Source organism: Rhinolophus sinicus, chromosome 5 (genome assembly GCF_057876585.1).
Source record: "Rhinolophus sinicus isolate RSI-liver-muscle chromosome 5, RSI-T2T, whole genome shotgun sequence".
NCBI lineage: Eukaryota > Metazoa > Chordata > Mammalia > Chiroptera > Rhinolophidae > Rhinolophus > Rhinolophus sinicus.
In genome coordinates, this window is record NC_142505.1 from 46,413,277 (window position 1) to 46,557,455 (window position 144,179).

At 35.8% G+C, this 144,179-nt stretch overlaps 1 long non-coding RNA gene across 1 annotated transcript; it reads right to left on the reverse strand.

Moving 5' to 3' along the window:
- Positions 1–8,949: 8,949 nt before the first annotated feature.
- LOC141567134 (uncharacterized) lies at positions 8,950–108,414 on the reverse strand. Its single transcript, XR_012489528.2, has 3 exons — positions 108,302–108,414; positions 71,967–72,072; positions 8,950–9,062 (listed from the first exon to the last, which is right to left on the reverse strand). It is a non-coding gene; the product is annotated as an uncharacterized LOC141567134 (long non-coding RNA).
- Positions 108,415–144,179: the final 35,765 nt, after the last annotated feature.

Consider the following 144,179-nt stretch of genomic DNA (forward strand, 5'->3'; position numbering starts at 1 on the left):
CAAGAATCATCATAAATGATATAGAAAAAGGGAGACAACCTTCAAATCCATTTCAAGCATATATTTTGAGTGTATTTATAGTGCCAGAGATTATTTGGCAAGTCTTTGCCCCATAATTAATGACAATAAGAACAAAAATGATATCAATAATATCTATCATCTATTGAGTTCTTTCTACAAGAACCAGTACTGTGTTAAAAGTTTTGTGTAAGTTATTGCATTTAATTCTCTCTTAGACACACATTCATAGGAGATAAGTGCTATTAAAATTATCCTCATTTGTCAGATGAGGAAGCTAAGTACCTGGTCCAAGGTCTTGTAGACAACAGAGGGGTGGAGATGAGATGCAAAGCCATGTAAATAAACTCTGAAACTGCTCTTAACCAAGGTCAAACTGGTTATGGTCTCTTATCTAGTACCCTCAGGAAGATTGCTGTGCTAAGATTCCCTTTTATTTTTCAAACGTCTTAGATGACTCTAAAAATAAAAACGGCATGACCAAGAACTCTAATGAAGCCTAGATTAGATATCTCTGAATGTAAATGTATAAAAGGAATCACTCCTTTTTGGAAACATTTGGTGTGCTTACCTGCTCCTTGATTTAAAATTCTGTGGAATAGTGTATCCTAACCTGGCCTGACTAGGGCAAGAAAAGTAAAACCCTTAGGGTGCAAAATTTAAGGAGGCACTCACTCAGTGCAAGTACAGGGTCTAACTCTGAGAATGAGCACTTCCTTAAATATTACTCCCTGGCCTCTCACTTCTCACACCCTAGTCCCACTTTGCACCTAACAATTTTAATTAAAATCTGGGTTTGTCTACCTTAGCTCAGAGGCCCAAATGGAACTTTATTTAGTACCACTGACCAGTGGAAAATAGTTTATTGTTTATTAATAATTTGTTCTTTTATTTTCTTCTTTAGAATATGACTTATATGTACAGAAAAGTTTTTGGATCTTCAGCAAAACATCTTATACTCTAAATTGTTTTCAAGGAAATAAAAATAGTTATCTTGGTATTGAAAAAGTGACTGAAAGATCATATACCATGTTTCCCCGAAAATAAGACCTAGCCGGACAATCAGCTCTAATGCGTCTTTTGGAGCAAAAATTAATATAAGATCAGAATTATATTATATTATATTATATTATATTATATTATATTATATTATATTATATTATATTATATTATATTATATTATATTATATTATATTATATTATATTATATTTATTATATTATATTATGATATTATATTACATAATATTATATTATATCATATTAACCTAGTCTTATATAGTAAAATAAGATCAGGGCTTATATTAATTTTTGCTCCAAAAGACGCATTATTATCCAGCTAGGTCTTATTTTCAGGGAAATGTGGTGTATACATTAATTAGCCAAATTAAGAATTAATTGTCTTAGAACCTTGTGTTCCATGCACAGAGCTAATTACTAAAACACTGTCCCTAAAGTTCCTTATATAATAAAATTCTATGACACTAATAAAATTGCAGTGTGTTTGGAGGGCGTACTGCTTTGTTTTATACATTTTTAAGTTTACAAAGCATCTTCAGGAACAGAGGTCCTCAAGCAATACCTCTAAAATAGTTTTCTGTTGTAATTTTCCTAATTAGAAAGCGGAGGTGAGAGATGGGACTTACAAAATGCATCAAAGTAGCCTAATTAGTTTCCAACAAAGATTTTCTTTCTTCGTGTGCTTTCAGTTGGTCTTAAATCATTAATTTAATAATTTAAACTTTTTTTTCTCCTCAGAATTTCATACTAGTGAAAAGATGCGCCTGTAAAATTCTGCTTTTTTAAAACTTTTTGAAATCTTCAGGTTTCTTGGATTTTAACCAATATAATAAAAATAGTCTGGATAGATTGACATCTGTCCCTGTAACTTGTGCCAGCGCGACTCCTTTGGCCAGATAACCAAACCTGGTTCACAACCAACAAGTGTAACCAACCAACAACAACAAAAACATAAAGCATTTGTTTGTCTTGTTATGGAAATCTTCCTTTTGCTTATCATCTGTTAGAGTGAGAGTTTTGAATCAGTTGGGAAAAAGATACTAGAGACAGAGGCAAATGCGGGCCTTGATGCATATGAAGTTAGTTGGGAAAACATGGCTTAAACCTGTGACCAAAGTGTAATTGTTGTTAATCAATGAACCTAATGCCCATTAACTTAATGCACCCGGTTTATCATGCCTCCTGGAATCTCTGTCCTTTGGCAGTAACCACCCACAATGACTCTAGGCTTGGATATGCAGTGAGAGCTGATACATGTGCTTTCCTCTGAATTAAATTTACCCCTCAATCCTAGTCAGAGAAGCTGGAAAAGTCTGTAGTGGAATCCCCCTTCCCCTCTACGACTCTTAAAAAGACAGAGAGTATCCAGAGTTTATCACAAGGAAGGAAGACGGAATCAGGAATAAAATTCTTATAGCCCAGAGGTAGGCAATCTGAGAGACAGCCATGGTCAGTCAGGACATACGTAGGTACGTATTAGCCATTAATACACTAACCACACCCAATAGAGAAATGTTAACTTTAATTGATGGCAGACTCGCACTGAATTCCTAAGCAGAACAATTATCTTGCATGGGGAAACATCAGAGAGAGGGGAGAGAAAGTTGTAACTCCTTTGCCAGGAGTGTCTTTCCCAGGAATAAAACAATAGAAGAAGAAGTGAAATATTTATTTCATGAATTAGTATCAATACGAAAGGAGAGAATATGCCATCTCTCCTACATCAACAACAAAATAAATTTATTGAGCACTTTCAGTGCACAAAGCATGATGTTACGCTAGGAAGCCAGCAGAGAGTCTGGCGTGTGCTCATCATTTCACATACAAATCAGACCTCACAATGACATGAAGTGGGAATTCTTATTTACATCTGAGAAGAAATAAAGTCTCAGCAGGTCTTTAATAATTGACCCATGAACACTAAGTTAGCAAATGCAACAATCTGACTTTAATCACATGTTCCTTATGTGACAGTCCAACCTCCTGCCTTATACTGTACTAGATACATATAATTCAAGGGTCCATGTACTCAAGGATTTAATAATATGTGTGTGTGTGTGTGTGTGTTTCTATGCTAGGTGCTGAAGGAGAACAGAGATGGAAGATGCCTCTGTTGGTTTGAAAGAGAAGGTTTTGGGGATACAGGAAGATATGGGCTGAGATCTATAAGCTCAAGCTAGAGCCTACATACCTTTACTTCAGTGTCTATTTCAAGTCCCAATTGTATGAAGACCACAAAGGTATCTGACACTCATTGCCCTTTCATTACAGTTTCTGACCTCATCATTAACTCATTACACAGAGGTTTTCACCCTGAAGCAACTCCCTTTTCCTTCAAGCTGTTTTCTCTTATCAAAATTTCCTTTTCCACAATTGTCAGAATAAATAACCTGCCAGTTTATAAACCAAACTTACACATAGTCTCTTGCTGTTTTTTTTTCTGTTCAAAAGGAAGCATTGAGACTGCTGATGAAGAGAGTTTGCAGAAAGGCCAGTGACCTGCATTCTTTGAGCAGAACAGCAATCATGATTTGCCAAGGGCACAGAAAAGTGAGTGACTTTGCTGTACATCATGATAGAGGTGCCATGTCTTACACATTATTTTAGGTTATTCTTTCTCAACTGGACACTCAACAAAGCCAATGAAGCAATGAAAATAAAGCTAAGGAAATGAGCAATTTCCTTTGATAGGCGTCAGCAGAGTCACATATAACACTGGGACAAACCAAATTTTTCTGACTAGGAACACGATCTAGACAGTCATACAGATTCACCAAAATCCAATCAATATCCTTCTGAACTTAATATCTTTCAAAGCTCTAAAAGGCTCATGCTCTAACACTGAATCATTGGTATTTCTCAACATTATCAGCTGGTAATGAAAGAAAGGAACTAGACGAAAACTATAAGCCTAAAACTCTTCTTTGGTATCTTTATATCTTCAGAATTAAAAGTATTCTGATATTTCTAAATGTTACATTGTTATACTGACTTTAATAGACTAATCAATATCTGATATGATACCCAAGTTTTATTGAATCCTTTAAGTAGAATGTCCAGCAATTCCTTTCATTGGAATCTTATTTTTAAAACTTAGACATTAAAAATAAGAAAAAAAAACAAACAAAAAAAACTACTGTCTACTCAAATCAAATTGTATTTGGGATAAAGGTAAATTTTGCTTTTGACTCAAAATCTTGTTTCAAAATTATCAGAAGTATAAAGAGCATATTAGAGAAAAAATGCAGAACAATTCTTTATATATAGGACCTGTCTTGAATTTCAATACAGCACAATATATTATTCCATAATATTCTTTTTTATATTTTTATGTAAATATTTTAATTGATTTAAACAGTCCTTTATAGACTTGAACTGTGGTTACAGAGGCTTCAGAGAGCTTTCTAGTACTTTGCTCCTGTCTAAAACGAGTGAGTCAATAAGGTTTTTTCTGCCATATATATATCATACACTTTAGACACATGTCCTTGATTTCTGTGGCTGGTCCCTATCAGAAAGAGGCATAAATCTGTCCCTCAGCCTCTTGGACACTGTTAAAATGTTAGTATTGATGATATGCTTGCCCAGATTAAAGCTGAGTCATTCAAAAAACATTTATTAAGGGAATTTAAGCCAGTATTGATTATCCAAGGTGATGTGGAATCGGGAGAATATGAATTGTCAGACCAATGCACTACCTAACAAATTTAGTGAAAATTTTCACTTTCAAGCAAATGTTCAGCAAGCCCTAAAAAAATATTTTTTACAATAAACAAATTCTATTTCCCTTATAATAGACCTGCAAGCATTCTAATAGTACCATGTTTATTTAAGAAAATACAACTAGGAAAAACATCTGGAAAAAAATATCTTTTTTCCTTATAGGTATTTGCAAATATTTATCTGACAAACAAAACGAGAGCTATTGACCAATTTATAGTATGCCTGATGAGTAACACAGAAAACCATCCTGTTAAAGAGGCTAATTGAGTTTAGTGTGATATAAGTTTTACAGCATAATAAATTTCCATCTTTAACAAATGCTATCCTCTCTACTTTGAATTCCTATGAGCCAATATGCAAACCCATATATTTACAATAATATACGATTTTCAGTATCATATGAAAAATTATGAAGGGTGTAAGAGGGAAAGAATATATATTGCATCCTTTGTGTTGGTTTTTCATTTTTATGCCCAGAAGTATTTAAATCAAACTGTATCTACAAAAGCAAATAAAAGTAGAGACTTGTTTGAACAGTTAACCAGATAATTCTTTTACCAGGGAAGAACTTCAGTTTTTTTTTTTCCTTAATAAGAAGAAGTTTTCGGGGCTCTCTCTGCTAATTAACTTGATTTGCTAAATTTCTCATCTTCCATTTTCCCCTAACTTTGCTACACACTGTTCATAGAGATTTATTAAAGCTCTGGATATGAAGAACAAAACTTGTCATACATGAATACGGGCGTATGCTTGCTTGGTGTGTGTGTATATGTATTTATGTTTGTGTGTGTGTATATATATATATGTTTTAATTACAATTTCAGTCAACATCTGAAAAAAATGCCACAAAAAGTTTTGGATTAAAAGGTCACCTGGGTGAAATTTGCACTTCATTGTGCACTTTTCTTGAACTTCATTTGTTTTCTTGCTAAGAGAAAATTATTGGTATTTCAGTAGGGATTCATGTTTTTCTAATCTTATTCATGACCAATAAGAATCTAAGTTTCCTTTGTTATACCTAATAATTGCTGAGCATTTTACTTATTTTTAAAACAACCATGCTTAAAGAATGCTGGTTGCACTGAAAGATACAAAAGCAGTTACGTGTATAGCAGTTTTAAAATAACAAATGAACAACTCTAGGGTACGTGAAGGGTCTGTTTCCTAGTTAGCTTATATTTCTTCAAGGGACTCCATGAAACGTTTGAATGAATACACACAATAGTCAGGGCCATTCTTTACTCAAAAATCAGAAACGATTATTGTCATCTAAGAGGATATGAGCTACTTCAGTATTGTTCTTTATCAAACTGAGAGTATGGGACCATGTTGTTGCTTTTCTTTATCATTGGTTATAGTCAGATAATTGGTTGGTTACATTTTGTTTTATGTAATATTTCTAAAGGCTCAGAACATGTTACTAACCCACGTATAGAATGCAAGTAAACTCTGAACCTGGATCTTTCACACAGAAAAGGGAAGAAGAATTACTGAGGGATGACCATCCATTCATATATTCATTGACCTGTCCATTTCTTTTCAACAGCTACATGTTGGGTTCCTACTGTGGCCAAGCAATGGGCACGCAGTGGGCATACAATGGTTGATAAGACAAACATGGTCAAGGACATTATAGCTTTGTGGGTGAGACATGCATTAACCAATTGACAAGCCAGTTACCAAAATGTTCTATGTTTCTCTCTAGAGCCAAATTCCACGCTTCTGCATGAGCTTCCACCTCCTCTTGCTGAGTTCAGAACATCACTAGCAACTCCTGCAGTGAGAATATCACTGCAGAAATGTTCCACCTTTCTCTCTTTTATCATCATTTGTTTTCCTCCTTACAGAGCATTCCCATCTGCATATAATTGACTGTTCCTTCATCTATTATATATTTTTTGATCCTACTTCCCCGACTGTTCCATTCCTTTGCTACCTTGCACAACAGATCTCCTGGGAGAGCCATTTAAACCCAAGGTCTCAATTCCTCTCCTCTCCTGCAGCTTTCATTCTACTACAACTTCTCTTAACAAGGTACTAATGACCTCCATGTTCCTAAATGCAATGGGCAGTTCTCAATCCTACCCTCACTCAACCTATCAACAGAGAGTTCATCAATTCCTACTCTTTCATACACTTTCTTCACTTCGTTTCAGGACACCAAAGTCAGATTTTCCTATTAACTCACTGGTCATTTATCCTCAGTCTAATCTGGCTTCCCTCTCGTTTCCCATATATGTTACTGTTGGAAAGCCTGGGCCTTATTCCTTGGCTGTTTTATTTGCTCTCTCTGTTTTGTCCTTTAGGTGTCTCCAGGCTTAAAATACCAGTATGTAAATGACTCTCACATCCATATCTTTAGTCCTAATCTTATCTCTCTCCAATTCCAGATTAGTAAATTCATCTTCCTCCTTGAATCTCTACTTATTGTAAAATAAACACTTCCCAAACTGATCTTTTAATATTCCCCCTTCAGGACCTGGCCCACCTGCAGCCTTCCTCATCATAGTTAAGGGTAACTCCATCCTTCAAATCGTCCAGGCTAAAAACTTTGCTGTTATTCTCAACTCTCTTTTTCTTATCCCCATTGTTAATTTATCTGGAAATCATGTAAAGTGATCTCTTCAGAATATATCAGAACTCCAACTACCTCCTAACCACTTCTTCTGCCCAATCCCTGGTCTGAGCCATCACCATCTCTTACCTGGTATCATATAAGACTCTTGTAACTTGTCTCCCTGCTTCTATTTGCGTTCCCTTCCCCCAGTTTATTCTCATCTATAAACCTTCAACAGATCCCCATTTCACCCAGAGTAAAGCCTAAGTCCTTACACTACCCTATAAGTCCTTAGTGATCAGACTGTTGCTTACCGTTCTGATTTCATCTCTTTCCACTCCCTCTTTTCAGGTATACTGACCTTCTTAGATTCTGGAACATATTATAGGCACTCTCATCTTACAGACTGGATGCCCCTATGTCTAGAATGCTCTACTCCCGTCTGTCTACCTGGCTAATTCCTTTCAATGGCACTTTCTCTATGTGTCCTAATCAGAGCCCCTCCAAAGATTATAAGCAGAACATTTGATCTCCTTTACCTTGCTATACTTTATATTCCACCCCAAAGCATGTATCCCTTCCTAAGACTTTTTTGTTTTTCATTTTTGGATTACTGTCTGTCTCTACTTTACTAAAATGAAAGTCACATCATTATATTTGCCTTTTAAAATTAATCACCTGGACTGCTCTTCCTGCTGTGTTCTCTTAATCAGGCAACATCAGAATCCTGCAATGCTGAGGTTGGAAATAGACATCTCCGTTGTTGCTACGTTTGTGTTTATTATGCAACCCTCGATTTTACTTCCAATTGTCTTGTATACAAATCCAATCCAATAAAGCTGGGTGATTCTCTTAATTTTTTATGTGACAGAATAATCTATTCAGATGATAGCTTTGTTATTTTAATTTTTGGGTTTTTTTTGTTTGTTTGTTTTGTTTGGCCATAAGCACTCCACATATATATGAAAGCATTTTCTTACCTCATCTTTCCATACCCATTCCCCACCACCAAAGTTAGGACACCATGAGCTCCACCCTAAATGTGGAGCTCGTAAAGTCTTGAGTTAAATAGCATGAAGGTCCTGATCTCCACAGGAAATGTTAAGAGCTGAGAAATGGGAGATAGAAATGGAAAAGGGAGAATGGGGTAACAAAAGGTAATGCTGAAAATACTGGAGGCAAACCCTGCCACCTTGGCAACAAATAAAAGAAATTTTTCAGTCTCAAGTCATTGACTTTAAGTTTGAAATTGTCACTTCTTACCCTTGTGACTTCTGGCAAGTTATAGACATTTCTGAGTCCTAATTTTCTGGTAATGAAATAGAAATAATATTACCCACTTCACAGAGTTGCTGTTTTCCTAGCATGAAATGGGATTACAATGTGCAAAGCATCTAGTTATTGCTGGCATTTGATAGGCACTAATAAGTGGTAATTCTTATTATTATTGTCTTTATTACCAATTTTCTCAGGAACAGTTGGAGCTAGTAATATTGTGACTCAGTACTCTTCAATCATTTCTCTATTAGTCATTGTTACTGCAAAACAAGCAACTACAAAATCTCCTTGGCATACAACTCTCTGCTTGTATTTCTTGTTCACAAATGCAAGCTGGATGGGGTGTTTCTGTTACATACCTTGGGAGCTGGGATGGCTGTGATTTACAGTCCAGTTGGCTTGACGGCTCTGCTCCAGAGATCTCTCGTCCTCCCTCCAGGTCAGCTGAACATGTTCTTCTCATGGCAGCTGAGAAAACAGAAAAAAGAATATGCTCAACTATGCAAACATATTTCAAACATCCGTTTGCAGCATGACCTACTAATATACCATTGGCTAAAGCAAGCTATATAGCCTATCTAAAGACATGGGACAGGGAAGTATAGCTCTGCCTTTTGTGGGAAGGACTGAAAAGTTATATTGCAAAGCACATCAGTCAAAGTGGGGAGGTGGAGGAACTGGGGCCAATTCAACCTTCAAAAATATCCCAGACTCAAAAGAAGACAGATGGCAATAACAGGTCAATCCCTGCTCCCTTAGACCCACACTTGAGAAACAAAATGGAATCCAGTATTTCATGCTAAGATCAAATGAGAAATATGCATTGATATTTTTAATTAGAATTATTGAAACAGTTTACCATGAAAAAGTAAGATTTAATGCAATGAGAAAAACCCATGGGAATACTTCTATTCTTAGGATTATTTCCTTGGGATATAAAAGAAAACATAAACCAGTAAGGTATTTTATTTTATTATTTATTGATCTATTTGTCCAATAAAGATTTATTGAACACCTACTATGTGCCAGGCAGCATGTTTTATCAATAGCCAATTATGCGTTAGGAGAAGGGTGAAGTGATAAATGAAAAATGGAGATTTCACTGGAGTAGGGAAATTAAGATATATAGAGATAAGAACATTAAAAAGTCAAAACTGAAAAATGACATAAAAAAGGTACTGCAGGAGGGAGCAAATTACATCTAACTGAGAATATGCATACATACATATTAAAGAACTTAGTTTTTAAAAATCTATGAATGTTGATAGAAAATCAATAAACCATAAAAAGACTCCAATTGAAATTGATGTGATTTTGTGTCAAAATCTGATGTAGCTACACAATTTCTCGGTATACATTTCTAAGTAATCTTAGAATCTTAACTGTAAGATTGGGGCTTCAAGCTTTGTAAATAAAAACCTAATCTGGCCTCTGAGAAATGAGTTCCTTTTATTAATGCAGTGCTGGAAAGGAAAAAGAATCAGAAGAGGACTCAAATGGTTACCAATGAGAAAAGATTTGCATAAGTCATCTGATTCTGTACAGCTATTATCTCTAAGTCATTATTTCCTGCCTGCCAGTAATAATTTTATTTGGTTGGATAATCACACACAAGCCCATGTTTAGATGAATATTTTTCATTTTGCCTAATGAGGAACTGGAGAGGAAATTCATTTTTGTCCAATGAAAAGCACTTAGAGAAACATTATAACTTTGTTTTTATAAGGTTAATCTTAGTAAAATAGATAGAAATTTGTGTATTTGATTTAGTGTTATTTCACTATTAGAAATTAACCCAACCATGACAGATTATGCTCCATGCTAAGAATTATTTGCTACTTTCTATAAACTTGTTAATTCTGATGTACAGACTAATGTGGTAAATATTTAGCTAGGAGGTAAAATACCGAAGCTGTGAGCACACTTTTTTTTAATTTCTTTCAAAATAATTTTTGTCTTAGAAAAATGAATAAAACTTCCTGAGTTTAATTTAAACAGGTGTGATGATAGTTAACAATATTTTCTACAAAGAGAAGGATGTTTTTTAACTTTCCAAACACAATAGCAAGTTTAAATTATATGAAGCTCTTGGGAAAAAAAAAAAAGAAATACAAAAATAATTTATACTGGAGACTTATTACAATTCTGATACTCCTGAGTATGTTCCTTTAAATGTAACCATTTCAATTTCCATGATTTGTAAAATTTACGCATTCCTAAATAGACTTTTATTTATCAAATCTTATTTTCCCAGTGACTTACATAATCACATTAGAGCTATTCTAGTTTCATTTGAAATTATCTATCTTTAGTGGGGGTTCTCAACATTTTGGTTGAAAATATTTTCCCCCTGTATTCTGTTATTCACCGGCAATGTTTGCTTAAGCTGTTTTATGCATATATGTAAACTGGAAATCATGAACACTTCTATACATATGAATACTTTCTTGACAATTCAGAACTAATCCATTGTCTCTGCTAGCCAAATTCTTTGGAATAAATCATCACCTTGTGTGGTCACTAAACCTCATGTGTCACGTTTATGAATATATTTATTCTTATTTTTAAAAAGTTATTTTTACTGCTTATTGGCCACAATTCTCTGCTTCAATACTTGTGTTAGTCCTGGTTATCAGTTGCAATTAACAGAAGGTGGCTCTGCCTAAAATGAGCTGAAGAGCAATTTATTAAAAAGTCACTGGGCAGCTCACAGAAATATTAGGAGGGAAGGGGAACTATGTTTAAGGTTAAGTAGCCATAAAAGTACTCCAGATCGAATCTGGTGAGAAAAGAAAACAGCTGTTATCCAAGAGACAAAGGAATGGGAAGGGAAAGAGGAGAAGGAGAGAGATTTCCCGCATCACCTTCTTTTTAGGTCACCATCTTCCATGTCAAAACTAATGTATATGACTTAGTTTTAAGGCTGGGAAAGGAGGTACAAAGCGTTCTCTACTCCTATTGTCACAACCAAACTTTTCTCCTCACTGAGCCCGTAAACTGAAGAATTTCTCATATATAGAAGAAAATTCAAATCCTGGGAGGCCAAAATGAACACACTTGTATAGCTCTACAGTATTATTTCAGAAATCATGGAATGATAAGTTCGTAACAATGCAATAAGCTTACACATGTGGTTATAACAAAACAACAAAGCAAGTAGAAAAAATAAAAAAATAAATAGAATAGATAGGGAAATGCTACATTTTATATCCAGCTTGAAGATTCATAATGCACACAAGCATAAAAGTACTCTAAAATTTCCACAGTGAAGAAAATTTGAAATACAATTAAGCCCAGAATTTTCAAAACTTACTTGACTTTGGGGGGGTGGGATATATATACATATATATATCGTATCTCACCATCATGAGAAAGATGGTGGATATATGGATGGAAGTAAGGTTGGAAAGAAGGATGATGAGGGTGGAAATAGATGTTAGATATACACATAACAGTGTCTACCATAACATATAACACACACACACACACACACACACACACACACACACATATTATGGTAGACACTGTTATGTGTATATCTAACACCTATTTCCACCCTCTTCATCTTTCTTCCTAACCTTAATTCTGTCCATGTATCCACCATCTTTCTCATGACCTTGTTCAAGTAAGGCCGACTTCATCCCAGGCCCAAGCAAATGTACTACTTGACTAGTAAGCTAATCATGGACATGTGATGTATTTCCATCCAATGAGATGTGAGTGTGTTACAAGCACCTGGAAGGGCAGTCACCACATTTCAGTCTCCTCCTGAAAATGAAGGGGACATTAACCCCCCGGCAGGGCCCTATGTCCCTGCGTGGTACTCGTGACATGAGTGGAAAACAAAGTCCTGATGTGCAGGTTCAGGTAGAGTAACACAGCTTTATTTGGGAACAAATGTCCCTCCAGAGGCCAATACTCTAATAAGCACAAAAGGTTATACAGAATAGAATAGAATTTAATAACGAACCAAGTCCCAGAGTCAATCCGGATGGAGAAGGTTCCAGGTCTGGGAGAGGTCACTGGGCCCACGATGAGTCTTGCAAGGAAGAGATTCAGAGAGTCTGGGAGTATGGTGGCTTGCACTTTGCAGAGGATCATAGCTTGAGCGCCCAATCAGAATTCTCATAGCATTGCTCTGGAGTTCTGCTTTTATCCTTTTTTCTTGGACTTGTTTATTTTTTAGGTGATAACCAGAAGTTGTTTGCCAGGAGTTTTTTACCTCTTAAGTGATAACCAGAAGTTGTTTTGGTAAAGGTGTTTATCACTCAATTTTGTTATGCTCAGTTTCACACAAAAACATGTTTTTCACCTTATTCTTCTCAGTCTCACACATGTGTGGCCATAGTCCTGTCCCTACTAGTAAACAATTTATTCTGCAAACCTCAATCCAACATATATAATACAGTTTATATGCTCTATACAGAGTGAATGTTGGCTAGGGTTTCTGGGAAATTTTCTTCAATCTTACAGATAATGACAAATATGCATTGGACTCTATTCTTAAAGACTTTGTCATGTTTAGATGGGATGCCTTTCATTATTGTAGCCATCTTGCAAACACAAAAGGGGCCAGCCTGAGGAGAAAATCTACAGGAAAAGGAAGGCAAAAAGTAATGCCAGCATCTGTATCATACAGTATGTGCTGTCATTTCTCATTAAGGGAAATGATACATTTTCTTTTTCTTAAGATTTTTAAAACATCTCAAGAAAAAATATGTTGAATATCTTGATCATGTTCCATGAGATATACTTTGGAAACTATCAATATATAAACTTTTGAGTTATAAGGCTTGTTTTGAATACCACCTTCCCAGTATTTTTTCCTATTATTATAAAAAAAATAATATTCTCCTTCCAGCATTATTCTTGATAAACTGCATTTTATTTGAATGCATATTATTTATTTATTTATTTATTTATTTATTTGAATAAAATAGTTGTAGCTGATTAATCAGGCAAATAAAAACATTTTTGAAATCTACTATGATTGTTTCCCTTCTTGTGCAAACGTGGATTAAACATAAAACATTGCATACAGTTCTTTCACTCAAGACAGAGTTTAACCTTAAAGTTGGCATGGCAGAGAAGCTATTGTTTAAATTTTAAACCATGTCTGATTATGCTGTTTGATCAGACCTTTTGAGAAGCAAGATTGAAGTTACAAACTTCAGTGCATGAAGGGCAAAAACTCGCACTTTACTTGCACCCTGCAAATTCTGTCTCAGAATGTGGTACCTTTCCTTAGTTCTAATGTTATGCGGACAACAACTCTTAATTTCTGGAAGCCTAATAATGGTTTAAGAACCATTGGGGTGTGCAAAAAAAAAAAAAAAAAAAAAGAAAAAAAAAAGGTACATTTGTCAAAAAAAAAAGCTATTTAAAAGATTAAGAATCAAAGGCACCAATAGTTTGCAACAACGTAGTGATCAACAGATACCTTGTCTATTGTAATATGAGAGCATCCCTTTGGCTTATCCTTCCTATGCACAGCCTACCATAAAAATGTCCTTCCCTCTACCAGCAGTTTCTCCTGTGGGTACCATAGCCCTCAGTCGAATAAGGGTGAGGGAGTTCTGCATAACTGTGAAATCCAAGACAGTAGTCAGTACTGTGAGGGTGGAGAAATTAGCCAAGGAGGAGAGAGCAGGGAAAGGGAACAAGGAGGCAGCTGACACTGCTCCCACCCCCTAACAAATCTGCAACACTTTCTTCTAACTTCTAAAGTTTCTTCTACCACTCACAACAAGATAGATATAGATAGAGAGCAAGGGAGGGAGGAAAAGAAGGAGTGAGAAAGGGAGATAGCGAGGGAGGCAGGGAGAGTAAGAACAGAAGGAGAGCGGGACAGAGGGAGGGAGGGAGGGAGGGAGGGAGGGAGGGAGGGAGGGAGGGAGGGAGAGAGAGGGAGAGAGAGAGAGAGAGAGAGAGAGAGAGAGAGAGAGAGAATGCATTTTCAACTAATATGTTATTGTATTGAGTGTTCTTAAAACTCTGAACTCCATTTTTTTCTCTTTTGTTCCCTTAATATTGGAGGCAAATAAGTCAATCTTAAATCCATTCAGTGTCATTAAAAAAGATAGTATATGAGTTTATCTGTTCATATATTCCTTCACTCCCCCTTACTGCAGTTGAGGGTCAACTATTCTCAGAATAGAATTTCCACTAGTTCATATTTCCTTATTGTACCCCCAAAGTTGTCACCACAAAACTTAATTCTAGTTCAGTAATCATTTTAGAGACATACATTGTAATATAAACATACATATTGTTATTATTTATGATTTATCATTCAACCAATTTACATTGAGGTTTCAATCTAGACAGTGAAGCGTGAGTGACATTTTGTGAGTGAGGAATTTTTGTTATTTGCCCTTTCACCCATTCATCCCTTCCTTGCACATGTATTTATTTAAAAGGAATTAATAATTTTTTCTACTTTTGCAAGTTTGGAAGTTTCTATGCAAAACTAGAGTGACTATATTCAATGACATACTATGGATGTCTCATACTAAGCTAATGCTCAGAACCCTCGCCAGATCCCTCAGAATTCCAGATACTATGCATAGAAGTCATTTGATAAGTTAATGGTCTAGGCTGAGCCAACCTGAATAGACACTCAGGATTTAATTTATTTGGGGGATAGATCCTTCATAGAATCCTTACTACTGTGTTTCCCCAAAAATAAGACCTAGCCGGACCATCAGCTCTAATGCATCTTTTGGAGCAAAACTTAATATAAGAGCTGGTCATATTTTAATATAATATTTTAATATAATATAAGACCAGGTCTAATATAATATAATGTAATGTAACATAATATAATATAATACCAGGTCTCGTATTAATTTTTGCTCCAAAAGATGCATTAGAGCTGATGGTCTGGCTGGGTCTAGTTTTCGGGGAACCACAGTAGCTCTAGGAGACTGAGTTGTGCCAGGAATACTCAGCGCGCACCTCCAGCTGAAGCCTTCTCCCACTTCTCTCCCAACAATCTCAGTGAAAAAGCCCTGACTGACTCTTGGTTGTGGGCTGCTTGCTAAGATGGCCCCTAGTGATCCCCAGTTCCAGGTATTCCTGACTCTGCTTCAGTGTGGGATGGACCTAGTGATTCACTCCTAATGAATAGAAAGCAGCAAAAGTGACAAGATGTTTATAATCACTGTACTTTGCATTATATGTCCAAGACATATATGTACTATATACAAGTATATACAGTTAGGTAACAGTACAGTGGCAATCATATTGCAATATAAATATATCAAGTCAATGTGCTATACCTCTTAAACTTTCACAATGTTACATGTCAATTACATCTCTTTTTTTTTTTTTTTAAGTGACAAGCTCTTACTTCTGAGATCAGCTTACAAAAGACTGTGACTTCTGATTTGCTCACCCACTCTAGCTCTCCCATTTACACACTTTTATGGAATCCAGCTGCCATGCTGTGAACTGCCCCCTTGGAAAGGCCCATATGGTAAGGAACTTAGGGCTAAGCCTGCTAGGAATTGTTTCTGCTAACAACCGTGTGAGTGAACCTAGAAACGGGTCCACCCCAGCAGAGCTTAATGAGGACAGTGTCCTAGGTCACACCTTGATTGCAGCTTTGTGAGGGACCTTGAGCCAGAAGACCCAATTAATCAGCTACCGGATTCCTGACCCATAGAGACTATGAGGTGGTAAATGTACATTGTTTTAAGCTGCAAAATTTGGGGGTAATTGCAATGCATTAACATATAGCTGATACACAAACTAATAACTAAACTAATTATCAAAACTATACATATATATAATGTGTGTATATAATTACATAAATCATTATTTATATAAATATAAAGTATAAATATGTGTGTGTGTACACTTAGCTGATCGGTTATTATTCTTATTTTTACTTATAGGCCCATCTTTCCTATTTAGATTGAAGGGACGAGGTATTTTGGCAGCCATAACACAGAGTGCCCAGCACATGATAGGCACTTAAATATTTAAGGACATAGGTTCTCTTTTCTTCTGAACCTTGGAGCCTCATTAAACATATAACAAGATAAATCCTCAAAGAATTGGCTGTATAGATAACTAACTTTTCCTACAATGTTATCAGCTTTAAAAGACAATAAGGGGAGGGATTAAGGGTTTGGATCAAGTCAGACACATCGGGGGTCTCCTTGATTTCTCCACTGTCACTGCAGCCCAGTGCCATGGGCAAGTGTCTTACTGCTTTGAATCTGATTCCTGATCTGTAAAATGGGGGTATTAAAATAAGTACCTCACTGGGTTTGGGGGAGGGTTACGAGATGAAGGGGAACAGCATTTTGCCTGGCACAGAAGTCTACTAAGTATCAATAATGATCATGGTGGCTTTTAAAGAAGTTTTACATACTTGTACATTATCTCTTTTAATCATTAAAATAATCATTTGATAGACATTGTTGGATCTTAATTTCACCACATAAACAAAGTTGGGACAGTTGGGACTAGTTATCCATTGTCAAAGGTTAACTAGTCAGGTAGCCTGAGGGCTTGCTTTTGAGTCAATGGCTTCAGTGAAATGAGATAATGAGAGACAGGGCTCACCTGGCCCATACTGTACACTCAAATGTTAACTGGTATTATTGGATTGTTAAGACAAAAATCTAGAGTTTTTGACTCAGTTTAGTGGCCTTTCTACATAAGACCCACTTCCGTCTATTCTTTTTCTTTTTTTTCTCTCATTTTTCCAGATGCCCACTGTATTAATGATGGTAACAAAATTAAGACATGGAAATAAGGTCAAGGGCTGCTGATTCATAAAAGAGCTTGTTTTTCCAGAGGTGTCTGGAAACATTGTTTAATAAAATGCAGTCTGAAAACATCCAAGCTTTAATTCCTTATTAAATCAGAAAGAGTAGATATTTTAGCCACATTCGATAGTCTCATTAGGTCTTATCATCTAATTATATTTGTTTGCATTACTAAAAAAAAATTGTGTTTACTGGGGATAAATAAGATCTGAAGAGATTACAAGTGAAGAAGGCTTAATAAATAAAAAGAGACTTGGATCAAAGAAAAATACATCTACCTCATTCAATGGTGGATGTATTTACGATTATTGATTGGGGAAGAATGCTTCAAATTTTTTTTTTTTTTTTTTTTTTTTCTGCTTAACCACAGAAATTTATTTTCTTACAGTTCTGGAAGCTGGAAATCCAGGATCAAAGTGTCAGCAAGTTCAATTTCTTCTGAGGCCTCATTCCTTGGCTTGTGTAGTTGCTTTCCTGCTACATCCTCACATAGTGTTTCATCTGTGTGCACACATTTTAAATTTTAAAAATATAAAACACAGACATTTTATAGGAAAGGAAACAATTGTTTCACTTTAGCCATCATAAATCTTTTCTGGATGAAAACAAAACACAAATCAATTCTTAAATACTGGTTGCACATCAAACATTATTTTGAAGTAATTATGGTAAAAATTCCACCTGAAACAGTACTCACATATAAAAGTCATTGCACGGTTTGCTTACGTACAATATCTAAACCTTCTGCTCCTCTCCCTTTCTCTTCTACCCAAGAGAAAAACTGCCTGCATCCCATATTAAAGGTTGGATTAAAGAAAGGTCATCATTAGGATTAAAGGTAGAATTGGGATTTAGTGCTTAAGAGCATCAAAGTAGTTTTTTTTATTATGTTTGTAATTTTCTGCATAAATTTTATCTGCTATTAATAAAAAGAAAGATACCTAACACTAAAGACTAAAGACAATATGTCTGTTATTATTCTAAAATCCTTGGTGGTATTACCTCATTTATTTCTTATAGAAATCCTGTGAGGCAGACATTATTATTCCCCATTTTGCAGATTAACAAAATGAGGCACAGAGAGTTTAGGCCGTTTGCTCAAGGATATGTCAGTACATGGTGGAGTCAGAATTTGAACCCAGTCATATGAACTCCATGTTCTTTACCGTCATGTTCTACTACATCTGATTCAGATCACTTTCAACACAATGACTTTTCCAGTCCAAAACTTAGAGGAAAGAATTGAAGAAGCCAGCCTGCAGAAGGTGTCAGCAGTTTTGTTCAGTGGTAGGAAAATTCCTCTCCTGCACACATCCCCTGGAAATGGTCATGGCAGTAAAACACCGCTCCTTTCCCATTCCAAGCTTCCTAGAGCTGGAAAGTATAGGATCAAGTTGTGGATGTCCCAGTCCTCAATATTTTAAGCCACAAGAATGGCAGAAAATGATGGTTAACAACAAGGCACAAATTCATGGGAAGAAAGCCACACATAACAAATGAGCAACGTCTTCTATTATAAGAATTTTTCCCCCTCCAGGTGTCTAAAAATCTGAATGTAAAGGAAATTGGGTTTTGTTGGTAAAGAGTTATGGGAGGCATTTGTTTAAGCTGCCACCCAAGGCGAACAAAGTGACATTATCTTCCCTATGGAAAACCAGCGCCCAGAAGCAGTGGCAGAAGATGTGTGCAAAGGAGACAGGCGTGGGTGACAACATAGTTTTCCAAGCAATCGGAGTCCTCTAGCTGCACTCTTCTTCGTCTCAGCCCCTATGGGGCTTTGGCAAAGCACAGAATAAAAAGATATTTTCTTGAAAGAAATGGGATGAATTATGTCAGACTTGAGTTAAGGCGCTTTGTAATGAAGCCCAGGCCTGTGCTGCATAGACTGTGGTGTAGATTAGGAGAGAACAAAGGCTTCATTACAGTTTGTTTCCTTTCAACTATCAGTCACCCATTTCTTAATGTGAATTTCATTCTCGCATTATTCCTGAGGGTTGATTTGAATTTAGCATTAATAAACCTCACAGCCAGATATAATAATTTGTTGCTGTAATGTGTCCTTTATATTCAGACTTTTATTTTTTTTATGGGGGGCGTGCTTAGTATTAAACTGAGAAAGACAGTTTTAGGCAACACTCTCTATATCTTAGAAAAGATGGGAAATATTTTTGCAGTTCTTAGAATAAACATTTCCAATGTCAGTTATTCTAAAGTATATTAAACACAAAGAAAGAAATCCCCACTTAAAAAAAAAATCAAACAGGCTCGCTAATTTAGGTTTTTCAGTGTGTGTGTGTGTTGTTTTTTTTTAATTCAATAAATACTTATTGTGTCTCTTATCCATTTTTCAAGTTCTGAGGATAGTTAGAAATAACCTAGATGTTCTTTAAGCTTACATCTTAGCAAACAGAAATTGCTGAAAAATGAGTATAGACTCATCAGTAACAATGTAAACTAATCAATAATAATTTTAGACAGTGAAAGTGCTATTAAAAATCATTTCAATGAAAAGAAAAAAATCACCCAACTTTACTTTTCTTCCCAAGAAACATGCCTTCTAAATATAAATTGTAAATTGTAAAAGGTCACTTAGCTTCCACATAAAGTGAAAATAAATAGTGATATATTTTCATTGGGGCAACTTGAGATAATAAACTATTGTCTAGGAGGCATCCCAAGGTCTGAACACATTCTGGAATGATTCGATCGATATAAAGCATGCTACAACTGACAAATGCCAAGTGTTTGGCAGTAGAGAATGGGAATCGTGGCTGCTACCGGCATGGAGGTCTAAATCCAGAAATTAGACCATTGGATGTTTAAAATCCAATAATACCAAATATACCACATCCTTACTGAAATTTTCCCTGATGACATTAATCAATTTTAATTTGACCAATTTCTGACTTCTTAAATGCCATAACACTCTCAATGGCATAATTTTAAAAGTTAAAAATAAATTAATTGGCATTGCACATGTAGTGTTTTATTCTTTTTGTTTGCTCTGCCTATATATGTTCTTCACAAGCGTTGAAGCTCCTCACAACATATATGACTTTATATAATATATATTAGGTCATCAGTGGCTGCTACAAATAATATGGTCGGTAGATACATGTGATTTCAAGATACATGATCAAGTGAAAAGGTTCAGAAAAGAGAGTTTAAACAATTCATGTTTTACATAAAGTATAATTTGGTCTATTTGGTGCTGTGATAGGTGGAAAAAAGAGTATGGCTCTTAAACCAAGCCACAGAACATATGGGAGGAGACCTGGGGGAGATCATATGGGGCCACAGCAAAAACAAATTTTTAAAAAACCCAACCTTGTATTAAGACAGGTAGGAAATCAGAAAAGGAGCAGAAAGAGAGGGCAGAAGGAAGCAAAATACACATGCAGTGCCTCCTGAGGACTGGAAACCAGGCTGCCACTGTGGGGTCCTCTGCAACAAAGACACCAGAGGAAGTTTCAGTAGCTTCCGCTCAGCGAAAACAGGAGTGAGGCAGTAGAGTGGCAGGAGCCTGGTCTGTTAAACCAAACTGCTTGGACTACCGGCTCTGCCACTTACCAGCATTGCTAGCTAAGTTATTTTGCAAGTTACCTAACCTCTACATGCCTCAATACCTCCAGGTTAAAAAACAAACAAACAAAAACATTGAGATGTTGATAATAAGAGTACATATTTCATAGGGCTATTGTATGGATGAAACCACATAGTTTGTGCTAACCTTAGAACTGTACCTGGCATGTAGGAATAGAGTATACATCAAGGGAGACTACCTGAGGTCTAAGGAGGCTGCTGATGGGTGTTAAGAATGTTTGACGAGGCTGGTTGAGGTTCAATATCGAATCCTGCATTTTAAAGTCAGGATGGAACTTGATTCTTCTGGGAACATTTCTAGCTCAAAGAAACAAAGGAGAGACCTAGTACTGCAATATAATTATCAGGAATACTCTAGATGAAATTTTTAAAAGTCCAGTTACTAACATATAGGTTCAAAGAAAAGGAAACCCCAGGAAAGGAATATAGAATAAACATGACCTTACACTGAGACATCAGAGTACTGGCAGTTGGACAGTAGAACAGGGATTGGTCCAACGTGGGCAAGGATACAGAGGTTAAGTGGCTTCAGCTGTGGGAATTTGCAAGCAGAGGTTTCCAGAAATTGGACAGAGCAACTGTGATCTTGAGAGGAAGGCAGCTGTTACCATGTAACTATCAGCTACCAAGAGAAGCATGGCATATTTACAGGAATGAAGCCTTTTTCAGACACTTAGTAAACTCTAAAGCCAGAGGGTGGGTCTCATCTTGACCTTGGTGGTGACCACCCTTTCCCTACCCTTTGTGACAACTCAGTTACTCTACAAAATCTTCATGTGAGCTCTCTCCCAAAACAAATGACCACTTAGACTTTGTAGCAAACATTTGGCAGTTTGACTGCATATGCTGTCATTTTATTAAGGATAACATTTTTGGCTGAACTTCACAATGTGACTATACATTTTGAGTACCCGTAACAAACTGTTTTTTCCCTAATTTATTGTGATACAAGTGACCTTTAGTACTGTGTAAGCTTAAGGTGTACTATATGACGATTTGATACATGTAAATTGCAAAATGTTTACCACAGTAAGGCTGGTTACCACATCCTTCACCTCACAGTTACCATTTTGTTGTTGCCATGGTGAGAACAATGAAGCTCTACTCTCACAGCAACTTTCAAGTTTACAATACAGTGTTGCTACTTGTAGTCACCATGCGGTACCTTAGATTCCCAGAACTTATTTCACTTACAGCTGAAAGTTTGTACCTTTTCATGAACATCTCCCCATTTTCCCTAGTCCTCAGCCCCTGGCAACAACCATTCTACTCTCCATTTTTATCAGTTTGATGTTTTTGGATTCCATATAGGTGATATCATACAGTATTTGTCTTCCTCCGAATTAATTCACTTAGCATAATTTTCCAAATGGCAGGGTTTTCTTGTTTCTTATGGCCGAATAATATTACTATATTTACTATATCACTGAATAATATTTACTATGTTGCATTTATTGATTTGCATATTTATGTTGCATATATATATGCACATGCACACACACACACACACACACACACACATACACACATATATATGTCACATCTTCTTTATCCATTCATCTGTAGATGGACACTTAGGTTGTTCCCATGGTTTGGCTATTGTGAATAATGCTGCAGTGAACATGGGGGTGTAACTATCTCTTTGAGATCCTGATTTCATTTCCTATTACCAGATTACCAGAAGTGGGATTGCTGGATTATACGGTTGTCTTATTTTTAATTTTTTGAGGAAACTTTGCATTGCTTTTCATAGTGACTTTACCAATTTACCTTCTTCCAACAGTGGTTGGAGTGTTCCTTTTTCTCCAATTCCTCACTTGTATTTGTTACCTCTTGTCTTTTTGATAAAATGCTTGCTAACAGGCATGAGGTGATGTCTCATTGTGGTTTTCATTTTTACTTCCCTGATGATTAGTGATGTTGAGCATCTTTTCATGTACCTATTGTCTATTTGGATATCTTCTTTGGAAAATGTCTATTCAGTTCTTCTACCCATTTTTAAAATTGCTTATATTTTGCTATTGAGTTGTATGAGTTCCTCATATTTTTGGAGTAGTAACCTCTTATCAAATCTATAGCTTGCAAATATTTTCTCCTATTTTGTAACTTGCCTTTTCATTTTGTTTTTCTTTTGCTATGCAGAGCGTTTTAGTTTGACGTTATATGTTAATTTTTGTTTTTGTTGCTTGTGTTATCTGATGTCATATTTAAAAAATCATTGCCAAGAATCAATGTCAAGGAGATTTTTGCCTGTTTTCTTCTAGGAATTTTACAGTGTCAAGTTTTACATTTAAAATCTTCAATGTATTTTGAGTTAATTTTTGAGAGTGGTGTAAGATAGGGGTCCAATTTCATTCTTCTGCATGTACTACCCAGATTTCCCAGCACCATTTATTGGAAAGAATATCCTTTCCTCCAATTAGTGTCCACGGCTCTTTTCAAGTATTAGTTGACCACGTATGTGAGGGTATTTTCTGGGGTCTTCATTCTTCCTTTGATCTATATGTCTAATTTATACCAGTACCATACTGTTTTGATTGTTCTACCTTTATAACATGATTTGAAATCAGGAAGAGTGACGCCTACAGCTTTGTTCCCTCTCTCAGAATTGCCTTGGGTATTCAGGGTATTTTGTGGTTCTATGAATTTTAGAATTGTTTTTTTTTGTGTGTGTGTGTGTTTTTTTACTATTTGTATGAAAAAATGCCATGGGAATTTTGAAAGGGAGATTCACTTGAATCTATAGATTATTTTGGGTAGTATGAACATTTTAACAATATTAACTATTCCAATCCATAAACATAGGATCTTTCCATTTATTTCTGTGTGTTTTTTCTTCAATTTATTTCATCAATGTCTTATAGTTTTCAGTGTATATATTTTTACCTCCTTGGTTAAATTTATTCTTAAGTATTTTACTGTTTTAATACTATTTTAAAAGGGGTTGTTTCTTTCTTTTTCAAATAGTTCATTTTTAGTTTATAGAATAGCAACTGATTTCTGCATGTTAACTTAATATCCTGCAACTTCACTGGATTCATTCATTAGTTTCAACAATTTTGTGGTGGAGTCTTTTATATTTGATGGAGTTCTTTGTATTGTATTGTTGGAGTATTTTCTATGTACAAGATCATGTCATCAGCAAACAGAGACAATTTTACTTTTTCTTTTCTGATAGCTTGGATACCTTAACTTCTTTTTCTTGCCCATTTGACATAGCTAGGACTTCCAGTACTATGCTAAATAGTAGAAGTGATAAAAGGCACCCTTGTTTTGTTCATGATCTTAGAGAAAAAGCTTTCAAACTTTCACCCTTGAGTGTTTATCTGTGGGTTAGCTATATATGGTCATTATAATGTTGAGACATATTCTTTCTACACTCAATTTGTTGAGAGTTTTTATCAGGAAAAGATGCTGTATTTTGTCAAATGCTTATTCTGCATTTACTGGGATGATGACATGATTTTTGTTATCTTTTTTTTTTTCATTCTATTATTGTGGTATATCACATTTATTGATTGCATATGTTGAACCATCTTTGAATTTCAGGGATGAATCCCATTTAATCATGGTATGTGATCTTTTTAACGTGATTTTTAATTTGATTTGCTGGTATTTTGTTGAGAATTTTTGCATCTATATTCATCAGGGACACTGGTCTATAGTTTTCTTTTTCTTTAGTATCCATATTTGGCTTGGAATCAGGGTGGTTCTAGCCTCATAAATTGAGTTGCAGAGTGTTCTCTAATTTTTTCTTTTTTTTTTTTTCTTTTTTTTTTTTCTTTTTTGGAAGAGTTTAGAAGGACTGAGTTCAGTTCTTTGGATGTGGTAGAAGTCAACCATAAAGCCACCTGGTCCTGGACTTTTCTTTGTGAGGAGGTTTTTGATTGCTGAATCAATACCTTTATTTGTTATTTGTCTGCTGAGATTGTCTATTTTTTTCCGATTCAGACTTGGTTGGTTGCATGTTTCTAGGAATTTTTCCATTTCTTCTAGGTTTTTCAATTTGTTGCCATATAGTTGCTCATAATACTCATAATCCTTTGTATTTCTGTGATATCAGTTGTAATGTCTCCTCTTTCATTTTAATTTTATATTTGTGTCTTCCTCTTTTTTTCTTGGTAAGTCTAATTAAAAGTTTTTAATTTTTGTTTACATTTTCAAAAAAACAATTATTAGGTTTGTTAATTTTTTAAAAAATATTGTTTTGCTCTTCTCTATTTGAATTATTTCTGGTCTAATCTTTGGTATCCTTCTTTTCTGCTTTCGGCTTAGTTTGTTCTAGTTCCGTAGGTGTAAAGTTAGGTTGTTTACCTGAGACAGTTCTTTTTTTTTGTAAATGTACACATTTGTCATTAAAAACTACCCTCAGCACTGCTTTTGCTACATCCCATAAGGACTGTAGAATTTAATCTACCTACCTTTTAAGTAATCATCAATAGGTAAAAACTGACTATTGCCATATAGTTAATTGTGTCTGGCTGTTTTGTATGTCATTTGTTTCTTTTTCCCTCTCTTACTGCCTTCCGTTATGAATGGGTGATTTTCCATAGTAGTATATTTTGATTCTCTTCTATTATCTTGTGTGTATCTACTATATGTTTTTGTTTTGTGGTTACCCTAACAAAGAATTTTTGTTTTGTGGTTACCCTAACAAAGACTTTTGTGGTTACCCTAAGACTTACTTAAAATAGCTTATGGATATAAGTCTATTTTAAGCTGATAACAACTTACTTTGGTTGCATACAAAACTGTACCCTTTTATCCCCCCCCCAAAACATTTTATGTTTTTGATGTCATAATTTTATCTTTTTGTATTTTGTATCCATTAATAATTTTAGCTATATATATTTAAATACTTTTGTCCTTCAACATCTGTACTAGACTTAAGAAGTTAACACACAATCATATTACATTATTAGGGTATTCTAATTATGACTGTCTACTTAACGTTTACCAGAGTATTGTATATTTTCACATGTTTTCGTGTTTCTAATAAGTGTCCGTTTGTTTAAGTTTGAAGAAAACCTTTCAGACTTTCTTGTAAGGCATGTCTAGTGCTGATAAACTTCCTCAGCTTTTGTTTAATTGGAATTTTATATCACCTTCATTTCTGAGGACAACTTTACTTGATAAAATATTTTCAGTTGGTAGTTGGGTTTTTTTGTTTGTTTGTTTATTTGTTTTTTTAATTTCATTACTTTGAATATATCATCTCACTGTCTCCTAACTTACAAGGTTTTTGCTGAGAAATTTGCTAAAAGTCATGCCAATTTCTATTGTGTGAATCTTTTTTATTTCTATTGCTGCTTTTAAAATTCTCTCTTTTAAAATTTTAGACAGTCTTATAATTATTTATCTTGGAGAAGACCATTTTGGGTAAAAATTTTGACACGACCCATCACCTTCATGAATGTGAATGTCCAAATCTCTGCCCAGGTTTGGGAATTTCTCAGTCATTATTTCTTTAAATAAGCTTGCTTCCTCTTTCTCCTTCTCTTCTCTTCTCTTTCTAGGACTCTAATAATGTATAGCTCATTTCTCTTCATAATGGTCCATGAGTCTCATAGGCTTTCTTCTTTCTTTCTTTCTTTCTTTCTTTCTTTCTTTCTTTCTTTCTTTCTTTCTTTCTTTCTTTCTTTCTTTTCTTTTTGCTCCTCTGACTGAATAATTTCAAATGATCTGCCATAGAAGTTATTGATTCTTTCTTTTGCTTGGTCCAGTCAGTTATTGTAACTCTTTATTGAAATTTTTCAGTTAGTAATTGTATTCTTCAGCTCCAAAATTTCTGCTTGGTTCTTTTTATATTTTCTATCTCATTGTTCAACTCTTCATTTTGTTCTTATATTTTTTATGGGAAGTTTACTATGTTCCTTTTGTGGTATCATGTTTTCTTGATTTTTTGTGATTCCTGTAGCCTTGTGTAGGTGTCTGCGCATTTGCTGCAGTCATCTCTCGCAGGGTCCCTGGCTATTTGTTGCACTCCTGTGACTACAGGGTCTCCACGGATGCATGGAAGTTTTTTCTGGTGAGAGGGGTCAGGCCAAGGGTGTTCTGGTGCACAGCTGGAGAGGCTAGCTGCAGGTAAGTCCTGTGGTGCAGACTACTGTCAGGAGACAGGTCCATATCTAGTCCCATTAGCAGCTGTTGGGACCCTGACTGTCAGTATGCACTCCCGTGGCTATAGGATCACCTCACCAGTGTGTGTACAGCACTGAAGGCCAATGATAAGATTTGGCCTGGGGGTGTGCCTGTGTATAACTAGGGGAATTTATCTGCCAGTGAGCCCTGTGACGCAGGCCAGAGGCTGGAGATATAGCTGAATCTGGGCCTTCAAACAGCGGTGGGGGCCTTGACTGTCATGTGGTTTTAGAGGTTGGTGATGAGAATCCAGTAAGCAAGTGCACAGCTGGAGAACTTGCGCTGAGTGTGTGCATAGCAATGGGGGTCAACTGGGGAAGTCTAAGTTGATGTTTTGCACTTTCAAGAGTTCTGAGCTGGCTTCTTATGAAGATCTTGGGCTCTGGCAGGGGCAAGGATGAGGAGGGAGTGAGAGGAGACTAAGGTATCTGGCATCTTCAAATGCAAATAACCGTGGGGCAAAACCCAGTAAAATCTGCAGTGTATCCTTGGTGGCTGTGCTGGCCATTAGTTTCTTCAGTGTCAAAAGCTGTGTAGGGTTATCTTCAGAGCAGGCCACTAGGAACTGTGGTCACTCCTGCAGCATAGCTCATACTGGTAGCCACTAGTCTTCATCCTTGTTCCTGGTTATCGCTATACTGCTCAGCGTTGCTCTGGATGGAGTGAAGCCAAAGTAGTTCCATCAGTTTCCTCTTAGTTGAATTTGAGAATTTGACTCTGCATTTTGAGCACCTGCAAAGCAAAGTATTTCCTAACTTTCATTCTTTATTGTCCCAGCTATGCATTATGTTTTATTGTATCAAGCCATCACCCCTGGCCACCACAGAATCTAGCACGGTGCTAAGGATAGGCAAGTCCCAATTAATGACTAATAAATAAGTACATGAATTTCTAGAGAAGAACCAGATACATTTTACCAAATAGGGACAAGCTAAATTGTGTGATCAGCACATAGCTTGATTTGTGACTCATGGACTAGTGGGATTTGCTAGACAGAGTGAGATTTTCTGGTGACAGTTTCTAATCTCTGATTCCCTTCATTCTAACACCTCTATTTTAAGTCTTTATTGCTATTTTGAAGTTTCAGAGATAAAATTGAATGTAATATTATAGAATAAAAAAGCCAGAAAAGATCTTTTAGTTTTTATTTTATTTTATTTATTTATTTATTTTAATTGTGTGTCTTATTTGAAGGTCTAGGAAATGACTCCAGGATGCCAGCTCAGGTCTTCTTAATTGATCCATCAGAGCTTCAGCTTCTCTGCTTTTCTGGCCTGTAGCTCTTTTAGTCTCAAGATGCCAGCATATCCATCCCTTTCTAATTTTCCAGGACATTAGACAGCAGCCCTCAGAGACGTTCCTAGTATCCCCAAGGGACTTCAACAGATCTACACATCACCCATTGCTAATGGAAGATCATCAGTCACCTCTTAACTTAGGTGCTAAAGTCACAATAAAATGAAGGGCTAAACACAAAATACTGACTATTTCAGTCCAATAATTGGCTTTTATTGGTTGGATATTTTATTGAAGCCTGTAGTTTGGGATTTTTCAGGTGTTTATGTAGAACTGTTCCTTAACGCCATAAATGAAAATGTAATAACTACCCAGTATTTAACTTCATTCCAGTTAAATCCATTTCAAAACCATTCATTAAATAGTTACTTTGTGCTTGGCACTGTTTTGTTTTGTTTTTTTCTCTCTTTATTTTGAGGTTAAATCTAATAAATGTTAGTTCTGCATCATGATTTGCAGGTTAAGGATGAAATATAAGTCCATGAGATTTGACCGACACAAAAATCTAGTGCACTATGATGATGATGTTTGGATTTTTAAAGTAAGAACTTTAATTCTTTTGCTAGCAAAAACATGAGACAAAAAAAGATGTGATTAAAGTATTTTAGGAGAGATGAATGATTTCATCTAAACAAAACAGCCTTTTCTGCATTGATACTACCCATCTAATATTATTTGTCATGAGGCTGTGAAAGAAGCAAGAGTGCCAGAAGTCTGATTTCGCAACTCAAATTCTGATCCCTTATTTCTGAGCATGGTATGAGGTTAACAACAAGAGTTTAGGACAGTACTGTATAAGAACCCTAGTTCCACTTACTCAGTGTGTGGTTCTGAGAAAATTATTTAGACCTCAGCTTTAGTTTCTCATGTATAAAATGGCAAGCATCTGTATTTCTCATTTGGGGTTGTTGTGATATTTAGCAATATTTACAATGTACTTAGCATGGTATCTAGTACTTAGTAGTTTGGAAACAATGTTACTTCTTTAAAATATGTAACAAAATATATTTTTGACAGAATGTTCAGAATGTTAAACATTCTTGGCCACTTATAAAACCTTCCACATATGACTTTGTCTTATAAAATATGTTTTATGTCCTCTCATCTTCATTTACTCTCCAACTTTCAAAGTACGAGAGATATAATATACTCTGGATAGACATAGTTCACTTTAAAATTCCTAGCATGTATCTACATTATTGTCTCTTTGAATGTATGACTTAAGATGACACAGGAAATAAAGGGAGTATGGTGTAGTTGTAAGGCAAACTTCCTAATACTTAGGAATCAGACAGATTTGGAATTAAGTCCTAGCTTCACCACCTTACAGAGCCTTAGCTTCCTTAACTACAAAACAGGAATAAATCAAGGAGTTGACTATCTACCAAAAGAGGAATGAAAAATTAAATGTAGTTAATTTGTGAAATGGAATATTACTCAGCAGTTAAAAGCAAGGCGTTAACTAACTAAATGACTAAACACACACACACACACGTACACATACATATATATTCTTATATATTTCTATATAGCATAGAGTATGTCATAATCTTACGTATATTATGTACAGGTATTCTTATATATCCTCATTATAGTTATATCTCAAAACAATATTGAATGAAAAATTCAAGACACAAACTAGAGCATATGGTTTGATGTAATTTATATATGAAATCCACGAAACATACACTATTTATAGCTGCATAAATGATTTTATATGTATTACAAAGTGGATATTTTGAAAGTATCGGAACACATTTTAAAGTTTTAAAATTTATGAAAATTTTTGCCTTTGAGGAGAGTGTTAGAAAAGGAACAAGGGAGTTGTTAAAAGAAATTTACCTTTATATCAAAAATGTTATTTAAAAAATTCAAGCAACTCATGTAAAATTCTATAACATTTCTGGGTATGGGATTATACATGTTTTCCTTAGTATTCTTTATGTGATCTCAGTTGTAAAAATTGTTTAAAAAGTTACTTTTAATGAGAATAAATTGGGAGAATTAATATAGAATGTTTAGTAAGTAACACTTTTCAAGAAGTGCTGTTCAAAACTGAAGGAAGTTATGGACCCCTTACAGGGATTATGTAAAGGCCTACTGAGGTGAAAACTTGCAACCAGTTACTAAGAACGAGAGACTTGAATTATCATCTACTTTTATCATAAACGTTTGCTATCTTATTTATCTGTAAGGCATATGCCAAATCTACCTATAAAAAAAAAGAAAAGATTTCTTTCTCTTTTCCCTCTCCTCCTCTATTTCAACCTCTTTCTCATCCCTCTTCTTGAAATGCTAAGCATGTTGAGATAAACCTGACCCAAGAGCTAAAAGAACACTTCATTTTGATGTACCCCCATTCATCTGAGCCAGAGTATCTCAAGTAACACTACTTAACCAGAAAAACAAAATAAAAATTTACAAATGCTCATCGTTACTCACTGCATACTTATAAAAAGTAAATCTAAGCCTAAATTTTATTTCTGAACCCTAAAATTTATTTCTGAACCACCTACATGTACATAATTTGACCATATCCAGGTATCATCTATATTATTAGTTTTTCTCTCTTTGACTTGATACCATTTTTCTTGGAATAAGTGGGTTTTTGATGATATTGTATTTCTTTTCTATAAGTAGAAAATCTTACCATAAGCAGAAGGTAACAGTAAAATAAATACTATAAAATAATGTTATTGAATTATAGATATTATTTCCTGCATATATGTCTGTGAGCATAAGGCCTTTACTTCTTTCAAAAAAGATGAGATTACTAAATACTACCATATAGACTTTTTGAGAAAATGATAAGGATAACTTAGAGAGTTCAAATTAATTTAGCATTTTATCCACATATTATCGAAACCATCACTCATACTTCCCAAGGCAAATCCCACATTTGGGAATCACCGCTATAGTCCAACATCAGAGTATTTGCTATTCTACATCCCTTTTATCTTTTCTTATGGAGGTTCTGCAACTGAGAATAGTCTTCGCAGTCTTTTCTACTTAAAGTGGAATAAGAGGCTGATATTTCTACCATCTACAAAACTTGTAAAAGTTGGAAAAGTGCAAAAAATACATAAACATACAATCACACAGAAAGACATACAACTGACCTTTAAACATATCAAAAGATGCTCAAATCCACTTATAATGGAAGAAATGAAAATTAAAAATACATTGAGATACTATTTAATATCTATCAAATAGATAAAAATTGACAAGATCTTCTAATTACACAGGACTTTTAATAAATATCTACAGTACACTAGTACTCTATTTTTCAATAGCATCTTATGTGACTTGGGAGTATCACTAACCATAGTTAAACAAATAATTTCAGCTGCTTCTCTGCCTGCAGTTCAGATGTGCTCACACATTGGTGAGTATGAGCATCACTGGAGAAATGTTAAAATTACTGAGGTCAAGCCACTTCCACACATCTGAGCCTCTAAATTCTTTCTTAGCTTGTATGTTTGAGAACCACCGCCATAACCCTTAGAATTTTGTCTGAAAGAAACAACTTAAAACTGAAACACCTAAAATTAGAAACACCTACTTTTGAGATTATTGATATGGGATTCTTATTTCAACATACTCCGTGTTTTTCTTTTTGCTTTTCTTTCTCCAAAGGACTATGTGTGTCAATCTTAGGAGCTATTCTTTGTTGTAGTTTCTGAAACTATTCTAAAAGATAGCTGCCTGAGACTCTGCAAATTCAATTTCATATAGTATGTCTATTATATAATAATTCAGACTGTCTTAAGCATGTACTCTATCTATATTTGGCGAAAATCTTTCCCAAATTTTAACTAAAGATTATCGACAGAAACAAAATTATTTTATATAGTGGTATGTGTAGATGTGCATACACATACAAATGCTTACATGTTTCTATGAACTAAATGATTAGATTTTGAGGAATAGGTATAGTATCTTATAAACCCTTACATCAACCAAAGTACCTAGCAAATTGTTTGGCTTACCATAGGCATTTTAGATAGACATATATAAACATCTATGCATATGTATATGTATACATATAGATGTATAGATATTTGTATGTATGTATATATAAATGTATAAGTATATGCATATATACATATAAATGAATATGCATGTGCATGTATAAATATTTATTTGAGAATAAATGATTTCTGAATCTCTTCTGACACCTCAGAAAGATTTCTATTTAGACTGAAATTCAATTTTTCTCGAAGTATAATAAAAAAACCAACATTTAAGGCTTAGATGCTTTATAAAAATTCAAATTTCTGTGCTCCACCCTAGTCTGATAAAAAGAGAATTTCTGGCTGGGGCCTGAAAATTTATAATTCTATTAAGCTTTCCCCACTAGGGATAGTTTCTAGAGGAGATTTTTTTTTTTCTCTGATTTCTACTCTTTCCTCAATGTCTAAATCATGCTTCATATAGAGTGAGAACTTGATAAATATTTGTTGAATAAATGAAAGAATGAAAGAAACTGCCAAGAACTGAAATTCTGATGTGCAACATAGTTTGGAAACAATACCTCAATCCAACTGACACTTCAACCTTAATGGAAGACACTGCCGTATAGAGATAGAGAGAGAGAGAGAGAAAGAGAGAGAGAGAGAGAGAGAGAGAGAGAGAGAGAGATAGAGATAGAGATAGAGATAGAGATAGAGATAGAGATAGAGATAGAAATAGATAGGGGTTTCAACACCAGAAATGTATGGTACTCATGTCATAACAGAAGTCACGGAAGCAGAAGAATATCCTTACTTTTGTTTCTCAGCCTGTGGTATCATTGGTGCTCTCTGTGGTTCTAAAACTTTCTCTGTTTCTTCCATGGAGTGAAACTTAACATTTATTTTTCTTCTGTTCCCAGACACTAAATAAGTCAGACACTAAACCTATCACTGTAGAGAAGAGAGTCTCAACTGAGGGAGATATTGCCCCAAAAAGGATATTTGGCAAGACACGTGTGTGTGTGTGTGTGTGTGTGTGTGTGTGTGTGTGTGTGTTGCTAGCATCTAGTGCGTAAAGACCAAGAATACTACAAAGCACAGGACAAACCCCCAATACCAATGAAGTGTCAGACACAAAATGTCAATACTGCTGCTGTTGAGAAACTCTACTGTAGAGTAATAGCTATATGTTGGATATTCTATTTTCAAATAGGGTCAAGTTTAGTTGAAATTATTTCCATGGTAACACAGCTCAAATGTATTCAGTTCTCTTCATTTTTATAATCACTATCTCTGTTCAAGTCACTGCCAAACTTCTCCTAAACGATCACTAGTACATTTTCCATGCATAGCCTTAACTTAATGCATGCCCCTCACAGTTAAAAACAAAATGTCATGCCTCTTATTGCCCTTACAATAAAATCCAAATTTTTAACCATGATCTATAATATTTCTGGCGATTTGACTAATATCTACATCATCAACTTAAAACAGGACAATTCTCTTTATATTCACTATCCTCTACCTACAGTGTTCTTCGGAAACTAATAGACCATGCCAAACCTTCTCCCGATTCAAAACACTCACCCTTGTCCCAGTAAAACCTCCCACCCCCATTTTTGCATGACTAAGTCATTTATAGTCAACACCCAGGATCAGCTTAATGCCCCCCAAAGATGTTTTCTCTAACTACTCTATTTAAAGTGACTGCCTCCAATTATTAGTTATCACAAATTGGTTTTGTATTTAATTATACTTTTATTTATGTCATTTCAGCCACCCTTACTTCAATATAAGCTTCATGAGGAAAGATACCACACATATCCTCCTTACCACTATGTCTCCCACATCTAGCCCGGTGTTTAACATGTAGTAATAAATTATTTAATGAAGGCATGACCTACAGAAATATTACATATATCCAAATAAAATGGAAGTGTGACAGGAAATCATGCTACACACACACATATGTATGGGAACACACACATGTGCTCGTGTGTGTATGTGTGTGTGTGCATGTCCACATATATTTTTTTTAAAAGAAAATACAGACCATTCATTGGGAACAACATTAAAGTGATTCACCTTCAGAGAAGCAAAATTAACCCCTCCTAAAATAATTCCACTCTGGAACTCGAGATTAGTGTTCAACACTGCAAAGGCTCAAAATTACAACTCAAAACAAACCAAATTATTGGAACTAGTCCCATTTTTAATTAAACATCATTTCTACACCTGGATCCACTACATACTCTGTTTAGTTTGTTAATTATATTGTGTGAAGAGCAGAGCAAGGCACTTGTACTGAATAATTTATTGACTCAAACAATGTAAACTCTGTGTTTTTGAAGGCACTTTGGGCATGCTTGAGACAAAAGAGATAATTGGTCTGCCCAAAGCATTTTAGTTTCATTTGTTCTTTACTTTCATATACAGATGAACACAAAAGAAATCATTTTGTTTCATTTCTATTGATAGGTTGTAGTGTAAGCTATGTTCTTTGTTTCTTGGAAACAAGCAACTTTCAGAGGATCAAAAGAAGTTTGTCTTGTGCAGTTGATGCAAAAAAAGAGAAAGTCAAGCTAGCACAGAAAAAAATTATATGCCACTGTGCTCAACAGTGATAAATACTGATACATATTTGAAATTGTCCATGGAGGCTCAACAATACTAAGCAAATAAAATACTGACTTAAAATTACTGATACTTAATATGTAATGAATTGAAAATGAATTCACTTTTACCCTTTCCTTAGGGAAAGGTTATTTTCCGTATGTAAAAGTATGCACACTTTATTGGGGGGAGAAAACTATTTCAATTGTTTAAGATACTTCCTGTTTAATCCAAATGATTATATTATATATCAAAACTTATGGAAATAACATTTTTACCCATTCCCAGAGGTATGAATTCAGAGATTACTGAGATACTTCTGGAAGTTGCTGAGCAGATGGGAGAGGGTAGGAGGAAGTTGCTGGTTCACAAACTTTTACTTCTTCCCTCTTGGTAAGCACTGATTAAGACCATTTCTCACTCTATCTTCTCTTTTTTTTTCTCTATTTCCCTGTCTAGGAAAATAATTTTGATTGGTACAAACTGATTTAAGTAATGTTTAGGGATTTCTACAATGTGGATTAAAAATATATGGTTCTATTATATGTCTTACCAATTTCTTCAAAGGATGGACAAAATTGTGAGTCTTCATTATAAAGGGTATGGCTAGTTCTCATCTTATCACAAGTTTGCAAAATATTTCTTCACATACATATATGTAACTGAAGAAAACAAAATGTTTTATAATCCATTGAATTGTGAAGGGAGGATTTGTATATAATAGATATTTTAGTAAATGAATGTTCTTTTCCTCTAAAAACATTTGACAACTTTATATCCATTGAATATTCTATTGTAAAGGATTTCAATAAAATGATCTTATAGTGGCTATGTTACATTCAGAGATACATATTTTTCTGCTAGTAATGTTAGTTATGCTGATTAATGTTTCTGGTGATTAACATATTTTTCTGCCAGTTAATGGTTAATATTTCTTGGTCTTCAAAATTATTTTATGGGGACTTTTTTCTCACTTGATTTACTTGACTACTCGATTTTTTTTTTTTTTTACAGCTTAAACCGACTTGAGGATGAAATACACAATTCTCTACATTATTTTCCCAACCAATATGGAACAAAGCTCTTTTTCTATGAACAAAAAGGAAAGGAAGAAGAATCCTTCTTCAACCAATACCCATAATTATACAAATGATCTCCACAAGCATCAGTGAACTGGAGTGAAATTATTATGTTCTTTTCTCTGACAGAGCTGCTCTCTTTTGCTACTGTTCTTGGCCAAGTTCAGTACCACTCTGGAAAACTAACCCTTTACACAATTGTACTAAAAAGTGAGCAAGCAACCAACCAACTAAACAACCAAACAAGAAAAAAAAAAAAACCTTCCAGGGAGGAAAATAAATACTTGGAAGTAAAAACAGTATTTATAATTCACAGTGAGTGAATAGAGTACCCAGAGATTTTCAGGCAATGAGGTAATATAATATCACCTTGCTTAATATACCATAAAAATGCCAGCTAATGCACAGAATATGTTCCCATTGGCATTATTTCCCACATAGTTCCACTTCACAATTCAAACATGATTTTCTATGTAATCCTCTTAACATTCCTGTTTTCTTCTTTGTCTAATATAGCACAGCAGTGGTGCCATTTATTATTTCCATATAGCTGCTATTCACTAGAATTTATATTTTTATTCCTTCAAACACAAAATGATAGTTATTCTTTCCACAGTTTTGAAGAGCCTAATGTACTATTGTGCTATCAAAATTAGGACGTATTTCTTATTTGTTTGTTTGCACTTTATTTCAGTCTTGGTATCCATATCCATGTCTACAATAATACTGCACATATTATTTCATAAACTTTTTAGTCACTATATGGTGAGTATTTTTCATATCATCAAATGTTTTTCTGCATTCTAAAATCATTTAAAATACTGTCATAAAATGGCCAACATATAGAATCCCACAATTCTCTTATTTGCTGTGCATTTATGAAGTTTTTTGTTATTTTGCTTAATGTTGTGATCAGAATCCTTGAAAATTTGCAAGTTGTATCAGTAAAATATACCTTGTGTGTGTGTGTGTGTGTGTGTGTGTGTGTACGTATAACCTTCTTTTGAGAAGAGTAAGTACAGCCATTATTAACTGAGGAAACCAGACAGTGTGTTTTAGAGGATGTGTTGTCTCTTTTGTCCTCACATTGACTCCATAAAGCAAACATTATGGTTTACATTTGATACAGGGGTCCAAGGCTTGTAGAGATTGAGTACTCTGCCCTGTGACAGAAAGTTAATAGTGTAGTCAGCTCCATTGCCCAGACATCTATGCTCCAATTTCATAATGGGGTGCTGATAGTTTTCTCATTAATTTATTTCAGCTATCTGCATATTAAGCAGTTTAATTCATTGTCTATACTAATACTATATTATTGTATACACAAACCAATTTTTTAATTAAACTTTTCATTTTGAGATAATTGTAGAATTACATCACCTTGTAAAAAACAATTTAGAGAGTTCTCATGTATCTTTCACCTAGTTTCCCGAGTGGTAACATCTTGCAAAACTATAGTAAAATATGACAACCAGCATATTAACATTGATACAGTCAAGATACGGAATATTTCTGTTATCACAAGGATCACGCATGTTGCTTTTTAATAACATACATGTAGTGGTAGAAATGTGGAAAAAACATCTACTCCATCTTCCTGGAAACAGAAGCCTTTCAACGTTTCTTTTCAAAAAGTCCTCAACATTGACTCAGGTGCCCCAGAATAATTTCTTTAAGGGAACTAGGATTTAAATAATATCTATATAAAGCATAAGGTTTGTCACATTTTAAACTGATCTTGAGGGCACCTACCAGAAGTCCTGATCAGAAGTCCTTTTGGGCATCCGTACATTAGAGTGCAGTTTAATAATATGCTGTTTGCTAAATGAGAGCTGGTGCAACATGGTAGTCAAATATTTTGTAGGTGTTGTTACAGTAAATGAACCAAATAAGTGGAAACAAATATCCTGCTTTCATAGTACTCAATTTGGAAACATAACAGGGACATTTATATGTATCATCTATCATCTAGGAGACTTGGGTGAAGTTACTTTATATCTTTGAGCCTCAGTTTCCTCCTGTGTAGAATTGGAATAAGAACTACCTCACAAATTTGTGAATAATAAGTTATAACGATAGCAATAACATATTGATATCTACTGTGTATATATAAACAACTCAGGTGGCAGATATTATTATACTCATTTAGCAGATTAGTAGGTCAAAAATTGAGGCATTAAACGATTTTATCTAACATCAAATAGATCTTATGTGATGATAATAAAGAAGAAATATAAGATTGCTTTTCTACAGAGCCTTACTCTTTTCACTTGATAAATAAGAAAGCATTTTACTTTCTTGGATCCATTGAATAAAAGATATAGCTCACTTAGGAAAACCAATACATGAAGGGGTTATAAGAACCGTTTCCAGAGAAAGGCCAACAGGTTTATATGCTGTAGACCTTACCACCAAGAATAGAGGTTAGAAATGGAATCCTTTCATCCCATCTATATCCACTGATTATCTAGTACATGCCAGCAATTCTTATAAATTGTGGATATAGATAATACTCTCAGGCTTAAGAAACAGCAAGTGAAAAAGGGCTATTGTAGGGAAAAGTCTCGTGTATGCAGTCTTTGATCCCCTAAGAATGGGCCTTGGGCTGGGAACATTTCCTTAAGAAGAGAAAGATACCTCACAGCCTGTGCTGGGTTTGTCGCCTTGTGTGGAAATACCTTTTGCTGTTTCAGACTCAATGTGTATCTTTGTTCTACTTAAGTATATGTGTGATACGATACCTGGACAATCCCACTACTAGATCTGTCTCCTGTGGGAAGGGCACATGGTCCTTTGTTCTGTGACACAAGGGAGATTGTGCAGGCCAATGACCCTGCTAGGGAGGTCCTACTGGTCATGAGGGACCATTGCCCACTACTAAAGCTGATCTTGTTCTGTTTCTTCTCTGTGTGAGTAAAGAGTTGTTTCATCCAGTATTTGACTGTGTTGTGTTTTGCCTGATCGTTACGATACCAAAATGTAGTGGATAGAAGTGCTCAGACTTCTACTCCTACTAATATGCAGCAGATGTCCCTTGCTTGACACTTATCAGAGAAAAGGAAATGCCAGAGTGAGTGGATTGCCATTCACAATGGAGTAGGGGGCAAGTTTGGAGAATTAGACAGAGGTCATATCGTTCAGGCTGTGGTAGGACCTGGTAAGGCATTTGAAATCAGACAAGAATGGGTATGTTCGGGCTTGTATGGATACAGAATGGTAAGGCATTTGGATTTCACTCAAATAATAATTTGTTGACAAATTATATTTGAATTTTTTAAGTAGAGAAATAACCTCACCTGGTTGAATTTTGTAATGATGACCATTGGCTCTGTGTAGGAAAGGGGACAAAAGAGGAAGTACATAAATAATTTAGGAGGCTGTATCTCAGACCTACTATTGAGTGTTAGCCTTTTCTATTGAGCACAGAATATCAGAAGTGATTATATCAATCTACTTACATGGGATGACTTGTTATGTGTAACAACAGATTACAACTAACCTTCAATGAGCATTCACTTTACGGTAAGTACTATTGTAAGCTCTTTACATATATTATCTTATTTAATCCAAATTCTCTGAGATACATGCTGTTATTACCATTAGATAGATGAAAAATCCAAGACACAAAGATATCATGTAATTTACCCACGGTTACAGAGTTAGTAGGTTGTGAAGCCAGGATTTTAACTAAAAAGAAAAAAAAAAAATTGGCTCCTGAACCTATTCTTTTTATTAAGGTTGCTTGTTGTCAATGATGAGAATGTGTAGGGAAATAAGAAATGTGATTCTAACATAAGGAGAAAATTTGTGCAAGATGATTTTTAACATTCTAACTCTGAGTCCCGTATCTCTAAGAATAGACTTTTAAAAAAAATGTATGCTGTGTTCAACTTGGAAAAAAAAAAAGCTTTCTGCCAATTTATTTACCTTGGATGAGAATTACTAATTTTCTAAGTTAATAAACTTTAAATTATATTTCTTTTTGAGCTAATGTAAGCAAATTTTACAATTTTTAATTTTTTTAATTAGTTTCAGGCATACAAATTTTTTAAATATTTTATAAATAACCTTAGGAGATGTAATTTATTTCTCATGTCAACTGTAACTAAAAAATAAATATTTAAAAAATAAAATAAAAATTATATCTACATGAAATATTATCATGTTTGTCAAAAAAGTGTATTTGATAAATCTAGAAGCTTTAATATTGTTTAAATCTGTGCTAATGCAGATTAAAGGAACTAAAAAAATTATATTCTAAAAGTAAATAAGAAGGGTATAGGGACAGAGTTAATTTTACATTGAGTGAAATGTAAATCATGGATTTATCTTCTTACTCTTTTTCATTTTACTTCAACTACCTCCATCAAAGTGAATTTTGGAGACTGTACAGAATAGTGATAAAAGGACCTGCATTAGTTTTGAGAATGACTTGGGATCAAACGTCATTTCCTCTACTGGTGGCTGTTATCTGGGCCTTTGTTGCTTCATCTGTAAAATGGGCATGGTGATGTCCATTGCAGCATAGTCTACAGTTAAATACTGATAATGCAATTACTACACTGAGTGTTACCTCTGGCGCATTGGAAACATCCAATAAGTGAAACTAATTATTACTAAGGAAAGCCAATGACACTCAAAAAAGTTATTTTAGTGCATCCAATAAATAACTTTAGTGTTACTAAAGTTATTTTAGTAACAAGTGTGGAGTGACAAGTATGTGAATAGCTAAAGTGTATTTTAACCTTAAACCTGTGAATTCCAATGATCACGCTTTACTTGTCCATAATCCAAAAGACAAATCATGAGTATTTGCCATATACATCTGAGCATCACCTCCTTTTCTTTTTTCTTTCTTATATTTTATCCCAAAAGAAGGTATTAAGGAACCTCTGTATTGTACCTAATTATCCTCTAGTTTTTCTCTAGTTATTTTATTAGGTTGTTTTTATCAGGTTATTTTATTAGGTTGTTTAGAATGAGCTAGGTGTGCAGGCTGCTAAAAAACAGAAATATGATGCAAGAGAGGTGGGATGCTTCTCTGGAAATCTCTGTTAACATACCTATACTGTAGTCCCTTAATGCAAATGCTCTAATTTTAAACTAGAAAAAAATCTGTGGTTAATGTCAGATTGCATAGGTGACCAGTTATTATAATCCCTATATCCTACTGACATAAACAAAACATTATTCAGCAATACAATAGATCTCTAACAAGACCAGACAGCAAGGAAATGTGTCATCCAATGAATAAACTGCACTTGTTAGTGAAATTAATCATTCCTTCTTTGGTATGGCATAGTTTTACACTACTGATTTGCCTCTTTACTCTTAGGGCTGCCATCGAAGGGTTCTGTGTTGGATTTTCAATTTATTCAATCATTCATTAACTAGCTACTGAGACACTATATCGCTGTCTGGCATATATTGGAGACTCAAACATTGTTGGTAAGAATGTAGCACAGACCAGGCAGAGTGTTTGATATAATTATAGAGAGATGGACAAGACAGACAAATTCTTGGCCCTGAGAAAACATATAGTCTAGTGGCAGTACATATTACAATTATATTCCTGAAAGAAAGAACTCATTTGTAATTATGCTAAATATGTTGAAGAATGTTTATAGGGTGTTGTGCAAGTTATATTAGAGACATACCTATTACAAGGGTTCGAGGAAAGACACATTTAAAGAAGGAAAATTTTAGCTAGAGGTTGTCACCAGATAACCCTAACTGAAGAAATGAATAATATACGTGAGTGAATCTGGGTTTCAAATGCATATTAATATATTTATGTGCATTCTAAAGCTTCAGGACCTATCTGAAAGGTTATTCATCAGCTAATGGTTCCAGCTGCCATGTACGAACATGGACCCAAACGTTGCCAGTTCTTCATTTTAAAAGAGATACCTAAAACTGGATCCTTAAGTGTAATCGCGTCTCTAATGCATAAAATACTGTGGTTGAACACAGAAATTTGTAACCTATACTTAAGCTGATGCTAAAAGTGTAAGTTTAGTTAGGGGCAGGAGTGGGTCCGATGAGGAGAGGAGAATTCGAGCAGAATAGAAAAGGGGCTCTCTGTATTCAAGGGTATAATATATCACACTGACAGAGATAAGACTGGAGATCAAGCTGAGCCAGCTTATGTTGCCTAGCAGTTATTTTAAGACTTGGGTTTTAGTCCTAAGGACAGTGGAGAGTTACTGCAGAGTTTTAAGTGTAGTGTGAGTGGTGGTAATTGCTAGATGCTAGTGTGTCAAATCAAGTAGACAGATATCTTCCCAAGAAGGGGAACTCTTCTAGACCCTCTGCCATTCAGGGTCAGAATTTTAAGACAACACTCCACTATCCATATCACACTTATCAATAATCATAATTATGCGGTTCTAAATTATTCAGACAGAATCTAAAATGTCACAGCTGACAGTAACTTTGGAGATGACCTACCCCAACCGTTCCATGTTAAGAGGCAAAAAATAGATCTAAATATATTAACATATGCATCAAATACACCACACTTTTAAGGGCAGATAGAACTAGCACCCCAGCATCTAGCAGCCTCCTGCTCCTATCATAAACCCACGCCACTCTATATGTTTTCACTTTTCTTTAAAAAGTCTACATTACAGCATCATACCATGTTTCCTCAAAAATAAGACCTAGCCAATTAGCTCTAATGAGTCTTTTGGAGCAAAAATTAATGTAAGACACAATCTTATTTTACTATAAAAAATGGGTATAATATAATATAACATAACATAACATAACATAACATAACATAACATAACATAACATAACATAACAAATACTGGGTCTTATATTAATTTTTGCTCCAGAAGACGCATTAGAGCTGATTCTCTAGCTAGGTCTTATTTTCAGGGAAACATGGTAGTACAACTTGTCTATCAAAATTTGCTTTATCAGACATTCTAAAGAATGTAACAATCATAAAAACAAATGTGTTAATTCATAAATACTATATTGGCTACATATTAGGCTGTGCATTGACAATATCAATGTAACTATGATTCACTATATTCAAATACCTGCATGCAGACTTACTAATTCACTTACAGTTATAGGAATACTTGAAAAATACAGCAAAAGTGTTGACTTTCACTCTATGCAGAACTACAATTGGTCAATATAAGACAGTTCATACAAAACTATTCAGTGAAAAGTACATCGGTTTGGGCAGGAAATGATCTTTATGGCTATCTTTATACTACCTGAGAAAGCTATCTAATTATCATGTACCCTATTTTTATCATAAATGTAATCTTGGTCAACATTTTCTTAGCACTCATTGTGGGCCAGTAGTATTTTAATAATAATATTTAAACCTGTTAAATGTTTTTAAACCTTGAGTCTTTAATTATTTCTATAGTCCTGGGATGTAGTATTATCATTTCCATTTTACATACAGAAAAAACGAGGATCAGAGCAAAGTCACACAGTTAAGAAGTCTCAGAATTGGGACGTGAACTCAACAGTGGAGTTCCAGAGCTTGTCATTTTAACTGCTACACTATTTTACTGCCTACTTCTAGATTTCTACATTACATATGAAAAAATGCAAATAATGTTAATGAGCTCTGTTTAGAGAAAAATACAGCTACTTTTGGATGTAAGACATGAAGGAATACACTCATTTTAGACTCCTTCTTGGTATGGTAGAAAATCAATTTCCAGAAAACAGAAGTTTTGGAAAGACTTGCAAATTAAACAAGCACACCTTTCAATATAAATTGATAAAGGTGAATAAAGGATGGTGTGTCAATCTCATGGCAGGCTGTAGGAGATGCTTTGGTACAGCTCTGCACATGCCTCAGGAGGGTGCCTGGGATTTGAGGTCTCAAGGCCACAGCCTTGCATAGGGGCATAGTTTCCTCACTACTTAACTCCTGTGACTTGCAATACCTTCATCTGTTAAACAGGGATATTTTCAACCATTTCACTGCACGGCAATGGACACTATGTAAGCTGACATATGGAAAAAACATTTTAGAAATTCTAAAGTGAAACATATATGCCTTTTATGTTTAATTTTAGTATTAGTAATTAATTATTTAAGGGCTACAGGAAAGTAATCTCAATGTAAAGCAAAAAAGAAAGGGAATACGGTCTAAGACACAGGCATTAATTATTTATGTAAATGATGAATATTATAAATATGTTTTTAAACAAAAGTACAGTAAAAACAATATATACCTATAAGCATAGCAAAATGGCCAGGTTCACATCAAATTACAAAAAAAAAATGTTTTCTCTTGATGATGACATTGGAGGGATAATAGTTGTAGGATGATACTTTTACATTAATGTAAATATAATATAATTATCTATAAAGAAATATGTTCACACACAAACATGCATGCATATAAGCCTTATATTGATACAGATACATGATAAAATTATGGGTGATATTTTTTCCCCTTTTTTTTCCTCCCCCACCCCCCACACTCCCGTTCAAGCTGTTGTTTTTCAGTCTAGTTGTATACGATACAGCTCCCTGGCCCATGCTGGTATTATGAGCCTTGTGCTCTCCTCAGCTGAGGCAGTTGGTTGCCGGTCGCCAGTTGGTCGAGGGTCGCCAGTTGGTCGCCAGTCATCTGCTCACGGCAGCTTACAGCAGCTCACACCAACCTCCAGCTGCTCACAGCAGCCCAGCTCCAGGGAGAGCTGTTCACAATTTTAGCTGTAGAGGGTGCAGTTCACTGCCGCATGTGGGAATCAAACCGGCCACCTAGGCATTAGGAGCACGGCACTCCAACCACCTGAGCCACCAGGCCGGCACCCTATGGGTGATTTGAATTGTCTTGTTTTTCTGTATTTTTCAAAGATTTTATTTAAAAAATAATGATTAAATCATTATATAAAGATCTACTTATAAAGAGGAGAAATAGACATACACTTAGGTAAGAACAAATTACCAAGCCTAAATAGATAAGTTACGATAGGACAATATAAAACATTGATACAATATGAGCTCATGTTTCATTTGCGTAGAGAAATAGAAACTGTGAGATACTGGAGAAAGCTCCAGATTTACTTATAAAAAATAATAGGCAACAATTTGTGGCACACTCCTCATGTGTCTGGCATAGTCACAAACACAGTCACATAAAGTCCTCCCGCTAACGCTGTGACTGAGACTATTATCATTTCCATTTCACAGGTGAAGTATTGAAAGATAAGAACATTTAATTAACTCCTGAAGTCGACCCAACCAATCAGTGGCAAAGCGAGGGCTCACAGTGGAGGTCAGACACCAAAGACCTCAGTACCCCATTTCCTTATTGTTATAATGCTACTGACTAGTGGTAACTCCAAGCAAATGAAAGCACACCTTTTGAAGAGAAGGAAAAAATAATAATCAGGCTTTTCAGGCAAGGCAGAACCAGTGAAAAAAAATGTGCTGACCACCATATGTCATACAGAGTTTGTAGTGTTTAAGCAAGCTCATAGCAGGCAATTTTGAAGACAGGGGAAACAGCAAGGTCATTGAGACAAAGCCCATCAACTATATCAGGACTTGGGAAACACCAGGTACTAGAAAATATTCCTGCTGCTGAATTCAAACTATAAATCCTTTTCAGAGATTTGCTATATGACAGTCACTAAAAAAATGACTACATGTGGCAAATAGAGTGATGGTTTAAACAAAAACAAAGCACACTCTTTCTTGTTACACTCCAAAGAAATATGCCAAGTGTAAAGGAGGGAGACAAAAAAAACTATGAGGATTATAAAAGAAAGTGAAGAAAGCAGAAGAGGGCTATAAGCAACATGTAAGCCACGGAATAAGACACTGGTAATAGTTGCAAAAGTAAGTATTTTAGCTACCGGATCATTCGTTAGAAGAAGTCAAGGTAAAATAGGGAATTGAGACTTTTTAAGAACAAAGGTAGTAACCCCTTCCTGGATCAAGTGGGAAAAATGTAAAGAAGGTAGAGGCCAGCAAAATAACGGCTCATTATTGATGCTTCTGGTTCAAAGGTTAAATATATAAAGAAATATATTTAAGATGCCTCCAAGAAATTTATCTTAAGAATACTAATCTTAAAAACATATACATGTCTCATGAAAGAGCTCACATAAAAAACAGTGTGTGAGGGATCAAGAGTATTGTGAAAAACTTAACTATTATTACAGTATAGGAGGCAGAATCTGTCACAGCATGAATGACAATCAGTCTGAATAACACACATGTCCTTCCGTGTTTGAAAAGTAAAATCGCATTCTATTTTCTACCGAAAGAACTCTGTGTTCTCCCTGGGAAACAATTTCTGCCTTTCAGAAAACCAAATGTCTGGTCCTATTGGTTCTCTCAAATTATCTCTTTGGGCCAGTAGGCTCAGTTATTAAGCATATCGTTAATAGTGACACAGTCTCAAAGATAAGGAGGACAAAGAAACAATTTCTCCTGGGCCTACTCTGGAAAGATAATCTACAAGTGAATTTGGCATTGCTGAAATGCTCAAGTCCAATGTATCAGTTGAAACAAAGCATAAAACATGGAATGACAGGGCATCAATGGAGGGAAAAAGAAAAAAAGTAAATGAGATAAACTGACATGGTACTAGGCTAGATAGATCCCATATAATGGAGAAACATGAATCAGAGAGATGAGAAACAAAGCAGGGGTGTACGGGGCAGTAGGACTTCTGTTTGATAGAGGGGAAGGCATAGCAATCATGAGACAGGGAAATCTGATATAGTGCCTGAGTGAGTATCAAGAATCTAGTCATGATAGAGAGGAAAGAGCTAGGAAAGTTAAAGAATATAGCACGGAGCTATAGAAGTTGAGAAATAAAACTTATCATCTTGACTATAATAATTAAGGCATATATTTCTAAGCAGCATCTATATTTAGCCTGTATTTATAATTGCACAATAAGTATTGGGTGACTATAGCACATGGAAATGTTACTAAACTGAAGAAAAACATGTCTTCAGACTACCAGGGAAATGGGAACACTTCTATTTCATAGGCTAGGATGGATGATAGGATTTTTAAGACGCTAGATTAAAGGATGCTTGTGATTATGGCTGATGCAGTCAATTCAATTCCCGTGTGCACAGATCCAGAAGGAATGAGTGGTTCCCCTTTGGGGTTGAATCTCAAGCATCTCACATCTGGTCAGTGTCGTGTGCTATGGCACAACTTCTGATTGCTTTAGGGGCAGCCACAATGGAGTAAGAGAGGACACATTCAATTGCTGCCATTAGGTTCTAGAGCAGAGAACTGCAGAGGATGAACGAGCAAATCGTGATCCCTGAATTATGCCACATAATGCTCCTATGACCTGCTCTAGCCCAATCCATCCCTCACATGAGAGCCTCATGTCCTACTTGGTCCATGACCTTTTGGTGCTTCACAAGGGCTCTCTGCCTATAGAAAACTCCCAGAAAACTCAGGGGTCCCTGTTGTTTCTAAGATAAAAGTAAAGCAATGATGGGGCAGAACAGGGAGAAAGGGAAGGATTGAAAGAGAGAGTGTGTAAATATATGTTCAAATCTTAACCCCAGTGCCTGTGAACGTGACCTTATTTGGCAATATGGTCTTTGCAGATGTAATTAAAATAAGATGAGGTCATACTGGATAAGGGCTTGGATATAGGGACATACCGGGAAGAAGACTGTGTGACAAAGGAGGCAGAGATTGGAGTGTTGCAGTTGCAAGCCAAGGAATGCCACAAGCCACCAGAATCTAAGAAGAAGCAAGGAAGGACACTTCCCTAGAGCCTTCACAGGGAACATGGCCCTATTGGCACCTGGATTTTAGACTTCTGGTCTCCATAACTGTCGAAGAATACATTTCTGTTGTTTTAAGCTGCCTTCTCTGTGCTCTGTGGTACTTTGATATGGAAGCCCTAGGAAACTAATAACAGAGGGAAATGGAGAGATGGAAGGGATGGAGGACAGACTCAAGCTGTAGCCATAAAAATGCAAATGCATGCTCCTTTACTTGACTATTAATCTATTTCTCCTGCAAAGGAATTCATAAGTTGTCTCGGTGTCACCTTGACAACATTAGTAGTGTCGATGTCTACAGGTTATTTTGGAACATGTTTGGTGCTCTAAGCTAAGTAGCATAAAAATGTTTGAGTAGATACCTGCCATCTATGTTTATTCAGCTATGTATGTAATAAATAAATGTATAATATACTAACATTTGTTAGCTATTATAATGAAATAAAAATAGTAATCAGTGGACAAAATAAAGATGAACAAAACAATATTTATTAATGATAAATAAAGCCATTTTCCTCACTGAACATATTATATGAAATACTATTAGTAACATTTTTAGTGAGAGCAGTCAGATTATATGTGTTTTATAATTTTTTTTTAAATCTTGCTTTAAAACTTTATCATAAAGCTTTGAAAAGCCCTGGTTCAAATTACAGTGCTCAAATAGTTGGTCTTAATGACTATTAGAACCATAAAAGTTACCTCATGGAGATACATAGGCTCATTGTTTAAAGGGTCTTTGTTGACTATTTTTACTATAACATGGAACCATGGAACTTATTTTCCAACCTCAATCACCAATTAATACTGTAAGATTTTGATTAAAAATAGGCTGGAGAATGACATCCCTCCCTTGCTGTGTATCAATTGTGTTTTCAAATCAGTTTGAATATGTATTTTTCCAGTTTGATAAAAGTGATCAAAATCCATTATAATGTCTGATGTAAAGGATATTGGAAAAGCTTTAAAAAATCTCAAAAACCCAGTTTGGAGACAAGGCATCCAGATATGAGATGTGTTATAAGTGATACACTTAATATTTAAAAAAACAATCTCACATAGTGATGGAAATATTTCCATACATCTGTTTTTAAATGCTTTTTTTCCCCATTCCATGATTTTCTTTCTAAAGGTAGTAATTTTTCTCACTCATTACTGAAACACCATTTTTACTTTGAAGATACAAATTAAGTGTGACAACAACACAATAGAGACAACTTCTTTTATGGGAGAAATGAGTAAAGCTTTATGAGATGTGCTTTTGGGGATATAAGAAACAGAACTAATCTTTTCCAAAAACAGTATCAAAAAAGTTCCATCCACATAATGACCCATCAATATCTTTGAGAGGGAAAATGCCAAACCCTTTTATTTTAACAACAGCAAGCGTATGTATCTGTGCGTGTGTGGGGAGGGGGGCCTATTCACATACACACACGTACACTCACACATACACATTTATAAATGTATATATGCATGCATATGTGTGTGTGTATATATATATATATATATATATATATATATATATATACACATACACATACACATATATATAACACATACTATATACTATACACATACAATATACATACTACATACATATGTATACACACATGTGGATATACATATAGGCATATACACATATATGCACATGCATGCATATATATATATATATCTACATACACACACATATAGACACACACATACCATATACTATATACATATTATGTGTGTTTTACATGCTGTTGAGTCAGTTCAGACTCCTAGTGACTCTGTGAATGAGTGTCCTGTCCTCAACAGCCCTGCTCAGCTCCCGTAGACTCACGACTATGGCTTCTTTTATGGAGTCAGTACATCTCATATTTGGTCTTCCTATTTTCCTGCTGCCTTCTATTTTTCCCAGAATTATTGTTTTTTCCAAAGAACCCTGCCTTCTCATGATGTGCCTAAAGAAGGACAGGTTCAGTTTTGTCTTTTTTGCGTCCAGTGATGCTCCATGCTTAATTTGCTCTAGGACCCATTTGTTTGTCTTTCTGGTGGTCCAGGATTGGTAGTGCTCTCCTCCAACACCACATTTCAAATGAATCACATTTTTTCCTATCTACCTTCTTCAGTGCCCAACTCTCACATCCATACAATAGTAATTGGGAATACCAGGGTGTGAATGATCTTAGCTTTGCTCTCTAAGGACACATCTTTGCTCTTGGTTATCTTTCCTAATTCTCCATTACTGCCCTTCTGAGTCTCAACCTTCTCTTGATTTCTTGACTGCATACTATAATACTATATATACTTATAGGCAAATATATATACTGAGGGTGCCAAAAAAATGTATAAGTGGACATTTTGGTCAACGTTGCTCAAGCAGTAGTTTGCCATAATCAGAAGTGTCTGGATGCTGATGGTAACCACTTTGATTTGAGTACCTCTTGTAATTGCAGAAGTCAAATGTGACTTGTATTCATCTTTTGTTATTGGTATACATTGAGTATTACAATTTTAATAACAGTTTTCCTTTCTTAAAATGTGTATACATTTATTTGGCACCCACTGTATGTTTGAGAGAAGAAAGATTCTGCCTTAGAATCAAACCTCCCCCAACACCACGAAATCACAGCAGTATCTGGCACCCTGCATTTCATATCTCATGCAATCCTTACAATGGTTTTTGAGAACTAGGTCAATTATTGTTCCCATTTATAAAGAAAAATAAAATGATAAGGGATATTAAATAAGTTAAATGGTGGGCGATGGTTACCGTAGGTCATAGCAATTGTTAGGGTTGGTGTTGAAACCAGAAGTATCTGATTCCAAGGCTATCGCTCTTATACCAGCTCCGTTCTGATTTCAGCTTTTAATGGGTTGTGGGTAAGGAGGTAAATAACTCAACTATATGGAGGGCCCTATGAATACTCAGTTGGTGTCTCAAATGGAGTAAAACCAGAAGTGTAGAGGAATTAGCAGTGGTTAGAGGTTGAGAATAGAATAAAATCTTTTTGCAAAAGTTTGCTTAGTGTTCATTCAGATTTCTGATCTCATTATATGAACAGTTGAAATGGACACCAACTACGTAAGAAATGTGAATATAAAGAGGACAAAATATCATCAGGCTATTGTGCGAAATACAGCCTTGAGACTTTTTCAATACTCAGAGTGGACATATCCAATGTATATCAAACCTTTATGAACTAGAGCAAAATAATAATGCAGGAAAGAATGTTAAGTGCAGTCACATTACTTTTTTCCCTTTTAGTAATTGCGTGTCTTGATTCAGTAACTCCTGGCACGCTTTTTGGACATCCATTATGCATGTACAAGCAAAATGTTTCTGGCATCCCGTCACAAAACAGTCTTCTCCCGTCTGTTTGGTTCTTTATAACATTTGGTGTATTATGAACATGAACAGTATATTTAGAAGACAAAAGAGAATTTTGTTTAAGAAAAGAAGAGAGACAGTGTTTCTCATGTAGAGCTCTTAGTACTGGTTGCCAGGGAAGTAGATGAGAAAATTAAAAATGGTTAGTGTTTTTGTTGGAGATTTGGGCCTCATTTATAATGAGAAAGTAAGAAAGAACACCGTAGGATGCCAGGACATTGTAGTCTAGGGTACAATGTAAGTACAGAAATAATAAAAAGGAAACCAACAGCACTGAGAGGTCCTGAAGAATAGTAGAAAGAGCTAGGGGTCGTGCCAGGAATGTGAAGAGAAGGCAATGTAGCCAAATATGGGAAGCTAAGACTCCTTGCAGAGAAACTAAGGATGAAATTCAGGAGCACATGTGAGGAAGAAACCTAGGAAACCCATATGAAAAATCTTGTAGTTCCGAGAAATGGTCTTTGTTTAGCTTAAGACAGTTTTACATGGGATTCCTGAGCTTGTGTTTCACTCTGGTCTCTGACTAAAAGGGATTTTAAAAAGCAAAAGACACCCAGACATTTACTTTGTATGTTCTCTCCCTTCAGTTTCCACAATAAATTTTTTTTGATTAGAAACAGAAAACAGGTTTGAAAAATGGGCCATGAAATACTATGCAACGCTCATTCCTGTAAAATAAAATTAATTCAACCTGAATTGAGTATCTACCACGTGGCAGGTCCTGTTTTAAATAACTTTCAGAGATTTATTTAATCTTCAAACAACCATAATTTTGAGGATATAGAGAAACAAAATTGAGAATGAGTTGATAATTGTTTAAACTGGCTGATGGGCAGGTAAACGTGTTAGACATTTCTCTTTTGTATATGTTTAAAATTTTTCAAAATTACATTATAAAAAATTGGTAAACTTACTTACAAATTACTAACCCCATTATTAACTGATAAGAAAACTGACTTTAAATGTCTTAGTGAAAGTCAAAAATAAGCCCTGAGTGACACGCATAGAATTTAGACCTAGGTTGCACTGACGTCACAATGAATAATCTTAACACTACAGCAGCAAGAGCAACATCATGTGCTCAACATATAAACTATGAGACAGTTTCCACCTCAAATTCTCATTAGCACATCACAGTATAGTATCAGAGCAAGAACAGAACAAAGACATTCAGTTTCTTTCTAGATAATTTGGGAAGAGTATATTGATATCAGATAGAACAGTATTTTTCAATTACCTAAGTTTTATCAGATATTGAGCGAGTGAGGCTTGGTCAATAATGACATCAATATGAGTGTCTCTCATTCTTCCAAATTTGAGTTGTTGTTTTACAATATTCCAAAGTGCAGAGTTAAGAGCACACACTCCTGAGTCTGGTAGACCTGAGTTTAAATTCTTTGTCTATTATTACAGGTCTGTGAACTTGGTAAACTAACTACTTACTCCAAGCCTCAGTATCCTCCTTTGCAAAATGGAGACACAAATATCTAAGCAGAGAGGGTCATGACAGACAGTTTAATGAGGAAATTAGTAAAGTACTTAGCAAGGTATGTAGTCCATGACAACTTAAAAGGTTATTGGATATTATTAGTAATATGAACTCTGTATTATAGACTCAGCGAAGTCTCTCAGAGGGGGCTGATATTCTGGTGGGATTTAGAGATTGTGAGGAAGTTGATTAGTAAAGAAAGAAAAGGAGGCCATTCTGAGAGGAGGAAATATCAAGTGGAAAGCATGGACATCACGGGGGTCTTTTGCAATTCGGTTACAACAAAAATTTGGGGAGTCACAGGAAAAAAAACTTGGAATGCTGGGTGATAGCCATCTTGTAAAGCCCATAAATAGTATGCAAGTTGTGTTGACTAGAATGCATTGGCTGTCAGTCTTCCTGAGAAAAATCATCTGGGGTAATTATTAAATAGGTGGATAACCAGACTTTTTTTTTTTTTTTTAAATTGTGCGTCAGTGGGTCTGGATTGGATCCTGAGAATGTGTTTCATGCTTTTAACAATTGTTTTAAGTAATTTTTATCTTCAGAAAATATTGAAAACTGCTAGTTTTAGAGTATTTTTGTATGTGTTATATATATAATATATAATATTACACAGATATATGATATTCACATAGTCTATGAACAAAATTAGAATATTTCTACATCCAATAACTATAAAGAAATAATATTAATAATTAGATATATGTAAATATGGAATTTATACTCATATACTCTGTATATTACCATAGAATGACTATATTAGTCTATAAATAAAAATAAAATGTTTATATATATTTGATATGTACATAAACTTTGAGGAATTATATGCATGTGTATTCTCCACATAAATGTAAAAATGATATATTTTGTATCTCTACTGTATTATTCAGAGTTCTCCAGATAAACAGAACCAACAGAATATATGTAGAATATATATATATATATATACACACACACACACACACACACATATACTGGGGGTGCCAAAAAATGTATATAAGTGGACACTTTGGTTAACATTGCTCAAGCAGTAGTTTGTCATAATCAAAGTGTCTGGACACAGATGGTAACCACTTTGAGCACCTCTTGTAATTGCAGAAGTCAAACGTGACTTGTATTCATCTTTTGTTATTGGTATATATTGAGTATTACAACTGTAATACAGTTTTCCTTTCTTAAAATGTGTATACGTTTTTCGGCATCCTCTGTATATATATACACACAAACATACATACATACATACATATATATGTGTGTATATGTATACATGTGTATACATATATACAAATATATAAATATCTTTAAAGAGATTTATTATTAAAAATTTGGTTCACATCATTATGGAGGTTGAGAAGTACCACAATCTGCCTTATGAGTTGGCGACCCAGGAAAGCCAGTGGTATAGTTCCACTCCAAGTCCAAACGCCTGAGAACCAGGAGAGCTGATGGTGTAAGTTCTAGTCTGAGGGCAGAAGCTGAATGTCTTAACTCAAACAGTCAAGTAGAGAGAGTAAATTCTCCCTTTTTCTGCTTTTTTGTTCTATCAAGCTCACAACAGATAGGCTGAGGCCCACTCCCAATTGGAAGGGCAATCTGTTCTCCTCAGTTCACCAATTCAAATACTAACCTTATCTGTAAACACTCCCACAGAAACAGTGTTTAGCCATGTATCTAGGCACCCATGGCCCAGTCAAACTGACATAAAATTAACCATCACACCTACAAATAGATAAAACAAAGTTAGGCTCATATACTATTTGTTCGTTTTTATCTAGAGTGGGAATGGAAAGGATCCCTTCTGTGGATTATATACTTCAACACTTGAAGGAGACAGAGATCTTATAAGTAAAGAACAATGACTTATTATTGATTGAATAATAACAACAATGTCTTATTATTGAGTGATTTGGCAAAGATTTTCTGAAAACCTTACATTATTAACTACCACCCACTGATTTATCTATGGGACATATTGGATGTGGAGTCTGGCAAGGAGAAGGAAGTCTTCTCTGATATTTTTGCCAAAAATTCCTTTAGACAAGATGGCACCTTATCTTCTCAAATGAATTGTGCATTTCTAAGGAAATGGACTATATTCTACATCCCTTTCATGATGTAAAGCAGCTAGCATGTACTAATGAATAAATATTAATTAGCAGATTAGGAAAGGAAGAAAGAAAACATGCTGCTAGAACTGAAACTGGTTCAAATGAACATCTCAAGGGCTGCAAAGAGTTTTTCTGAACACCATGCAAGAACAAACGCTATGTCTGCAGCCTTACAAATTAAATGGAAAATCTGTTCAACTATATGCCACAACATGGGTAAAAAAATAACATATATATATTTTAAACTACAATGTCTAAAGCAACAGAAGCAGTTAAGTGCTGGAACACTGGAAGTCATCAATATTAGTTCCCCTTGAAAAAACTGCATGAAAACATCAAAAATGTGTGCAAAGATGTTTTTTCTGCTCAGTTTAAGAAAATGCTATTTCTTGGAGAGAGTAATTTTTTTGTAATTTTATTATATAAGAAACCAGCATTAAAAACAGAATTTCTTGAACAAATCATTGTACTAAAACACAGCCAAGATGAAGACTAAATGTATGTGTAGCCCATGAGTATCTTTTATGTGGATGGCCAGCATTGCCAGATAAGAACACCTATAGAAAAGCAAGGTCAAGAAAATTGCTTGAAATTAATCAGGTAAAAATAAACATCATCCACAGAAAAAACAGACAACAATTGGAAAAAATTGATTGGGAAGGGGAAGAAACTTACTTAATAGTCTTTCTTTTAGCAAAAAATTACTCTTGAAAAATAAAGCACCCTCTTTTACTTGACAGTCTCTTACTTGTCTAACATTACCAAGTGTGTCAAATAAGCTGTCTAACTCCCTTATTACTCTTTCTAGAGACTGAGCTGTGATTTTAAAAGGCAATGAAAAAAAAAAAGGCAATAAAAGGAAAAAGCATTTGCTATGTTAGTCTACATGCAAAAATTGCAATAAGTCTTCAAATAGAGGGCAATATTAAAAACATTACTATCCTGAGGAAGGTTCAAGATGGTGGACTAGGTAAATCTCTGCCTCCTGCCTCCCAGGATCACATCAAAATTATAACTAAATTATAGAACAATTAACTTCAAGAATCATCTGAAGTCTAGCTGAACAGAACTCTTATAACTAAGGATATAAAGAAAAAGCCACTTCGAGACTGGTAGGAGGGGCAAAGATACAAAACAGGATGACCCCAAACTCATACGTAGTAATTGAACACCTGGAGGGAAACCACAGTGGCAGAGGTCCCTCCTGAAGAAGGAGGGGTTCCAGCCCCTTATTGGGCTCCCCAGTGCAGCGGTCCTGTGCCAGAGAGAGGAGTCCCCATGACATCTGGCAGTTTAAAACAGCAATAACTGTGCCCATCCCTATCAGTGAGACAGAAGGCAGCTGGAAAAACATTTTCTTAAAGGGCCTGAACAAAGACTCATTCACTTGAAAATACTCACCTGGGCTCCGGTGGAAAGGTGGTAGCTCGAGAAGTACCACAGACATATGGGGAAATACTGGGTTGTGTGTCTTTGAGGTGCGAGCTGGTGGGACAGCCACCATTATCCCTGTGTGAAACCTGCTTCACGTATAACCTAGAGGATGGCTCCATCTTTTCTATGTTGAAGACTCCAACAAAGGGCCAAATCTGAGACCACGTTGGTCTGATAAAATCTGTGCATGTACATCATGTTGGTGACGCCCTGGGTCCCCATCACAGCCAGCTAGTGCTGCATCACCCAACGCACTCTGGGCTCCTGGGTGCTGACCCACCCCACAAACTGTGGAATCCTTTTATAGCAGCAGAAGCCTCATGGTGTCCTGGAGAACTTTTGGTGATGAGCAGTCAGCCACAATTTTCTCTGCACCCTCTCTTGGGTGCTTTTAGGGACCTGCAAGCCTGAGGCAAGCAGTGGTTAGCCCTGGTGTTCTCAGGGCATTTTGTGAAGTGGTCACTGGCCTGGCACTGGTGCAAGAATCAAATCTGCATTAACGCTGTATAAACCACAGCCCACACCCATAACTCCCAGGGACCCTCCTCCCCGCCCCAGCTAGTTGCCACATTACAGGAGACATCTGAACACTGTTCAGATAGCCCACTCCATGCATTTAAGGAGGCTATTTCAACAGCTGAGACTTACGGGTAGATGGCAGGTGGCAACAGGCCTAGGGGGGTCCTGAGCCTTTTGCTAAGCTGCCCCAGGCCCAATACTGTGGCACCAGCTTTCATTCACAGCGAGGCCACCCCCACATGTCTCCAGGTCCAGCAGAGGCAGCAGCCAACCATATATAATTTTGTAGCTCCTACCAGGTAGCCCCCAACTTGTCATAGACAAGGCAGAAATTGGCCTGCATGGAAGCCCCTCCCAAGAGATACCAAAAACAACACACCCAGAGGCTGACATCAGACCACACTAGAGTACTAACTGGTTGGCACCACAACTCGCACAAAGAAACAGTGGTCTCAATAGGCATGTGAGCCCACTGAGGTGAATTCTCTTTTGAGGGGTCAGCCCCCACACAGCAGCTCATACACTGTAAGGAAAGCCAGTCCCTACAGTCAGTCAGGCCAGGATTCGATCCCCACTGATGCACCAACAGCAATCAAGGGTCAGCTACAACAGGAGAATACACACAGGGACACTCCTGGAATACAAACACAGGTGCTCAGGAAAACTGTGCCACTGGACAACATAGGACACTTACTACACAGGCAACTCAGCAAACACTGAGAGACATAAGACATCTACCAAATACATAGAAGTAAACACAGAGAGGCAGGCAGGATAAGGAAGCAAAGGAACATGTCCCAAATAAAAAAGTAAAAGAAACTTCCAGAAATAGAACTAAATGAAATTGAGGCAACCAACCTGCCAAAATTTAAAATACTGGTTATAAGAATGCGTAAGGAACTTACTGAGAACTTCAACAAAGAGATAGTAATTATAAAAGAGAACATAGAAACTATAAAAAAGAACCTGTCAGAAATAAAGACTACAATAGCTGAAATGAAGACTACACTAGAAGGAATCAACAGCAGATTACATAAAGCAGAGGATTGAATCAATGATTTAAAAGACAAGGTAGTATAAAACACCCAATTGGAACAATAACAACAACAACAACAACAAAACAAAAAAAACAAAAAAAGGAAGATAGTTCAAGGGACTACTGGACAACAACAGAGTAACAACTTTAACATCATTGGAGTATCAGACAAAGAAGAGAGGAAGCAAAGGATCAAGAACCTGTTTAAATAAATAATGACTGAAAGTTTTCCTAACCTGACAAAGGAAATAGACATACAAGTCCCAGAAGTACACAGAGTCCCAAATAAGCTGAACCAAGACACATCATAATTAACATGGCTAATGTTAAAGACAAAGAGAATCATAAAAGCAACAACAGCAACAAAAAAGACAACTAGTAACTTATAAGGGAGCTCCAATAAGACTTATCAGATGATTTCTCAACAGAAATTTGCAGGCCAAAGAGGAGAGGCAGGAAATATTCAGAGTGACGAAAAACAAGGACCTACGAGCAAGACTACTCTACCTAGCAAGGCTATCATTTAAAATTGAAGGACAAATAAAGAGTTTCTCAGACAAACAAACAAACAAACAAAAAACACTAAAGGAATTCATATTACCCCCAAGCCAGTAATACAAGAAATGTTAAAATGACTCATTTAAGCAGAAGAAGAAAGGAGAAAACAAGCAAACCAATGAAGATCAAAAATATGAATACTAAAATGGCAATAAGTATGTACCTATCAGTAATTACTTTCTATGTAAATGGATTAAATGCTTCAATCAAAAAACATAGGGTAGTTGAGTGGATAAAGAAACAAGACCCATGCATATGCTGTCTATAAGAGACCCACCTCAGACTGAAAAACAAACATAGACTGAAAGAAAAAGGATGAAAAACAGTATTTCATGCAAATGGGAATGAGAAAAAATTTGGAGTAGCAATGCTTATATCAGACAAGACAGACTTTACAATGAAGACTATACTAAGAGATAAAGAAGAACATCTCATAATGATAAAGAGATCAATCCAACAAGAGGACATAACCCTAGTAAACATCTGTGCATCCAACATAGGAGCACCTAAATATATAAAGCAAATATTGACTGACATAAAGGCAGGGATCAACATTAACACAATCATAGTAGAGGACTTTAACACCACATTGACACCAACGTACACCTCTTGTAGACAGAAGATCAATAAGGAAACAGCAGCCTTAAATGACCTACAAGAGCAGATGGATTTAATTGATATTTTTAGAGAATTTCACCCCAACGCAGCAGAACATACATTCTTTTCAAGTGCACATGGAACATTTTCAAAGATAGACCACATGTTAGGCCACAAAATAATAAAAACATAAAAAAAAATAAGTCTCAATAAATTTAAGAAGATTGAAATCATACCAAACGTCTTCTCTGACCATAATGGTATGAAACTAGAAATCAATTACAAGAAAAAAACTGAAAAACACACAAACACATGTGGGCTAAATAACATGCTACTAAATAATGAATGGATCAAAATGAGATCAAGGAAAAAAATCCAAAGATACCTTGAGACAAATGAAAATGAAAACACAATAGCCCAAAATCTATGAGACACAGTGAAAGCAGTCATAAGAGGGAAATTCATAGCAATGCAGGCTTATCTCAAGTACCAAGAGAAATCTCAAATAAACATTCTAATGTTACACCTATGGAAACTGGAAAAAGAAGAGCAAACCTAGCCCAAATTGATTACAAGGAAGGAATTAATAAAGATCAGAATGGAAATAAATGAAATAGAGGCAAAAAAAAAAATGCAAAAGATTCAATAAAACCAAGAGGTGTTTTTTTTTGAAAAGATAAACAAAACTGACAAACTTTTAATCAGATTCAAGAAAAAATGAGAGACAATCCAAATAAATAAAATCAGAAATGAAAGAAAAGTGACATGGACACCACAGAAATACAAAACATTAAAACAAACAAGCAAATAAACAAAAACTACAAACAACTATACACCAACAAATTTGACAATCTGGAAGAAATGGATAAATTCCTAGATGCATACAATCTTCTAAGGCTGAATAAAAAAGAAACAGAAAATATGAACAAATTGATTACAAAATTGAATCAGTAATCAACAAATTCCCAAAAAACAAGATGTCTTCACAGGTGAATTTAACCAAACTATTCTCCTCAAACTATTCTAAAAAATCCAAGAGGAAGGAAGGCTCCCAAGCTCATTTTACAACACCACATTACCTTGATTCCAAAACCAGACAAAGACTTTACAATAAAAGGAAAATATTGGCCAATATCCCTAATGAACACAGATGCAAAAATCCTCAACAAAATATTAGCAAACCATGTTCAGCAATACGTTAAAAATTATACACCACAATTAAGTGGGATTCATTCATCCTATGCAAGTTTGGTTCAATATTCAAAAATCAATTAATGTGATACACCACATAAACAAAATGAAAGATGAAACTCATATGATCATATTAATAGATGAGGAAAAGCATTTAATAAAATCTTGCATCCATTTATGATAAAAGCTTTCAGGAAAGTGAGAATAGAGGGACCATATCTCAACATAAGAAAGGCCATACATGACAAACCCACAGCTAATATCATACTCAATGGGGAAAAGCTAAAAGTATTCTCCTTAAGATGAGTAATAAGACAAAGATGTCCACTTTCATCACTTTTACTCAACATAGCATTGGAAATTCTACCACAAAAACCAGACCAAAGAAAAAAAAGAAACAAAAGACATGCACATTAGAAAGGAAGAAGTAAAACTGTAACATGATACTAAATATAGAGAACCCCAAAGATTCCACCAAAAAACTATAAATGAATTTAGTAAAGTAGTGGGATACAGAATTAATATGCAGGAATCAGTTGCATTTATACACCAGTATACTGAACTATCAGAAAGAGAAATTAAGAAAACAATCCCATTTACAATTGAATAAAAAAAAAAATGCTTAGGAATAAATATAACCAAAGAAGTGAAAGACCTGTACTCAGAAAATTATAAAACATTGAAGAAAGAAATTAAAGATACAAATAAATGGAAACATATATCATGTTCATGGATGGGAGGAATCAATATGGATAAAATGTCCATACTACCCAAAGCAATTTATAGATTCAATGCAATCTATAAATTCAATGGTATATATGAAAATACCAATGGCATTTTTTACAGAACTAGAGCAAACAATCCTAAAATTTATAGGAAACCACAAAAGACATGGAATAGCCACAGCAATCCTGAGAAAGAAGAACAAAGCTGGATGTATCACACTACCTGATATCAAACTATATTACAAGACCATAGTAATTAAAACAGTATGGTCAGAGGGGTAGTAAATTGGGGGTGGGGGGTTATCATTTTGTGAGGCGTGTAAATGTCTAACTATTACATTGTTTTGCACACCTGAAACTAATTTAAAAAATAACAAAATTTTAAAAAAGAAAGCAAAAAAACCCCAGCATGTTATTAGCATAAAAACAGACATACAGAACAATGGAACAGAATAGAGACCAGAAATAAATCCATGACTATATGGTCATTTAGTCTATGACAAAGGAAGCAAGAATATACATTGGGATAAAGACAGCCTATTCAATAAATGGTGCTGAGAAAACTGGATACATGTAAAAAACAAACAAACAAACAAAAAACCCAAAACTGAACCACCTTTTTACGCCACATACAAAAGAAAAAGAAGAAGAAGAAAGAAGGAAGGAAAGAAAGAAAAACCTCAAAGTGGACTAAAGACTTAAATGTAAGACCTGAAAACATAATACTGCTAGAGGAAAATACAGGAAGTAAACTCTCAGATATTAGTAATATTTTCACTAATATACCTCCTTGGAAAAGGGAAATGAAAGAAAAAAATAAACAAATGTGGCTACATCAAACTAAAAAGTCTTTGCCATCAAAGGAAACCCCCTACAAAATGAAAAGACAGCCTACTGATTGGGAGAAGATATTTGCTAATGATACATCTGATAATAGGGTTAATATCCAAAATATATGAAAAACTCATACAACTCAACACCAACAAAACCAAACATTACAATTAAAAAAATTAGCAGAGGACCTGAATAAACATTTCTCCAAAGAAGACATACATATGGCCAATAGACATAGGAAAAGATGTTTCTACATCACTAATCATCAGAGAAATGCAAATTAAAACCACAATGAGATACCACTTTACTCCTGTCAGATGGCTGTCATCAATAAATCAACAAACAACAAGTATGGCAAGAATAAGGAAAAAAGGAAATCCTCGTGCACTGTTGGTGGGACTGAAAATTGGTGCAGCCAATATGGAAAAGAGCATGGAGATTCCTCAAAAAATTGAAAATAAAACTACCTTATGACCCAGCAATTCCACTCTTAGGTATTTATCCAAAACACTAATTCAAAAAGATATATGCACCCCTATGTTCACTGCAGTGCTATTCACAATAGCCAGCATATGGAAACAACCAAAATGTCCATCAATAGATGACTGGATAAAGAAGATGTATATATACAATGCAGTATTATTCTGCCATAAAAAAAAAAAAGAATGAAATCTTACTATTTGCGACAACATAGATGGACCTAGAGAGTATTATGCTAAGTGAAATAAGTCAGAAAGACAAATACCATATGATCTCACTTATATGTGGAATCTAAAGAACAGAATAAACGAGCAAACAAAACAGAAATAGACTTACAGATACAGAGAAGAAACTGATGGTTGCTAGATGGAAAGGGGTTTGGGGGGATGGTAAGAAAGGTGAAGGGATTAGAAAGTACAAATTGGTAGTCAGAAAATAGGTCATGGGAATGTTAAATTCAGTATATAGTCAGTAATATTATAAAAACTATGTATAGTTTCAGATGGGTACTAGACTGATTGGGGAAATCACTTTATAAATTATACAAATGCCTAACCGCTATGCTGTACACCTGAAACTAATATAAAATATACAGTCATGGGATGTAAAGTAGAGCATAGGGTATATAGTCAATGGTACAGTAATAGCTATTACAGTGTCAGAGGGATAGGAGACTTGGTGGGGTTATCACTTTGTGAGGTGTGTGAAAAACGTCTAATCACATCTTGTTTTGTACATCTGAAAGTAATTTATAAAAGAGGACCACTGACATTTTTATTACTGAGAAACAATAACGCATTGGGAAAAGCAGTGGATTTTTGTTTTCCAATCACAGAATTCAAGGATGTGCTGTTTCCCTAGTAGTACACAATTAGAATCCTTACTTCAGTCATTTACCAGGAAACAAAAAACCAATTTTTCTATCCCCGCATGAACATTTTAGATGTTCTCACATGCTTTTTTAAAAATTTAATGGTCTCAAATCCACAACAGACAACCCTAATGAAGCTATTTTATTCTAGAAATGTTGCCTATAATTTAGAGTTTGATTGCAGCAGGTGGGTAATGGTAGCTTGGTTGTGGCACCACAGCCCAAACAACCTATAGGAGAGTGTGGATGTCTGAAGAGAATGCCAGCCTGGTTTTCCTCTCCACAGTGCTTCTTTGAAAAATGAAATGTGGGTGCCATTGTTTGTACAAATAATTATATTTACTTGGTAAGATGACACGATTAGAATAGAATTAAAATAATATTAGCTTCTAGGGAAAATGTATATTAATGCCTTTTCCTTCTGTTCTTAAAATACTAAACTATTTACACATATTCCTCCCCCCAAAACAATGATAAGGCAAACTTGCAAGTGTCCACTGTGCAGCTTAAGAAACAAATCTTACAGATGCCTTTCCCTTGACCCATATGCCACAGAAGGGTATCGACTACTCTGAGATTTGTGTGTATTATGTTCTTGCTTTTTATTATACTTATAGCACATGGACATATATTACCCACTCTGTAATATGCACATATTCCTGAAAATGTTTATTAAATATTGTATATTTGTGAACTTAAAAAATAGAATTATACAGTACATATTCTGTCGCAGCTTTTCTTTTTTCACTCAACATTCCATTTTGAGATTAAGCCATGTCACAACTATATAGTGTTCTATTACATTAATGTATCACAGCATATTCTTTCAGTTGCCCATTGATGGACATTTGAGTTGTTTTTACTGTTTTTGTTTGTTTCTTTGTTTATTGCTAATGCCTATTCTCTTCTAAACATTCTTTTGCCTATCTCCTAAAGCACAAATAAAAGAATTTTTCTAAAATTCTTCCCAGGTCATCGCTCATAAGAACTAATATTCAGTCTATGATTCACTGGGACAAGCAGAGGGGTTGGTTTCGTCAAAGGCAATTGCCCAGCCCTCTCAGACATTCCAAGGGCTAAGGGCAACAATTTCAGACAGACCTGTCACCTAAGGCACACTATATATAGGAAGCTCTGCGCTAGGGAAAATACTTAGAAGTGGAAGTGTAGGGTGTGAATATGTTCAGAATGTCTTTCAAATACTTCTTCAACTTACGCTATTGGACTGCAGTAGATAAAGGTCTCACCACTTGCCAACATATTGTACTGCATGAATTTTTAAATTTTGTTAGGTGCAAATGCAAAATGATCTTTTTCTAGGGGTTTTCAATTTTCACCATTCTCTGAATGACAATTTTTCATCCAGGTATTAGTTTCTTAGAGTTGCCAAACTAACTACCTCAAATTTGGTGGCTTAAAACAAAATAAATTTGTTCTCTTACAGTTCTGGAGGCAAGAGGTTTGAAATCATGGCATCAGCAGGATTGGTTCCCTCTGGAGGCGATGAGGGCAAGATCATCCCATGCCTCTTTCCCAGCAACTCTTGGTGACCCTTGGTTTGTAGCTCCTACACTGCAATCTCTATCTCCTTCGTCACATGGCCTTCTTTCCTGTAAGTCTCTCTGTCTTCACATGAGCTTCTAAGGACACCAGTCATTGGGTTTAAGCATACCCTAATCCATTATTACCTCATCTTAACTAATTACTTCTGCAAAAATTATATTTCCAAATAAAATCGCATATAGTGAGTAATAAATGTCCATGTGCTATGTCCATGAGGTTCCAGGTGGATATGAATTTTGGGGAATACTATTCAACTCAGTACAGGACATTTGCGGATATTTTCCTATTAACTGTTCATATCTTTTGCCCATGTTCTCTTTTGTTGTTGGTCCTATTCTTCTCATTTTAGGACTAAATTCTTCACAAAGGATATTAGCATTTGTGATATTAGATATCAGTATATTTCCCAGTTTTCTATTTGTCTTCAATTTTTATAATGCACCTGGATTTTGAGTCATACTCTTAGGGGTTAATATTTTACATTAATATCTCTGATCTATTTGGAATTCATTTCAGTGTATGTAATGGAACTAGTTTTTCTTATGCCTATATAGCTGCTGAGTGATTATTTGAAAAATCCATTTTTTTCTAGTGATTTGAGATGTTCCCCTTATTATGCACTAAATTTCCATATTCATGTGAATCAAAGTTTGGATTTTATGTCATTTTTAATTTGTCAATCTATTCTTTTTATTGTTGTTTGGTTTATTTTGTTCTTCAGATTCCACATAAAAGTGAAACAATTGAGGAGTAACAGAAAAAATATATTTGAAGAAATAATAGCTAACATTCTTTGCAAAATTGATGAAAACTATAAACTCACATGTTTAAGAAGCTCAATGAACCTCAAGTAGAAGACAAAGTCGCAAAACATCGAAAATACTACAAATCAGTGATAAATAGAATATCTTAAGAAGATGACCAAGTGAAAGGACACATTATGCACAGATGAATAAACATAAGACTGATTATGGACTTCTAATGTGAATCTATGCAGCCTATAGAAAAATGCAGTTAAATGTTTAAAGCACTGAATGAAAAAAAAAAGTCAATTTGGAATTCTCTAACCCAAAATGAAGACTTTTTAAGGCAAATAAAAGCTAGATTAATTAATTGTGATAAGACTTGTACTATAAGAACTTTAAAGAAAATTATTTAAGCAGGAGGAAATTAAACAAGATGAAAATTTGGATCTACACAAAGGAGTGAAAAATTCCCCAAACGGTAATTATGTGGGTAAATACAGAATACATTTACCCCCATTTTTAACTGGTTTAAACAATAATGATACATTTTATTAAAAGTTTTCAAACAATTTATTATGATGTTTATAACATTAAAATAAGTTATATGAATTAAAATACATGACAACAATAGCACAAGATGTGGGAGGGAGGAAATGGAAGTATACAGTTGAAACACTTTTACAATAAACACGAAGCTATACAATAATATATGAATATGAAGTTTGATAAGTTAATGAACACTACAAACCCTAAAAAAACCCAAAGTAATATAATTAGTAATCCAATCATGGAGATAAAATAGAATCATAAAAATAATAATTCAAAAGAAGATAGGAAAAAAAAAAAAGTTGAACAGTTAGGAGAACAAAATTTACATCCCAAAATTAACATTTTGTTAGGGAATAAAATTCAAGATGTGTTTACCAAACCAATATAATTTGGCAGAATTCAAACTCTGTACTTTCTTCAGTGGATGGTAGCTGCTGAAATCTTTGTTCTGTTTATTCAGCCTTCCATCTGTTATTTCCCATTGAGCATTTTGCAGTATTGCCTATAACTGAACAGTTCAAGGTCAGTCATGAAGTTGACGGGAGATCACACTTATATTTTGGACTCTCCTCAACTATATTTTATTCTTTTCAGTCTTTCTTCCTACCAATATTCAGCCACTTTGGCAGCACAAACTCCATGCTCTGATATCCCAAGGAAATTAAGACCATAATTTTGCTTAAGATTAAGCTGGTCTTTGCTATGAACACTGGAGTTTCTTTCAGGGGAAACGCCTATACAGGTGGATCTCTCGCAGTTGTCTTCACTTTTTGAATACCCTCCAATCCCTGCCTCCTTTTTGCTCACTTCAAAAAGTTCTATTTTATATTTTGTCCAAAGCTTATCATTGTTAACTGCAGTATAATGGTTCTAACATAAAATACATTGCCATTAGCAGAAGCAGAGGCTAAATTTTCTTCATCTCCAATTCTCCAGTGCTAAAAAGGTACTTCTTGATTAATAAGACATCAATGAATGCATATTGAGCAAATGGATATATATATATATATATATATATATATATATATATATATATATATATATATATATATATATTTGTATAAAAAATGGCTTCACCTGGGAGGAAAGGATGGTGTGGAAGATATAATGAAATTCTCTTTCACTGCCAAGCCCCCTTGCAAACTCACTATAGGCCTAATGATATCATTATAGACCACTGATGCTCTATGCCTTTGGGTCTCCCAGTAGTTCCACCTTGGACAATTTCTCCCATTCAGCTTTTCAGTTAGTTTTATAAACTTGCAGAACATCCCTCTCTTCCACTTTGCTATCTGTGAATTGAAGAGACATTCCAATTTTCAAATGAACCTTAGAGACAGACATAGAAACTGCTCTTCTTCCTTTAATAACACTGTTGAATAACACTGAGTTTCTCAAGGGAGAGAGGAGTGGATTTAGAACCTCTGCTTCCTTCTGATTGCTTTTCTCAGTCTCACGGGTAAGAATTTGCCCATTACTTTGTCTTAGGTTTTGTTTAATGAAAAAGCTTTGTATCATTTCACTTTCCTTAAATGAATCAGCAGTTTGGTGTAAATTAGGCCTTTGAGTTTTGTTAAAACCTACCTTGTTTAGAAATACAATTTTTATTTATTTCTATCCTTCCACTGTCACCCCTTAAACTCTTTAACTACCTGTAAGCCTATATTACATATTTACCCAGGGCTTGTGAACAATCCGAATTTATATCATTGGTTTCTATATTTATTTGTTTACCTCTGTTTCTTGCCAGCTTTGTCTACAATAGATTTAGAATTCCCAGAGAGCAGAGAACATGTGAATCAACTTGTTTTGTAGATTTCCTTGCAATTCTGTTATACACTGAACTTCATGAAAATTTTAATGGCTTCTGGGATGTAAAAAAAAAAAAATTTGAATTAAAATTAACCTTTTCTTATCACTTCTCTCCCCTTTGAACCACCTCTACCCTGCCAATGGATTAAAGTTTCTAAACCAACACTTTCATTATTTATTATTTCATTATTTATTGAATTTTTCATTCAACAAATATTTCTGAGGACTTAGTTTCTATTAGTCACCATTCTAGGTATAAGAGGTTCCGTGATGAAAGATACTGAAATAAGTATTTCGATTCAGTGAAAAATGACATAGCCCCTGATATTCAGACCCTCACTTGAAGGGAGGCAAGAAATATGGAATAGCAAAGAATTAAAGAAATAAACAAGGATTTTGAAAAACTGGCAAGAAGGGGCCTTAACTATGACGAGCTGTACCTGAGAAGACTCCCAAAACAGGGAGTCAATGATTGAGTTGCAACTTAAACATAGCTGAGTATTTTAGTTGAGGCCAAGGCAGGTTGATTTTAGGTCAACAAATCTTGTGAGCATGTATTTTCATAGTGGCTCTCCTTGGCATTTTTGTTTACTGTCTGAAGTAGGAATGAATGAGTTTAAATGGGGAGAGGAAGTGGGGATGGTGTTTGGAGGGCATTACTGTTTTTGGTGGGATGAGAACAGAGAGACAGGGATCATCAATAGCATGGCATAGCATTTGTTCTTCATTTTGTCTTATAGACTGTTGGGTTGCTTTAGATTAATTTTTTGGAAAAGTAGTTTAAGGTCTACAGAAGTGTAGGGTATATAGGGTCTATAGAAGGCGAGCTTGTAAGATAAAAGGCTTTGAGAGAACCTGAGCACAAACAGTGTTGTTTTGAAGCAGTAGTGAACAGCTATTATTTCTGCCTCTCGAACATCCATTTACTAATTTTCTGGTAATATATTCCCAGTTTTCCTTTTACTATTAGGAAGCAACTCTCTTCTAGTCTTTGGCCAAAGTCTTCAGGAAGGGGACTCATCTACCCCTAGATCCATCGGTAGAACATGATACATCCATTCATGTGATGTTAATTGTCAATTGCTAATCATATTTATATTTATATTTTTTAAATGCATACATGTTATCTTATCAAATTAGTTTGTAAACCCTTTGAGGAGCAAAGGAGAGAGCACGATGTTCCTCATTTTCCATCTCCTAAAGGGCCTAGAACAGTCCCCAGAATATAGTGTCCAATGAGCGAAAGTGTGATGGTTTGTGGATAAGATCAGAGACCATCACTCAGCTTTTTATGTTCCTAAGGAATCCCAGGACCAGGCCATGTGCCTGGATATCACGTCTTCTTAAAAGGGATTTGGAAGGTATCACACTGATCACCCTCCAGGGACAGACATCCTTGCTCTCACCATTCCGGTATATCCTGGAAAGCCCTCAAAGCCTCCCTGCCCCTCTTCAATGGCATCAGCTGTAGAGTTTTCGGAGACTGACAGCTATGGAGAAAGGCCCCACGGTGGGAAGCTTGCAGCCTGCCTGCTAGTGACTGTGCTGAACCATAGGCTTTCACAGGAGTGCCTATTTTGTTGTTGTTTTTTACCCCCACCCTGCAAAGGCATTACTTGCCTCCTAGCAGCTTTGCAGTTAACTCATCTGTGGGACCTGTTAACAATCCCCAGAGACATTTCTCCCTCTGGGACCACTTTCCAGTGCACAACTGAATGTGTACGGAAAGGGCTGTTAGGGAGATGAAGTGCCTAGATACCCATAAGCGGGACCTACAGAGGGCAAGGATCTTACCTTTGTGGCTTCTGGGGTTTAAAGACCCGTTTCAGGAATTGTGTTTTTCCTTTTATAAAAGACCTTAACTATCCCCTTATATTTCAAATAATAAAAAGAACATTTAACAACTTAATCACATGAAATATCAAAAGGGACCTGGCTGACGCTTGGATGGATCAGAGTAATGCAGAAGATTGTTTCCAAAATTACGTGCCTTAGATAGCGAGTGCTGTCTGAGGCTAATGGCTGTTATTAGACAACGGGCTTCTGTGATCAAGTAGCTTAGGGAATTTCTGGGTTTTCTTGCCATAATAGTTCTTAGAGCCTATAATTTTCCTATGCACCTGATTAATCTCTAAGAGGCAGTCGTATAGTGTTTACCAAATTTACTTGACCACACAAAACTTTTCATTAAAAAAAAAACACAAATTCACACCTTCCTGGAATTAACATTTATGGAAAAAGACATTCTAGATGTTCTCATGTGCAGAGGAGAAAGAGCATTACAGTTCCCTTGCTAATGAAGTGTTCTTAAGCATTCTTGGGTTGGCTTTATGGTCTATAAACAGTTCCTTTCTGTTTGTATCTATCTATCTATCATCTATCTATCTGTCTATCTATCGATCTATTCATTCATTCATTAATGCCTCATTCAGTAATCATTCAGGGGAGCAGACATTCATTATATGTGGCTTCACTTTTCCCCTAGGCCCATTGTTATAACAAGACTCCACAGAGTTTATAACAAGACTTTTTCCCCTCTGGTTGTGCTCTCCTCCATGCCATAGACGACGATCTATAGTAGAGCTACAGTATATGACCCCCTTCAATGACATAATTTCAGTTGTATTTTTATGATCTGTTGGTTGAGAAACTATATAATAACAAGATATTGTGGGTTTATTAAAATGTTAACTTTGTGTTTATTCTTAACAGCATACTAAAATTCTGCTTCAAATCTTTATGAGACACAGTAACATTTCGGTTTACAGATAGTATCTGCTGCACATATAGATTAAAGTATCTTTGAAAATAACTGAAAAATCTCCAAATCTTTCTACCACATAGAACAGAAAATATTGCTCTGGAGTACAGTTTTCTGAATCAGAAACAATGGAGTTTGGAACTGAAATCAGCCACTAATAGGTAGCATGACTCTGAAGAAGTTAAGTAATTTCTAGAAGTTTCATTTATTAAGATGATTTGAGGGTTGGATAAGTTAACATAAACAGACACACTGCCTGATAGATGGCAGACCTCTTAGCCTTCTTTTTTGTTGAAAGCAGACATAAAACTGTACTCAGAAAACATATTTTGAGGCAAAAGTGTCATTGTGCTAGTTGTCTTTACTTTTAATAGTTCCAAAGCAAATGTAGGGAGAGAATGCACCATTATTATTGGTGTTCTAAATAAATAAACCAGATAAAGTTAAACAAACGGTAATAAGAATTGTTTGCCAGATTTTATTGTAAGTGCTTTATGTGGCTTATAGCATTTGATCTTCACAAAAGTCTTAAAAGACCCCTTTGTTATCCCCAATTTTAAAGATGAAGAGAAACTAAGGCAAATGGTTGATATCACTTGCCCAAGATTCCAGATCTAGAAATTGGTGGTCCTAGTCCTAGCTTTCAAACTCAAAAAGTATTTTTTCAGCAGCTACCAGTATGTTGTTTTCTCAGATATATATCATGTGAAGGCCTCATTTGCCACATTTTATTAACCAATTGTTTTCAAGACCCTAATGGGATTTGAACATTGATAGGCCCTGTTATTTGCATAAAAATAGTAATCTTATTGTTAGGAAGTTAGTGTATGTATTTAATTTTTCAAGCTCATTGCTATACCAAAATACAGAAATTACTATGCATCATGCTAAGAAATGGTCATGTTTTCAGTTAAATTAAAGCTAAATAATAAACTTTCCTAAAGTTTTGAATCGTATTACTCCAGTGAAATGTTTCAGTGTTTTAAATAGCTGTCAGGAGGAGTACATTCTCTATGAAGACCCGTGCTAAGGAACAAAGAAGTTGGAAGATACTCAAAAGATCATCTTGCTTATTCTCCTGAGGATTAGCAGCGAAATTTATTCAACAGTCAGTTACTCAGTGCTTCTAAGACTATGCCTCTAAGGCTATGCTTTCAAGGCTGCTAGTTACTGGATACACAAGAAGAATAAAGAATTCTCTCTGTCCTTGGAAAGCCTAAGATCTAGAAGGAGGAACAGCAGCAAATCATGACCTTGCCTTGCTATTGGAAGCATGTGCAAGAAGCCTATCAACATAGAGGAAAACAGGAATATCAAAAACAGTTCAAAATATTATAGAGTGGACTTCAGAATTTTATTTGATAACTGATAATGGCATATCATGATGGATCTAATTGTAAAAAGTTCATTCTTAAGCACAGTCATAAATTGTTCTTGATTTTATCATTGGTGTTTTCAAATCTCTATTCTCATAATAATGTATAAGTTAATCCTACCTGCTCAGGAGTTGGATGGCATGGGTTTGAATCCACTTCCACCAATTAATAGCTCTCTGGACTTGGGCAAGTTACTTCAGCCTCCTCTGAGCCTTGGTACCATCATCTATAAAATGGGCATAAAAGATCAGATAAACCATGTGAACATTCAATACATGTTACTTGTAGTTATTACTATTATTGTTGAGAGTGAAATGGTGATGTATAAAATTAACAAGAACATATTTGTACATTCAAGTTTAAACTTTATCTTAATCGACAATAACAAATGAAAGAGATTTTTGATATATAAATTCAGTATGCATTTGAGAATATCTCAGGAACTTCTCCCACTGACGCTAATTATATCCCTGGTGTTAATAATTTACAGTTGCCTATCTACATTGTTCACTGTCCATTAGCCAGAATCACTGTGTGAGTGAGATGGGCTAAGTAGGAAGAGGCTCATTCTTCTGGGGTGGTGGGTGAGTTAGCCTGGGGTTAAAGCAATCACGAAAGCCCGATGCTTGGTTTGCTCTTGCCATAGTCCAGCCTATCCACAAAAGTGACCAGAAGAGAGTCAGTGGTTTTTAGCAACATATTTGCTTGTTCCAGTGGCTTTGTTTTAGTTTGATATACAAAGATTTAGGTACTACCTAGATAATTTGGACTTGAATATTTTATGCTGGTTCTCGGTTTGCCAAATACTCTCACCAAAAAAGATAAAGGAGTAAGTAATTCAGGCTATTTAGAAATTTGGGGCTCACTATAATGATTCAAGTGTGGTTATCAGTGTTCTTTAAAATAAAATTGGCACCTTAAATAATGGGCTCAATCAAATTGACCAGATGTTTTGCACTTGGTTAAATGCATTCTAATTGGCCAATCAGTGCAAACAACTGATTAAATCTTTCGCCAAAGAATTTTCATTAAACAAACAACAAAGCAGTTCAAGCAAGTTTCTTTTGCTTTCTCCCTGAAATCATAAAGTTGTGAAGGGAAACCACAGATGAATATGCACCCCTGTTCCTTGTATAGTCTCCAGATGACCTAAAACTTTATCTTAGAATAGCTTTAAAATTTTGATGGAAAATGAAAGTTTCAAATGGATGGACAACACTATTCAGAAGGCTTTGGTAATCACTTTGTGTGCATTTTATCGCTTTGTGCGCTACCAATATAAAAATAGGGATGCTATATCTTAAACTTGTACAGAATATTTTACTTTTTTACATGTATTATCATATGTAATAAACCAGTTAAATCACATAGTATAATAATTAACCTACTATATTTGATGCATTCAGATAAACTTTGCACTTAATCTTCATAACACCCCTGGGAGCTGAAAGATGGGAATCATTAGTCCTTTCTTACAAATGACAGATTTCTGTCATAGAAATTGAATGACTTCCTCAATGTCATCCAGTGTGGTAAAGCTGGTATTAACCCCAGATCTCTCAGATCTTAGCCAGGAATTCTTCCCACTTGTTAGCTAGATAACAACAGAATCAAGAGAATATGTTGATCCACTTGGACTATCCACTTAGAGATTGGACTCTTTTATCCAGAATAGTCTTTAATTTCACAAAGTTCACTCATAAGTAGTATGTTCCTTATGTAGCTCAATAGCTAACATCAAACTTGGTGTAATATTTGAATCATGCAGGGGTTCTTTAATGCTTTCTTTGTCCAGTATCTGTAAAATTGCAGCCTCAGGCACACCAAGAGGAATTTGTGTTTCCTACTTAGGCAGGCAGATGTATGTCTAAGAATTTGTGTTTCCTGCTTAGGCAGGCAGATGTATGTCTGTTTGGGATGTGCATTTCTGCTTAATTATTTTTTTAAAAAAAGCTAATTCTTTCTAAGTGTTAATATATACAAAAATACAATTAAATCAGAATGGAAAAAATTGTCATGATTGTATCATGAGACTTAATAGACCTCCTGCCAGAATTCTAAAATTACTAGATAAATCTGTCATAATCATGAATACCAAACTTAGAGTCGGTTTATGGAAGTTTTCCTCTTGTGAATATATATAATGAAGCATTTTCACTGTTATATTAAGGAAAGAAAAGTAAAAACACATTACCCATGCATTAAAAAAAATTATAACTTATCTTTTGTTGGTGGAAATATATACGAATTTTGTTCACATTTCTATAATAGCTGCCTACTAACTTTATTATTAAATATTCAATGAACTTTGTTTTTACTGAATAAGCAAGTCTGAACTGGTCACTTTGTGACTTAGCCATAAAGTGTATTTACTATATTTAAGGCACAAACCATATTTATTTATTCTTGCCTAGTGGTCTTTGTAGCAGAACTAACTGATCCCTTTGCTAGGAATGATCTTTCCCAATATCCTCTCATGGTTCACTTCTCATAATTTATGTCTCATCTCATCATTAGAAATCATCCTCATGAGCCCTCCTTGACCACACTATAGTAGTTCTCCAATTTCTATCACAACACCATATATTATGTACATCATAATTATAATACCCACCTGATGTTTATCTTCCTGTTTCTGTTAGTTTTTTTTGTCTAACAGAATTTAAACTCCACAATAATATTGACCATTTACAGTTCTATTTATTTACCACATTCTCAATGCAAATTACAGTGCATGGTACATAGTAGATGCATAATAAATATTTGTTGAAAAATTAAATTGAAATTAATTTAATGAACAGATGAATTGAACTAAATGGTAATCTCCAAACCTCTTCAGATATATCTCTTAGTCAAACTACAAGTCTGCACTCAGAGATGATTAGATTATTTCAATGAACAACTTCATACCACAGAGTAACAGAAAATGTTGTCTGGGATCATTTGACAACCCTTATATCATTTTACTCCTGTGATAGGCTTTACTGGCTTGACGTTTTTGAAGGAGACAATGACCATCCCCAGTAGACATATGATTGATAATCTATGTTACCTGGGGAAAATGGAGCACTTCATAGCTTATAAAGCTGTTGGATTGGAACTAGTGAACAGGGGATAGAAGGATGCACACTAGTCTGTAAGCTGTTGCTTGGATAGAACATATTTAGTGCAATCATAACGGATTCTTCCCAAAGTCAATTCACAAGAAGGAAAATATTCAATGAAACACATTTTCTAGTTCAAACCCTATAATGAAAGCTTTCAGAATTGACAGCTTATGCTTTATTAAACAGAATATAAATTAATAAACACACAATCTTATGACTAATTGTATTTACTAGCATTTCAGGGTCAGATAAGAGAGAATGGCTCTATGAGAAAACCTACTTATTCTTTTCGATCCAGCAATTTTTATGTCTGCTTACTTTTGCATTCTTTAAAGAATGTTAATGTATTTTTAAATTCAAGAAATATGTTTAAAAAGCTATTATGAGCCAAGAGCTTTTCCAGATGCTGGGGATACTGCACTGAAGAAAAAAATTACATAAAAATTCCTGCTGAGATCTGGTCAAGATGGAGGTGTAGGCAAACAATGTGCTTACATTTTCTCACAACCATATCAAAATTACAACTAAACAGAACTATCATCATCGAGAATTGCCTGAAGTCTAGTTGAACTGAAGCCCTACAATATAGGACACATAGAAAAAGCCATGTTGAGACTGGTAAAAGGGGCAGAGACATGGAATGGGCCGGTTCCACACACATGTATGACCATTAAAACCCAGAAGGGCTGCAGAGGACCCTGCAAGAGGAGCGCGAGGACCCAGCCCCACACCAGGCCAGGGTTTAAGTGCTGGGGAGAGAAGGCCCCATAAATTTTGGTTGTGAAAACCAGTGGAGATTTTGGCTGAGTGAGACAAGGGTAGCTGCAGTCCCAGTGTTCCTCTTAAAGGGCCCATGCACAGATTTACTTGCTGATGGACACACTCTGTCTGAGCTCCAGCGCTGGGACAACAGCTCGAAAAGCACTAGGGACATATGGGGAGGAAATGAATTGTCTAGCTTCAGGGTGAGGGTGGAGGGGCTTTCTCCCAGATGGAGAAGCTTGTGGAAGCCACTATTTCTTTGTTGAGCCCTCCCTGGTCCTGGCATGCAGATGCAGGCAGCCCCTATATCTGACTCTCCATCCACCTGGCTAATACAATTCATTCATTTGCCCACCCAAGCTGCTTCCAATGGCTTTTCTCTATAGACAGTTTGTCTTGGCTCATGCTAAGGACTTTCCTAAAATCTCTCAAATGTCCACAAAACCCAAAGAAGCAGCACTGTGTTTTTGTATGTCCTGTACTTTGCTAGTGTCAAGCCCAGCATTAGCAAAAGCTGACCGTGGTTTGTGGTTTGGCCTCCAAGATCAGTGTTGGCGGCATCATCTGTGGATTACTTCATGGGTCATACCAGGTGACCCTGGGCATGGCACAGGCTGCAGCTGAATTTCACCAGCAGTGGGGCCATCCCGAGGGACCCTAGGGCTGGCACATCCAGTAGCCAGCTTTGAATCCAGCCAGAACATCACCTGGCCACCTCCAGGAATGACATACCCCAAGGGCAAACTGGGAAGACACCAGAGCCCTGCTAAAGCAAAACCTGTTCCATAGGGTCAGCCTTTGCAGAACAACTCCTCTACTATACTCATGGCCAGTACTCACAACCAATCAGCATGTATCAATCACTCCCATTGATAGGCAAATAGCAACAAAGGCTCAACTACAATAGGAGGGCACACACAATCCCCAAAAGGGACACACCTGGAGTACCCAGCTCAGGTTACCAGGAAGACTGTGCCACTGAGCTCCATAGCAAATCTACTACACAAGGCCATTCTACTAAGACCAAGAGACATAGCAGCTCACCTAATACATAGAAACAAACACAGGGAGGCAGTCAAAATGGGAAGACAAAGAACATGTCCCAAATAAAAGAACAGAATAAAGCTCCAGAGAAAGAACTAAACAAAATGGAGACAAACAAGCTACCAGAGGAAGATTTCAAAACACTGGTTATAAGGATACTCAATGATCTCAAGGAGAACTTCAACAAAAAGATAGGAGACATAAAAATTGAGATAGAAAACATAAAAAAGAATCAGTCAGAAATGAAAAATACAATAACTGGATGAAGAATTCAACAAACGGAATCAACAGTACATTAAATGAAGCAGAGGATCGAATCAATGATTTAGAAGATAAGGTAGCAGAAAACACCCAATCAGAGAAGCAGAAAAAACAAAGAATCCAAAAAAGGAGGACAGTTTAAGGGGCCTCTGTGACAACATGAAACATACCACCATGCAGACAATAGGGGTAGCAGAAAGAGAAGAGAGAGAGCAAGGAATTTAAAATGTTTTTGAAGAAATAATGATGGAAAACTTCCCTAACCTGGAGAAGGAAATAGATATACAAGTCCAGGAAGAACAGACAGTCCCAATCAAGATGAACCCAAAGGGGCCCACACCAGGAGACATCATAATTAAAATGCCAAAGGTTAAAGACAGAAAAAAAGAATCTTAAAAGCAGCAAAAGAAAAGCAGTTATTTACCTACAAGGGAGCTCCCATAAGATGATCAGCTGATTTTGCATCGGAAACTTTGAAGGCCAAAAGGGATTGGCAGAAAATATTCAAAGTGATAAAAAGCAAGGACCTACAATGAAGATTACTCTACCTAGCAAAGCTATCATTTAGAATCGAAGGACATACAAAGAGCTTCCCAGAAGAAAAAGCTAAAGGAGTTCATCACCATCAAACCAGTATTTCAAGGAATCTTAGAAGGACTATTATAAGAAAAAGAAGAAAAAATAATTTAAAAAAAAACATGAATGATAAAATGGCAATAACTATATATCCATCAACAATTACTTTAAATGTAAATGAATTAAATGCTGTAATCAAAAGATAGGGTGGCTGAATGGATAAGAAAACAAAACTCTTACACATGTTGCCTACAAGAGATTAATTTCAGATCAAAAGACACACACAGTCTGAAAAAAAGGGATGGGAAAAAGTATTTCAGGAAAATGGAAACAAAACAAAACAAAAAAGCTAAGATAGCAATCCTTATACCAGACAAAATAGACTTTAAAACAAAGCTTACAAAAAGAGACAAAACAGGACCCAGTAATCCCACTTCTGGGTATCTACCAAAAGAAACCCAAAATGCTACCTCGAGGGGACGTGTGCATCCATGTATTCATTGGAGCATTATCACAACTGCAGAGATGTGGAGGCAGCCTGGGTGCCCATGGATGGATGAATGGATAAAGAGGAGTTGGTACATATATCTAATGGAATATTGTTTGGCCATGAAAGGAAATGGGTTTTTGCCATATAAGGCAGAAAGGACAGACCTGGAGGGTATTGTGCTGAGTGAAGTATGTCAGATAAAAACAGACATAATGTGATTTCACTTATATGTGGAATCTAAAGAACAAAGTCAACAAACAAATGAAGTATAAACAAACTCATAGATACAGAGAACATTTTGATGGTTGCCAGCTGGGAAACGGTTTGGGAATGGGTTTAAAAGGGGATGGGATTAAGAAGCAGAAATTGGTTTTTACAAAGTAGTTATGGGGATGTATGGTATAGTATAAATAATATAGTCAATAATATTGTAATAGCTATGTAGTGTTAGATGGGTACTAGATTTATCAGGGTGATAGATGGGAGTGGGTTAGGAGGCAGGGTGTAAAAGGTGAAGGCATTAATAAGTACAAATTGGTAGTTAGAAATAGTCATGAGGATGTAAAGTGAAGCACAGGGAATATAGTCAATAATATGATAATAACTATGGATAGTGCCAGGTGGGTATTAGACTAGTCAGGGGATCATTTTTAAATTATATAAATATCAACCACTATGCAGTATACCTGAAATTAATTAAAATAATATTGAATGTCAACTGTAATTTAAAATTTTTAAAGGGGAGGGGGGTGAAGGGAAATAACAGATTTAAATTTCCAGGTAGAAAACAAGTAAGTCATGGGGATGTGATTTACAGCATAGGGAAAATAGTCAATAACACTGTGATAGCGTGGTACGGTGTCAGATGGTTGCTGGATTTATCATGGTGATCACTTCTTTAGGTATATAAACATTGAATAACTATAGTGCAAATCTGAAACTAATATAATATTGTATGTTAGCTATATTTTAATAAAAACCTTGAGAAAATTGTTTAATGGAATTTACATTATAGTGGTTGGAGGGTGACAAACTTGGCCATAAGAAAAGATAAAATACTGTCATTTGCGGCAACACTGATGGATCTTGAGATTATTATGCTAAACAAAATATGTCAGACAGAAAAAGACAATAACCATGTGACTTCACTCATCTGTGCCATATAAAACTGAAAGCAACAAAGGAACAAGACAAATAAGCAAAGAAACAAAACTTCACAGACAGACATTTTAGTGGTTACCAGAGGGTAAGGCGCGGGGGGTGGTAGAAGAGAGAAAAGGGAGTCAAATATATGGTGATGGAAGGAGAACTGACTCTGGATAATGAACACAAAATGCAATATCGATAATGCATTATAGTACTGTACATCTGAAACCTAAATCATTTTACTAACCAGTATCACCCCAATAAATTTAATAAATAAAAAAATAAAGTACATCATACAGTGCTAAACACTAGAGAGAGGGTATACCTGTAATGGCCCTATATGTTTGAGTTTCAAACATATTTAGAAGTTCAAACCAAGAACAGCTGGAACAGATTGAAAAATGAGAACAGTTAGAGGTGAACCACAAAGGCATTGTAAACCGTATCGTAGAGAGCATTACAGGCCACTATAATGACTCAGCTTCTGAGATAAGAAGTTATGAGGAAAGAAGGTCAAGCTGAATTAAACATTTTTGGCCAAAGCAACCAGATGGAGAGAGTTGCTACTTCTGGGATGGGGTACATTATTGGAAGGATCATGTTTTGGAGGAAGATGAGTCAGGAGTTTAATTTTGGACATACGATATTTTGAGAAGCCTGTGAACACTTACTTGTATGAATCTGGAACTTAGAGGAGAGGTCTGGGGATCATAGGATAGAGATAGTACTGAAAGTAAGGAGAGTGAATGAGGAGAGAGAGACAGAGAGAGAGAGAGAGAGAGAGAGAGAGAGAGAGAGAGAGAGAGAGAGACAGAGACAGAGACAGAGACAGAGAGACAGAGACAGAGAGAGATCCATGAAGTAAGCCTGAGGCACACTAAAGTTTATAGGTCAGGGAGAGGAAGAGGAGTAGCCTATAAAGTAGGAAGACAATCAGCAAAGAGTATGGTGTCCTAGAAGCTTGTCAAAGAAAGAGTTTGGAGAATGGAAGGAATTCACTCTAAGCGCTGCTAACAGATCGGGTATGAAAAGAAAAACAAAAGCTGAAAATTGACTATTGAATTTAGCAGGAAGGAGTTGCTTTGTTATGCTGACAAGAGAAATTTCAATTAAGTCCTAGGAAAAAAAGTCCATTTGGAGTGAATTCAGGAGAGAACTAAGGATGGTGACATCTCTTTTGAGGTTTTCTGTAAAGAACTTAAAAGTGAAACAATAGCTGAAAGAAGATGTGGGAGCCAAAGGAAGAAATTCTGAAGATGGAAGAATTTTACAGCGTGTTTGTATGCTAATGAGAATGATCCTGTAAAGAGGGGAGAATGGATAACTTAGTAAAGAAAGTGATAGCTGCTAGAGTGACACTCTTGAGTGAATGGTAGGAAAGAAGACCTAGAGCAAATAAGAGGACATATTTATCTGTGGTAACAAAAGGAAAATTAGCCATGAGAATTGAAATTGTTGAATATGTCCGCATAGTAGATAGAAAGTGCAGTGGTGGTAACATGTGGATCTTCCATGCTTATTGATTCTTTTTCTAAATAAAATAGGTAACAAGGGCTTCAACTGTAAATGAGGATCAAGGAGGTATTGTTGAAAAGTTGAAAAGAAGATTAAAAATTATCTTCTCGAAGAACAGGAGAGTGAATGAATGAGAGAAGAGGTTAGAAACTTTTCCTATGAAGGATCAGATTGTAAATATTTTAAGCTCTGCACCATCAAGACTCTCACAATTTCTCAACTCTGCCTTATAGTAAAAGCGGGCATAGACAATCCATAAACAAACGGGTGTGGTTATGTTCCAATATAACTTTATTTGTGAAAACAAACATTAGGCTGGATTTGGCTGTTGGGACAATGTGCTTACTTTGGGAAATCATTAAGGGACCATCTGAGATTAGTGGTCATGATAAAATAAGGCCATTTAACACATTGTGTAGTTTTCTTCAACCAATTTTTCTGTGCTGAGTAAATGGAAAATCTGCTTAACCAATGTTGAGGTTTTGCAACGTAAGAGTAAAAAGATGGAGTGAGGTAAAAGGGAATAGAGCACATATGCAAAGGAACTTTTATGATAATCAACAGTGATATTTAACTAGGCTAATTAAAGATGAGTAAAAGATGGGAGGGTGAGAAATATTAAAAATTGGTAGACTTAAAGAATTGTGATTGTAGTTGCAGAAATGTTGGAATAAGCATATTAGAAGGAATAAATTTGAAAAGATAGGATATGTTCTCACCACCAAAGAGAAATAGTAATTATGTGATGTGATGGAGGTGTTAGGTAACACTACGGTGATAGTCATTTTGGAATATAAGTGCATCACATCAACACATTGTACACGTTAAACTTGCACATTGTTACATGTCAATTGTATGTCAATATATCTGGGGGGGAAATAGGTGTTAGTTAGCGAATGAGGTGATTAAATTGACGTTATTGAGGGAACACAGTTGCTAATCTGAACAAGGCTCAAGAAACATCAGTGAGAGTAAAGGACTATGTTTGGAACCAACAGAATCTCTGCAGTAAAGAAAATCAAGGAACTCAGAGCCCAGGGAATTAGAAGAATCATTCACAGCCATACTTAATTCACAAAAAAATGAGAGGGTAATTTTAGATAGCAACAATAAATCAGGTGATGAAATCTCCAAGGATTGATATTATGGAATGACCAAGAAAAGGATGGGTAATGGGTGGTGTAGTCTGATGGAAGAAGCTTCAAATCTGTGAATGTTTTTAGGGAAAAAGGAGGGAGGTGTCTGAAAACAATAATAAAGAGGAGGGCCTCACACACTTCCAGGTAGAAAAAGGCATATGGAGGGAAGAAAAAAGCCATCACTGAGAAAGCTCTAGGAAAACAATATCCTCATAGGAGAACCAGGTCGCAGAACAAAAAGGTGAAGTTAATAGGTTGATAATACAGGAAGCTTTGCTCCTATCTGACCCTCAGGTCCAGCACACACTGGAGAACGATTTAGGGAGTTGGAGTCTGGCAGGAAGACACAGAAAAGGAGATACAGAGAGAGAAATTGGAAATGAAACTTCAGGATTATGTGGGATTCCTAGTAACAGGCAAAAACAAGAATAAAAGGCACAATGAGATTAGTCCTAATGCCCAAGGCAGATGGTGGTGAGGTGATACTTGCTGGAGAGGGAGGAGAAATGTTGGTATTGCCCTGAAATCCTTAAACAAGGGTGGGACTCTGCTCCTCAGTCTCGCGCAACATTTAGTTCCCAGTTCTGGTTTACAGTTTTGCCTTCTGCTCAAAATCTTTGAGAAATGTTAAAATGTGAAGAATTGTTTAGCTTCAATCCTCAAAAGGGATCTAATAGTTAAAAGTCCTCCCCTCCTTCCAAACCAGGGCTGGTCTCCTCTCTCACTCTTTTTGGTTAACTCTTGGCCATAACTTTGTTGTCCCCGAGGAGTTGTTAGCTTTTCTTGTTTTTTTGATAGGCAGATGATCTTCAAGTTGAAAGCCACTGAAACTCTGCAATGACAATACAGTTCTGAAAGCTATGGTTTTCAAGAATAAGGATTGTGCTGAGCTGCTTTTTAGTCCTGTGCCTTTCGCTTCAAAGGCTTTATAGAATTTGTCCTGTTTCATTTTAAAACATAAAAAAAGCATCAATCTCTGCCCTTCAGGTTGTTCAAAGGTGATAATACTTTATTTTTTTATTTTTATTTTTTTTTATAACAAACAGTGTACTTGGATGATAAAGATTATTGGGGCAAAATATTTCCTGAGCTGGGAGAATGAACTCAAGCTATAATTATAATGTCTGTGTGATTTGAGCTAGGGTGAATATGACATTTGTCATCCAATCCATTTTGAAAGGGGGTGCTATGAATAATTAATCTGAGACAGCAGGCACTATATTAGTGTGATGCTAAGCTACTCTAACAAAGATATTCCAAAATACAGAGGCTTAAGTAACACAGAAGTTTATTTCTCTCACATAATGTTCTAGAGGTGAGACCTTGAAGGATGCAGAACAGTCCTGTATTCTTTTATCTCTGTAAGTCTAAGGGCTCATCCATTTATAATAATTTTGCAGAAAACAGAAGAAGGAAAGAGAGACAAGTAGCAACTTTTTATGAACTCCATTCAAAAGTTGCACACCACTTCACTCATGTTGAGTGACACATGCCATTGGACAGGAGGTGGCCATGTAGCACACCTCGCTGCATGGAAGGCTGGTCTCTAACTGGTGGACTCTCACCATAAGAGAATATATTGTTTGACATATGGTTGTCAACCATTTCTAAATGGTCCATTCACACGTGTGTGAGGTAACTTTTTTCCTAAAATACAGCGCTAGAAGGAGAATGACCATATTGTCCAAGGTGGGCAAACTTTTTCATTAAAAGGCCAGATAATAAATATTTTAGTTTTTATAGGTGATATGGTCTCTATCACACCCACTCTATTCTGCATTGTACTTCAAAAGCAGCCATAAATAATACATAAACAAATGGACATTGCTATGTTCCAATAAAACTTCATTTACAAAAACAAACAGCACCTGCATTTGGCCCTGGGCCATCGTTTACCAATTCTTGATATAGTGAAGTCTACTCCATTTTTTATATGAGGAAACAATCCAGTGTTTGAGTCGTGCCTTCAAAGGAAAAAAAAAATTATTTTATTTATATAGGTACTAACTTTTTTTTTACTTTCTATCTAGACCTCTATATGGCACAGTCAGCCTCTATTTGATGTACTCCATTCACTTCAACCATTAGGTAACTGAGGTAGAATGTAGCAATCATTCACCTAACCAGCAAGTACATTACCAGCTAAGGCAAAAATATTAAGTATTACTGTGTACATACTTGATACACACCTGACATGAAATACAGATATGTATATAGATAGACATATCTATAATATCATGTTTGCACTGAAACTTAAGTGTTTACACCTATTTTTGCTCACTGGAACATCATAAGCCCACTCTTGAGGTTGGAAGAATCCATGGAATTATTCCCATTTCATCTGTGAAGACACTGACATTTGAAGAAATGATCTTAATTGCTTTGTCCAGGGCCACAGAGTTACTGTAAGACACAAGACTATCCTACCCCATAAAACCTCTTTTTCCCAAACTTGAAATCAAAGTTTGCCATAATTGATTGCTTGTTTGTTTTGTTTGCTGGATAATAGGAACAGAATACAGACTCATAGGATCCTAAGGGTGGAAGGGAATTTAAAGATCACTTGGTTAACCTCCCTCATTGCATGATTGGAGTAACAAAGGCACAGACATGTTAACATCTGACCAAAGTTTTTGAGGCTATTAGTACTAGAAGCAGGGCAGAAATCTATCACAAAAGCTCCCCTAATCCTTTGCTTATTTAGTTCTTTCTGAAGTCAAAACACTGAATGACATTATAATGTGACAATACCATAGTGACTTCCAAGAGCCTGGTTGGAACTGTTGTTCTGTTTTGTACCCATGGCTTCCCAAATTTGCTTAATCAAAGAAACCAATAGATACCTGAAGCATTAAAAAAGAAAGACAATGCCTTACACAACGTTTTGCAGACCTAAATAGTACAATGATTTTAACACTTTAGAAATTGAGATAAGGTATACTACCTGTTCTTAACTTCAGGCTTCTACCATGAATTTTCCAATGAAAGAAAAAATGGCTTAACAGGTATTTTACATGTTTTAAAGTAAATACACACATACAAACAAAAATACTCACATAATAATAGCCATTATAAGCTTCTGGAATAAATAAGTGAGGCTGTGTTTCTTTATGCTTTGGACAGCTTGTAAGTTTTCTGTCTGATTTTGTGTTCTTTCTTTCCAACATGAGTTATAAAACACACACCATGTAAAACTTTGGGTTGTACAAACTAATCAATAACACCATGCTTTGAGCCAGAAAGTTCATGCAGGGAACCAGCATGGGCCCGTTAAGGAGAAGTGCTTCAGAGACCAAAGAACAGCACTACAACTTGCCAAAATAATGCTGAGCTTCATCTCAGGGAGGAGTGAAAAATCACTTAATGTGTGTGACAGTGAGAAGTATTTGGCCTCAAGTGGAGGCCAAGTCTCTACAATCAAAGCCAAGTTGAACATTGAGAGTGAAATGAGAGTCTCTACCTCTAGTTCCATGAGTATCATTTCTACCCAAGTGGAGTTGTAACCAGAATGGCTTCATGGAAAATTTACTGAAATTGGCTTTCAGACAAGGTTGCTCTGCTTATTGTAGGAAACAGGCTCAGAAAAGTGGAAAACTCCAGTCTTTCTGGAAAATAATGAAGCCTACGTTGCTTTTTAAAGACCAGCTCAAGGAGGTAAAAACAAGAAGAATAGAAGAAATAGAGCTGAGAGACAAAATCACATTGTATGATAAGAGTAGTAGGATGGAGGCAATGTAAAACACAGGTACAGAGGAAATGAGAAGCATGTCAAAATTAAGTGCTTACGATGTTAAAAAAAAAACTAAACCAAGCCTAAAATATGCTGTGGCTGGTGAAAGTATATGTGATTATCATTTTCCTTGTATAGGGAGCTTATCTGTATTTTCTAAGCTTTCTACAAGGCAAATAAATATTTCCATAATATGAAAAGTACAAGAAAATTTACTATATACAAAGGGACCAAAAAAATGCCATGGAATGTAAGAATTTTAACTGAAATTGAAGTCTCAATAACATGAGAGGTTCTTGCAGTGATTATATATTTTAAACCAAAAATTAGGATGTGTAGTTTAGAATATACACATACACACACAGTTTTTCTCTAATTTGTCAGGTATTTACCTGAAAGAGCTTCAGATGTTATAAAAATTAAATCTAAGTTAGTTCTATATTCAGAAAAGTGCATGTGTCCTGGAAAATGCAGTACAAATGGTAGCCATATAAGCTCTGTCTTCATTTAGCTCACTGAGTTCAATGAATGTAGTTTATGGCCCAATAATGCAGAAGATATGTAGTAGACATTAAGAAATATTGCATAAGGATGATAATATTCAGAAGACAAAAAAAAGTTTAGGATCTTGCCAAAATGATAATACAATGCACATTGGAAAGGGTTGCTATTAGACTCATTCATAGTTTTTAAGAATGCAATATTATTGCTTCTTCAAAGATACTGATTTTTAAAACTTGCATGTTTTTAATTTTTACTTTTTCAGGTTTATTCAGGCATAATTGACATCCATAGCTGTATAAGTTTCAGTTGTACAGCATAATGATTTGACTTACATATATTGTGAAATTATTTTTGCTATAATTTAGCATCTTTTGTCTCATACAGATACAATAAAAAGAGAAAGTAAAAAATTGTGCCCTTGTGAAGAGAAGGCTTAGGATTTACTCTTATAACAACTTTCTATATATCATACATACTTTCACATAGTGTTAACTACAATCATCACACAGCATATCACCTGCCTAGTACTCATTTTTCTTCTAAATGGAAGTTTGCACCTTTTCACTACCTTTCTCCTATTCTCCCTTTCCTTATCCTCTGTGTCTAGGTAACCACAAATCTAATCCCTTTTTCTATATTTGATTTTGGTTTTTAGGTTTTACATATAAATGATATACGGTATTTATCTTTCTCTGTTTGACTTACTTCACTTACTATCATCTAGGTCCATCCATATTGTTGCAAATGGCAAGATTTCCTTCTTTTTATGGCTGAGTAGCCTTCCATTGCATATATACCACAAGCTCCTTATGCATTCATCCATCAGTGGACATTTATAATGTTTCCGTTTCTTGGCTATTGTGGATACTGTTGCTATATACATGGGGGTGCAGATTTTTTTGCATTCATATCTTTTGCCCGTTTTTCAAAAATGTATTTAAATTCCTATCCCCCTGTACCCTCCCCTTTGGCAACCATCAGTTTGTTCTCTGTATCAATGAATCTGTTGCTGTTTTCTTTGTTTTTAGATTCCACATATAAGTGTGATTTTATGGTATTTGTTTTTCTGTCTGACTTATTTCACTTAGCATAATACTCTCCAGGCCCATCCATGTTGTCGCAAATGTCAAGATTCATTCTTTTTTACTGCTGAATAATATCCCATTGCATATGTGAGTGTGTATATACACGAGGTCTGACAATTAAGTTTGCAAACATGTTGCAATGATATTGCTAACCTTTTTTGACATCAGAGGGATTATTCATTATGAATTTGTACCAACTGGACAAACAGTTAAACAAGCTTACTATTTGAAAGTGCTGAAAAGGCTGCGTGAAAAAGTTAGACGACCTGAGCTTTTCTCCAACAATTCATGGCTTTTGCATCATGACAATGCACCAGCTCACATGGCACCATCTGTGAGGGAGTTTTTAGTCAGCACACAAAAAACTGTATTGGAACACCATCCCTACTCATTTGGTCTGGCCCCCGATGACTTCTTTCTTGATCCGAAGAAAAATGAAATATTGAAAGGAAGACATTTTGATGACATTCAGGACATCAAGGGTAATATGATCACAGCTCTGATGGCCATTCCAGACAAAGAGTTCCAAAATTGCTTTGAAGAGTGGACTAGGTGGTGGCATCAGGGCATAGCTTCCCAAGGGGAGTACTTCAAAGGTAACCACAGTGATATTCAGAAATGAGGTATGTAACACTTTTTCTAGGATGAGTTTGTGAACTTAATTGTCCAACCTCATGTGTGTGTGTGTGTGTGTGTGTGTGTGTGTGTGTGTGTATCACATCTTTACCCATTCATCTCTTGATGGACATCTAGGTTCCTTCCATATCTTGGCTATTATTAATAATGTTGCAGTGAACATAGGGGTGCATATATCTTTTCAAATTAGTGTTTTTATTTTCTTTGGATAAATATTCAGAAGTGGAATGCTGGATCGTGCGGCAGTTCCATTTTTAAATTTTTTGACTACTCTCGATACAATTTTCCATAGTGGTGGCATAATTTACAATCCCACCGACTGTGCATGAGGGTTCCCTTTGCTCCACATCCTCACCAACACTTGTTTGTTGATTTATTGATGATAGATAGCCATTCTAACAGGAGGGAGGTGATATCTCATTGTGGTTTTAATTTGCATTTCTCTGATAATTAGTGATGTTGAATATCTTTTCATATTTTTATTGGCCATCTGTTTGTCCTCTTTGGAGAAATGTCTATTCATGTCCTCTGCCCAATTTTTTAATTGGATTGCTTCTTTGATGTTAAGTTGTATGAGTTCTTTTTACATTTTGGTATTAATCCCTTTTCAGATGTATCATTTGCAAATAGCTTATTCCATTCCATTGGTTGTCTTTTTCTTTTGTTGATGGTTTCCTTTGCTGGGCGAAAACTTTTTAGTTTGATGTAGTCCTATTTGTTTATTTTTTTCTTTTATTTCCCTGCATGAGGAGATATAGCCATAAAGATACTCATAAGAATGATTTCATAGAGTTTACTGCCTATATTTTCTTCTAGGATTTTTATAGTTTCAGGTCTAACATTTAAATCTTTAATCCATTTTAAATTTATTTTGTATATGGTGTAAAAAAAGTGGTGCAATATCATCCTTTTGTGTGTGTGTGCATGTATCTGTCCAGTCTTGCCAACACCACTTGTTGAAGAGACTGTCTTTACCCCGTTGTATATCCTTGCCTTCTTTGTCATAGATTAATTGACTGTATAAGCAAGAGTTTATTTTGGGGCTAGCAATTCTATTCCATTGATCCACATGTCTGTTTTTGTGTCAGTTACCACACAGTTTTGATTATGTTGGCTTTGTAGTATAGTTTGTTATCTAGGAACGTGATACCTCCCACTTTATTCTTTCTCAAATTTTATTTGGCTCTTCAGGGTCTTTTGTGGTTTCTTATAAATTTGAGCACTATTTTTCTAATTCTGAGAAGAATGACATTGATATTTTAATAGAGATTGCACTGCATCAGTATATTACTTTAGGTAGTAAGAACATTTTAACAATATTAACCTTTCTGCTCCACAAGCAAAATATATCCTTCTATTTATTTATATCTTGTTCAATTTCTTCCTTCAATGTCTTATAGTTTTTAGAGTATGCCTTTTCTCTCTTTGGTTAAATTTATTCCAAGGTATGTTTTACTGTTTGATCCAATTATAAATGAGGTTGCTTTCTTAATTTCTTTTCTCATTGTTCGACGCAACAGATTTCCAGACATTAATCCTGTATCCTGCAGCTTTACTGAAGTCATTTATTAGTGCTAAGTTTTTTGTTGGAGTCTGTAGGGTTTTCTCTATCCAGTATCATGTCATCTGCAAATAATGAGAGTTTTACTTCTTCCTTTTCAATTTGGATGACTTTTATTTCTTTTTGTCTTGTCTGATTGCTGTGGCTAGGACTTCCAATACTACCTTGACTAGAAGTGGTGATAGTCGGCATCTTTGTCTTGCTCCAGACCTTAGAGGAAAGGCTTTCAGCTTTTCATCATTGAGTATCATATTTGCTGTAGGTTTGTCATATATTGCCTTTATTATGTTGATATATGTTCCTTCTATGCCCATTTTGTTAACAGTTTTTATCAATAAAGAATGTTGAATTTTGTCAAATGCTTTTTCTGCATCTATTGAGATGATCAAATGGTTTTTATCTTTTATTTTGTTAGTATCATTTATTTTGATGTATCAAATTGATTGATTTACAGATATTGAACCATCCTTACATCCCTGGGATGAATTGCACTTGGTCATTTAATGTATTGTTGAATCTGGTTTATTTTGTTGAGAATGTTTGCATCTATGTTCATCAAGGAGATTGGCTTGTAATTTACTCTTTTTGTAATGTTTTTACCTAGTTTTGGTGTCAGGGTAACGTGGGCTTCCTTTCAGATACCTTTTCTAGTTAGTGTTTTTGTTTCCTTTGTATATACTCCCAGAAGTGGAATTGCTAGCTCATATGACAGTCCTATTTTTAATATTTTGAAGATTCTCTATATTGTTTTCCATAGTGCCTGTACCAATTTACTTTCCCACCAATAGTGTACAAGGGTTCCCTTTATTCCACATCCTCACCAGCATTTGTTATCTCTTGTCTTTTTGATGATGACCAGTCTAACAGGCATACGGTGATATCTCACTGTGGTTCTGATTTGCATTTCCCTAATGATAAGTGATGTTGAGTATCTTTTCATGTGCTCGTTGGCCTTTTATATATCTAGCTTGGAGAAATATCGACTCAGGACTTTTGTCCATTTGTTAATTGGATTATTTGGGGTTTTGTTTTGTTTTGTTTGCTATTGAGTTGTAGGTGTTCCTTATATTTTTTGGATGTTAACCCCTTATCAGATATATTCATATATATAGATATGGTTTGCAGATATTTTTCTATAGGTTGTCTTCTTTTCATTCTCTCTCTCTCTCTCTCTCTCTCTCTCTCTCTCTCTCTCTCTCTCTCTCTCTCTCTCTGCAGAAGATTTTCAGTTTGATGTAGTTCCTTCCACTTGCTTATATTTGATTTTGTTGCTTACGCTTTAGGTATCATATCCAAAATAATCATTGCCAGGACCAGATCAAGGAGGTTTTTTCCTATGTTATCTTCTAGGACTTCTATAGTTTCAGGTCTTACATTTAAGTCTCTAATCCATTTTGAGTTAATTTTTATAACTGAACATAGTGCTCTAGTTTCATTCTTTTACATGTGAATATCCAGTTATCTCAGTACCACTTATTGAAAGACTGTCTTTTCTCCATTAAGTATCCTTGGCTCCCTTATCAAACATTAGTTTTCCACATATTCTTGGGATTGTTTCTGGGCTCTCAATTCTGTTACATGGATCTATATGTGTTGTTTTATGCCAATACTATACAGTTTTGATTACTTTAGCTTTATAACATAGTTTGAAATCAAGAAAGTGTGACACCTCTCACTTTGTTCTCCTTTCTTCTTTCTCAGGATTGCTTTGGCTATTCGGGGTTCCATATAAATTTTACAATTGTTTTTTTCAACTTCTGTAAAAAATTTCACTGGACTCTTGATAGAAATTGCATTGAATCTACAGATTTGGTAGTATGGTCATTTTAACAATATTAGTTCTTTCAATCCATGAACACAGGGAACGTTTCCATTTCTTTACTTTCCCTCCCCCCCCCATTTCTCTCATTAACGTTTTGTCGTTTTCAGAGTAGAGATCTTTCACCCCCACGGTTAAGTTTATTGCTAAGTATTGGTTTGTTTTTGATGCTATTATAAGTGTGATTATTTTCTTTAATTCTATTTCAGATAACTCATTTTTAGTGTATAGAAATTCTACTGATTTTTACATTTTAATTTTGTATTCTGTAACTTTAGTGAAAATGTTAATTAGATCTAACTATATTTCAGTGGAGTATTTAGTATTTTTCTATATATAAAAACATGTAATCTGCAAATAAAGACAATTTTCAAATTCTGATGCTGTCCCTCCCTTCATTCCTTCCTTCTTTCCTTATTTCCCCATCCCCACCCCAACAAGGACTTCCATTACTATGTTCACTAGCAGTAGTGAGAGCAGGCATCCTTTTCTTGTTCTTGGTCTTAGAGGAAAAGTTTTCAACTTTTCACCATTGAGTACGATATTAGCTGAGTTTATTATATATGACCCTTATTATGTTAAGATATGTTTCTTTTATACATAATGTGTTAACAGTTTTTATCTTGAATGGATGTTGAATTTTGTTAAATGTATTTTTATGTGTCTATTGAGATGATCATATAATTTTTTCTATCATTCTATTGTATAATGTATCACATTAATTGATTTGCATATGTTGAGCCATATTTGCATCCCAGGTTTACATCCCACTTGATCATGATGAATGATGCTTTTGATGTTTTACTGAAACTTGTTAGTATTTTATTGAGAATTTTTGCATCTATATCCATCAAGGATATTGGTCTATAGTTTTATTTTCTGGTAGAGTCCTTTGGTGGATTTGATATCAGGGTGATGCTGGCATCATAACATGAGTTTGGAGTGTTTCCTCCTTTTCAATTTTTTGAAATAGTTTGACAGTGATGGGCATTAATTATTATTTAAATATTTGGTAAAATTTACCAGTAAAGCCATCTGGGCCTATTTATGAGGCTGGAAAATATTTTGTTACTTGCAAGTTTTGAAATATAATTATCCAAAAGAGATATTTCTTAAACTCATAATGTTCAATATTAATGAAATACATCATTTTAAGAGCTAATATAAAGGAAAATTATAAGTTTATATTTATGATGACAGTGGTAATATAAACAAATAATTTTGCTATAACAAGATTGATATCACAATAAAGGGCTACAATAAGGAAGCCACATTATATTATGTGACTCTGAAAGGGTATTTAATTTGTTGATCACATCGCATTTCTTTTCTAAAATGAGTTAAAGTGATATTGGTATGAAGAATTTTCAGTTCACTTGAAAGATTTGATCTTGAAATCTGACTACAAATAACTGGAAACACTGAGTAATATTCGTACCTAACATTTAACGTAACTCATATACAAACAGTAATTTCTTCCTAAAGGTTAACTGGTACTTAGAAATAATACCTGTTAGAGGTCTACAGTTATTGCCATTTTATTATTTATATTTTTGATGTTCTTTGTTTGTTTTCCCACTTCTTCTTAAAGAAGCCATTTTAACATTTCTTGTACTACTGTCTTGGTGGTAATGAATTCCTTAAGGTTTTTCTTTTCTGGGAAGCTCTTCATCTCTCCTGTAATTTCAAATGATAGCCTTACTGTGTAGAGTAGTCTTGGTTATCGGTCCTTATTTTTCATTGCTTTGAACATTTCCTGCCAATTCCTTCTGTACTGTAAAGTTTCTGTTGCGAAATCAGCTGATAGTCTTAAGGCAGCACCCTTGTAAGTAACTGGTTGTCTTTCTCTTGTTGCTTTCAGGATTCTCTCTTTGTCTTTAGTATATGCCATATTGATTATAATGTGCCTTGGTGTGGGCATGTTTGGGTTCATTTTGTCTGGGACTCAGTACTTCCTGGGCTTATATGTCTATTTCCTTCACCAGGTTAGAGACGTTTTCAGTTATTATTTTTTCAAATAGGTTTTCGATCCCTTGCTCCCTCTATTCTCCTTCCAGTATACCTATGATGAGAATGTTATTATGCTTTATGTTGTCCCAAATGTCCCTTAAACTATCTGTGTTTTTCCGTTATTCTCTTTTCTTTTTGTTGTTCTGATTGGGTGTTTTCTACTATCTTGGCTTTTTTTTATTGTTTCTATGTCCTTCTTTATGCTTATGTCTTTGTTGAAGTTCTTACTAAGTTCCTTAAGCATCTTTTAACAAGTGTTTTAAACTGTGTCTCTGGTTAGTTGGTTGCCTCCATTTCTTTTAGTTCTTTTACTGGAGGTTTCTTCTGTTCTTTTATTTGGGACATGTTTCTTTGCTTCTTCATTCTGGCTGCCTCTCTGTGTTTGCCTCTATGTCTTAGGTAGATCTACTATGTGTTTAAGTCTTTGCCAGGTGGCCTTATGGAGTATGTGTCCTGTGTGGTCCAATGGTGCCAGCTCCCTGATCTCCTTTGTGTGTATTCTGGGAGTGTCACTTTTGTGTGTTGTGTGTATTCTCCTATTGTGATTACACCTTAATTGCTTTTGATTTGATTTTACTTACTGTGACTGCAGTTTGTATTCAGTGGTCTGAAGCTGGCTTCTGGGTGTGTTGTTCCTGGTGTCTTTTGGGAGGGGCTTCTGTACAGGCCAATTTCAGCCTTGGTTATGACTGGTCTTGGGCTACCTGGTAGAAGCCACAAAGCTATATGTGGTTGGTTGCTGCCTGTGCTGGACCTGGATGTATGTGGCAGTGGCTTTGCTGTGAACTGAGACTAACTGCCATCAGTATTTTGCCTGGGGCAGCTTAGCAAAAGGCCCAAGGCCCCTCCAGACCTGTTGCCATCTGCCACATACTCACAAGGCTCAGCCACTGAACGAGCCTCCTTAGGTACATGCACCAGGCTGGTAGACCTGGTGTTGAGAGTCTTTTAGGCGATGCAGCACTAGCTGGACAAGGTAGGGTCCTAGGGAGTCACGAGGCATGGCTGGTAGTTTTTAAAAAGTTAATGGAAATTCAGTTTTTGCACCAGTGCCAGGCCTGTGACTACTCTGGAAAACACCCTGAGAACACAGTAGCCAGTCACTGCTCATCTCATGCCCTCAGATCCTAAAAGCTGCCAAGAGAGGCTGCAGCACAAGTTATGGCTGACTCTCCACCACTGAAACTCCCCCAGACTGCTGTTGGCCTTATGCTGCTGTGAAAGTCTTCTACATCTTGTTGTGCGGGGCCAGTCACCCAGTTGCCAAGTGTCCCGGAAATGCAGCACTAGCTGGGCAGGGTGGGCACCCAGGGTGTCACCAACGTAGTGCGTACACATGGATTTCACCAGACCAATGTGGTCTCATATTTGGCCCTTTATGAGAGGGTTTAACATAGAAAAGATGGTGCCATCTTGTAGGTTACAGGTGAGGCAGGCTTCCCACAGGGACAGGGGCGGCTGTCCCTCCATCCCTTACCCTGATTCCACACAGCTTAATCTTTTCCTGTATGTCTCTGGCACCTCTCAAGTTGTCACCCCTCCACCAGAACCCAGGTGAATGTTTGCAAGCGAGTGAGTCTGTTTGTGAGCTCTTTAAGGGGACATCTGGCTTTTGGCTTAATTTTTACCAGCAGCCTTCTGTCTCACCAGGATTGACAGACAGTGTCCTCTTTGATTTTCACTGACAGATGTTCTGGGGACTCTTCTTCTGCTACAGGACTACTGGGCTGGGGAGCCCAGTGTGGGGCAAGGACCCCTCCTTCTTCGGGGGAGACCTCTGCCACCAATGTTTCCCTTCCAGTATTCAACAACTATCTGCGGGTTTGGGGTCATGTCCCCCTCTTCCTCCCAGTCTCGATGTGGCTTCTTCTTTATATCTTATTTATAGGAGTTCTGTTCAGTTAGTTTTCAGATGATTCTTGAGTTTGATTGTTCTGTAATTTAGTTGTAATTATGATGTGATCCTAGAAGGTAACGGACATAGCATTTACCTAATCCACCATCTTGAATTTTCCCTCAATAGTCCATGTTTTCTACATGCTTAAATGATGACAAATGTGAATGCAAATAAATTCAAATATGTGTATTGGTTAGTTTTAACTACAGTATAATTAGTTCATTAAGTGAAGTGGTATCTGTCAAAAATATATGAACTAGACCAACAGAAAAAATCACCAAGTCAAAGATTAGGTTTTTGAAAATTGATAAATTTCTATAAATACTAAGGAAGAACAAAAAAGAAAGAAAACAAAATGCCCAACATCAGAAATGAAAAAGCTTAATATATAAATTCTGATATTAGGTATAGTAAAAGGACAATAAGTAATATTTTGAATAACTTTTTGGTGATGATTTCACAACTTGATGAAATTGGTCAAATTTCTTGGGAAAAAAAAACCCTCATTAAAACTGATACAAAATGAAATAAAAATCTGAATAGTCCTATGTTCATTAAAGAAATTGAATTACCAACCTTACTACAAACAATGGCCCTTATTTATATTGAGCTACTTTCTCAGTTTGTTTCCTCTCCATATATTGTAAGCTAACAGCCTCTTCTAATTTGTATTGTTTCTGTTTTTGTTTTAAGTCCAAGCTGATATAACTTATTTTTAAAATGTTTTCTGTATTAAATTATAATACACTCCATTAGCATGAAGTCACGCGATCTCGTGATAATAGCCCTCCTTCTACTTTTGGCTCTGAGTCAGGGTGCTGTGGGAAAATGTTCTTAAGACTATCAGAAGTGCTATTTTCCCAGTGTGTCTTCAAAGTATACCTTTCAGATTCTTAAAAGCTCTTTTGTCTAGCTAGGAAGGCTTTCTGTGCTTTCAACAAAGAGACGTATAAGTAACAATGTTGAGATCTACCTTAAACACACATTTTTTTTTATTGGCAACATTCTGTATTTGATATTTGCATTGAATACTTTTTGATTTTGGAGTCTTTTTTGACAAAATTGAGGATGAGAGTTTTATTTTAAAATCCATCAAGTCCTGTTTTTTTTCTTCTAAATTGTACTTGAAATTTAGCTCATCTCTCTTCTGACATATGTTAGTCATACATTATCACAGACCACTAAGATAAGGATGTTGATACTTTCAACTGATTCTGATTTACCAGTTGTTCTTCTAGTACATCCCCTCCCTAATTCCTCTTTTTTTATAATTCCTATAGCAACAATCATATTACCTTGCTATTTCCAATAATAGTCTCCTTGGGGTCCTCTAGGCCTCTATTTGCTACCTAGTCAGAAGCCAACACCACATGTTTTAGGTTGTTACCACAGTATGCTACTAGTAGGCTCCAATTTTGATTTCAGTTATATGTTGTATAACTAACTACCCCCAAAACTTTTTGGCTTAATTTTATTTACTCATGATTTTGTGGGTCAGGAGATCAGACAGGGTACAATGGGTATATTTTCTCTCAGATCCATATGACGTGGATATTCAGGAGAAATAATTCCACCAATATCACTCAGTTGATTAGTGGCTTGACCAATGCAGCTATCATTTCATTGAGTCTAGTAGAGCTATACAACTGGACTCAAATTTCTGGGCTTACAGACAAGTGCTCCACTTTTGTGCACATGGCTGGTGTTACTGTTATTTTTTTAATACTCTTCCCTATTGATCCCCAGAATCCATATCAAAACAGTTCCATATCTAGTTCCTGCCAATCCATTGGAATTGCTCATAAGGTGGAATAGTTATTAAATAAGTATCCTTGTTGAAAGGAATGTTAATAAGATTGAGATAGAAACTGATGTTTAAAACACTTTTGATACTCCTATGCTTGTTTCAGAAGTGAGTTCACATTGTCACTGTCCTATCTGGTTGGACTTTTAATAGATATGCAATAAACCAGAATATAAAATACTCCATTAAAAAAAAGTGCTCAAGATCTTATACAACCTCTCATAGTACCCCTCAAATTACAAAAGAGCAATTTATGTGCCACTTCCTGTAAATTTGCTTTGATCAAATAATTCTTTGTGATTTAGCGTAATTATCTAATAGAATTGTATCCATCCTTCAGGATTCAACTCACATGCTACTTCTTTCATCAAAAATGTCTTGATCACCGCTGTAAAACTATCCTTCCTCTAACATCTTAGAGCATATAGGCTATCAATTTCTTTTTATCATCTCTTTGGGTATATTCAACTCAGTACATTTTAAGTTTCTTAAGTATTAAGGATCATGTTGAATACAAAAATAAATGTGTGAATACATGAAATGCAGTGGTTTTCTGTCATATAAGCTAAGCCTTTAGTTACTGGCTAATCTTGGTTGTTATAAGAAAATAAACTCCTGATGATTTTAATGCCAAAATAATATATTATCCCATAATAATTGGGCACCTATTCCATGTCAGGCTTTGTACATAGTATTCACATGCATCTTCTGAATGAATCCTTCAAGAAAAGGGGGAAGGGGTTAAGAAGTCCAAATTGCCAGTTACATAAATAGCCACAGGGATGCAAAGTACAGCACAGGGAACATAGTCAATAATATTGTAATAACTATGTAGGGTGTCAGATGGGTACTAGACTTATCTGGGTGATCACTTTGTACGGTATATGAATGTCTAATCACTATGTTGTATACCTGAAACATACATACTGCATGTCAACTGTAATTGGAAATAAATTAATAAAAAACTATGAGGTAATGTTAATATTTGCATTAAAAATAATAACAATATTGAGAATGGCAGGTTAAATTATATGTCCAAGCCATTCAGGGGTAAAAACAAGAGAGAACAGAAAATGTCCTGATTACAAAGTTCTTGCCTCTATAATCTAACAGTGGAATAATACTATTTTCTTTATCATTAGATAAAGAGCAAAAGGAACAAAACAGATATCAATCATGTGTGCTGGGCATCTGTAGCAAAAGCCAGAATAGAATGCTCGATATACAGATACTATAAAACACTGATGAGTAGCTGAAAATATATAGGTAAAATCCACACACACAAAAACATTCATTCCCTTAATATATAATTGAGAAGATAAAGAAACTCTCATTAAGAGAGTTGATAAGTGAAGAGAGATTTGAGAGGATTGGATGTTTAAGCAGAGGGATAAATTCCAATTTCCTATTCCTAGGGTGATCATTAATCACTTTCTGTGTCAGATCATTTCATGTCACACACACAGCTCAATTGTGTAAATAATTATGCAATTCTTACTCTAAAATAATGATTCTGAATATAATAGTGCTGAAAATAATTAGACAGTGTTATAAATAATATTACAAAAATGAACAATAGTTACATTTTAATTAAACCCAACAATTAGATTCTACTTAGGCAGTGGAAATTGTATCATGTATTCATTAGTCAAAAACTCATCTGATAGGTATTACTTATTGCTAATAATACAATCATGTCACTTGGATTGTCTCAGGATTAATTTGTTCTTCAGTATATCCTCGGTAGCACCGAACATTAACACTGCCTTTGCAGACATACATTAAAAAGATACATCCAGAAACTCAAAACTCACTGCCCCTTTCCTTCTTATAAATATTACATTTGATTTTGGAAATCTCTCACTTCCTGTCTCGCCAGGAATATCTCTTTTAGTGAGTGCCTATTTCCTAGCACCACTCCTGTTACCAATTTCTATGTTAGTCAAGGTCCAATCACGGCACAAAGCACACTAGTTATTTTGAAAGAGATAATTTAAGATAAATAATTATAATTCAGTATGTGCTTGTTTACCAGGTAATTGAGAAGGCAAAAAGAGAACACCAAAATATCTTGGAGGTAACACCTGTAGGAAACAGCTGTCATCCTTAGAACTGGGGAAACAAAGAAGACGGTTGAAACCTGTAAAATTTAGAAGCTTGTTGCAGAGGCCGCTGGGGCTGAAATCCAGACCTGTGAAGAGAACAGACCACTCCATTTGTATTGCTGCCTCTGAGCTTGGAGGATGCGCCCCATGGTGCTGGGACTGACCTCCCTAAGGATGGAACATGGGCTAACGCTGGTGCCTCTGAGAGACGCACAATGAGACTGAAGCTGCATGTGTTAAAAACAAGTGTGCACATGACGTCATCAAAATGGCGGCGTGAGGTGACCCTCTGTAAAGCTCCCCTGGGATTTACAACTAATCAAACAATAACTCCACAAAGAACTCCCTGCACAGCAGACAGACAAGACAAAGAGGCCCACTACTAAATTCACCTAAAGGTGGGCGAATCGCGCGAGCAGGGGAGGAGGGAAAAGAGAAGTACGGAGATGTAGCCACGCAGGCGCAGGACTCAGACACCCTGGAACTACCGCAGCTTTGGGAGAGGTAAGAACTCGGACTGCTAGGGCTCCGCTTATGGCTCACAGGGCTGAGGGGGCAGCATATAACATGGCTGAACCCAACGCTCACGGCAGAGACCTAGGAGAAAAGACTGAGGGAAGAAGTCTAAAAATGGTGGTTTAAGCCCTCACTGCCAAGCAGAAAATGGAAGTCTTAGGCACTGAGACTAGCCACCCCCTCCCTACCCTCCCAGAGCTCGCCCCACCCCCACCTGCCCGGTGCTAGAAGCAGAACAGTAGCAGTGTCAGACCAAAAGAACAGAATATTTGCTGATCTGAGAACTGTGGACTGCAGACACAGATATGCAGCCCAACTAGTTCCGGCAAAGGGGAGGGAGCTGTGGAAGCAGAACCAGCTGTTGTGGTGGTCACCGCCATTGCTCTGGGCCACCTCTCACAACTCACCCCGCCCCTGTCCCCACCTATCTGGGTGGATCCCTGCAGGAGTAAACAGAACTGCTGAAACATAAATGCTCTGAATCTGGTGAAAGAAGAGCTTTGGAACTTCAAAAGCTCTCAGCATACCCACATGGACACTGCGCCCTGTGACCCAGGCAAACTATTAACGGAGGAGAAGCCCATCTCCCAGGGAATCCCCCCATTGTGTGAGAAGCTGAAATGGTGCAGAGAAAACATAGCACTACCATGTGAGAGAGAGAAAAAAAAGGCTCAGTCTAAGAGAAAATAAAACATTTTACCAACAGTACTGGAAAACAAAAGAAAGACCTCTTCCTATCAACCTTTTGCAGAAGCTACTCCTCTAAATGTCTAGGAAGAGAAATAATAAATCTGTAATTACCATGAATAACCAAGGCAACAAGACAGCTCAGAAAGAAAATGAAAAGTCTCCAGAAAAGGAACTTAAAGATATGGAAATATGTGATTTAAATGACAGAGAATTCAAGATTGTCATTCTGAAAAAGCTCAACGAGATGCAAGAAAACACAGAAAGGCAGTTTAATGAACTCAGAAAGTCAATCAAAGAAAAATGTGAGCATTTTACAAAAGAGATTGAAATTTTAAAAAAGAACCAAATAGAATTTCTGGAGATTAAGAACTCAATAGAAGAAATTAAGAATGAAATAGCCAGCTTAGGTAGTAGAGTTGACCAGATGGAGGAAAGAATCAGTGACATCGAAGATAGAAACCTGGAAATTACACAGATGGAAGAAGAAAGAGACTTGAGAATTAAAAGAAACGAAAGAACTCTACAAGAACTCTCTGACTCCAACAGAAAGAGCAATATAAGAATAATGGGCATACCAGAAGGAGAAGAAAGAGAAAAGGGAACAGAGAATATATTCAAACAAATTGTTGATGAGAACATCCCAAACTTGTGGACAGAACTGGATCCTCAAATCCAAGAAGCAAATACAACACCTAATTATCTCAATCCCACAGGCCTTCTCCAAGGCACATTATATTGTAGCTCTCTAAAATCAACAACAAAGAAAGAATCCTCCAGGCAGCCAGGGAAAAGAAGATGGTACCCTACAAAGGAAAGTCCATTAGATTATCATAAGATTTTTCAGCAGAAACTCTACAAGCCAGGAGGGAGTGGAACCAAATATTCAAACTATTGAAAGAGAGAAGTCATGAGCCAAGAATAATATATCCAGTAAAGATATACTTTAGATATGAAGGAGGAATAAAGACATTTCCAGACATACAGAAGCTGAGGGAATTTTCTGATACACAACCTGCACTACAAGAAATACTAAAGGAGGCTATTTGACCACCATCAACAGGAACAATTTGTGGCAACCAAAACATAAAAAGGGGGAGAGTAAAGGCCTGAACCGGAATATGGGAATGGAGACAGTAAGCATGCTGAAGAAAATGGAATACTCTAAATATCAAACTTTCTTTTACATAAACTTACGGGTAATCACTCAAAAAACAATCCAGAACTGAAATATGTACAGTAATAAAAGAAGAAACAGAGGGAAACATCATAGAACACCACCACACAGAAATAATAGACAACAACAAAAAGGCAAAGAAACAATGGAGACACAGCCTTACCAGAAAACTAAAGATAGAATGACAGGAAATCCACACATATCAATAATCACCCAAAATGTAAATGGACTGAACTCACCAATAAAAAGGCACAGAGGAGCAGATTGGATAAAAAAAAAACTAAACCTAACCATACGCTGTCTCCAACAGACACATCTCAGCTACAAGGACAAGCATAGACTCAAAGTGAAAGGGTGGAAATTGACACTCCAAGCAAATGGTTCCCAGAGAAAATCAGGTGTAGCCATAATGATATCAGATGAAACAGACTTCAGGGTGAAAAAGATAATAAGAGACAAAGATGGACATTTCATAATGGTAAAAGGGGACTATACAACAAGAAGACATAACAGTCATCAATATTTATGCCCCCAATCAGGGAGCACCAAAATATACCAAGCAACTACTAACAGCTCTAAAGGGAGAAATTGATCAAAACACAATTATACTAGGGGACTTAAATACATCATTGACAGCTATGGATAGATCATCCAAACAAAAAATAAATAACAAAATACCAGCCCTAAATGACACATTAGATGAAATGGACATAATTGACATATATAGAGTAATTCATCCTAAAACATCAAACTATACATTCTTTTCTAGTGTACATGGAACATTCTCAAGGATAGGCCATATATTTGGACATAAAATCAGCCTCAGCAAATTTATGAATATTGAAATCATACCAAGCATATTCTCTGATCACAAGGCTTTGAAATTGGATATCAACAACAAAAAAAGCAGGAAAAAACACAAATATGTGGAGATTAAACAACATACTTTTAAAGAATGACTTGGTCAAAGAAGAAATTAGAGGAGAGATCAAATGATACATAGAAACAAATGACAATGAAAATACATCCTACCAAAATTGTTGGGATGCAGCAAAAGCAGTTTTAAGAGGAAACTTATATCATTAGAGGCCTATCTCAAGAAACAAGAAAAATCCCAAATAAATAACCTCATGTTACACCTTAGAGAACTAGATGAAGAAGAATAAGTGAAGCCCAAGGGCAGCAGAAGAAAGGAAATAACAAAAATCAGAGCAGAACTAAATGACATAGAGAACAAAAAGACAATAGAAAAAATTAATGTGACAAAGAGCTGGTTCTTTGAAAAGATTAACAAAATTGACAAACCCTTGGTTAGACTCACTAAGATAAAAAGAGAGAAGACACTAATTAACAAAATCAGAAATGAAAAAGGGGACGTTATCAAGGATGCCACAGAAATACAAAGGATCATCCAAGAATGCTATGAAGGACTATATGCCACCAAATTCAATAACCTAGAAGAAATGGACAAGTTCTTAGAAACATATAACCTTCCAAGGCTGAACCATGAAAAACTGGAAAATCTAAACAGACCGATCACCAGTAACAAAATTGAATCCATCGTCCAAAACCTTCCTAAAAGCAGAAGTCTGAGACCAGATGGCTTCACTAGTGAATTCTACCAAACCTTCAAAGAGGATCTAATACCAATCCTGCTGAAACTCTCCCAAAAAATTGAAGAAGAGAAAATACTCCCTAACTCATTTTATGAGGCCAACATTACCCTGATACCAAAACCTGGTAAGGACAACACAAAAAAAGAAAACTACAGACCAATATCTCTGATGAATACAGATGCAAAAATCCTAAACAAAATTCTAGCAAATTGAATACAACAATGCATTAAAAAGATTATTTGTCACGACCAAGTGCGGTTCATCCCAGGGGAACAAGGATGGTTCAACATCCGCAAATCCATCAATGTGATACATCACATAAACAAAATAAAGGACAAAAACCATATGATTATATCAATTGAAGCAGAAAAAGCATTTGACAAGATACAACATCCATTTATGATTAAAACACTTAATAAAATAGGTATAGAAGGAAATACCTTAAAATAATAAAGGCCATATATGGCAAGCCCTCAGCTAATCTCATAATTAATGGTGAAAAACTGAAGCCCTTTGCTCTACATTCAGGAACACGACAGGGCTGTCCCCTATCACCTCTGCTTTTCAACATAGTATTGGAAGTCCTTGCCAGAGCAATCAGGCAAGAGAAAGAAATAAAAGGCATCCAAATTGGGAATGAAGAAGTTAAATTATCACTCTTTGCAGATGACATGATTCTATATATAGAAAACCCTAAAGGCTCCACCAACAAGCTATTAGAAACAATCAACGAGTACAGTAAAGTTGCTGGCTACAAAATCAACGTACAAAATTCCATTGCAATCCTATATACTAACAATGAAATCTCAGAAAAAGAAATGCAAAAAACAATTCCTTTTGCAATTGCAACAAAAAGAATAAAATACCTAGGAATAAACTTAACCAAGGATGTGAAGGACTTATATGCTGAAAACTGTAAGACATTTTTGAAAGAAATTGAAGAAGACACAAAGAAATGGAAAGACATTCCGTGCTCATGGATTAGAAGAATCAACATAGTTAAAATGGCCATATTACCCAGAGCAATATACAGATTTAATGCAATCCCCATCAAAATCACAATGGCATTTTTTAAAGAAATAGAACAAAAAAAGATCAGATTTGTTTGGAACCACAAAAGACCCTGAATAGCCAAAGCAATCTGAAGAAAAAAGAACAATACTGGAGGTATCACACTCCCTGACTTCATCTTGTACTACAGGGCTACAATAATCAAAACAGCATGGTATTGGCAGAAAAACAGACACATAGACCAATGGAATAGAATTGAGAACCCAGAAATAAAACCACATAAATATGGACAGACAACTTTGACAAAGAAGCGAAAAACATACAATGGAGGAAAGACAGCCTCTTCAATAAATGGTGCTGGGAGAATTGGATAGCCACGTGAAAAAGAATGAAACTGGACTACTATCTGTCACCATGTACCAAAATTAATTCAAAATGGATCAAAGACTTAAGCATAAGACCTGACACAATAAACTGCATAGAAGAAAACATAGGTATTAAACTTATAGCCCTTGGGTTCAAAGAGCATTTTATGAATTTGACTCCAAAGGCAATGGAAGTAAAAGCTAAAATAAACGAATGGGACTATATGAAACTTAAAAGATTCTGCACAGCAAAAGAAACCATCGACAAAATAAAGAGGCCACCAACTGAATGGGAGAAGATTTTTGCAAACAGTGCCTCCGATAAAGGGTTAATATCCAAAATATACAAGGAACTCATGCAACTCAACAACAAAAAAACAAACAACCCAATTGAAAAATGGGCAGAGGACCTGAAGAGACATTTCTCCAAAGAGGACACACAAATGGCCAATAGACATATGAAAAAATCCTCAACATCACTAATCATCAGAGAAATGCAAATAAAAACCACAATGAGATATCACCTCACCCCAGTCAGGATGGCTATCATCAACAAGACAAATAGTAACAAGTGTTGGAGAGGCTGTGGAGAAAAAGGAACCCTCATACACTGTTGGTGGGAATGCAGACTGATGCAGCCATTATGGAAGGCAGTGTGGAGGTTCCTCAAAAAATTACAAATAGAATTACCGTATGACCCAGCAATCCCTGTCCTGGGTATCTACCCAAAAAATCTGAAAACATTTAGAGATAAAGACACGTGTGCTCCAATGTTCATTGCAGCTTTGTTTACGGTGGCCAAGACATGGAAACAACCAAAATGTCCTTCGATAGACGAATGGATAAAGAAGTTGTGGTATATATACACAATGGAATACTATTCGGCAGTAAGAAAAGATGATATAGGAACATTTGTAACAACATGGATGGATCTTCAGAGTTTAATGCTAAGCGAAATAAGTCGGACAGAAAAAGCAGAGAACCATATGATTTCACTGATATGTGGTATATAAACCAAAAACAACAAAAGAACAAGACAAACAAATGAGAAACAGAAACTCATAGGCACAGACAATAGTTTAGTGGTTACCAGAGGGTATGGGGGGTGGGGGTGAGAGAGGAGGGTAAGGGGGATCAAGTATATGGTGATGGAAGGAGAACTGACTCTGGATGGTGAACACACAATGGGATTTATTGATAATGTAATACAGAATTGTACACCTGAAATCTATGTAATTTTACTAACAATTGTCACCCCAATAAATTAAAAAAGAAGAAAAAAAGCAAGTGTGCACGGAGCTCAAGTGCTGCTCTAGGAGTGGACATACACTGCTGGGGTGAAGAAGCAAGACTGGGACAATGCTGACAGGAGCATGTTTCAGGAGCAGGGAGCAGACATGAAGCCTGCTGGAAGCCAACAATAAGCATAAAAGAAGGAATGTCTCTTCTTTCCTGCTAGCACCCCCAATAGTCAGAGCCTAACAGGGAGCCACATGGGAAGGCAGAAATGTGGTTTGTAAACCTCCAGCCCAGCATTGCTAGCAGAGTGCGGAAGCACGAATTTGGAGTAGAGAAACGACAGCTTAATAACATAGACACCCTCCCTGACACTTTCATTTTCCACTTGATCAAGAAGACGTCACACCAGCAACATTTCTTATTTAGACCTCCTTCTAAGTATCTGTAGCTTGGTGCGAAATCCAAGTGCACACAATTTTTTCTTCCACTCAAAAAAGAAAAAGAAAAAGGTATGTGTGTGTCTGTGTGTATGTGTGTAGAAAGAAACTGACAGACAGAGACAGAGAGGGAGTTTTAATATGTGCTGGATACTTTCTACCAGTGATTAAACAGGGAACAAAACAAATGCTCTGCTTTCAGGGCACGTATATGCTCAGTACCTATTGAATGAATAAACACTCAATCCTGCCAATTCCTCCTTTCCTCTAAAATGATTTCCTTATAGGCTACAATTTCCCTTGCTCTACCTTTCAGTAACGTCTCTCGGCTCCTTTGCTGGCTCCTGTTTCTGCCTCCATCCTTAGACATATATATTCTTCAAGTTTCAGTTGCCATTTCTCCACTCTTTCCTTGCTCTGCTCTCACCCACTGAGATCTCATCAATTCTTACAAGTTGAACTGTACCTCAAATTGTCCCAATTCAAATCCTTCGTCAATTTCCTGCTAGAAAATACCATTTGGAATTCCCTCCATAACTTCAAACTCAACATATGTAATAAAAGCTCATCCCCTCTTCCCTTGAGACCCCTCATACATAGCAAGGGTATATTTGGGGGTAAAATTATTTCTATTTATATGTGTGTGTAATTTATATAAACATATGCACATATTTATGTATACATACATATGTATAAATGTATATGTTTATATATGACATATGAACATATATACATGTGTAATGGGTCATGATACAAAACAATTTTCTATGAATTGTGGTCAAAAGCACTTGAAAACCAATGGAATATATCTACACAAAAATGGTGGCTTATAAAATAATTTTGTAATCAGAGCAATAAATAAAACAATAATTTATATCCTGGTTGATAACTTAGATAGTCTCAACAAGACAAGCTACTTTGGAAAAACGAAAAGTACACACACACACACACACAAAAAAAAGTCTTGGATGCTGGCTTGGAAAATAGTCTTGGAATGCTGATCAAAAGCAGAGAGAAGTGGAGCTTTGCATCAGCAGGGCTGCTGTTACGGTGAACATTAGATGAAGTAGAACCTGCCTTTTGCAGAAAGCCATGGAAGGCCAGGCGTTTGCACACCTGTGGAGAGGGGGGCTGGGTGCAGGCATCTATTTTTAAACATTCCAATCTTCCTTAAATCCCTTCAGCCAGAGAGCCTTTGGCCTTAACATAGAGCTGAAACATTTCTGGGCAGCACTCAAGCTTAGAGCTTTATTTCCCTTCCTAGTAAAGTATTAAACTCCGCTTCAGTTATTCTGGCTCTCGTTGCCTAGAAAAAAAAATCACATTTGAGCAAATGCTATCTCCTCATGAGAATATCACTAAGACTATCGTCCTGTCTATATGTCCCAGTTTGTTCTGGCTTAAGTCTGCTGCCTGAGCACAAGTATTAATAGCACACGTTTTACTCTCAAAAGTACCCACGTTTAAACAATAAAGGATATAGTCACTTTACTTATTTTGCTATTTACCAATCTGTTGTAGCTGAACAAACTAAAAATTGTGTATAAGTTGTAATAAATGCAGTGATAAGTGGTAAGAACGCACTAACAGAAATAACAGGGAAGACACACTTAATAAGATGTTTTAGTGTTAACCTCCATGAAGCAGTGGCATTTAAGCTAAAGTGGAAGCAAGAACCAGCAGGGAAATTGTGGCCAGCAGACAGGAAGTAGAGGAAATAGTTTATGCAAAGGACTGTGGTTACAAATGTCTGGCAGGTTTGAGGAAATGAAGGGTAGTCTGTATGGCTGGAGCCTCCAGTGGAGACAAAGCAGGTGGATTGAACTTGGGTGGTCCCAGCATAGAAAGCAGGCAGCCACAGGTAAATTTGGAAATTCAAGAGGCAGGATTTACCAATGGATTAAAGAGTTGTGAGGGAAAAAAAGGAAACAAGGATGACGCTTAAGTTTCTAAAGAAATCCAGGAGATGAAGATTCAATTTCTAGCTCTCTCTTTGAATTCTTAGGTATCTTTAGTGAGATGGCTTTTCTCTGGGCCCCAGTTGCCTTATCTTCTAAAACAAAAAGGTGGCCAATGCTGTCTACGCACCCTGCCACCTTTGACATTCAATAATTCTAAATTACATTTCTCCTGCTTCATAGGAATACTAGGAGATATCCTTCACACACATTTGTCCTTTGCAAAAATTAAATATTTCTCTCAACAAGTCAACTTACCTTTCTGCACATTTTCTCAGTGTAACTCTTCTAGGTCTCTCCCTGTGGTGATACATTTCTTCTTCCACTTTTATTGCAATTCTCCTCCTTCTCCCATTCAGATTTGGCAATTCTCTCCATAGTTGGGAATGTTGATTGGCATTGATCTTCCAAAATCAATTGTTTTTCTACCACTCCTCTTTAAAAAAGCACACACAAAAAGCAAACATTAGCAAGCAAATGGAAACCCTGTCATGAGGCCACCTCCCACTGCATTCTAGCTGGTGAATGTCCCTGGAGTAACTTGATTAAACACATTCAATTTACTTTGCAGAGATAAGCACTACTTCTACTGGCAGTCACAGACCCCGAGGGAGCTTCCGACATTTAAAGAAATGTGTCCATTTATTTAACAGGGCTTTATTTTCTCCAAAAGATCATGTTTCTGTTAATCTAGTGTATTCTTTTCAGGGAGTTAGAGAAATTACAAAATAAAACCAAAGTGAACATATGTGCACGTGTGTACATTCATACACAAACAAATACATATAGCGCGGTTACTCTCAAGCTAGATAATAAAACACATTTACTCACTGTGCACATAATGGTACTATTGTGCTGACCCATAAATGTGGACGCCCTAAATTTCCGGTCTTCCAAATTTCCCCAGAGGAAATGCCCACACTATAAACGTAGAGTGAGTGAATTTTGAACAGACTCTCTCAAAGTGTGATCTGAAGACAACTTGTAAAAAGTGCAGATTCCTGAGTCCAATGCCAGAATCATTGAATCAAAGTTGTTTGCGTGCGTGTGTGTGTGTGTATGCCCATGCACATGTGTATTCAGTAATGCTTTTTTTTTTCCTTTTTAACATTTTTAAAAATTTATTTTAGTAGGGCTTCGTAAGGGTTTTACATGCATAGGATTCATTTGGGGGTCTTGTTAAAAATGCAGAATTCTAATCCAGGAGGACTGGGGTGGGCTACGAGATCATACCTTTCTCAAAGCTTCCAGGTGATGGCCGTGCTGCTGGTCCACAGACCACACTTGGAGGAACAAGGTACAAAAGTTTACACATTACTGTATGATCTAGTATTGATGTGCTGCCATTGGCAGATTTCTCCTGCCAGTTTAATTTCAAAGGTAATTGGCTGGTTGTTGAAGGCTTGAGAAACAATACACACTAGAGAATGCTTCTGCTAATAGGGCCCATTAGATAGGCTTCAGAGAACAATATGGTCATTTTTACAATTTGAAAATGCCTATTCAATGTACCTTCTTAATATATCAAGCATAGAGAGGCTCAACAGAGCATTATCTATCCATAGGCTATTTGATGCTCAATTTATTTCCTGAGCAATCTTCATTGGGCATTGCCTGTATCACCTTTCTTCCTATCACAGTAAAGTGGAACAAGCTGTCAGTATGTCTTTACAGACACTGATCAAAGAAAATACAGCTTCTCAACACTGATGCTCAGCTTCTCGTCACTTATTACCCCTTGACAAAGTAGATTCACTCTTTAAAAAGACAGCCTCCTGTGCCAATATGGCTGGGGATGGCAAGAAGTGTATGCAGTTTTCACATTTATTCCTAATCTAACTCGTATGCAGCTGTGTTGTTGTACCATTTGATATTTGAAATTACTTGTTCTCACACTTGCATTGTTTTTAAGGGAAATCCTTTCATCTGAACAGGCTCACCAAATATTACATGTGCTGATCTTTTGTATTACACTAACTTCAGAAGTCAAGAAATAAAAGTATGGTCTAAAATTTATTGTTTGCTAATTATATGTACAGCATTTGCATCCTTATCTGGTGTAATCTACACAGTAATACACCAGGGTTTTAACTATGTCAACTTGAAAATGTGAAGAAACTAGGCCAAGAGACTAAATGGAACCAGTAATGAAACTAGTAATGGAAAAATAATTCAATGTAGGTCTAGCTACCTCATTTCCAAACCCACATTATTCCTCTCAAAAACTTTGCCTTCTTAGATGCTGGAATTAAGTGAGGTAAAAAGATATTGACCACTTGAAAGGGATTTACAGAAAATATTTATGTAGAAAGAATTTGAGCAAATGGTCTCAAGAGATTCTTTCAAACTATAATGTTCTATTATTTTGTGAATACAAGAAAAAAATATTTTATACATTATGAATTCCCAGTACTATATTCCACTGAATCATATATAACCTTGATAAATGAAGAAAATCTTAACCAGATCAGTGATTTAAGTTAGGACGAAGTAGAACAAAACAGATTTCATTTTATAATACATAAAAAAAAAAAAAAAAAAAAAAAGTGCAGGACAAAGGATACCTTTTAGTATGGTAGTAATCTGTTTGAAGAAGACAAACAAAAAAGCCTGGGTTTAACTGACCACAAATTCAAAATTATTCAATAATAAAATCAATTTTATTTTAAAAGCCAAGAGCATCTTAAATTCACTTAATAAAAGAACAGTGTATCTTCCATCTCAAAGAGGATAGTGTTGCTGAATTTGAGATTTTTATTACTATAAAATGAGTTTAATTAGAGTAAGCTCTCTAAATGCCTTGCAAACATAGAAATATTGGAAATTATAAGTGATGTATTCAGTTCTTCAACAATAATAAAGTACATTTTAAAAGTCTAAATCAGTTGATTATGTTTAAAATTGCGTAAAACAGTATCTGGACAACATGGTAGAGTAGGTAAACACTGTGCTCACCTCCTCTCATGACCACATCAGAATTACAATTAACTACAGAACAACCATCATTGAGAATCAATTGATGTCTAGCTGAACAGAAGTCATATAACTAAGGATATACAGAATAAGCCACATTGAGACTACTAGGAGGAGTGGAGACACAGAACAGGCTGGTCTCACACCAACACATGGTTAAAAATTGGGAGGGATATCTTATCTGTGGAGGTTCCCTCACACCACCCCCAAACAGAGTGAGGGGTTCCAGCCCCATACTAGGCTCTGCAGCCCAGCGCTACAGTGCTGGAAAGAGAAGTCCCTATAACATCTGGCATGAAAACCAGCAGAGATTGTAGCTGAATGAGATGGAGAATGTCCTGGCTAGAGTCCCAGGTGTTCCTTTTAAAGAGCCTGCACAGGCACTTACTCACTGATGGATTCACTCACTCTAAGCTACACTGCTGGGACAGCAACTCGAAATGTGCCAGGGACATACCAGGAAGAACTGAATTATTTGGCTTCAGGGTGAGGGCTGGAGGAGGAGCTTTCTCCCAGACAGAAGTTCTGGAAGAAGCCATTGTGCCTTTGTTAAGCCCTCACCCAATGGGCATGCACACACAGGCAGCTGCCATATTTGAGTATCCATCAACCTGGCTAACACTGGTTCGCCCTGCCCTGGTGATTCCCTGAGATCCTGCCCCACTGAACTTGCAGGACCACCCAAGTTGCTTCAATTGGCTTTTCCATACAAAGAGCCAGACTTGTCTCATGTTACGGAATTTCCTAAAATCTCACAAAGGTTCACCAAACGAAAAGAAGCAGCATCCCTTCTCGGAGGGTCCCATATCACTTGCTAAGCAGCCTCAAGCCCAGCACTAGTGTTAGCTGGCCTCAGATCACAGCTTAGCCTCTCCCAGACACCTCTAAGTCAAGCTCAGATTGAAACCATCTGCATGATCACTGCATAGCTCATACCGAGGGGACTCGAGCAGGGTACAGGCAGTGGTTAACCTTGGCCTGCAACAGAGCCTCTCCCAAGAGGCACCAGAACCAACATGCCTGGTGGCCAACTTCAGACCACACCAGAGTACCACAAAAGACACTCCCAAAAGGAAGACTGGGCAGGTACCAGAGCTCTGCTCAAGTGTATCATGCTTTATAGGGTCAGCCCCTGCACAACAGCTCCTCCACTACAGTCATGGCCAGTTCTTATAACCAATCAGCCTAATGGTCAATCGCCCCCATTGATGTGCAAACAGCAACCAAGGTTCAACTACAATAGTGGAACACAACCTACATAAGGGATACCCCTGGAGATCCCAGCTCTGGTGACCAGGGAGACTGCACCAGTGGGCCCCACAGGACAAATACTACATAAGGCCACTCTACTAAGACCAAAAGATATAGCAGCCCTACCTAATACATAGAAACAAACACAGGGAGGCAGTCAAAATGGGGAGACAAAGAAACATGTCCCAAATAAAAGAACAAAGCTCCAGAAAAGAACTGAACAAAGTGGAGACAAGCAATCTACCAGATGCAGAGCTGAAAACACTGGTTATAAAGATACTAAGTGATCTCAGGAAGAACTTCAACAAAGAGATGGGAAATATAAAAATGGAAATAGAAAACATAAAAAAGAGAACCAGTCAGAAATGAAGAATACATTATAGGGAATCAACAGTAGTTTTGATGAAGCAAAGGATTGAATTAATGATCTGGAAGACAAGGTAGAAGAAAACACCCAATCAAAAGAGCAAAAACAACAAAGAATCCAAAAAAGTGAGGATAATTTAAGGGGCCTCTGGACAACAACAAGGGTACCACATTCCCATCATAGGGATACCAGAAAGAGAATAGAGAAAAAGCAAGGAATTAAAAACCTTTAAAAAAAAATTAAGGATGGAAAACTTCCTTAACCTGGTGAAGGAAGTAGACATAAAAGCCCCAGAAGTGCAGAGAGTCCCAAACAAGGTCAACCCAAGGAAGCCCACACCAAGACACATCTTATGCAAAAGGTTAAAGACAGAGAATCTTAAAAGCAGCAAGAGAAAAGCAGTTAGTGATCTACAAGGAAGTTCCTGTAAGACTGTCAGCTGCTTTCTCAACAGAAACTTTTCAGGCGAGAGGGAATGACATGAAATGTTCAGTGATGAAAAGCAAGGACCTACAACCAAGTTTACACTGCCCAGAAAAGCTATCTTTTAGACTGGGAAGACAGATAAAGAGCTTCCCAGATAAGCAAAAAGCTAAAAGAGTTAATCAACACCAAACCAGCATTATAAGAAATGTTAAAGGGACTTCTTTAAGAAGAAGAAGAAAAAGATAAAAAAATATGAAAAATAAAAAATTCAATAACTACCTATCTATCAACAATTACTGTAAATGTGCTCCAATCAAAAGACACAGGGTAGCTGAATAGATAAGAAAACAAAACCCCTACATATGATGCCTACAAGAGACTCACTGCAGATTGAAAGACACACAGACTGAAAGTAAAGGGATAGAAAATGCTATTTCATGAAATGGAAACAAATAAACAAAAAGTTGGGGTAGCGATACTTATATCAGACAAAATAGACTTTAAAGCAAAGGCTATAACAGGAGACAAAAGAAGGACCCAATAATCTCATTTCTGGGTATTTATCCAAAGAAACCCAAAATATTCCTTAGAAGGGACATATATATCACATGCTCATTGCAGCATTATTTATAATTGCGAATATATGGAGGCAACCTGGGTGTCCATCCATGGATGAATAGATAAAGAAGACATGGTACATACACACAATTAAATATTATTCAGCCATAAAAGAGAATGAAATCTTGCCATCTGTAAGAAATCCGAAATAAGTCAGACAGAAAAAGTCGAGAACCATATGATTTCACTGATATGTGGGATATAAAACTGAAAGCAACAAAGGAACAAGACAAACAAACAAAGAAACAAAAACTCATAGACATAGACAATAGTGGTTACTAGAGGGCAAGGGGGGAGGGTGATGGTAGATGAGGGTAAACAGTATCAAATATATGGTGATGGAAGGAGAACTGACTCTGGGTGATGAACACAAAATATGATATATAGGTGATGTATTACAGAATTGTACACTTGAAACCTATGTAACTTTACTAACAATTATCACCCCAATAAACTTTAATTAAAACGTAATAATAATAAATGAGTGAACCTACAGGGTATTGTACTGAGTGGAGTACATCAGACAGAGATAAACAAATGTCATATGATTTCACTTATATGTAGAATCTAGAGAACAGGATAAATGAACAAACAAAACAGAAACAAGCTCATAGATACAGAGAGCATTTTGATGGGTACTGAAACGGGAGGTTGATTAGAGGGATGGGTGAAGGGGGCGGAGATTAAGAGGTACAAATTGGTAGTTACAAAATAGTCATGGACTTGTACGAAATAGCATGGGTAATACAGTCAGTAGTATGTAATAACTATGTATGGTGTTAGATGGGTACAATTTGTAAGTTACATAAGCATCAATTCACTGTGTTTTAAATCTGAAACCAATATAATATTGTAAGTCAGCTGTAATTGAAAAACAAATAAATAAAATAAAAGTGTAAGACAAAGATTGCAAGCTCAGTGCTGACAGGGAAAAGGCAGGTTAAGACAAATGAACACAGCTAGCTCAGTGGAGACTGGAATAAATTGGAATATGCTATACTCACGTAGAGGAAACCCAACCAGTTCAACAAATAATCAGTGTATTAGAAGCAATTGCCCAAGTCAATTTGTGCAAATAGCAATGAATAAAATGACCACTTCTCCAAATATTAGTCTTATATAATCAATTTACTGAGGAAGCACTTACCAAATTACTGATTCATCAGATACTTGTTTCTATTAATCAACTTCTAAGGATTAGAGCAATTTGTACTGCTTGTTGTGTTTCAAAATCAGTCTTTGAAATATTTTTGCATAATATTGTAGGAATTATTTTCTTTTGAAGTTTGATTTTTAAATGCCATGCATTGTCAAGTCACAGACTTTATAAATGGCAAGTGTAGGATTCTCTTTTCTAACTCACTTTTAATCTAATCCACTGTATTTCATACTTTTCGTATTCATCGATTCGCTTTCTTGAGTGGGACAGAAAGGGAACAGTTCATAGCAAGTGCATAGGGAATTGGGGCCGGAAGTTTGTGTGTTAAACAATAGGAATTGCAACAGTTTTCTCAAGAATTGAATTAGGTAAGTTATATTAAAGTTCCTAGTTCTTAGTAAGAGAGCAGTAAATGTCTATTTAGGACTTCATTTATTCATCAGCCAATGGAAGAAAATACTGTGTAAGGTAATCTTAGCTAATATTAAAATAGCAAGGAGAAATTTCTTCAATACTAACTTTCCATTCAATTATCCACCTTTCATATTTCTCCTCTGCACAGTGCTGGCCACGCCTGGTAAGGCCAAGAAGAAACCGGCACTATAGATATAATGAAGAAAGTTAAAATATTTGAAGTAGGAACCATAAACAACAACATTCAAGAAAAATTTTTAAAGTAGTTAAACATGACAAAATTTGATTATTTAACAAATATCCTAATAGGTGGACAGAAAGTTTTGAAGGATATAAAGAAGTAAGGAGAGAATAAATGAAAGAGCATTGAGGAAATGTAAAAGACAATAAATAAAATAGAAGATTCAAAAGAGAAGAGAACAAAAATTCCAGATGGATTATACACTGAAATGCTTAGAAACCTCCTTTAAAACTCTTAGGACAAAAATAGTATGCTTAAAACACTAATATAGGGAAAGATTTTGTAAGCATCCATAAAAGGCACAAATATAAAGAAAAATATTGATAAATTTGACTACATAAATTAAATACTTATCTTTAGAACAAAGAACAACATTTACCAAAAGCCCAAAAAGCAGCAGTCTGGGAGAAGATATTTGTAATCCATATCACAGACAAACAATTAATGACTCATGTTTGAAGAATTCATACAAATTAATTGAAAAAGACTAATGCTCTAGTAGAAAAATGAACAAACAATGTACGAGAAATTCTTAGATGAAGAATCCAGTTTGGACAATAAATTTACAAAGAAATTAGTCTCAATGGTAATGAGGAAAAGGCAAATTTTCAAAAGATAACATTTCTCCCCATTAGATTGGGAAGAATGTAAGGAAAGTGACACCACCAAATGTTGGGTAAAATGAGGGAATAGTGATCATGTAGGTCATATACGTTTTCATAAATTCTTTAGAAAATATGTGGCCAATATCTAGTTTGACCTCTGTTATCTGTGCCAGAAAAACCCTTCCAAAAGTCCATATGAAGACATACACAAAAATATTGTTTGCAACAATATTTATCATAGGGAAATTTTTAAAATATTGATATCCATCTAAGAGAAAAAGCTAACCAAACACCCAAAGTGTGTCATATCCATATAATGGAATACTATGCAGAAACAACCACAAAGGAACTCAACCTACATTTGTCTGCTTGAATGATTCACAAGCACACTATTGAATGTTAAAAAGGAAATTTTCATAATGATATATACACCATGCCACCAGTTTTTGAAGAATAATTAGAAACAATAAAACAGTAGCATCTGTTGGTCTTCGAGAGGCTCTTATGGAGTAAAATCTAATATCTAGACAAGAACGAACCTTTTCAACTTAAGCACAGTAGTTACGAGGAAAAATATGAAAAGGAACTTTTAAACTATTTTGCCTTATACACAAAATATTTTATTTCTTCAAAATATCATAAAAATTTGTTTCGAACTATTAATATTTTTCAAACTAGGGTCGATTTACAGGTGTTTTTCTCTATTTCTCTAGATGTTTTTAGACACAAACATGCTTATGTGCCTTTCTCTGAAATAAAATCCTCTGAGGAAGTGCTGCATAAAGTATTTACTACAAGATAAGGAGAGAAACGGAGTATGTCTAAAAACATGTATAGTAATTTGACAGAGTAAAATTATGTCTCTGTAATATAACAAACACATTGGCTTGTGTTTTATGTATATTTTAATGTCATCATTTTATTATTTTATGTTTACCATATCTTATAAAAGTATCAGTCTGCAACAAATTGGAAATTTTAAAAATAATAAAAATAGAATTTTCAACAGAAATTGAGAAGCTCTGCTCTGGGGATCAAAAAACAGGAAGAATTGTTCCCTCTGAGGGAGGTCTGCACAAGCACCCCTGACTTTAGGGGTGGGGGTTGCTCCTTCTCAGGGTTCTCTAGAGTACTTCTCTTTATTCTTAGATAAGGTTAGCCAAGGCCAAAACCAAGCAACCCAATGAATGACAGCAACACCCTTTACTTTTTTATCCATCATCCCAACTACCTTGACATTTAATTTAAAAACTACCTTTACGAAGCTATAGGAGAAAACAAAATTATCCTCAAAGAGACAACTAAGGAACACGGAAAGCCACTGTGATGTCTGCTTCCGAGACAAAATCTAGCCCATTTGGAAGACTAGTACTGTCTCAGGGTGGGATTCCTCTCCCACAATGCATCCTGTTCCTGTGACTGGCACAAGAAAGCTCTTGCTTCAGATCTTGAAATGATGACATCCTCGTTCTGGCTTTAGCACCCACTCCTTTAGGGAGGCTGACCAGACAGGACAAGATAGTAAGAGTGATTAACAGGGCAAATATCAGCAGCACCAGACAGAACTGGTACTTTCCAGGCTCTGGCTACTTGAAGCATGATTTCGGAAGTGTTTTATAACCACCTGTGCTTCAGTTTCATAACCAATTAAATACAGAATGGAGATAATGAATACCTACATCATAATACTGCTATGAGGAAAGATGAAATTCATACATGGAAAGTGCTGCTCTAAGTCACTGAAATAAAGTAGTAAATGATTATTATTTCTACTACTATGACTATTATTACTAATAGTAATAGTAGCCACATCCGTATATATACCTCAGGGTCATTTTCAGAAAGAGAGGAATCTAACTATGTATTTGCATGAAACTAAATAAAATAAAATTTTGGCAATTGAAGGTTTTGTGACATGTGCAATAAAAGCAACAATTAACACAGAAAACTGTCTTCTAGAATTACATTAGGTTGGTGCAAAAGTAATGGAGGTTTTTGAAGTTATTTTTTACCTTTTAAACGGCAATTACTTTTGCACCAACCTGATAACTGTTATTGAAGAGCTGAATAGACGTTCTAAGCAGCTCCAAAATCAGAACAATTAATGCGTGAAATTTATAGGGTTGCAGATATATATTATATATATACAGAAGGTGCCAAAAAAATGTATACATATTTTAAGAATGGAAAAAAACTGTATTAAAATCATGTTGCTGGTAATCACTTTGAGCACTCTTGCAATTGCAGAAGTCAAATGTGACTTGTATTCATTTTTTGTTACCCATATTTATTGAGTGTTACAATTTTAATACAGATTTTTTCTTTCTTAAAATGTGTATACGTTTTTTTGGCACTGTGTGTATGTATGTCTGTGTGTGTGTATAACATACATATATACATACATATATGCATACATAGCAAGAGAGAACATTAATATGCTAGGTTATATGGAATATGGAGATGGAATTGTTCTTACGTAGTATATTGGGTCATTTGATTTATCAATTTATCATGTACTACGGCTGTATCATTATCTTCTTATACATATAAGGATACTACATCTTAGAAATTCTAGGTAACTTAACTAAAGATTCTGATCTTGAATAGAGGCCAAGCCAGGCCTTGAACCTAAGTAAACCCCAAATTATTTATTACTATGCTGTTTGCTTTGAAAATGGGCCTTCTTTCAATATTTTATAAATATCTTTATCATTATGAAGATGATTTTGCTCTTCCACAGGGGAATATGGCAATGTCTGGAGACATTTTTGGTTGTCATACTTTGAGGTTAAGTGTTGCTACTGACATCTAGTAGATAGGGACTGGAAAGGCTGCGAAATATCCTTCATTACACACGGAAGCTCTCAGTAGTACTGAAGTTGAAAAATTCTGCCAATTCACTAAAGTTCTTCAAATATTTAAGACTGGCTACCTCTACCAGGTTTAGTTGTTTGTCGTTGTCAAATTTAAGAATATGTCCATTGTGTTTATATCTCTATGTCTCTAGCTTCCTTTTTGCTTCAATTTTCCATTCAGTTTCTCTTTTTCAAGATCTCTTGTAAACATTGTCTTCCTACAACTTGTTAAAACTGGTGTTCAACCTGGCAAAACACTGACCATCTTTTTTGTCATTAAAATTCTATAGTTACAAATTTTGAGCGATTTATTTTATATTTTGATATTTTCTACTTAGGAAATAAACTTAAATTCCAGTTCTTTTGGGGGATTATTTGCTCCTGCTTGTATAGTAGCTCTGAGTAAAGTAATTTGCCATGTAAATGTGTGTCACACAAGTTACTGGAAAACTTCCAGCTTCCTTCTCTTCTCCAGCACCCATCTTGGAAATTGCCACTACTGTGGTTCTGTCATTCTGGAAGCCATGCAGAGGCATTCCTGAATTTCCATTCCTTTAGGTTTTATCAGGCAAAGGCAGTTCCCCATTGATTTCCACCTCCTCCACTGAGACTCAAGCTCCAAGCTGCACAGGGTTTTTAGAGCAAAATCGGAGTAATTTGGAAGATATCACCAGAGCTTCCTAAGAGGCAAAAACATGTTTTTAAGACAAAGCTGTGGCTTGACTAGATGCCCAGGATATGCTAGGCACAATCTGATTTGGGCACCTGTATTATGATTGTATTATCATAATTGAAGCATTGCAATATGGGGAAATGGCTTTATTACCTTCAACTGATACTTCTATCTCAACACTAAAAATAAGATCTTCCTTATTTGGGGGGAAAATTGAACTATTTTAAAATCTTGAGCATTTCCTAACCCAATAGAAATGCAAAGGTGCACATTTATATAAAAATAAACATCATAGAATAAAGCAAGGAAACTTGAAAAAACAAAAGTGAGTACTTATAAAGAACTTATTCTTTCACATGTGTACAGTTTCTGAATATAATAAACGTTAAATGTGTATTTGTTAAATAAATCTACCCATGAATCAACTACAAAATTCTACCAAATTATAATGCCTATCCATGTCTTAGCAAAGATCCATCTTATTAAAATGTTACACACATCTTATTAAAATGATACGCATACCAAATTAAAATGGCTTGCTACTAATAATCATAAATAATGTATACCTTACAAGTTTATTTTGTGCCAGGCACAGTGCTAAATGCTCTATATGAAGAATCACTTTTAATTCATTTAATTTACACAAAAACATCATAAGGTAGGCTGCAATATTAACATGCCCAACTTACAGATGATGAAACATTTTTGCTCAAAAATGTTAAATCCATTGTGAGTTAGTTCAAAACTGGAATACGAACCCAGATCTATCTGAATCTAAAGCTCACCCTCCAAACCACTATGTAATAGTCTAAATGAGTAAGTTGCACTATTTCCATTTGAATATACACTTGCTGAGTAAACTGGCATAAAGGTACCTATCGGGATTTACCCTCTGGGAGTCACTTTAGTTAAGTACCAACTCCAGAAAGCCTAAATTGGCCCTAGATGTTTGTCTACTTGTCCCTAGAACCATGCACAGCAGCAAGGAGGTTCCCATCTAAGGTACCCCATCTCTTCACCTGCTTAGGTGTCTTCTTCCTGTTCTGTTTTAGTCATATATTCAAAAGGCCCATAGCTATTTTCCTGGAAACTTTGAACTCTGTTTTTATATTTACCTATGACTGGGCTGGATTATGCTTGTGCCTCTTGGGATATAATGGCGTATAGATTTTACGCTCTACCTTGGACCCTCATCTGTAGAGGCTGAACTGAATCCCACCTAACAGGTGAAGGGAGAGCCACCAGCCACCTCACACTCATGGAGGTTTCAAATTTACAAGTCTGATATAATCTCCAAAATTGGAGATATACTTACAGGACCGATACACTTATAGAAATAAACGATAACATGTTCATCATACATATTTAAACATGTGTAACATTAGCTGACCCCACCATTAGACCAGCAATAATTTTTAAGAATTATGGAACTAAGCTGTGACCTGCATAGTCATCATCAAGTATTGGATTTGTATGTTAAAATTGTTCATATGTTAAATGTAAACATTTAAATTATGTCAGCTTTGAAATCAATATATTGACAACTAATATTTGTTTTATATTATCTGCTTCAATAAAAGGAAGTGATATGAATTAATAAGGGACTTGTGCAACTATCCTTGTGCAACTATCCTTGTGCAACTTACACTAGCACATAATGCTGGGGCAAGCCCCAAAATGAGAGTAAAATATGTTGATGTGGAGAAAGAAGGAAAAGAGAAAAACTAGTGGCAGTTCATACTTCTGTTTTACTAAATTACATGTTCCTTAAAAGTAGGTACACTCTAATTTTTATATGACCATAATACTTAACAGAATGTGAGTTTCTGTTTTCCTTTTTCATTTGGTGGCCCCAAAAGATGACAGCAAGATTTTCTTTTAAATCTCATTAAATTTACAGGATACATTTTATTTTATTTTAGTTGTAATTATTCTAAGCCCCACTGTAGAAGCGACATATTGGATTACCAGGGCAAAGACAGCAACAAGGTGTCAATGAAAGTGGAAACAGTAAAACTACTAAAATCAGTCCTAAGATCTCAAAATTCCAGCACTCTCGGGGATAATTAGTACACAGGTAAACATTCTGTTTAAACTTCTGTGACTGTTGAGAAAATCATTGTGTTCGCATCTGGTAGAATAGCTGACATATACAGGAGTGATTTCTGGTTCTAAAGGGAAGGTTAAACTTCATGTAGCATCTTCTGTTGAAGAAGACAGGGAAGAGTCACATTTCTTTAGGAAATATTTTCATATCAATGTTTAAAATGAAAGAAAGTCGTGATGTTCAAAGCCTTGGGGATCTGGAAAACTCACTCATAAAAGCCCACTTTTCCTGGGATAAAAGAATACTTGATAATAAGATTACAACCTTCATAATATTAGTTATTAAATTGGTTATTAAATTGTTGATGTGGAATATCTTTTGGAGGGTTATACCTGAAATGAGAAGAACTTAATAATTAATAATGTTTACTCAGAAAGCGCCATGATGTCCATGTTTTTATCTAAGGACTATCCATTTTATCAAGAAGTTTTAAATGCCTCTCCTTCACTGCAGTGCAATAGGGAGATCAGAATGCAAGATGTCAGAATATTCGGATTAGAAAAGGGTGAACCCATCCTGGATAAATAAGTGAAGCAGGCAGATAGCATTTTTCAGAGCTTCATGCACCCAGTTAAAAACTCAGAGATCAAAGTAAACTTTGAACACAAACAAGTATAGAAACTTTTTAAAAAAGTATTTTCAAGTCTGGAAAATGATCCTGATATTATAAAACAACAAAGTCCTGCACAATACAAAAGGAAAGGCCTATGGAGTCCTCAGAAGTGGATCACCTGAACCAGAACAACGTAGGTAGAGGAATATGGAATGATTACAATCAGGCACCATTCTATTGATTTTAATGTCTCTTTCAGCTCATTTATTAGTGAAAAGGGATAGTTGTTTTTATGAAAACTTCATAATACGTCTTTTTAAGATTCGTTGAATATACTTATGCTTAAATTGATATACCCTGTTTCTCCGAAAATAAGACCTAGCTGAACAATCTGCTCTCATGTGTCTTTTGGAGCAAAAATTAATATAAGACCCAGTCTCATTTTACTATAATACAAGGATCTATAATATAACATAATATAATATAATAATACCGGGTATTAAAATAACTTTGCTCCAAAAGATGAATGACAGCTGATTGCCCAGGTAGGTTTTATTTTTGGGGAAACAAGGTATAATAAATTAAATTGGTTCTTTTTCCATAATGTACTTTCTAAAACACGTTTCATAATATCCTAGATCGAGGGTCAGCAAACTTTTTCTGTAAAATGTCAGATAGTCATTTTTAACAAATGGTTCTAGAGCAATTAGACATCCATCGACAAAAAAAAAAAGCAAAAACAAAACAAAACGGGAACCTTGACAAAACTCTCACCATATATGAAATTTAATTCAAAATGGATAAAAGACTTAAATGTAAAATATAAAACTTTTAGCCAAATATCATAAGAAAAATCTTTGGGATTTAGGGCTAGATGAAGAGGTCATAGACTTGACATTAAAAACATGATCCATAGAAGAAATATTGATGAAATGGACGTCATCAAAATTAGAAACTTTGGCTCTGGGACACACCCCATTAAGAGTATGAAAAGACAAGTATGGAGTGGGAGAAAATATTTTCAAACAATGTATCTGGCAATGCAGTAATATCTAGAATAAAGAACTGTCAAAACTCAATAGTAAAAAAAAGACAATCTAATTAGAAAATATGCAAAAAACAATCATTTCACAAAAGAGAATATACTGATATCAAAAAATCGTATGAAAAGAAATCAAACACATTGAACCATTACAGAAATGCAAATTAAAGCTACAATGATATATCACCATAATGGCTAAATCACCTATCAGAATGGCTAAAATAAATAAAAAAATTAAAAATAGCGACAATAAATGCTGTCAAGGATGCAGGAAAATGAAATCATTCATACATTGCTTATTGTAAAGCAAAATGGTACAGCAAGTCTGGAAGAGAGTTTGGTAGTTTCTTAAAAAACTAAACATGCAACTACCTTATGACCCAGCAATTGCACATCTGGACATTTACCCCAGTGAAGATATACGTTACACAAAAACCTTTACATAAATGTTCAAAGCAGCTTTATTTTTAATACCCAAAAGTTGGGAACAACCCAAATATACTTCAATAGGTAAATAGTTAAACAAATTGTAGTATATATACTACAATGATATACTATTCAGCAATAAAAAGGAATGAAATTTTGATACACATAACAGATTAGATGAATCTCCAGAGATTATACTAGGTGAAATAAGCCAATCCCAAAAGGTAACATCCTTCATGTTTCCACATATATAACATTCTTAAAATAACAAAGCTACAGAAATGGAGGAGAAATGAAGGTGGTTTTCAGAGGTAAAGGCTGGGGTGGGGACTGAGAGAGAAGTAGATTTGATTATAAAAGGGCAACACAAAGGGTCCTTTTGGTGATGGAACTTTTTTGTAACATAATATTGTCATGGTCCTGGTTGTGATACTGTACTATGCTTTTGAAAGATGGTATGAGTGGGGAAAATGGGGTGCAGTTTACCTGAGTTATTTCTATGTTATTCCTTCTAATGGCATTTGAATTGAAAGTTATCTCAAATTAAGGAGTTTAATTTAAAGAAAAAAAGCCATAAATATTTTTGGCTTTGTAGGCCAGGAAGTCTCTGTTGCAACTATTCACCAAAGTCCCGCAGTGTGAAAACAACCACAGACAAGTAAATTAATGAACTTGGTAGTGTTTCAATAAAACTTTATTCATCTAAACAGACAGTAGACTGGGTTTGGCCCAGGCCCAGTAGTTTGCAGATGCTTGTCCTTAATTAAACAACCCCTAGAAAAATAAGTATATGTAACCCTTCAGAAGAAGCTATGTTGCAATTGATGAGACAGTTCAGAAACCAAAAAGCAAATTTAAAATAATAAATCTTTAATTTGAATTTTTAATACTATAATAGGAAGATTTATGTCACAGCAATTTTTTTGATATCTCTCCTTTTTACGTTGTCTTCACTTTGCAGGTGCTTTATCACTGCTCTGTTTTCAAATTCTTGAAAAATCCCTTCTCTAGCTTCTGCCCTCATGCTTTTAACTGCTCTTTATCACTTTCTCCTACTCTAAATAGGTTGAAAACTTTCCATAGTTTGTCATGTATAATGTGCACCCACGTTTCTGGCTCAAACTTCCATGGAAAAAAATCTTTCCTTTTAATTTTTTAACTCAAATTTCTATTTGTTTACATTTAGATACTTATTTTTTGTATTATAAAGGAATTTTAGCATTTATTTTTTAACATTTTATGGTACAAAAAATTTTATGTAACAAATAATTACAAAACACAAGAACAGATACAAAGTACAAGAAATTTTATGTAACGGTAACAAATTTACAATATTTACATCATAGAGAAGGCCAAGAATTTTTTGTCATTGCAAGTTCTAGGTAAGTTCAACAAAACCAATTATCATATCCCAGATATTATTTTGCACACGGACATCATTATTGATTTCTAGAGTTATACTTTTAACTCATAAGCATAAATAAAAGAATTAAAAACATTTATATGGATATGGAATTAGTACTACCCATGTATAATGCACATCCTTATTTTTCCCTCACAAATTTGAGCAAAAAAGTGTGCATTATATACGGCAAAATACAGTATTTTGTTAAGTCCAAAACTTTTCTCTATTACCTATCTGGTCCTGTTTTCCACCCACAATCCTCAATTTTCCATTAACCCCAAAGAACAAATCTATCCAGAAAGAGCCATCTGTGAAGAATGGGTGAGGGGAAGAAAATGCACTAGCAAAGCAAAAAGTCTTGTTAATGATTGAGACAGAGGATATGAATAGCAAAAATTCATACCCTAATCACTTCTGTCATGCTCTTTATGAACATGCCTGAATTAGGTGGGATATACTCATCTATTTAAAGGTGCCTTGAGTAGACATAAGCAGTTCAGCGATTGCTGTTTTTACAGTTCTTTACTATACAATGCCATACACTACATACACCAGGAAAAATTCTTTGGAGACATTTGAGTTGAGAAGATAACTAATTATACATTCAGTTTGTTCAAAATAGGGTAAGGAGTTTTTGCGTTTTTTGTTTTGCTTTATTTTGCTTTTGCATGCAGTTTTCTTTCTGTGAATCCAAAATATCCAGCCACGAAGGACATTTGGTGTTTATTATGAATGATGACCCCCTAAATTCCTTCCTACATATTACAAGTTCAAGTCTCACCCTGGACCCTTTGGCCCTGCATATTTCCATCCATCTTGAAATGGAATGACCTAAACCCATGAAAGAGAAATGAGGCAATCAAATAATGCCTGTCAGAAAACGAAATGTGCCACAGCATATTTCTTCTCATTACTGCATATTATGAAGACTAATGGCAGAGATGAATATCTCTAGTCAGAGCCACTTATAAAGGAATTAACATTTAAAAGTAATTGCTGTAGTTCATAATTGGTTGATTAGGTGTTCTTAACTCCTTAGGCCCTTTTCATACTTTAACTGCATGATACATGCCAGGCTTGCAGAGGGCCAATTTGTGTAAAAGGAAATGTAATTTGTCCCTTAAAAATATTGTTAGAAGATGTTATCATCTATTTCACAACCTCCCAGATCAGTTATTGTCTTCTGTGGTAGAAGTCACCAACTACCATGATGAAGGTAATTAACATGGAGATACCATGGAGATATAAATTATGTCATGGAGATATAAATAATCTATCCAACTTGTTTAAACCATTCCACAAATTGTGTTTTTGGTTTGTTTTTTTTAAAGCCAATCATATTATTTTATTAATCTTAGTAACTACAATTCTCCATGCCATATCAGTGGATTATATTCCTCTTGGGGTTTTTCTCTTTTTAAAATTACATAATCTCCAATAGGCTTTGTATGGGGGCAGGTGTCCAAAAGGGCTGCTATATCACATGAGGAAAAAAAAAAACTGTATCTTGGGGGGTGGGAGATGAAGGTAAGGGGGATCAAATATATGGTGATGGAAGAAGAACTGACTCTGGGTGATGAACACACAATGGGATTTATAGATGATGTAATACAGAACTGTACACCTGAAATCTATGTAATTTTACTAACAATTGTCACCCCAATAAATTTAATAAAAAAAACCCAAAAACTGTATCTTTAGTCCTCTGTTGCTTTGCTTTTTTCTGCCACCAAGTCCCTCTGTTGCCTATGGGCTCTATCCAGCCCTATCCAGGAGGGTCCACTACTGAGGTAACACTTCAGTGATCTGAAACCCACAAAGATAAACATTCACTAATTCTCCACATAAAGACAATCTCACTCCTTTAACGCCAAACTCAGACCCAGGTGCCCTGTACTAGAACTCTTGGAGTTCGAACTCAATTTGTTTAGTTCTTCCAACATTTACATCAGTAGGTCAGGGAAGCAAACAGGACAGGAAGAAGACTGATGTTTGTATTCTGTACCTCATGGGCCAGAATTCCTAACTCCATTTCCTCCCTACAGATTCACTCTCTGAGGCCAAGCAGATTTTTCTTCTCTACATTTAAAACTCAATAGGGCTGGTCATACCCATTTCATCGGACAACAGTCCCACTTTTCCAAGGAACGCTGTCTTAATTCATACACAATCTATGCTTCTAAGAAAAACTTCTCCTAAGTGAATCCAAGGTAATTTTTCTGGTACTGTTGTTGCTTTAAAAAGAGAGAGGAAAAAAATAAATAAGTAACCATCCAAAATCTAATCTCTCTGAGGGCAATTTGCTACAATGCCCATGGCATTATTTCAAGGAAATAAAGTTCCCTAACATTAAAAATATGCCCCACAAGTCTCTTGTGCCTTATTTGGTGCTTTATTAATTCATGCTATTTATGTATTATTTATATTCCACTTACTTTTACAAATTTTAAAATCTGAGTTCATCCATCATTTTTGATCCTTGTGTCACTGTCTTTCAGTGAAAATCAATAGGGGGTTCCTCCAGTGGAACACCTATGTGTATGACGGTTATCAAAAATGTCTGCCTTCTCCATCAGATTTCCAGGCAGTAACTGCATCATTTAACTCTTTTATTCACAGTACCTGGCACATTGCCTGGCACAGTTACGATGTTTAGCTATTATTAGAAACTCATTCATTTCTGGATAAAAGGGAGGGAAGAAGGGAGAGAAGGAATGAGGGAGAACTGAAGGGAGGATGGAAGGAAGGATGGAAAAGGGTGGTTGAAAGGCTGAAGGGAGGGAGGAAGAAAAGATGCCATAATGATACATGTGTTTGGGTCAAATCATTATAGTCTCTAGGTATCTTCTGATCAAAATTAAAATAAATCCCGAGAGGTAATAGTGATTATATAATTAGTTGCAAAGACTTTGCTGGAAAATTATTTATCTGATTTCTTGGCGTTGACAAGAACCTTAGTAAGACAGATAATATAAATATAGCACTCTATAATTGCCACTCTAGCATGGTGGACGGAAGGGATGACAAGCTACAATCCCAGAACTACTAAGGCCAGCATGAGATCCCAGGAGCAGGGATAAATGTGAAAGAGGGAGGAGGAGAGTTAAAACACCAAAAAAGACAAATCACTGATAATTCTTTATATTAGTCAGGGTTCTCTTGAAAAACAGAACCAATAGGAGGTACACACACACGCATATACACACAGACACGCACACATTGTTTTAGTATAGGAATTGACTCACGTGGTTATGTACCCAATAAGTCCCACAATTTGCTGTCTGCAAGCTGGAGAACCAAGAAAGCCAGTGGTGTAATCCACTGTGAGGCCAAATGCCTGAGAACCAGAAGGCTTCTGGTTTAAGTCCCAGAGTTTGAAGGACTAGGAACCACAAACTCAAATATCCAAAAGCAGAAAAATATGGACATTCCAGATCAAGAAGAGAGAGGGGGAATTCACCCTGTCTTTGTTTTTTTGTTCTATGCAGGCCCCCAAGAGATTGGATAAAGCCTGTCTACGTGATGACAGCAGATCTGTCTACTCAGTGTACTGAAGCAAATGTCAGTCTCTTCCTCAAACACCCTCACAGACACACCCAGAAATAATGTTTTACCAGCTATCTGAGCATCCCTTAGCCCAGTCAAGTTGACACATCAAATCAACCATCATACTCTTTCTCATATCAGCCAATTTATGAACTTTAGGCTAAATAGACTTTTCATCACTCACAGCATTCATCACACAATGCACCCTGTCTACTTCTGTGAGGCGGAAAGTAGCAAAGGAAGACAGGAATGATTTAGGAGAAAGATCAGCTTTGGAACCAGAAGACATGCTTTTGGGACTGTCCACTCCACTTTCTAGCTGCGTGTGTTAACTTGTCTGAATGCATAAAATGTGCATAATCATAACAAACCTCCCAGGGCTGTTGTGAGTACTGAATGAGATAGATAATTTACCTGAAACCTCTTAATGAATAATAGAACTCTAGGTAGACTCAAAGAGATGTTTCTGTTGCCCAGACATAATTGAGACTAAAGCCACTTTTAAATTACAATTGTATTTTCACACCTTGATTTCATATGTATAATTTGGAAAATTATAGGGTATGTTTAGTTCTAAATCAGAGAAGCTAGCTACTTGTCTTTGACTTTCTGATTTTGGATAAAATTTGAAACCAGAGGGGCACAAAGAATTGCTTTGGTAAAAACACAGAAATAATAGCTGTCTGCTGATAAGAGCAAACACATTTTAACTCTGAAATCCCCCATTGTGAGAAAGACCATAAAATTATCTTTGCACAGGTAATAACATTGATTATGAACCAGAAACCACTGCATATCTCAGTTTCTGAAAAAGAAGACAACACCCTAAAGGGTTACCACTGTTTGTCTTTCCTAAAAGAACAGGTGGTTGATTTTTAAGGTGGAGTAGGAAATAGGCTTTGTTTTTCTTTAATTCCTCTAATAAACTTACTAAAGCCTAAACAAAGAAATATATCAATTGAGCCTCTGGAAATTAAAAGATCAGTTGCACACAGGCTTTCCAAAAGTGAAACTTCTTGTATAGCTAGTTATTCCTTCATCTTTAATTAAGTCACTAATTCTTAAATATGTGCACTGCAGCTTATTTACTGGTGTGGGGTAACTGATAATATCAGCGTTCACAAAAGAACAGACTTCACCAACCTCAGGTCTGAGACTAAGGTCAAGCTTTGACATTTACTACACAACTGTGAGAAAAATTTTTTTAGCCTGTAAATCTGTTTCATCATCTGCGAAATAATAATAATAATATTTACTTCACTGTCATATGAAGTGAAAACGAGATGGGGCAGGAAGACTACTTGCCACCTTGCTTGGCACAGAGGTGATCTCAGTAAGCCTTTGCTATAAAAATAAACAAACCAAGCACTAAGCTTCTGAGTACAAAACCCTGTGTCAGCCTGCTGTATTACTACAGTTCAGGTAAATTTTGTATTCAACCCCATAATAATCTCTACTTGTTTGATTCTAAAAATAAATTTCTTCCGAAATATTGATGCAAAACTGGCATTCCAGAAAGGACTATGATTGTCCCATGGACCAATCTGTTTTTTCAATCCTAAAGGTTAAGACATGAAATTGGGATATAAATAGACATTTTAACAATAATCAGTTTTTTTCCTGCTAAGAAGATGATACCAACTCACAAATGAACTCATTTAGTGACTTGAGTCACATAAGTAAATGATCAGACTATAGTCAGCCAGGTCTTTTTCCTAATGTGATCTGCTTTAGCCAAGAGCAAATTAGCACAGAGAACCTGGACTTCCTCTTGGAATAACCAGGAAATAAAATGCTTTGGCCCAAGAGGAAAACATAGAAACATGACAATTTTAAACTTTTTATCTCCCAAATGAATCATAATTACCCCTCACCTTATTTCTGCCCGGCCTCCTACTCCCATGGTAAATCCCAGGAATGTGAATTGGGAATGACCTTAGAGGACACATACTTAAAAGGGCACCCCATTCCATGGAAGTCCTGACAGATGTAGCCTCATGATTTCCACTGGAGACTCATATTCGGTGTGGGAGATGGTAAGGGCCCCTTTGAAGCACTGCAATTGTTCCATGATGAGTGGTAGAGTGTGTTGGTACATCAACTCTCCCTGATTGGGGCGTGACAAAATGGGCAGCACCCAAGGAAGAAAGGATGGGGCAAATTATTGCTGTAGAGACGTTATCAGACAATATAGATCTTCACTATAGTTCTTTCACCCTTCTTTCTCTATCCTGGGTCTTCTTTAGTCTACTACACTGCATCACTGCCGCAAATTCATAGGGCTTCCTTTCTTAGCATGATCTCTCCAAAATCACTAAAATGCCTGGAAAAGGAAACGCTTCTCGTTATTTGAAGAATTTAGGAATCAAGCAGAGGTAGGGTGAAGCAGACTGTGCCACTTACTATACATGAGAACTTGAGCATGTTTCTTAACTTCTCTGTGTCTTGTGTCCCTCACATAGTAATAATATTGTGATGATAAAATGAGGTGTCTCTTTTAGAGTGTCCACCACAATGTCTAGAATATAAAGATGTGCATAATAATGAGTAGCCTCCCCCCCCCCCCGCCCCATGTTAGTTCACAACCTAGTAACTCTAGAAATTTAGCAAGATTAGATTCAGAAGAGGTAGAACTTCACAAATCAAAGATCAATGTTTCTGGTTTAAACAAATTGCTGTGTACAAAAATAATAGCACACATTTACTGGCATTGTGTTTTATGTGTTTAATTCCATTTAATCAGCTCAGAAGACTGTGAGGCAGATATCAGCATTCTTCCTCTGATAAAGGTATAGAAACTAAGGCTCAGAAGGGTTAATAACTTGGCCACTGTGTCTCAAAAAATAAGTGAAAAAGTTAGAATACAGACTTAGTTCTCTCTGTCTCAAAGTCCTGCCCTAGGTTTTTATGTTATAACTTTGAACTGGACTCCAAACAGTATTCCTCTAAGGGGATCCCTTGAAATTCCCTGCAGCAGAATCAACTGTGCTACTTGTTAAAAATTCAGATTCATGGCCCATCTCCAGGCCTACTGAAACAAAATCTATGGGGTGTGAGGCCTAAACTTTTGTATTTTTTATAAAATATCCAGAAAATCCTTCTGCTTTGTCAAAGCCTTTGTTGTTATAGGCTATTGCACATGACTATTCTTAACCCCTGTCCCATGGAGTCTAGTATAGGATTGGTCAGTTGATTTCTAGTTAACTGACAAATGTCCATAGGATTTACTCATTTAAAAAAAAAATGAATAAAAATGAAATTCCAAAGCCCAAAAACTCCATAGGTGCAATAAACAGGACAACAGAACTTTCCAGTTGTCCTTATTTCCGTATCCCTATACACTGGAGGACTTGACTAAATGTAGCATCCTAGGGTACATACAAAACTACATAGTCCATTGAAAAGATTGGGGCATCATTATGTTCTCCTATGCATTACATTAGGAAACTGTTCTTCAAATGCAAGAGAAAATTTTCTTACTAGAAAAGGATGGCAGAGCTAAATTTTATTACTTATTTAGTTAGTTAGCTATTACTTATTTATTTTTATTTTCCCAAAGCTTTTCTCCAACTAAAAGTATATTGTCAGTAAGAGTTTATATTTAGTAAAGTTAAAGCTTTCAAATATGGAACAAATGTCATGCAGACTCTAAAATATTGTTGTGAACCAGCCAAAGGCAGTTTGGGGTTACAGGTATTGGAAATGTACCGAGGCATATATTTTAGAGTCTGTGCTACCAAAATGATGTCTCAAGGAAACTAATAGATCTATTTATCCTGAAGCCTGCCTGGTCCGGCCAGCCAGATGGGATATACTGAATGACAGGGCTTATTTCTATGAACTAACAAAAGCCAGGACGGGGTCATTAGGGAGTTGGAGATTGGTGCGTTTCCATTCCAGACCTTGAATTATACACAACAAATGCTGAAAGGGAAAGAAGCAAAGATCAAAAATCAGTGACTGGTACCTTTGTGAAGGTACTCTCAACTTAGGGGAAAAAAAACATACAGAAAAATCTTCCTTCGCCATCCCCAGAGGTTACCTGACTCATGAGTTGAAAGGCAAGTGGGAGGACCATAATCTTTAAAGGACCCACTGCGTGATTCTGGCCTAATGACCTATGGGCTCCTCAGCTTTCAGATGGAGATAATAAGCTCACCATCCTCTGTCACCTATGTTTGGATGTGAATGGGGAGTAAGGCAGGCAAAACACTCTATAAACAGATAACGAAAAATATTTTCAGAAATGAAATTGATTGCAGTGGTCATTGGAGGAATAGCACCTCAGTTTCTAGAGTGGATTGCAGTTGACCTAGGGCAATCAATGTAACTCATCCCCTTTGGAAATTGTAACTTGTTCAGATCCTTAAACAATTAGTATATGAAATTCAACTGGCCAGGTAATTTTCAGTAATTTTAATAGTAACTAGAAGCCCAGATAATTTTTATCTATCTACTATCATCTATTTTTTCTAAATATAGTCTTAATAAATTACCAAACATCAAAAACCATTGAAAGAATTTTACATTGAACTTGGTATACCTACCATCTACATTCTACCACTAATATCTTATTATTTTACCACCCATCCATTCTTCTATCTATCCATCGATCCATCTTATTTGTAATGCATTTCAAAATAAATTTTAGATGTCAATGGATTTTACCATTAACAATACACTTAATATAATTAAACTAAGTATTTGGTTATAATTTTCTTCTTTTGATGTAAAATTTACAGACAATGAAGTACATAAATCTTAAGTGTATATTTGATTCGTGTATATATCTCTATAACACAAAGCCCTATTAAGATATTGAACATAAGCAGCATCCAAGAACGATTTCTCTTATCTCTATCCAGTCAAATTCCACCAGTGCCAGAAGAAACCACTGTTCTAATCATTTTCCACCATAGACAAGTTTTCTTATTATTGCTGTGTATGTAAATGGAATTATACAGAAGGTATTCCTGGGTAAGTTTTCTTCTAGTTCAATTATTTTGCAGCTTTATCCATATTATTGTATGTGATAGCAATTTGTGCTTTTTGTTGCTGAGTAGTATTTTATTATATGTCCATACCACAGTTTATCTGTCCACCTGTTGTTTGATACCTGGGCTGGTACTTTTTTTTTTTTAAATAAAGCTATCAATCTTCTTTTACAAATGGGGGCGGGGGGGCAAGAGTGCATAGAAAAGTCTGCCCCAACAAGGAGGGTTATTTTAACACTGACATGGTATAGAACCGCTAGAATGCAATGATGAAAAGCAGACTGATTATCCTAAGTTTTATTCTTGTTTTTAAATTCACTGCATGCAACGTACTCACTTACTGCCTGTCTGTACCTGGGTGAGCTGCTCCCAGGGTCCCTCATGTCCCGTCTTAGAATCCCACTGACTAAGACCACGTACTTGGTTCATGTCTATTCCCCCATTTCCTGGTGTAGTGCCTGGCACACCCACAGCTCAATAAATGTTTAGCAATTTGCTAAGTGAATGATCTGCCATTGACAATGACAGAACAGCAGAACTCAAGAGGCCTTTCTTGTTTCTACAGCTTCTTATAGCCCACTCTTCTGTGATAAAATAAATATACCAAAATATGAATAAACACTTTTAATGTCCTGGAAATACTTCTCAAAAGTTATCCTGGAGGTTTTGATTTAAATCTGTAGGCAAACCCTGTCTTATGTAGGACATTTGGCATCAGTTTGAGGTAAATGACATTTTACCCCTGTTCATTGGAATTTAAAATGTATTCATGTCAAATGAGTTCTTTATAACCATTTCACTCCAGCTCTAAAAAAACAGCCAACATTCATTTCATATGGACATCAAAGAGTTTGCACCTGTGTGAATAAATGGTCTAAATTTGGGAAATTTATTTTGTAATATTCTGTATGCTTATTTTAAGGGCTGTTTTTGAAAGTGAGAAAGTCAATTTAAAATGTCACTGCATCTATGAACAAACCAAAAATTGTGTTCTTGAAATTATATTGAATCTTAACTGTATACAGATAAACAGCTAGCAATTTCTTTGTAATTAGTATTTTGCTATATTTGGAATCCTAATTTATTGCATTATTCTGGCCTCCCCCTTGTGGTTTTTCAACAAATAAATTATTTTTATGCTCATGATTTATTGAACAAAATGACTAGCAAATGCCCATGCAACACAGAACCTTTGGAATGAGCTCAAAATCACTTCTGAAGATTTGAAGACAAAATTTAGCATTTAATTTTTTGTACTATGAAAGGCATGATGACAGACTCTGGGATCAAACAAAATGTCCTTCTATCCCACTCTCACCATTTCCTATTTCTGTGAACTTGGGGAATTTACTAAATGTCTCTGTACTTTAGTCTCTTTTTCAAATGGAGGCAATAGACACTGAACTACACTCATGGGATGGTTGTGAGGACCAAATGTGTTGCTGCACATACCACCCTAGTCCACGAGGACAGCTGAGTACAAATGCCAGCGCCTTTATCTCTTTCAACGTTCAATGTCCAACAATCTTTTTAATGTTCACAACGAAGGTCTGAATGATTATGAACATTGTATAGACAAGGCCACTGAGGCTCGGAAAGACTGATGCAGTACAATGACTCTCTGGGTCTCAAACATTCTCAAACATTGTCTCTATCTTCACACCCTATTCCTTTGCCATGACACTGTAGCTTAAAAAAAAAAAGTAAAAGAAATGTGTTCAGCAATAAACAGGGTCTCAAGTTCCCTTGCCTATTCAACTACTGCAAATGCAACAAAGAATTTTACTGCATCTAATAAATATTTCATATCAAAAATTTGATAGAAATTCCCCTACCTCAAGCTTCACTTGAAAATTGATGAAGTAAAGTTATTCAGAACAGCTTATCATTTTCAGCAAGCTAAGAAAACTGACTTCCCTGAAGTGAAATATGTGAAAATTGCCTGAATGTTTGAAATTTAAGACCCAAACGATTATCCATCTAGTCACCTGCATTTCACTATCTTTGATTTCATGGGCAAAATAAATTCTCCAAAATGCACTGATATATCTCCAAAGATGAGAAAATTCCCCAATTTATTGAACCGGTTGTGTTACACCATTTAATTTTTATATCGCCACTTTGTTCCTTTAAAGATCGTAGATGGAGCGCTACACTAGTACTAAGATTCTCTCATAGATGCTTCACTGAGTCACATTCAATGGTCAAAGGTGGAAGGTGAAGATAAATACGCAATCCCCGGGTGGGAAAGGAAGCAGTGAAGCAGAGAATTCCTGAATCATAAATCTTTGCCCTGCCTGACAGGCAGGGAGAATGCAAGCTAATGAGGTGTAAAAGGTACAAATCCATTTCTGGATTACTATCCATCTTCAGAATCATGGATCAGCGATCCCCAAACAAGCAGGCATAACCTGGCTGGACATTCACCAATCTAAACGTCTTCCCTGCCCCCTCCCGTCATTCAATGGTTGTACCTTCTTAAGTAAAATGTAATTCATATAAAGGGTAGGAGGAGCTTTGTGAGTCAGGCTTCATGGTACACGATTATTATTTTTGCAGGAACTAGGAATTTGCTAGGGAGAAGAGAAAAAATAAAAATGTTTAAACATCATCTGAATTTGAATTTATGATTTAGAAACCATCTGTTGCCTTGTGATGATTTTTAAGCTTCCCACTTAGGCAACATCTGCTTATGCACCATGTATTTTCCAAGTAGATTTATTTATTTGTTTGTCTGTTTGTTTATTTCATTAATTCTTCTCCAGGAAAACACAGCTTTTCCTCAAAGTAGGATCGAGTAGAATATGAAATGTACGTCCAGCAATGGACTCATGTGTCCACATTATTCAAAAATCCTGGCATGAAACCTAAGCCCCAGGGTCAGGTTGTTTCCTTTCTTTCCCCCACTGTCCACTCTTGAGTTACAGTTGTTCCAGAAATGTAGACAGTGGTGACTTCACAGTGTGGAACCTGGGCAGTCACACTCAGAAGGGCCTCATTCTTGATTTAATGCTCTGTTGATTCCATCTTGAAATTAGTAATAATTGCATCTTTGCTTTTGTGTTTTGTGAGTGAGGCTCGATGGGCTAATGGAACATGCATGTGAGCAAAGGAGATACACATAACATGCATGTCTGTGACTCTTCCTTGCCATCCTGCCTGTGTAAGTGGTGTTGATACACCATAAACACAAAATTCTGGTGGATCCATGACATAGGGGAGTTCAGCAAGACTCAAAGGTAGTACAAGGTAAGCATGTTCCTTTAATGACTGAACAAGCAGGGTACTGACAACTTTGAGAGACTACACTTTCTGTTCAAACTAGCACACTCTTTGGAGGAAGAAGACAACGGCGTTCTAAAAAACAGGAACAATTAAGGAATTCTAGCATATGTTTTCTTTCTTTCCTTCCCTGTATCAGCCAACCACTTATACAAAAATGGTGACACAGAAGTAAAGGGAAACACAAGGCAACCTATAGTTTCTTTTCTTTTCACTCCCTCCTTACTTACCCTATGCCAAAGATAGTGTTGGTAGAATGTGCACCTATCAAGAAGAGAAGTAAAAACAGTTGAGTTGGTTTGTGTAGTGTTTCTATTGTTTTGTTAAGAATAGAATACCTATGCATATATGAGCTAGAAAATAGGAATTGTGTAATTTTGATAATTTTACCTATAAATTAAATGCTCCTATATTTTCATTTAAAACTAACATTGCCCAATATAAAGATGAATGGTAAAACTCATGCTAATAATACACAATTTTAATTCTCTATGTAGGAAGACTCTAAAATATCAAATAACTACCATGCTTCCTTGGAAATAAGAGCAAGTCTTATATTAATTTTTTGCTCCAAAAGATGCATTAGGGCTTACGTTCAGGGGATGTCATCCTGAAAAAATCATGTTAGGGCTTACTTTCCGGTCAAGTCTTATTTTTGGGGAAACACAGTATGACAAGACATACCACAAAAAAGGGGGGGGGGGAAATCTTTATATTTTACTGTTTTTTTAGTGGCAATTTTTTACCTGCTCTTTAAAACAAGGTCTACATTTTTATTTGCAGTGGATCTCATACATTATGTAGTTGGCCCTGAATAGAGAGAAATCCCCTTTATTATTATTCCCAGAAATAACTGTAAGTGTCTCATGGATTCAAGAGGAATACATTAACTATAAAGTAGATGATTTTGGTAGAAAAAAATCTCACATAATCTACCCCCTCCTTCAAAACTTGATTCTGTACATGTGTGTCAGTTGGCATTATTCTGATCCTATCCTACCCCAAGATTGCTATATGTTACAAATTAAACCTTGTTTTGAATATTAGTTCATCAAAATCAAGAACAATGAAGCACTGGCACATTTTTCTTCAGGAGGTTAGGATCAAAGAGTTTCAAATGATGTCAGAACTCAAATGATGTCAGACTCCAACCCTTTAAGAAAATTTTTGTTTGAAAGACGGTGAGTCACCTGACATAAGAAATACCGTGGAGCTATCTGGAGAAGGAAATGATGGGTCCAGAATGCAAAAGAGGAAATAAGGTGTTAGAAGATTTGGGCAGCTGACAAAAAAGATGGAGCCAGATGACTATAAACAAAGGAAGGTAAAATAATGAATAGTGAGAAGTAAGCAATTACTGTGAGAAGTACAAGTGGAGAAGGATATGTTTTCTAGAAAGGTAGTTTTAGAAAGAGCTTGTGTGCTATATGATGCAATTTCTCATTTGGTATCTTTTCCAGATGGCTTTGTGAATACTCACATTATTTTTCAAGGCTTTATAAATTCCCATTTGAATTTATTTTCAGATGTAAGACTTTAAGGTGGCCTGTCATATTTATGTTAAACAAAAACACAGTAAAGAAGATAGATTTAAGCAATGTCTTTGGTAGGAGAGGTCAGAATTTAAGAAATTGTCAATAGAGGGGAAAAAAAAACAGTAAAGAAACTGAGGATAAATCATTTTCGGAGGGTAAAAGGGCAGGACTCTGATGAAATGTTTAGAATTTATAGAAATTTAGAAAATACTCAAGAGGGCGAGGAGAAAAATGCTAAAGGCATCATTGTGCCCTGCTGAATGCATTTCAGTATAGTTTGGAAGATGTTTGACAGTGAATAATTCAAGCAAAGTAATGTAAAAGATAAGCACAGAGACTAAGGGGTTAAGTTGAATCATATAGTTCTTCCACTGCTAGTAGTTATTTAATGTCATCTGAGAGATGAAGAATCATCCATACTTATTTGTTTAGGGGATAAAATGAACAAAAGTGCCTATGAATGGCTTAGAACAGTGTTCAACAGTAACTCAATAAATGTTAATTGCTGCTATTTTCTTCAGAAAACATTGAGTACAAATATTTTTCAGAATTCAGATTTAAAAAAATTAAGATAGTATGTTAGTCATCAGTGGGAGTCTCAGGCAGCAGCTCATAATTAAATATTAGTATTTCTGCAGCAAAATGTATGACTATACATAATATTGGTATATGTAAAGATTATAGTCTCTCATCAGATTAGATCAGTTCTTATTGACAAGTTATAAAAACAAAACAAAACAAAATTGGCTTTAAGATTCTTTTCCAATTTTAGAATTCCGAATCAAGGGTGTTGACCCTGCACCATGGTCAGTACCATTTTTGTGACAATCTGATTCATTTAATGATTGGTTTCCCACCATCTTTATCTGCATTTCTACTATATCAACCTCAATATCCTATCAATAATGGATGTAAACCTTAAAGAGAGTCAGGCTAAATTGTGCTTTGTATCCTGTTTAAGAAATTAGTAAAACAATAGAATGTTTAAAAATAATAATATTCAAAATATGTAAATAAAGTGAAACAATTTTAATGTCATAAAATGTTTAACTGTTAAATAAAAAACACACACAATTTTACAAAATTATATAAAGTGTGTACACCAAAAGTGCAAAATATGGATATCATTAGATAACTGGATTAGAGACAATATGTAGTTTCTATTGCCATTTTTCTGGAGCATTTCAGTGGTTTAGTGTCTGATTTTTAAGTGTACATTTACCATTTTATCTCACTTTTCACTCTTTATCTAAGGTTCAGTCCACATTAATGCTTAACCAGCCATTAGCTTTTATTAGTACAGCTAAAATGGATGATACCAATACAAGCAGCATAAAACATTGACCTACTTTTATTAGATAAAAGAAGAAAAATGATACAATCATTTTTTGGATTTTCTACAATAAGCATTACTGCTTGTATATATATTTTAAAAGTACATGTGTGTTCGAGTATATAAAATGAGCTGAGAAACTGGAAAGGAGGTGGACATTGAAAAGATTTTTGACAGTGCTATAAGATGTGGGTAGTATATTGGTAATTTTTCAGCTAAATTGATAAATACTACATGTCCAAGTCGTCACTTAAGGAACACCGTATGTAGTGCACTGAAGATGACTTAAAATCCTTTTATATTCCTCCCATTGAGAGAGGGAGACAATTTCCACTTCCCTTGAATGTGAACCATCATGCAAGGCCTCTGACTTCAGAATGGAAGCCTGGCAGACTATCCTTTGGTTTCCATAAACATTTGCTTCCCAGATGCTCCCCCTGGGGACCACATCTCTTAGAATTAAACCATCAAGCTGTGCTATGCCCATGACCCATGAAGAGGTCACATACAGGTGCTCCAACCAAGAGCCAGCCATTTGCTGCCGGCTGTGGAGCTAAGTCACCTGGATCGTTCCAGCCTAGTCAAGCCTTCAGTTGACAGTAAGTTTAGGCAACATCTGACGGGAACCACATAAGAAACACCAAGTAAACACTACTCCTTTCCAGAACTTTCCAGATTCTTGACCCTCTAAAGTATTAGAAAAAATAAATTATTTTAATCCACTAAGTTTTGGGGCAATATGTTAAGTAGCCATAAATAACCTAGAACACCACACTTTGTACACTTCAAAAGGGCAGGTACCAAGTTCTAGCTAAAGTATCATCCTTACAGTTTCTACTTCCAATACAAACAGGCGAAAGAATATGGTAGGGTAACCTGGAGGGTTTTGCCTGAAAAGGTGTTATGTAATTCCAAAAGACAAGAATCTTAATAATCAAATTTTAAAAAGGAAAACTATACATAATTAAATACATGTTGGAATCATTAAGGGAATTTTTCTCAATCGGCATATTTGAGGTTTCGTAATTCACCAGAGATATATGTCACTCTTTCTTTGTGAGCTACTGTATAGTTAGTTTGAGAAAAATAATATAAATGCAACACAGAAAAATTTTCCAGGGCTGTTAATTAATTACTATCCAACTCCCTACTTGTAGTCACATGGGAATTTTGGATTATTTTTCCTTTCAACGGGCTTTTGTGCTCTCCTTGTAAAAATCAAAGAAGGGCATGCTTGATTACAATCTACTCTGTAAAAATCAGTAAAATACTGATCTCAGCAACTATTATGTTTTTTACAAAGTCTATCAAAATTTAATTTTTCAGAACAGAATAGAAGGATTGGGTAAGTAGAGCAAACTGCGTGTTTGTACAAGGATATATTCAATTCCCCAGTTTGTCAGGTGCTTAGATACCATAGAGATAAGCATGTAATCTATTTATCTACTTCTAACAAGCAGAACTTTCTACCTTATTTGTAGGGGTAATGCTTTTGGGCTTCACAAGAAAAGGTAAGAACAAACACCTGAGGAGAAACTGCAGCAAACACTAACTGAGAGAGTAGCTGTGAAGGGTCTTCTTACAGGTAGGATCATTCCATAAATTCAAAATCAGAGTATTTGGAAGGCTAATTGTTCACACACTTTGCAGTTGGATTCCTTGGAGTGTCTTTGCTTTTTGGAATGGATTTACTCTCTCAAACTGGGTATAAATAGTACATGAGGGTAAACAGGATCAAATATATGGTGATGGAAGGAGACCTGACTCTGGGTGGTGAACACACAATGTGATATATAGATGATGTATTACAGAATTGTACACTTGAAACCTATGTAACTTTACTAAGCATTGTCACCCCAATAAACTTTAATTTTAAAAAATTGGCTATAAATATAAACACGTGTTTAGAAAACCTACTTCCCCTACCTATCAGATGTCTTAGAATCCTAGAATGTGAGAACTGGAAATAACAGAGATTCTCCAAGTCATTGGTTTTCAGACTGTATTATTTAGAACTCTATGTTTTTTCATAGATTCCAAAACTGTTGTTTTAGCACTTATTTTTAAATATGTTTAACCTGTTTTCAATTAAAATATAAATGTCACATGCCTTAAAGATACATAATGACTATATGAAAAACCTAGAGAGCCCTGAGAGGTGAGCCCACTACAGACTCCTCTTCTACCTGGGGTATCTCAGAAGTCATGCTGGGATTGAACGGAAGATTGAAAATTCACCCCAGTTCAAACTCTGTAAGGAGATGCGACGACTAAATATAATGAGGTACCCTCGATGGAATCCTGAACGAAAACTCAGGAAAAGGGGTGGGTTGGGATCTTTTGGGTGAATGGCAGTTGGACAGCTGTGAGGCAGAGACTGCAAGTCTGGGGTTCTGCCTTATACTTTTTGCAATTGTTGTTCCAGGTCAGACAGATTGTGGCAGTAAGTACACACTGAGGGAAGTAGTTTTTATACTTGGAAAAGGAGGGTCATGCCATTTCTTCTGCTAGGCCTTCAGTGTTGGTTTTGTTGTTGTTTTTGTTAATGCCTGGTCAAAATTTAGTCTGGGTTTAAGGTTCGTTGTTGTTATGGTTACCCTCAGCAGACTGCAGCCTTCAAGACATCTAGAGACTTCTTGTGTTTACGGTGTTTAGGGTCTGGAAAACTCTGGTTTTCCAGAGTTTTAATTACTGTCTCCTTGAATTTCACTTTTAGGTCTTCCCTTCAGGTTGCGCCTCAGTGAAAATCTATCTCTTACAACTCTCCCGGCATTTCCCACTGCTGCTTGTTATTGGGGCTCCTTAGTCTAGTGATGGGGAGCAGGAGAGAATCCTGAGGACCTGGTTAATCTGCAGACTTAGGAAGGCACATTGCTGTTGTTATCATGGTCTGGCCTGCCTTCCATTGTATTTCTTCCTGCACATATTCCTGCCTCTCCCCTGGGAATAGAAGTGGTGTTTATATATATATATATATATATATATATATATATATAATTTTTATTAAATTTATTGGGGTGACATTGGTTAGTAAAATTATATAGGTTTCAAGTGTACAGTTCTGTAATACATCATCTATGTGTTGCATTATGTGTTCACCACCCAGAGTCAGTTCTCTTTCCATCACCATACATTTGACCCCTTTTTCCAACTCTTCTACCTATCCACTTCCCCTTCCCTTCTGGTAGCCACTAATCTGTTGTCTGTGTCTATGAGTTTGTGTTTGTTTGTTTATTTATCTTGTTCCTTTATTGCTTTCCGTTTTATATGATACATATGAACGAAGTCACATGGTTCTCAACTTTTTCTGACTTATTTTGCTTAGCATGATAATCTCAAGGTCCATCCATTTTGTCGCAAATGGAAGTATTTCACATTTTCTTATGGCTGACTAATATTCTACTGTGTATATGTACCACATATTCTTTACCCGATTATCTATTGAAGGACACTTCGGTTGTTTCCATGTCTTGGCCACTGTGAATAATACTGCAATGAACATAGGGTACATATACCCTTATGGATAAATGTTTTAAGATTTTTTGGGTAGATACCCAGAAGAGGGATTGCTGGTCATATGGTAATTCTATTCTTAATTTTTTTTTTTAACAGAACTTTATTGGGGAACAGTGTGTACTTCAGGACTTTTTTCCAAGTCAAGTTGTCCTTTCAATCTTAGTTGTGGAGGGTGCCATTCAGGTTCAAGTGGTTGTCCTTTCAGTTTTCAGTTGTGGAGGGCGCAGCTCAGCTCCAGGTCCAGTTGCCATTGCTAATTGCAGGGGGTGCAGCCCACCATCCCTTGCGGGACTCGAACCAGCAACCTTGTGGTTGAGAGGACACATTCAAACCAACTGAGCCATCTGGGCGCTCAGCAGCAGCTCAGCTCAAGGTGCCAGTGTTCAATCTTAGTTGCAGGGGGCGGAGCCCACCATCCCTTGCAGGAGTTGAGGAATTGAACTGGCAACCTTGTGATTGAGAGCCCACTGGCCCATGTGGGAATCAAACCGGCAGCCTTCGGAGTTAGGAGCATGGAGTTCTAACATCCTGAGCCACCGGGCCGGCCCCTATTCTTAATTTTTTGAGGAACCTCCATACTGTTTTCCATAGTGACTGTACCAATTTATATTTCCACCAGCAGTGTACGGGGGTTCCATTTTCTCCACAGCCTCTCCAACTGGTGTTATTACTTGTCTTGTTGATAATAGTCATTCTAACTGATATAAGGTGGTTTCTCGTTGTGGTTTTGATTTGCATTTCCCTAATAGCTAGTGAAATGGAGCATTTTTTTTCATGTGTCTGTTGGCCATTTGTATGTCTTCTTGGGAGAAGTG